This window comes from Capra hircus, chromosome 6 (assembly GCF_001704415.2).
Source record: "Capra hircus breed San Clemente chromosome 6, ASM170441v1, whole genome shotgun sequence".
Taxonomy (NCBI): Eukaryota; Metazoa; Chordata; class Mammalia; order Artiodactyla; family Bovidae; genus Capra; species Capra hircus.
In genome coordinates this window covers 17,800,537-17,944,715 of record NC_030813.1, presented here as the reverse complement: position 1 = coordinate 17,944,715, position 144,179 = coordinate 17,800,537, and the positions used below count along the sequence as shown (strand labels likewise).

The 144,179-nt window shown below is 41.2% G+C and overlaps 1 protein-coding gene across 2 annotated transcripts; it reads right to left on the bottom strand.

Annotated features, from left to right (window-relative positions):
- Nucleotides 28,626–142,324, bottom strand: PAPSS1 (3'-phosphoadenosine 5'-phosphosulfate synthase 1). 2 transcript variants are annotated; one of them, XM_018049236.1, is made up of 12 exons: nucleotides 141,581–141,928; nucleotides 127,403–127,517; nucleotides 121,914–122,149; nucleotides 114,321–114,459; nucleotides 107,264–107,382; nucleotides 88,214–88,327; nucleotides 85,547–85,658; nucleotides 82,748–82,953; nucleotides 81,195–81,330; nucleotides 69,474–69,742; nucleotides 48,101–48,330; nucleotides 28,626–30,013 (listed from the first exon to the last, which is right to left on the bottom strand). In XM_018049236.1, exons 2-12 carry the CDS (start codon nucleotides 127,512–127,514, stop codon nucleotides 29,875–29,877), a joined length of 1,812 nt encoding a protein of 603 aa, XP_017904725.1. In that variant the 5' UTR covers nucleotides 127,515–127,517; nucleotides 141,581–141,928; the 3' UTR covers nucleotides 28,626–29,874. The 2 variants fall into 2 exon arrangements, with proteins under 2 accessions (XP_017904725.1, XP_005681387.2); XM_005681330.3 differs by lacking the exon at nucleotides 141,581–141,928 and adding an exon at nucleotides 142,015–142,324 and having other exon boundaries at nucleotides 29,283–30,013.

The window sequence follows — 144,179 nt, the reverse complement described above, 5'->3', positions numbered from 1 at the left end:
TAGATTTTAAAAATTTTACTGTGTCCAATCTCCCAAAGCATAAGAAATAAAAGCAAAAATAAGCAAATGGGACCTAATCAAACTTATGTTTTTGCATAGCAAAGGAAATCATCAGCAAAACAAAGAGACAGCCTATGGACTGGGATAAAATATTTGCAAATGAAGTGACTGATAAGGGCTTAATTTCCAAAATATACAAACAGCTCATACAGTTCAACAACAAAAAAATAAGCAACTCATTAAAAAATGGGCAGAACACCTAAATAGACATTTTTCCAAAGAAGACATACTGATGCCCAACAGGCAAGTGAAAACATACTCAGCATTGCTCATTATTAGAGGATGTAAATCAAAACTACAATAAGATATCACCTCACTCTGATCAGAATAGCCATCATCAAAATGTCTACAAATAATAATTACTGGAAAGAGTGTGGCAAGAAAAGAACTCTCTTACACTGTTTGTAGGAATGTCAATTGGTACAGCCACTATGAAAAACAGTCTGGACTTTCCTGGTACTGTGTTGTTCTTAGTCTCTCTGTTGTGTCCAACTCTTTGTGACCCCATGGACTGTAGCCCGCCAGGCCCCTCTGTCCATGAGGATTCTCCAGGCAAGAATACTGGAGTGAGTTGCCATGCCCTCTTCCAGGGGATCTTCCCAACCCAGGGATCATATCCAGGTCTCCCACATTGCAGGTGGATTCTTTACCAGCTGGGCTACCAGGGAAACCCAAAGATTCCCTAAAAAACTAAGAGTTACCATATGATCCAGCATGTATCCAGAACAGATGAAAACTCTTATTCAAAAAGACACATGCACCCTGGGGTTCATAACACCACTATCTACAATAGCCAAGACATGGAAACAACCTGAATGTCCATCAACAGATGAATGAATAAAGAAGATTTGAAACAGATATAGATGTGTACAATGCAGTGGAATATTACTCAGCCATAAAAAGAATGAAATAATGCCACTTGCAGTAACGTGGACCTAGAGATTATCATACTAATTAAATCAGCCAGAAAAAGACAAATATCACTTATATGTCGAATCTAAAAAAGTACAAAAATAATACAAATCATCTTTTACAAAGCATAAATAGACTCAACGACATAGAAAACAAACTATGCTTACCAAAGGGGAAGGGGTGGGGAGAATAATAAATTAGAACTATGGGATTAACAATATACACTATTATAAATAAAATAAACAACAAGGATTTACCGTATTAACACTGGGAACTATATTCAATATCTTATAATAATCTAATGGGAAAGAATTCTTCTAAAAAATGAGTGTGTGTATGTATATATATATATGAATTACTTTGTAAATCAACTATACTTTAATTTTAAAAAGCTATAGAATATCACTATGTCATTTAATCCCTATCACAACCCTCTAAAGTAAGCATGCTAACCAATTTAATAGATTAAGAAAATAAATCTTAAAGGTTCAGTAACTTGCTGAAGTTCACACAGGTAAGTGGGGGAAACTGGGATTTGAAACCAGATCTATTTGGCTTCAAAAACTGTGTTTTTCTAATCTACCCACATTGGGAAATGTTGGTGTTTGCTCCACTAGCATCAGTTGAATAGAGCTTTGCTCCTGAAAACTTGTGAGAATTGTCAGTGGCAGTAGCTGGTCCCATCCTTCCTCCTTATAATTATGTGCTCAACTCTTCCCACAGACCCATATATCAGTAAAAGTAGCAAAATCTCAAGATCCACTACTTCTATCCTGTGGATAGGATAGAGGACTCAGGAGATTAGGGAGAAGAGAAATAGAAAATGAACTAACTCTTATTATGAAACTGAACCTATTTGTCTGCTATAGAAAATGTCTGTCCCTGCAGAATACTCAATGATTGTAAACATTTGGATATCAGAACTGCATCTATTAATGACTGTGCCATTAAAATAGCCTTGTACAGTCACACCCCAAAGAACATCTCCCTGGCTAATGTTTTATGGTAGAACGTCTTATGATTTTCAATACCCAACCTTTATGGAACATATCTATCTTTCAGCACAACTTATTTTGGCTGATGTTTACATTGAAAGGATCTATACTTATACTCCTAAAACTTGTTGTATTAATAGAATTCTCCCAAGAAACAGAATTAATAGGATATGTAAAAGGGAAGAACAAATCTGACTCCATGTTGGATCTATTCCTTTTACTTTAAACTTTGTGCTTTGTTGCCTATTTTCTGCACCTTTTATAAAAGAATGTTGCCTATAGCCTGAAATACACAGGATAGCCCATTCTTAAGGCTCTGAACTTTAAAGGTATAACACTCTTCCATTCAGATAGAAATAAATTTTCAAAAGTTGCAGAACAAAAAACATTTATTACGGGAATATCATGACCTAACCTACTCAAGAACAAAGGATTCTAACACCAAGAAGTTTGCAACAACCAACCACACACATCCCCGACCCCTTTAATTATAAAATATATGACTCAGTGGTAAAGAATCTGACTGCAGTGCAGGAGACAAAGGTTAGATCCCTGGATCAGGAAGATCCCCTGCAGGAGGAAACGGCAACCTACTCCAGTATTGTTGCCTAGAAAATCCCTTGGACAGAGGAGCCTAGCAGGCTACCATCCATGGGACCACAAAGAGTCAAACAGAGCTAAGCAACCGAGCACACACATAGTCTAAATTCTACCTGGGGTAGGATCATTCTCTAAGACACTAGTCTGCCATCTTCTCGGTCGGCTGACATTCCTTACCCCAATAACTCATCTCCCAATTTATTGGCCTGTTGTGTGGCAAGCTGAACAAGTCTGGACTCAATAGCAGATATTAGAGCTATATATAAGAGGAGATTTATTAGCGGAATTAGCTCATGTGATTATGAAAACCAGGAAGTCCCATGATCTGCTGTCTGCAAACTAGAGACCCAGGAAGTCTGGTGGTGTTCAGTCTGAGCATGAAGGCCTGACAACCAGGGAAGACAGTGGTATAAGTCCAAGTCCAAAGACTTGAGAATCAAGGAACTGATGGTATAAGCCCTGGTTCAAGTTCAAAGTCCAGAGTATTCTTGTCTGGGAAATCCCATGAACTGATGTACCTGGCAGGCTACAGTCCATGAGGTCTCAAAGAGTCAGAAATGACTGAGCAATGAACAACAATCTCAAGTCCAAAGGCCAGAGAATCAGCAATGCTGATGTCGAGGGCAGGAGAAGATGAATGTTTCAGCACAAACAGAGCAAATTCACCTTTCCTCTGCCTTTCTGTTCTGCTGAGGTCCTCAGATTAGATGATGCCTACTTGCACTGGTGCAGTGATCATCTTTATTCAGTCTACCAATTCAAATGTTAATCTTTTCCAGAAACATATTCACAGACACGCCCAGAAATCATATTTAGTCCAGTGAAGCTGACAGATAAAATTAACCATCGTACTCATTACAACATATTAAACAAAATGCCATGACGTATAGGAAAATTCTACAATATCAAATGCAGTTGCTAAAATGTCACTGTATGCAGACTTTTTTTTAAAAGCTGAGGAGTGCTAACATAGAGGAAATGCAATGTGTTATGGCAGGCAAAACACTATTTATAGCCACTATTTTTACTATGTGGGGATCAGGAAGCAATATTGTAAGCATTTTATAATTATTACTAATGTATTTAAATTATATGCTAATAACTGTTTTGGTTACATGTAAGGAAATTGGTGGTGAGGGAGTTGGTGTATCATACTTATATTTAAAGTAATGGAGAATGAGCTGAAAGCCAACATTTGTTGCACAGAACATCTGAGTTTCAGAAGCAAATTTCTGATATTAAGAAAGCCATGTGTGGGGACTTCCCTGGTGGCCCAGTGACTAAGACTCCATACTCCCATTGCAGGGGGCCTGGGTTCAATCCCACATCAGGGAACTACATCCCACTTGCCTCAACTAAGAGTTCACATGCCACAACTAAATATTCCACATTTTGCAACTAAAGATTCCCACATGCCATACCAAAGATTAAAGATCCTGAGTGCTACAACTAAGACCTGGCACAGCCAAATATAATAAATATTTTTTATAAAAGAAGGTTACACGTAATTTTATTTAAGTAACTTAGGTGGCAGTAAGGATGCACTGATCACTCTATCTTAAAAGAAAAAGTATCCATTTCCTTTCTTACACCCTGGACATCAGGAAGCTTTCATTGCTCCCTCATCTTGGGACTTAATTCCATTGATATCATGAGCATCAATGGAGTAATAAAGTAAGAAGATTGCTTAGTTCCCCCTCCATGTCAGCAATCACTGCAGTGGCAAGAAAGCCTTTTGGTGGCAGGAAGGTCTTTGTGATGTTGCCAAACTTCTGGGGAAGTTTGTGGAGGCTGTAACAAATACTGTTTGTAGAGATACTAGCTGCTGGGATTCAGTAGCCTAGAATAACAACTTCCAAATATTACTGAGTGATCACTATGTACTAGGATTGTGTTGATTGTTTCAGTTCAGTTCAGTCACTCAGTCATGTCCAACTCTTTGTGACCCCATGAGTCGCAGCATACCAGGCCTCCCTGTCCATCACCGACTCCGACAGTTCACTCAGACTCACGTCCATCAAGTCCGTGATGCCATCCAGCCATCTCATCCTCTGTCGTCCCCTTCTCCTCCTGCCCCCAATCCCTCCCAGCATCAGAGTCTTTTCCAATGAGTCAACTCCTCACATGAGGTGGCCAAAGTACTGGAGTTTCAGTTTTAGCATCATTCCTTCCAAAGAACACCCAGGGCTGATCTCCTTCAGAATGGATTGGTTGGATCTCCTTGCAGTCCAAGGGACTCTCAAGAGTCTTCTCCAACACCACAGTTCAAAAGCATCAATTCTTCGGTGCTCAGCTTTCTTCACAGTCCAACTCTCACATCCATACATGACCACTGGAAAAACCATAGCCTTGACTAGACAGACTTTTGTTGGCAAAGTAATGTCTCTGCTTTTGAATATGCTGTCTAGGTTGGTCATAACTTTCCTCCCAAGGAGTAAGCGTCTTTTAATTTCATGGCTGCAGTCACCATCTGCAGTGATTTTGGACCCCCCAAAAAATAAAGTCTGACACTGCTTCCACTGTTTCCTCATCTATTTCCCATGAAGTGATGGGACCAGATGCCATGATCTTCGTTTTCTGAATGTTGAGCTTTAAGCCAACTTTTTCACTCTCTTCTTTCACTTTCATCAAGACGCTTTTTGGTTCCTCTTCAGTTTCTGCCATAAGGGTGGTGTCATCTGCATATCTGAGGTTATTAATACTTCTCCCGGCAATCTTGATTCCACCTTTTGCTTCTTCCAGCCCAGCGTTTCTCATGATGTACTCTGCCTGTAAGTTAAATAAGCAGGGTGACAATATACAGCCTTGACATACTCCTTTTCCTATTTGGAACCAGTCTGTTGTTCCATGTCCAGTTTTAACTGTTGCTTCCTGACCTGCATATAGGTTTCTCAAGAGGCAGGGTAGGTGGTCTGGTATTCCCATCTCTTTCAGGATTTTCCACAGTTTATTGTGATCCACACAGTCAAAGGCTGTTGATTGTTTACCTACAGGTAATAAATAGCCTTGATTCAGCTTCCCGTGGAGTCAAAACTGGACACACAAAGTAGGACATTCATTAAGGCAACTTTACAGAAGTGGATGAAATGCCCAATGCAGAGTCCATGAGACCTTTGCATATTCACCTCTTTGTGAATAAATAAATTCACTTTTGTGAACTCTGAGCATGGAATAGTGCTCAGAGTTGCTGGGACTTTGTTAAGGACACTTCTAATTTAGACCTTGATGCTATCAAAGGTTCAAAAACATCCTTTCTCATAGATAAAAGAGAATGATGGGGGAGGTGCTGCAATTTCCTAAAATCCATCACGTCTCTATTTGCAAGCATTTGAGCCATGGACAGGGGAGCCTGGAAGGCTGCTGTCCATGGAGTCGCTGAGGGTCGGACACAACTGAGCGACTTCACTTTCACTTTCATGCATTGGAGAAGGAAATGGCAACCCACTCCAGTGTTTTGCCTGGAGAATCCCAGGGACGGTGGAGCCTAGTGGGCTGCCATCTCTGGGGTCGCACAGAGTCGAACACGACTGAAGCAACTCAGCAGCAGCAGAACTAAAGATAGTGTCTATTTTTAAATGGATCAGTACATAAAGATGAATCTATTTACGACTTGTAGAGGATAAGGAAGGCTTCTGCTTCAAAATCTCTGCACTTTACAAAAGTGAAAGCTCTATGTTTCTTTTTAAATCAAGTAGATACAATTTAATGGATTTTATGAAAAATTCCATCTTCTATTATCTCTGTTCTTGGAGAGGAAAGATAACAGCTATTAGTCAAAGTTTGTAACAATGCAAAGTAAACGTCTACTTGTTCTATCAACACATTATTATGTACATATAAAAACATTCACCACACTTTAAAAGGAGGCTGACAATTGAAACATATACATTACCATATATAAAATATATCGCCAGAGAGAGTTTGCTGTATGAAGCAGGGAACCCAAAGCCAGCGCTCTGTGACAACCTAGAGGGTGGTGGGAAGGAGGTTCTAGAGGCAGGGGACATATGTATACCTACAGCCAATTCATGTTGCTATATGGTAGAAACCATCACAATGTTGTAAATTATCCTCTAATAAAAAATAAAAGTAAACATATATATATATTAATTTTTTTTAAGAGAAAAGGCGGGACCTAACAATCTATTCTCTGAGAGAAGTTTCTTTTTTCATCCATGGGAACAAAGAAGTTTTCATATGTAAGCAAACACGCACACACACTTGCATTTTCAAGCTAAGGAGCAATGATTTAGAATGCAAATTATCTTCCATATGTTATATATCAGTCATTTCTCTTAACATTCCACATATGAATACTGAAACACACACAAACATGTTTGCTTTCTTCTTCCAAAAACATTCAGATTTGTGATGTCTAAACTAAGGTAGATGTTCCAATGTTTGTCTCTTTCCTTTCTTTATAAAGAAATATAAGAATATAAAATCCTTTCAGATGCTGTGATGTGATGAGGGCAGATCACAGCTCATAATTATTACCTGGATTGGGAGACATTGTGGCAAAGAAAATGAACAATTTATCAGTTGTTTGTAACAATAAGACTGACACTCACAAACATAAAACCAAGCATTAAAATCCAGACAAAGAATGCAAACTGTATGACAGCATATATATCAAGTTTTAAAAGCAGGCAAAACCAAGCTTTGATATTTAGAGATGTATGCTTCAATGATAAAACTATAAATAAAAGCAAAGAAACAACTTCCCCAAAAGACTGTGTTTTCCTTGGTGGAGAAAGTAAGAAATAATGACTGAGAAGGGTGCGAAGGGTATTTCTGGACAACATAAGTAAACCAGTATTTGCTCTGCAATAAGTAGATGAGAAATAAACTGTTTATGGAAATATGCACTTTTCCATAAATACATTTTATTGCATAACATAAAGTTAGAAAAATATGTAATTTATGAGTCAATTATATTTCAAGAGCCTTTTAAGAAAAGACAAGTATTTTCTGGCCCTCAAATTCCACCTTTGGAAATCTACTTTATAGACCTAATCTCTTTAAAATGTCTTTTTCATGATATTAACTGAAAAAAATTATTACTATTTTGGAAAGTAATATAACTTAAAATCCAACAAAAAGGAAAATGGCTTAAATTGTGTTTATAAATGTCTGATCTAATTATAAATGTAGTATACTATATTTTTTTAAGAAATTCTATCCATGGAAAAAGACTTGAAAGACATGGTAAAATGATAAAAGCAAGTTTGAATAGCAGGTTATAGCTGATTTCTTCTTTGTGTTTGGAGAGACCTTTTACACAACCATGACTTAATAAGACATATTTATATTTAAATATGGATGTGAGAGTTGGACTGTGAAGAAAGCTGAGCACTGAAGAATTGATGCTTTTGAAACGTGGTGTTGGAGAAGACTCTTGAGAGCCCCTTGGACTGTAAGGAGATCCAACCAGTCCATTCTAAAGGAGATCAGTCCTGGGTGTTCATTGGAAGGAATGATACTGAAGCTGAAACTCCAATACTTTGGCCACCTCATGCGAGGAGTTGACTCATTGGAAAAGACCCTGATGCTGGGAGAGATTGGGGGCAGGAGGAGAAGGGGACAACAGAGGATGAGATGGCTGGATGGCATCATCGACTCGATGGACATGAGTTTGAGTGAACTCCAGGAGTTGGTGATGGACAGGGAGGCCTGGCATGCTGCAATTCATGGGGTTGCAAAGAGTCGGACACAACTGAGTGACTGAACTTAACTGAACTGATACAACATGTTGGAGGTTCAAATGCCATACTTCTTCAAAGCCTCTTAGGAATCTTCTAAAGAAGGATTAGCATTCATTGGTCAGCTAAAGAAATAGAGACACACAGAGCTTAATTTACTTGGCCTAAGTCACACAATCAGGAAGCAGGAATGCCAGGATTTGAACCCATTCTTCTTAATTCAAAATTCTGAAATTTATTAAATTATACTATACATATGTAGGGTTACACAAACATGATTAGTTACAAATAAGAATAACATCAACTTCTTCTCTAAAAATACAGCATCAATGTCCAATAGTGAGATTCAGATTTACCAGGCAGATATTCTAACCAGTGATTCTCAGCATTTTGGGGGAAGATGTTGATGCCTTTGAGAATCTGCTGAAAGCCGGAAAAAAGCATATACACACATACATGAGGGTTTTTTTTTTTTAAGTAATAAAATCCATGAAGTCTGTCTTTATAACCCTGGTTTTGTATTGCCTACATGAACTGCCTGCATGAACATGAACTCTAGAGAGCAGCAGGCTAGTATTATAAAGTATCTAAACAGCTGGAAAAGGGACATTCCTGGAAGCCCAGTATCTAAGATTCCGTGCTCCCAATGCAGGGTCAGTCCCTGGAAGCTAGATCCCATGTGCCACAACTAAGACCCAGCACATCCAAATAAATATATTTTTAAAAAATAAATGTAATAATTTTTCAGTGAATATTATTTGTAAAAATAAATATATTTTAAGAATAAATAAATTTTTAAAAATTATTTAAAAAAATAAATAAGCACAGCTTAACTATGCAGAAAGGAGTGTTTAGGACAAACATTTTTCTTCCTCGAGCATCACTAAAATCCCACAGCAAAGGACAACGACAGTAGAATCAGCACCAGTGGTTGTCCACTGTGAAGTTTTCAAAACAGATCTTATCCTTCCCTTCCCACACCCAAAAAGGTGAAATGATTGGCCAGTGATAAATCCCTACCACCCCTGTATGCTGCATACAAGAGAAACTGAAGGTTTTCTTTGCAGTTACTTCTTCCCAGTACGTAGTCCTGGACCCAGATGGATGAAAATGGAAACAGGGTAATACAAAGCTGATAAGACATCTCCAGGCTTGAGACCAAACTCTCTTGCTCAGATCTTCCCTGGCAAGTGGATCTGAGATACTTAGAGAACAAAAAAGATCCTCAGGGCCCTGACATGCTTCATACCACACTTGCCAGGAAGCTCCCAGCACATCACATTGGGCCAGGTCATCTTTCATTCATACGTGTTTGGCCATATTCTCTCATCCTACCTCCATATTGCCAAACATACTCACTAGATTATGACTAAAAGTCTATTTATGTTGCCCCTCACGCCATCATTCTTTCCTCTTTCAGCTCCACAAGACTGAAAAACTGAATTCAAACTTGGTGATGTTTCAGGTTATAAATCTCACACGTTACTGAACAAGCTGATGACCATCTGCTACAGTACAGTCAGAGGGCCAAGTTGTAGCGCTTAACCTGATGTTTGTTCGTTCCCTCCGCACCATGGTCTATGTCCCTCTTGCCTACTCAAGTGCCGCATCAGATGGAGATGCAGCTGTGACTGAAAAACACAGGACGACGACAGTAAGATTCAGAATGAAATTTATGAAACCCTTGCTATGTGCCAGGAAATTTGAGTTAGTTGCTTTCAAATATTTTAACCTTGCTGCTGCTGCTGCTGCTTCAGTCATGTCCGACTCTTCGTGACCCCATGGACTGCAGCCTACCAGGCTCCTCTGTCCATGGGATATTCCAGGCAAGAGTACTGGAGTGGAGTGCCATCGCCTTCTCCAATTTTAACCTTACCAAACCCCAAATCTCTGTGAGATCCTTGTTTTACAGGCAAGAAATCGCTGACAGTCAGAGACACAAAATAACTTTTCCCGTATCACGCTTGCCCTTGACCCTTAGAGAAATGGAGCATTTGGCTCAGTGTGTGTTAGTCACTGAGTCGTGTCAGACTCTTTGTGACCCCATGGATTGTAGCCTGCCAGGCTCCTCTGTCCATGGAATTTTCCAGGCAAGAATACTGCCTTCGGTTATTATATCCTCTTCCAGGGGATCTTCCCAACCCAGGGATTGAATGCAAGTCTCCTGCCTTACACGCAGATTCTTTACTATCTGAGCCACCAGGGAAGCCATGTCTCTTATAAAGTCATATTGCAATAGGGCTTCCCAAGTGGCTCAGGAGCTTCCCAGGTCTCATTAGAACCTGCCTGTCAATGCAGGAGACACAAGAGAGACTGGTTCGATCCCTGGGTTCGATCCCCTGGAGAAGGGCATAGCAACCCACACCAGTATTCTTGCCTACAGAATCCACGGACAGAGGAGTCTGGCAGGCTAACAGTCCATGGGGTCAAAAAGAGTCGGACATGACTGAAGCAACTTAGCGCACGCACACACACACAAACAGGTGGCTCAGTGGTGGCGAATCTGCCTGCCAAGCAGGAGATGCGGGTTTGATCCCTGCATCAGATCACCTGGACAAGGAAATGGAAACCCACTCCAGTACTCTTGCCTGGAAAATCCCATGGACAGAGGAGCCTGGCGGGCAACAGTCCACAGGGTCACAAAAGAGTCGGACACAACTTAGCGACTAAACAACAATACCATATTGAAATAATATGCTTTCTAACCGTAACCAAGCATGACACACAATCAAGGACATAGTTTATGAGCTCAAATTCAGGATCCATGAACACAGCTTTGCTAAGGGAGCCCTCCCAGACCCATTCTCCATCTGTCTTGGGAACGTAAGCATTATGACAATTGCTCGCATGACAATCTTAGCTAAGTTTTCTATGCTTCTGTTTCTTATATAGAGTGGGGAGGGTGATATCAGACTGTTTCCTACTTCTTACGCTTATATCAAGAGCAAAAATAAGTCATGCAGATGAGGCTAATTAAGCAAACAATTTCCATTTGGATTTCTTGCTTGACTCAGGCACAGCTGAAATTGTTTTAGTGTATGAATTCTGAGCTGTCACAGTGAGGAAAGGAACAGCAATCTTGGTTGCATGATATGTAAGGAAAGGGTGTCAAGCTCATAAAACATAAATGCTTAATACAAAATATCTCACTTTCATTTTCTAATTGTCCTCATTCAAGTATTATATTATCATGTTTTCTCATCTGAATCCTCATAGTATAGCTCAAATCTTTTGGGGAAAAAAAAATTCAAGAAAATATTTTAATTGTGACAAAGGCTAGCCAAATGCTATAATTCCTTTAATGCTTCCTGAGAACTCAGAACTCATTTCTCAGAGTTCCACAAAGTTGGTTTGCAGTCACATGACCAATCCTGATCAACGGAATCAAGAGAGCAGGAAATAAAGGCCCCTTTCAAGGCTTGGTCCTAAAGCCCTTGCATGATGGTATCTGCTCTCTGTGTTCTTCCACAGTGATCAAGGAAGCCACAGATTGAAAGTAACCATGTCAGAAAGTGGAATGATCTACATCTACCTGAAGACTGTTATAAGCACTAGAAAAAAAAAAAAAAACAAACAGTATTTGTATTACACCATTGAGATCTAGATATTACTTTTATAGCAGTTAGCATTGCTTATCCTGATTATACAGTAAGAAAATTTATATTATTCTATCTTTTAAGATTGGGAAACAAAAGTTTAAAAAAAAATTTGAAATCCTAGCAAATTATACAAATTTACAAGTCATTCTCAAGTCCAAGAGTATGTTTCCCTTTCTGGGCAGAATTCCCAATACTGGTGCCCAAATATCTGAGTCTCTATTTTTAATTCTTGTGGGTGTAAAAGCTGAGTGCTGGATCTTATGGCAGTATACATTTAACTTTTTTGAGAAACAAGCATACTACTTTCCATAGCTGTTGCACCACTTTGCACTCCCGAAGCAGTGCACTAAGCTTGCGATTTTTCTGCATCTTCACCACTTACTATTTTTTATTTTTATAATAATAGCCAACTTAATGTATGTGATTTTATTTTTATACACATGTCCACTGTAATTAGTCCTAGTTATGAAAGATAAAAACAGAAGATTAAAATAGAAAAGATAATATAATCTATATTTTTAAATAAATTTAAATTTTTATTAATGCTCCTTAGAACATAGTTTTGGTTGGGGCATAGACTTGGATTACCGTGATACTGAATGGTTTGCCTTGGAGACGAACAGAGATCATTCTGTCGTTTTTGAGATTGCATCCAAGTACTGCATTTCGGACTCTTCTATTGACCATGATGGCTACTCCATTTCTTCTAAGGGATTCCTGCCCGCAGTAGTAGATATAATGATCATCTGAGTTAAATTCACCCATTCCAGTCCATTTTAGTTCGCTGATTCCTAGAATGTCAACATTCACTCTTGCCATCTCCTGTTTGACCACTTCCAATTTGCCTTGATTCATGGACCTGACATTCCAGGTTCCTATGCAATATTGCTTTTTACAGCATCGGACCTTGCTTCTATCACCAGTCACATCCACAGCTGGGTATTGTTTTTGCTTCGGCTCCATCCCTTCATTCTTTCTGGAGTTATTTCTCCACTGATCTCCAATAGCATATTGGGCACCTACTGACCTGGGGAGTTCCTCTTTCAGTATCCTATCATTTTGCCTTTTCATACTGTTCATGGGGTTCTCAAAGCAAGAATACTCAAGTGGTTTGCCATTCCCTTCTCCAGTGGACCACAGTCTGTCAGACCTCTCCACCATGACCTGCCTGTCCTGGGTTACCCCACGGGCATGGCTTAGTTTCATTGAGTTAGACAAGGCTGTGGTCCGTGTGATCAGATTGCCCAGTTTTCTGTGAGTATGGTTTCAGTGTGTCTGCCCTCTGATGCCCTCTTGCAACACCTACCATCTTACTTGTGTTTCTCTTACCTTGGGCGTCGGGTATCTCTTCACGGCTGCTCCAGCAAACCGCAGCCGCTGCTCCTTACCTTGGACGAGGGGTATCTCCTCACTGCCGCCCTTTCTGACCTTCAACGTGGGATGGCTCCTGTAGGCCCTCCTGCGCCCAGGCAGCCACTGCTCCTTGGACCTGGGGTTGATCCTCCCGGCCACCGCCCCTGACCTCGGACTCAGGGTAGCTCCTCTTGGGTGCTGTCTCTGGCCTCAGACACGGGGTAGCTCCTCTCAGCTGTCGCCTCTGACCTCTGACGCAGTGTAGCTCCTCTCGGCCATTCCTGCACCATCGCAGCCTGGCACTCTCGGCTTCTGCCCCTGACCTCAGACATGGGCTAGCTCTTCTCGGCCGCGCTTAGTGCAGCGGCTGGTCGCAGCCACCAGCACTGAAGAAGCTGAAGTTGAACGGTTCTATGCAGACCTACAAGACCTTTTGGAACTAACACCTAAAGAAGATGTCCTTTTCATTATAGGGGACTGGAATGCAAAAGCAGAAAGTCAAGAAACACCTGGAATAACAGGCAAATTTGGCCTTGGAATGCAGAATGAAGCAGGGCAAAGACTAATAGAGTTTTGCCAAGAAAATGCACTGGTCATAACAAACACCCTCTTCCAACAACACAAGAGAAGACTCTACACAAGGACATCACCAGATGGTCAAAACCAAAATCAGATTGATTATTCTTTGCAGCCAAAGATGGAGAAGCTCTATAGAGTCAACAAAAACAAGACCAGGAGCTGACTGTGGCTCAGATCATGAACTCCTAATTACCAAATTCAGACTCAAATTGAAGAAAATATGGAAAACCGCTAGACCATTCAGATATGACCTAGATCAAATCCCTTATGATTATACAGTGTGAGTGAGAAATAGATTTAAGGGCCTAGATCTGATAGATAGAGTGCCTGATGAACTATGGAATCAGGTTCATGACATTGTACAGGAGACAGAGATCAAGATCATTCCCATGGAAAAGAAATGCAAAAAAGCAAAATGGCTGTCTGGGGAGGCCTTACAAATAGCTGTGAAAAGAAGAGAAGTGAAAAGCAAAGGAGAAAAGGAAAGATATAAACATCTGAATGCAGAGTTCCAAAGAATAGCAAGAAGAGATAAGAAAGCCTTCTTCAGTGATCAATGCAAAGAAACAGAGAAAAACAACAGAATGGTAGACTAGAGATCTCTTCAAGAATATTAGAGATACCAAGGGAACATTTCATGCGAAGATGGGCTCAATAAAGGACAGAAATGGTATGGACCTAACAGAAGCAGACGATATTAAGAAGAGGTGGAAAGAATACACAGAAGAACTGTACAAAAAAGATCTTCATGACCAAGATAATCATGATGGTGTGATCACTCATCTAGAGCCAGACATCCTGGAATGTGAAGTCAAGTGGGCCTTAGAAAGCATCACTAAGAACAAAGCTAGTGGAGGTGATAGCATTCCAGTTGAGCGGTTTCAAATCCTGAAAGATGATGCTGTGAAAGTGCTGTACTCAATATGCCAACAAATTTGGAAAACTCAGCAGTGGCCACAGGACTGGAAAAGGCCAGTTTTCATTCCAATCCCAAAGAAAGGTAATGCCAAAGAATGCTCAAACTACCGCACAATTGGACTCATCTCACACGCTAGTAAAGTAATACTCAAAATTCTCCAAGCCAGGCTTCAGCAATACATGAACCGTGAACTTCCTGATGTTCAAGCTGGTTTCAGAAAAGGCAGAGGAACCAGAGATCAAATTGGCAACATCTGCTGGATCATGGAAAAAGCAAGGGAGTTCCAGAAAAACATCTCTTTCTGCTTTATTGACTATGCCAAAGCCTTTGACTGTGTGGATCATAATAAACTGTGGAAAATTCTGAAAGAGATGGGAATACCAGACCACCTAACCTGCCTCTTGAGAAACCTGTATGCAGGTCAGTAAGAAACAGCTAGAACTGGACATGGAACAACAGACAGGTTCCAAATAGGAAAAGGGGTACGTCAAGGCTGTATATTGTCACCCTGCTTATTTAACTTCTATGCAGAGTACATCATGAGAAATGCTGGACTGGAAGAAACACAAGCTGGAATCAAGACTGCCGGGAGAAATATCAATAACCTCAGATATGCAGATGACACCACCCTTATGGCAGAAAGTGAAGAGGAACTAAAAAGCCTCTTGATGAAAGTGAAAGTGGAGAGTGAAAAAGTTGGCTTAAACCTTAACATTCAGAAAACAAAGATCATGGCATCTGGTCCTATCACTTCATGGGAAATAGATGGGGAAACAGTGGAAACAGTGTCAGACTTTATTTTGGGGGGGGCTCCAAAATCACTGCAGATGGTGACTGCAGCCATGAAATTAAAATGCGCTTACTCCTTGGAAGGAAAGTTATGACCAACCTAGACAGCATATTGAAAAGCAGAGACATTACTTTGCTGACTAAGGTCTGTCTAGTCAAGGCTATGGTTTTTCCTGTGGTCACGTATGGATGTGAGAGTTGGACTGTGAAGAAGGCTGAGCACCGAAGAATTGATGCTTTTGAACTGTGGTGTTGGAGAAGACTCTTGAGAGTCCCTTGGACTGCAAGGAGATCCAACCAGTCCATTCTGAAGGAGATAAGCCCTGGGATTTCTTTGGAAGGAATGATGCTAAAGCTGAAACTCCAGTACTTTGGCCACCTCATGCAAAGAGTTGACTCATTGGAGAAGACTCTGATGCTGGGAGGGATTGAGGGCAGGAGGAGAAGGGGACGACAGAGGATGAGATGGCTGGATGGCACCACTGGCTCGATGGACATGAATCTGAGTGAACTCCAGGAGTTGGTGTTGGACAGGAAGGCCTGGTGTGCTGCAATTCATGGGGTCGCAAAGAGTCGGACACGACTGAGCGACTCAGCTGAACTGAACTGAGAATATAGTTTTATATGAAAAATTTAACACCAGCTTTAATTATTTTCATGAACAGAAAGTGATTAAATATACCTTTCACAGGCAAAGCCCATTAAGAACTCCCAGGCGGAAAAAAAAAAAAATCTGTATTATAAAGTCTAAACTTTTTTTTTTCCTTTGGCTTGGTCTAGTTTCACTTGCTCACGGGGTGCCGCTTACTGGGAACTCCAGACCAGAGATCTTCTGATAAACAGGGGAGCCCCACACTTCAGCTCTGGGGTTGTCCTATAGAAATGCCACGATCCACACTGACTTAAGATGGTAGCACCAGGCGTGCACAGAGTTGCTGCAGCTGGTAGTTAGGAGCCTGAGCACAGGCTGGTAAGCATGAACCTGCAGGAACTCGGCCCTTGCCCCTTGCCGAGATGCCTGTGAAGCAGCCCCTCCCATGGCCTGTAGAGTTGTGAAGATTAGAGGAGTTAATGTACGTAAAACCCTTCACCCAATGCCTAGCACATTGGAGCCCACAGTAAATCTTACCTATTAGCATTATTTCCTCAGGACTCTTTCTCCTACATCCTGAAATTCTTATTAGGAAAAGACATCTGCAGGTTTCCAAGAAACAATCTAGAAATTCAGTGGTAAATTGGTATCATCACAGGTGTTCTTAGTATACAGAGGGTGTGTCCTGTGACCTACGGTACTGCTGGAGTGGTTAGAGAGAGGCCACCAGGGAAGAGGGAGAAGAAAGACCACCAGAAGCTTTCCTGAGACACAGACCCTAAAAGTAGACACATCTGGTATTTGGAGCTATCACAACAGAAATAAATTTGAACTCCTATTGTCACAAGCTCACCCACTAGTGAACCAATGACATTAAAGCCTTTGTGGTCACCAGAGAACAGGTCAGACAGAGTTCTGAGCGCCAGGATTTATTTGAGAAGATGGCAAAGGTACCCTCCCTTCCCCATCGCTTCTCTTAACACCTATGCTGGGCCCCTCTTCACCATCCTCCCTGAAAAAATATGACCTCTTTCAGTGAATCCTCTGCACTCAGCACACCATGGCCAGTTATTCACCTGAAACCCTGCTTGCTTCAAGTCACACTCCTGGCTGATCCTGTTGGGCCAGTGTAAATGCTTCATTCTTACTGCAGTCAACTTCACCCCTCCTCACGCATGAACTTCTCATTAGGAACATCAGTGGGCTTCCCTGGTGGTTCAGTGGTTAAAAAAAAAAAAAATTCTGCCTGTCAGTGCAGGAGACGCAGGTTCCATCCCCACTCCGGGAGGATCCTGCATGCTGCGCCCGTGGGCCATTACACCTGAGCCTCTGCGCTAGAGCCCAGGAGCCGCAACTGCTGAAGCTCGCGCCTTAGGGCCTGAGCTCCGCAACAAGAGAAGCCCCTGCAATGAGAAGCCCGCTCACGCAGCTAGACAGCAGCCCCCACTTTCCGCAGCTAGAGGAAAGCCCACGCAGCAACGAAGACCCGGCACAGACAAAATTAAATAAATAGAAGGACATCAGTAATCCTCTGACTGCTGGCGGTAGGGCAGAACAACGCTCTCCTGAACACTCAGGGCCCAGTGACAGGCCTTGGAGGCATCAAAACTCCCCCAGGCTCTTACGCCTCACAACGCATTTCAGTGCCTCCTAGCCAGAATAAAACAAGACATTTTAATTTGCATTAATAAGAAATCTAATAATGGGTATGAAATGTACAGGGTGGAATATAGTCAGTAATTATCTTTGTATGGTGGCAGATGGAAACTAGACTTGTGTTGATCATCTTGAAATGTATAGAAATATCAAATCAGTATGTTGTGTAACGGAAACTAATACAGTGTTGTAGGGCATTTACACTTAAAACAAAAATTCATAGAAAAAGAGATTTGACTTGTGGTTACCAGAGGCAGGGAGTAGGGGAGAGTGGATAAACGTGGTCAAAATGTGCAAACCTCCAGTTATAAAATAAGTACTAAGGATATAATGTACAACCTGATAAATATAATTAACACCACTGAAAGTTATAGATGAAAACTGTTAAGAGTAAATTCTGAGTTTTCAGCCCAAGACAAAACCACCTTTATCTACTTCTTAAATTTTATATCTATATGAGATGATGCTGTTCACTAAACATACTATGGTAATCATTTCATGATGAAAGTCAAATCGTTATGCTGTATGCCTTAAATTTATACAGTTCTGATTGTCAATTATATTTCAATAAAACTCAAAAGAAAAAAAATTGTAAAGAAAAAGAGAATACCTAAACCCTTAGGAAGCATTAGTGTAGCTGGAAATTTTCCCATTTTTGTATTTTTCCACTGGCTATATTTTATTCTTATTTTTTTGTGAAGATTTTCTCTAACACTTTATTCAATTGATTTCATTTTTAAGTAAGTTCCAGGAACTGGACCCTGGTTTTCATAAAAAGTCACTTGCTTAGACAGATTCTGAGACTCTCCTATAATCGCGTCCCATAATCAAGTCCTTTCATAACCCTGCCCTGTGGTGACTTCAGGACTGGAGGAGGATGGGAACATTTCACAAGGGATTGTTGGCAGCCAAAGCAGCAGTGAGAGGTCTCTCAAGGGAAGAGGGTGCTCAGACCTTAGGAGGTGTGGGAGAACTGCCTTGTGTTCCTCAGAGCATTAAAAAAACTTAAAAGAAAAAATGTAAACATTAAAGAGCTTGCCTAGAGGACTCTGATGCTACGCATCTTTCTGAGACTGAAGTGTTCTTTTTCCTCATATTAAAAACCTCTCTAGTGTAGCAGGATTGCCATGAAGAAAGAAAGGTGGAAATACAGAGAGAATGTGAGAATGGCTTGACCCTAAACAGAAAAATGTCTGTATTGAGTTTTCAGAAGTGTTAGTCATGTCTGACTCTTTGTGACTTCATGGACTATAGCCCACCAGGCTTCTCTGTCCATGGAATTTTCCAGGCAAGAATACTGGAATGGGCTTTCTCTTCTCCAGGGGATCTTTCTGACCCAGGGATTGAACCCAGGTCTCCTGCATTGCAGGCAGATTCTTGAAAATATTTCTCAAAATGTTCAAAGGATCAGGGCTTTACTAAGGGGTTCTTGACAATAACTTCTTCATAAACCCCGCTTTCCAGAGCTGATAATCAAGTCCAAAGCTTAACAAAGTCTTTAATTGGAATGCAGGTACAAATCAAAGCATAACTTTTAAACAAACATACAAACTTTGTTCAAATACAACAGAAATGGCCAAATATCTTGTTACAGAGCTTGCTGAGGAAGCATTCTGAGGTCTGCCTACCAGACAGAAAAAAAAAAGAAACAAATATCATGTGTGCCATCTCTTTTCTAAGAAAAGCAAAAGAAAGTGAAAGTCACTCAATCGTGTCTGACTCTTTGCGACCCCCTTGGACTCTACAGTCCATGGAATTCTCCAGGCCAGAATACTGGAGTGGGTGGCCTTTCCCTTCTCTAGGGGATCTTCCCAACCCAGGGATCAACCTGAACAAAATCCCTCTATGTCTCCTTGGCCCAAATTGGTCCATGGCCAATGATTGCTACAAGAGAGTATGGGAAACACATAGTGTCTCCTTCGAAAGGGGAGGAAGCAAACATACGTTTAATACCTATTACATGGAAAGGTCTGGAACAAGTACTTTCATATTTTTAAAAATCTCACTTACCATAGTACCCCAAAGTCCCTTGCTTTTACCCTATCACCTGTGCTCTCTTTCAGAGTTATCATGGTAGACGATGTCATCACCCCAGTTCCTTTTCTAAAAAGATGACCTTTTAAACTCACATATTTTAATCACTTAAAACTGAGTTTCCAAGTTTGTCTCTAAGCTGTGTCATATTTTCATTTCTTGATTGAGATCCTATATTCTCTTTCATTTATTTCTGGCAGTAAAAGAAAAATTTTTATGCAAACTTTGAGCACAATACTTTTAATCCATTAGAGATATGAATAAAAGGAACCAAATACCTTCCCTATGTTCCAAAGATGATAAAAAACTTAAGTCCCTCAAAACAGCTATTATGTGGTATATGGTGACTGTCCTTAGGGATTGGGATATTAAATTTCTTCTTTTGTTCTCATTTTTTAAAAGGAAACGAAATGCAAAGAAAAATGTTAACACGATGCACAGGATACAAGTTTAAACATGGAAGTCAGGAGATGCAGAGGTGAACGTTCTCAGAGGAATCTTAGCTTATTTGCCCTGAACGCATACATGATGATCTGTCAGCATTACGTATCTGGTGTTGCTGCTGATAAACCTGATAGTCCTGTCACCAATCATTTTGAATCTGTAATTGCTTAGACAATCACTGAATGCATAAACGAGAAAGAACTACTATTGAAACCACTGCTTAATAAAATTCATATTTGCTTTTATTTTTTCCCTTGTATCTACTTTTAAAACATAGTTATTTGATTCATACATTATTTTTTGGTTTTTTTTATTTAAATAGTGCTGATTTTTAAAAAATCTTTTTTATTTTATGTGTCATTGGTAAAGAGCCCGCCTGTCAAAAATGCAAGAGACATAAGAGGTGTGGGTTTGATCCCTGGGTTTGGAAGATCCCCTGGAGGAGGGCATGGCAACCCACTTCAGTCTTCTTGCCTGAAGAATCCCATGGACAGCGGAGCCTACAGTCCATAGGGTTGCAAAGAGTCAGACATGACAAGCGAATTAGCATGCACATAAGCCAAGTAAAAATGTGACAGTTTCAGGTGGATAGCAAATGGACTCAGCCATACATACACATGTATCCATTCTCCCCCAAACTCCCCTCCCACCCAGACAGCCACGTAACATTGAGCCGAGTTCCCTGTGCTATACAGTAGGACGCTGTTGGTTAAGGACTCACACATTCTTAGTTCCCATCTCTAGAAGCAATGCTTCTTCTGCATCAACATAATGCTAAAAACTGTCCTATTCAGCAAACAATTCAATCGATATAGCTCCAAATCTAGTCAGACAGCATGCCTGACACTTAATCGAGTTATTTGGACATGTCAGTCATTAAGCTTCCAATCTCACTTCCATGATAAGAGGCAACTGAGCATGTACCGCTCTGACCTCTCTGACTTGACAAGGTTAAACCTGCTGAGGGTCTGAGTCTCTTCCTCGTTGCCATCTCACTCCCATCCAACTTGAGGAAGGGAATAGAAGGGTGAGATATATAGACTAAATATCGAGTATATTGCTCCATTCCCTAAGTCTGTCCTCTCCTGTTAGTAGGAACTCTGCCATGGGAACGCCATGCTGTAGGAGTAATTATCAGCCAGGAGCAGGGGTCGGCAATTTCTTCCAGGGCCAGATGATAAGCATTTTCAGCTTTTCAGATTGTACGGTCTCTGTCTCAACTACTCAGCTCTGCTACTAGAGCACAAAAGCAACCACAGAGAATACTTAAATGTGTGTAGCTATGCTCCAATATAACTTTATTTACAAAAAAGGCAGCAAGACAGATCATAGTTTGCCAACTCCTGTGCTTATCTATTTATTTTATCAAGGATATATTCTATTTTATAGCTCTGTAACTGAACAGTCTTTTTTATATATACATTGTTGTCTGTTTTCTATCTTGCCACTGCTATTTTAATTGATTCTATCATTTACTCTTCTAATTATAAAGCTTCTAGGTTCTACTCCAGTTTGCCTTTTTTTTGTTTGTTTGTTTACCTTTACCATAACTCAAATTTCCCCAGCCCTGTCCTCAGGAGAGTAGAGCTGAGTTAGGATTCATGAGCTGTAAGGCCTGTCTTAAGCAGTTATTGCTGTCTAACAAAGCACCCCAAAACTCAGTGGCTTAAAACAACTCCTAATACTTTTCCTGAGTCTGAGTCAGTAGATAAGTCTTGCCTTTTTGGTATTTGTTAATTCCGAATGACCTGATAAAATTTTATCTAATTCCCCTCCCTAAAAAAATTCATTGAGATTTTAATTGCCTTAAAATCATGAATTCTGGAAGACTGACATTTTAGTATTTTTTTCACCTGGGACCATGGTAAACTGTTCCACTTTTTTAGATCTTGCTTTTATGACTTTTCATAAAATTACACAGTTTTACTCAAGTAGTCCCTGTTTCTTTTCTTCTTAATTTTGTTCCTAAGTATTTTACAAGTTATTTGACTGTCATTATTGGGACATCATCGGTTCACACTCCAGTGTTCTTGCCTGGAGAATGCCAGGGACGGGGGAGCCTGGTGGGCTGCATAAACGAGTCGCACAGAGGGGTCGCACAGTCGGACACGACTGAAGCGACTTAGCAGCAGCTGCAGCAGCAGCAGCAGCATTGGTTCACAAACTCAGGCATTTCCCAGGTGAAATCTGAAAACAGTTCCTGAACGCAGAGGGTGGGGGAAGAGGAATGAGGCAGCCACTGTGATTACCAGGCACCAGTCCTGCCAAGCAACGGGACTTAACTGGGGAGGCTTGTCTCCAAAGGCTGTGCAATGAGTACAGCTCCACACCCACCCATCAGAATCTTGAGTTTGTCAGCATCCGTAACAGGGTTCAGCCCCGCATACTGTCCAGATGGTCCCAACAACACGTTCCCTGTCAAGGCTGCATCCTTGAAATGGCTCTGGCTGTGGGAATGGTGAGGAGAATGCACATTCCAAGGATGAATAGAGACAAGGCATCCCTGATTTTCCGCATCCAGCTCGCAGGTCACCTGGCAGTCACGTCCTCTTGATGACCTCTCCATCAGACATTTTCATTTGTAGTCAATTATTGTTAATACAGAGATTTTGATTTTTGCACATTTATGTGGTTTTGGTTTTCGCACTCGACCTCTTTACCAAAGTTAATTTTAATGTTAATTTCTGTAATGAAACTTTACTATATTGTCAAGCTTTATTTTAATTCTTTGAAAAAAATTTTCTTCTCCTTTCTTAACATGTACTTAGCACAGTGTCTGGCAAATAAAAGAGTAAGCACTTAGCAAATGTTAGCGACTATTATGATTTTTATTGTTTACTCAGATATACTTAAATTTTATGCTATTCATTATTTATTCATCATCCAACTCTTAGCTATGAGATCTTTTGACTATACAAATAGAAAAAAAAATCCTGGGAATTCCTCTGGGAAATGGTATACAATCTTGTACTTCATATTCCTAATACCTTTATTCCTGTTATATCTACAGAAGATATAAAAAATTTTCTAGTACATGAAACACCACTTATAGTTCAATTCTAAAAGTTAAATATATTTAAGATTTTATGCCTTATAGACATATCAATAAGCTGAACTTTTAAGCGAAACACTTTTAAGTTAACACTTGTAAAATGCAGCTTTAACATTAAGTAATGACCAAGTTTAGCAACCAGTTTTCCATAAAATAAGACCTACTAGAGAATATAAGGGGAGAAGGCAATGGCACCCCACTCCAGTACTCTTGCCTGGGAAATCCCATGGGTGGAGTAGCCTGGTAGGCTGCAGTCCATGGGGTTGCGAAGAGTCGGACGACTGAGCGACTTCCCCTTCTCTTTTCCCTTTCATGCATTGGAGAAGGCAATGGCAGCCCACTCCAGTGTTCTTGCCTGGAGAATCCCAGGGACGGGGGAGCCTGGTGGGCTGCCGTCTATGGGGTCGCACGGAGTCGGACACGACTGAAGTGACTTAGCAGCAATGACCAAGTAAATTATAGCCGATCTTCTTTATTAATGTTGAGAATAAACTGACCTTAATTAACTGACCTTTCTAATCTTGATCTTTCTCTCGATGATGCTTTTCCAAGGTACTATCAGTTTTTCATAGGATTGGTCTATGCTTATTTTAAGCAAATGTATGTATTTTCCTGATTTTTCTCTTTGCAAAAATGTACTTGTTTTCTTAATTTAGGAAACATAGGAGAAGCTGGACACAGGGGAAAAGTGAGGGGAAAGTGTGTCTAAAACAGGGATACTGTATTTTGACTGTCTTTAGATTTGTATCTAACATAGTATGTTTAGTCACTTTGCTCACTGGGCTAAAGAATGGTATTACAAAGCAAGGATTACAAGGTCTAGTCTCATAAATATTGGTATCACTGTGTTGCTTGGCCAACAAACTACATCTTTAAATAATAATAAAGAGCAGTGCTTGTACAATCTTTTTTAATATTTCCTCCCCATTTCAGTCACCACAGAGCACCCTGTGTGACACAGTAGGTTCTCATTTGCTATCCATTTTATATATAGTAGCATATATGTCAGCACCAATCTCCTAATTCATCCCACCCTCCTCTACCCTCCTTGGTAACTGTTAAGTTTGTTCTCTACGTCTGTGACTGCATTTCTGCTTTGAAAATAAGTTCACCTCTACCATTTTTCTGGATTTTACATATAAGCAGTATTACATGATATTTTCCTCTGACTTACTTCACTCTGACATTCTCTATCCATCCATGTCTCTGCAAATGCCACTATTTCACTCCTTATGGCTGAGCAATATTCCATTTTATATGTGTATCCCATCTTCTTTATCCATTCCTCTATCAATGGACATTTAGGTGTCTTCCAAATCTTGGCTATTGTAAATTACTGCAGTGGATATCAGGGTGTTCTTTCAAATTATGGATTTCTCCAGATATATGCCCAGGAGCGGGATTGCTGGGTCATATGTCCTGTGTGCCTAGTCACTCAGTTGTGTCCAACTCTTTGTACCCCGTGGACTGCAGCCCTCCAGGCTCCTCTGTCCATGGGATTCTCCAGGCAAGAAGACTGGAGTGGGTTGTAATGCCCTCCCCTCCAGGGAATCTTCCCAACCCAAGGATCAAACCCAGGTCTTCCACATTGCAGGGGGATTCGGGCTGGTAGCTCTATTTTTAGGTTTTTTTTAAGGAACTTCCCCACTGTTCTCCACAGAGCTTGAATTCTTAACCACAAAACTACACTCTTTTTTTTTTTTGCTATTTGTAATATTTTATTTTTTTAATTTAAATTTAATTGGAGGCTAATTACTTTACAATATTGTATTGGTTTTGTCACACATCAACATGAATCCACCACGGGTGTACACGTGTTCCCAATCCTGAACCCCACTCCCACCTCCCTCCCCGTACCATCCCTCTGGGTCATCCCAGGGCACCAGCCCCAAGTATCCTGTATCCTGCATCAAACCTAGACTGGCGATTTGTTTCACATATGATATTATACATGTTTCAATGCCATTCTCCCAAATCATCCCACCCTCGCCCTCTCCCTCAGAGTCCAAAAGACTGTTCTATACATCTGTGTCTCTTTTGCTGTCTCGCATACAGGGTTATCGTTACCATCTTTCTAAATTCCATATATATGCATTAGTATACTGTATTGGTGTTTTTCTTTCTGGCTTACTTCACTCTGTATAATCAGCTCGTTTCATCCAACTCATTAGATCTGATTCAAATGTATTCTTTTTAATGGCTGAGTAATACTCCATTGTGTATATGTACCACAGCTTTCTTATCCATTCATCTGCTGATGGACATCTAGGTTGCTTCCATGTCCTGGCTATTATAAACAGTGCTGCGATGAACATTGGGGTACGTGTCTCGTTCAATTCTGGTTTTCTGTGTGTATGCTCAGCAGTGGGACTGCTGGCTCATAAGGCAGTTCTATTTCGTTTTTTAAGGAATCTCCACACTCTTCTCCATAGTGGCTGTACTAGTTTGCATTCCCAACAATGTAAGAGGGTTCCCTTTTCTCCACACCCTCTCCAGCATTTATTGCTTGTAGACTTTTGGATCACAGCCATTTTGACTGGCATGAAATGGTACCTCATTGTGGTTTTGATTTGCACTTCTCGATAATGAGTGATGTTGAGCATCTTTGCATGTGTTTGTTAGCCATCTGTATGTTCTTTTAAACTTATGTCTCTGCTTAAGTCTACATATCTCCTAAACAACTTAACTTTTAACTTTTCACTGAAAACTCTCTTAATGGCTGCATAGCCCAAGTACATAGCCCACTGGAATTGCCCACAACTTATCAAAAGTCAAATTTGCTGTAACTGCAAACCTAAGCAGAATATACAGATGTGCCCCTACATCACACAAGAGCACTAGCCATACACTGAGGTTCAAAGTCATTCGGGGCAGACTCTGGGCAGCCAAGCGGTGAACCAGTCACAGGTCAGACAGAACTCTCTCTCCTTCATTCGGCCTTTTTCTTGAGGATCCAACTGTGCAGCAAGGCTCCAGTTTACTTTTTAACAGATACTTTCTCTTGGGCAATAGAAGTGGTTATACTCTCAGACAGAATACTTCTCAAAGAGGACAAGTTAGAGCTGTTAGAAACAAAGCAGAGAGCAAGTCAGTGTTCTGATTCATTTCAGTGGACATGTTCTCTTTTATAAATTGAAGTAGAGTAGATTTACAATGTTTCAGTTCAGTCGCTCAGTCGTGTCTAACTCTTTGCGACCCCATGGACTGCAGTATGCCAGGCCTCCCTGTCCATCACCAACTTCCAGAATTGGCTCAAACTCATGTCCATTGAGTCGGTGATGCCATCCAACCATCTCATCCTCTGTCGTCCCCTTCTCCTCCTGCCCCCAATCCCTCCCAGCATCAGGGTCTTTTCCAAGGAGTCAACTCTTCGCATGAGGTGGCCAAAGTATTGGAGTTTGAGCTTTAGCAGCAGCCCTTCCAATGAACACCCAGGACTGATCTCCTTTAGGATGGACTGGTTAGATCTCCTTGCAGTCCAAGTGACTCTCGAGTCTTCTCCAACACCACAGTTTAAAAGCATCAATTCTTCTCCACTCAGCTTTCTTTATAGTCCAACTCTCACAATGTTTCAGGTGTACAACAAAGTGATTCAGTTATATAGACATGTATATGTATCTATGGGCTTTTTTCAGATTCTTTTCTGTCATAGGTTATAAGACATTGAATACAGTTCCCTGTAGTAATTGTACCTGTTAATCCCCAGTTCCCAATTTATTCCCTCCCCACCACCCCCGCCCCCCACCTTTCTTTTTCTGGTAACCATAATTTTTTAACAAAGCTGGGTCATTATGGATGCTCAGTGCAGGTGCAGATCTGGGAGATAAAGGTCCGTGATGAAATTTTCCGTTTCTAATTTCAGCTCCTTGAATCCAGGCCTTAAACTCTGATGCCATTTTTCCTATGAATCAGGTAAAATGGGAAACTGGGAAAAAAATGTTCCAGTCTCAACACACCCCTACTCAGTTATGGTCCTCAAGTACTTACCTTTAGGAAGCCCAGCTTTTACCTCAATCCAGAAAGACTGACTGAGTTAGGTGGGCAGATTGTGTTTGGCACTACTTACATATAATTATATCCAGGGCAAGACGGTGTGGAGGAGGAAATGGATTCCACAGAAATACAGAGAGGCTTACAGACCCTCTAAGTAATATAGCCCACATATAAAAGCCCAGTGGGCAAATACTTCCTTACTTCATGAGCCAACTCAGCCCTGGATACATATGTGCTAATAAAAATATACCATATGTGGGAAGCATGACTTCTGAATTTTTCCTGATAAAGTATTCAAATGCTAACTTCCAAGAGATGCACATAATTGTTTTCCTCTTGGATGGAAATGAAATGCAAATCCACGGTCTTGATTATCAGACTGGAATAGAGAATTGACAGATTTAAAACATTATACTTCTGCCAAGATGACTGCACTTTCTTTTACTTCCTTCAAGAAAAAAAATAATTATTTTTCCATTCATTTTTCCAGCTGATGGATAGATAAAAATGGCATTGAGATTTCCAAGACCACTTGGCAGGAGAGGCTTGGGATAAGGGTTGAAGATTTTAAAGATTGGTTTGGGCTCACTTTTATGAACTGGAAAGGAAAAAATAAAACTTCTACATATATCATAACTGTAGCTTAAAGACACACATACCAACCTGTGGACTTGTAGAAATCACTGGGTACTTTTATTTTCTTCTCCATCTTTCCAGAACACACAGGTGGCTGGCCAATTACAGGGTCCTAGAATCATGTTTTCATCATGTGCCTCTCTGGTGGGATGAGGTCAAATACCACAATGGGACTAATTCAGGAACAACAATTATATGATAGAACACAAAGCTACTTTTTCAACCACATTTTACCTTAATGCCACTTTCTGTTCTTCATGTTCTCACCTTGATTTTATGAGTATATTTTTGTAATTTTTAAAGGGTACGTTTTCTGAGTGCCAAAAACTAAAATTCTTTCCTCTATATTTACACGTTTAAAACATGTTAACAGTAGGGCTTCCCTGGCAGTCCAGTGGTTAGGTATCCTCCTGCCAATGCAAGGGACAGGGGTTTGATCCCACATGCTGCAGAGCAACAAAGCCCGAGTGCCTACAGAAGCGCGAGCCTCAACCAGTGAGCCCACGCACCGTAACTATTGAAGCTCATACACTCCAGAGCCCGTACTCCACAAGAGGGGCCACCACAGTGAGAAGCTTGGGCACTGCAACTGAAAGGAGCCCCGCTCACCGCAACTAGAGAAAGCCCATGCACAGCAATGAAGACCCAGCACAGTCAGAAGCAAAATAAAATAATAAACCTTTTAAAAAAAATTTAACAGTAAAAATCAATTTAGCAGTATCAAGATTTTAATGTGAGATACACATTTTTTTTTCCACATGCCACCTGTTATGACCAGGGATCTTAGTAAACAGAAACTCCAGATAATTTCAGCAGCAAAGGAATATATAGGACAACTGTTGGGTATCTTACAGAACCGATGGAAAAGGCAAGAGAATAAGGCTTAGAAAATGGTCAGGAACGAGAAGTTAGAGGCAGAGGACTCAGCCAAGGCCATTCCACTGGAATATTTGAGAGCTGAATACCATGATGCCATCACCACTGGATACTCACTGCCCCCAGAATCTTGACTCCGTCGCTGCCACCATAAAACCATGACTCAGTATTCAGGATATTCTACAAAAGCAAACTGGATATGTTGTCCCCCACTCCAGATGAACTGACTGGCAAACTCTAACATCTCTCCATCATGTCTCTACTACTAGCACCAGCATCTGAGGTATTTAAGAATATTAGAGAGATACTTGGGAAAAACAAGTTGAGGTTTTGGATGGATTGAGAACGCATCATTATTTTCCCACTTAAAACCTCACTATGAAACAGTACTTGGAACCAATTATTAGATGATTCCTTTCTCCATCAGAAACTTTTTCACATGAAGGATAAGTATGTGTAAACATAACAATATTTTTTAAAAATCACATAAATAAGAAGCCAAAAAGTTTAATTTTATTGAATCAAGAAAGTTCATTCAGAGTTTACATAGATATTAATATACTTTAGATTATAACAGTTAAGAGATCACTAGCTGAGGGGAAGGAACAAAGCAGTTTATATTTTCACTGTAGGGAAAAAAAAATTCTAATTGCTACAGATGTCTTATAAAATTCCCAAAACAAGATCTAGCCAAGTTTATCATTTAATGGATCTTTTTTTCTTTTTTCAAGAGATGAAAAGTGAGATTCAATGTGTATACTATTGGTTACAACTGGTATAAGAGCTTGAAAAAATGATAAGACAGAAGCATAAATACAAAAAGACAAGGTTTTAAAACTGTACTGTAGGAATATAACTAGAATAAGTTGGAAAAGATACATTAAAACCAGGAGTGTGTTACACTAGTTCAGAACAGAATTCATAAGGCAGACCAAACTGATGCTGTTAATACTTAAGGAAAAGGGTCTGTTTTGGGGATGCATGTCTGGACAGATACCACCACAAAGAAATGCCAACAATAACTACGTGGTCCCCTCTTGTTACTCAGTGTGGTGTCAAAGGTGAACTGACTGGGTGAACAGCTTAAGCCTTCTCCAAGGATTTGTAGTACTCCATCAGCACATCCCAGGCCTTGGGAGCCATGAAACCTTCAGGAGGTTTCTGGCCTTCGCGGGCAAGTTTTCGCATTCGTGTTCCTGAAATAAATTCAAAGTCTTCATGGCTAAAAGGGAGAGAAAAAAGAAAATTATTTCACATTTTAAAAAACTCTGTAAATAGTGAAATTTTAAAAAAGTCTGTTCCTTCTGTTCATGGTAGAGAAGCTTAATGAAAAAGATCTAGATGAAACATAATACTTATAAACATCAACCTGATTTCAGGTTTGTCACAGAACAAAAAACACCACAGTATCAAAAATCACAAAATAAAACGATGATTGCTTGGATTGCCCTTTTATTGTTGGTTTAGTTGCTAAGTCATGTCCGACGCTTGTGACCCCATGGACTATACTCTGCCAGGTTCCGCTGTCCATGGCATTTCCCAGGCAAGAATACTGGAGTGGCTTGCCATTTCCAGGAGATCTTTCCAACCCAGGAATTGAACCTGGGTCTCTTGCATTGCAGACAGATTCTTTACTGACTAAGCTATGAAGGAAGCCCTTTTATAACCATACATATTTTCTTCCCTCTCCCCCAATCCTTGGCAACTAAAAACTTAGAAATAGGATTTTTTTTTTTTTAGAAAAACATCTAATTCTAAATAGTCTGAATCTGAAAGGCGAAATGCATTTTGGAACAGTAAGATAAAAATTGGAACTTGAAAACTAATAAACAAGTAAGTAGCAATGATTAATATTATTTCATTGATAAGGTATTACACAAAGGCAGTGTTAGCTCTTTTCACCTTCATACCTTCAAAACACACAACAGCCCTTAGACCATTAAGTACAGCGCACTATGGCTAAGACACACAGTGTCTACTGGTGATTTCAACCTTCTCCCTCAAACAAGGGACTGCCTAGGCAGCAGACAAGAACCCAGAGAGAGCTCTAGGTCATTCAACTCACCAGGTCACAAGCCCTGTTTACTCCTCATCAGTGACTGTATGCTTCTTCCTTCCCCACTTTGCTATCTGTGGAGTTAACTTGGGAATCAAGTGAAATCATAAACTCCCAAGTGGTCCTTGCTTCTACAGGAATGCCAGGTATGTTTTAACTAATCATTCGGTTTCTAGGGATCTGCGTAAAGGAAATAACTGGAGAGGCCTGCAAACATTATGCATAAAGATAGTTATTTAAAGTTGTTTTAAACGTTGTAAATGATGACATCCATGGGATTCTCCAGGCAAGAATACTGGAGTGGCTTGCCATTTCCTTCCCCAGGAGATCTTCCCGACCCAGGGATTGAACCCAGGTCTCCCGCATTGTAGGCAGACGCTCTACCGTCTGAGCCACCAGGGAAGTCCGTAAATGATGACAGTTGAAGGTTTAAGTACACTATGTACATCCCTGAGTACAGTTACACAGTCATTAGAGTATACTTAAGAACAGAAAAAAACGTAAGTGACGATTCATGAAAAAAGTAAAATTTTTGTTAAGGCCACAGAGGGGCTAAGGAAGATGACCACAACAGAGGTAAATCCATTGGATAAATAAATCAAATTTTAAATTGTCTTTAATCAATGGTTTCAGTGGCATCACCGACTCAATGGACATGAGTTTGAGCAAACTCCAGAAGATGGTGAAGGACAGGAAGCCTGGTGTGCTGCAACCCATGGGACCACAAAGAGTCGGACACAACTAAGCAACTGAACAACAACAAAAGTGGATGAGGAGGAAAGAGATGAAGTGGTAAAGCGGCAGAGATACAGAGTGGAGAAAAGATTTTTCTTTTTTAAAGGAAAAGGGAGGTCTTACCATGTATATAGGCAGAAGAAAATAAGTGGCAAGAATGAGGAAAGGGAGGAGAACGGAAGCCAGGAGAGAGAAACAGCAAAGAAATGAAAGCTGGAGAAGAAAGTCTGGGATGAAGAACACAGAGAAAGAAGCTCTGACAAGGAGAGTGAAGAATGAAGAAAATAGTGATGATCTGTAGTTAGCAAGAGATGAGGTGGTTAATGCAAGATGGTCTCAACCTTCTCAATAAAGCTGTAAGATCACCTCCTGAGAGGAACCCAGAACCTGTGTGGCAGGAACTGATAATAAGATCCATCAGTGCAGTTAAGTGACTTTATCTCCAAGCCAGAGAGGTTACCCCTCCAGGCAGAGCTTAGCAAAGCAGCACCTGGAGAGGAAGTCAAGGGCCGGCAGGGGTCCAGATCTCTCGCACTGTGTCCAGAAACACTCATTCCAACCCAATGTACAACTGATTAGTTTGGCTCTCAATCATTTGACAAAAGTTGCTTGAACGTTTCTGTTCCTTAGAAGGTTCACTTAACAATTCCTTCCATAAGCCTCATTAAGGGAAATTATGACTCTAGATCTTTCTGGCCATGTCCGTTTAAAATTTTGATTTCAAAAGAGGAAACCCCATGTCTGTGTAGAAAGTGCCTGTTCCTGATGGCAATGAGAAAGGAAATGAGGGAGCAGCTTGCAGAATACCTCTGTCCTGACTTTGTGATTAAAGGAAAAGAGCCAGACCAATTAAAGCCCTTTCTTTCCTCATAATGCCAAAGAGTCTGAAATCCAGAAGTCGGCTTGCATTCCTTCTGAAATTGCACTTTAAAACCACAGTCCCTGGGTACCTCTTTTCCGACCCTATTTCACACTCCATCTGCCCCGCATGCCACAAGCATTTCTTCATCACATGAAATGGGAGTTTCTGCTTCCACAAGCTGGTGGTTCCACTCCACCCTGGCTACGGAAAACACATTTATTTCCTTCTGCTTCATACTTGTACCAGAGAAGGCAACGGCAACCCACTCCAGTACTCTTGCCTGGAAAATCTCATGGATGGAGAAGTCTGGTAGGCTGCATGCAGTTCATGGGGTCGCGAAGAGTTGGACACAACTGAGCGACTTCACTTTCACTTTTCACTTTCATGCACTGGAGAAGGAAATGGCAACCCACTCCAGTGTTCTTGCCTGGAGAATCCCAGGGACAGGGGAGCCTGGTGGGCTGATGTCTGTGGGGTCGCACAGAGTTGGACACGACTGAAGCGACTTAGCGGCAGCAGCAGCATACTTGTACTTCGATCCATCACATGAGAATTTTATTTTTTTATCAGAAATCAGGTGCAAGGACTTGACACAACAGTCACTATCTGTAATCTAATCCCAGTTTTCACAATCACAGCTTTGAATGGATAGCTTTCTACAGAAAAAAAAAACTGAGCTCTTCCGGGAATGACCTAAAAACTAGCTCTGAACCCTACCTGTGAGTAATCGGGAATCTGCCAGAAGCAGGTCAGGCTACTAAACAAAGGACCTAAGGCTTTCACTGGGCTCCCCTAATAGCTCAACTGGTAAAGACTCTGCCCACAATGCAGGAGGCCAGGGTTCGATCCCTGGGTTGGGAAGATCCCCTGGAGGAGGGCGAAGCAATCCACGCCAGTATTCCTATCTGAAGAATCCTCTATGGACAGAGGAGCCTGGGGGGCTGCAGTCCCTGGGGTGGCAAAGAGTCAGACACGATGGAGCAACTAAGTACAGCACAGGCTTTCACTGCAAAGCAATTCCAGATAGCCCATCTGATTATACTCGGTAACGGATATTGTGGCACCTGAAAAAAGAAACGCAGGTCTGTTTCTTTTTTTTTTTCCTTTTCAAAACCACTCGGTCACAGAGTCTTACAATCCACAGCTGACAGAACGCCTCCTCTAACACACACACACACTCTCTCTCCCCGCCCCCAAAAACAATAAAACACAAAACGAAAAACAACCGAAGGGGAAGGGGTTTTAGGACTCAAGGATGGAAAAGGCACACCAGCCATCAGACTATGTGGGACCCTGGGGCGCAGCATCTTGTCCCATGTACGACACACTAACTACACATGGCCAGCATCTTGACCGACTCCAAAGTGCAACAACTCGTGGCCACGTGCTGAAGATTTTAAATCTTTACAACCATCTGCTGTCTCTCACACATGCGACCATCAGAGCCACAGCACAAGCTGTTCAGATAGACAAGAAGCTGGGGTCAGAGGGGGGCCCTCTGCATTTATCTTTCAAAAGTTCATATTCAATTCAACTGGCTTTAAAAAAAATGCTAATTAGATGATAAGCAATCAGGGATGCAAAGAGAAGCTTCTCTGACAGAATTGAAGATGATGGTAGTAACTTATAAGTGAATCTCGTTAACTATTTGGGGGTAATTAACTTTCATCTAACTTGAAAGAAACTCATATATAAACAGTGTACATCAAAATACTAAGAATTCTCTTCAAATACAAATCATTTATTCAAAACCAGATAATTAGCTGTTTATGGATTTCTTTCCAGGAACCAAAAAGCATTGACATCATATGTGACAAATTTAATAATCTTTTATTTCCAAATCAAAGATCAACCGAAATACGTGAAAAATTTAATTATCTCAAACTAATTTACCCAAATCCTTAATTCATCATGTTTTCCTCACCTCAAAACTCTTTAAATAAAAGCTAGAGCACAACTCCTATCAGATATTCAGTCAAATAAGAAGTTTCCAGGGAATGCCTACTTGTCTTTCTTCCAGTCTCCATGTTGCAAGCTGCCTAAACCATCATCTCATCAACTGTTGCCTGCACCAGGGCACACCTCCACACTGACTTCCCTCCCACCGTTCTCTCTTCTATACTGCTAGGTCATTTCTATACTTTTAAGTGCCAAGGAGTAGTTTCAAACGTGTCTGTGGTTTAATAAACACTGCAAGTATAGTTACTCTGTAATCCACGTCTGATAATTCTGGTATGTGAAGTCTTTGAAAACCTACTTGTGCTGAAGGTACTTTCCTTTATTTTTTTTTTCTTTTGTTGGCGCTGTTTCCTTGTGTATTTTATCATTTTTTATTGAAACTGTCTATTAAGCCTGTATAATTATTTGTGGGAATAAGTGGAGGACAAGGGAGTAATAATCCAGTAAGAGTATATATTTGCTTCTGCTGAATGTTTAAGAGGCATGCCCAGTTAAGAACCACCAAAAACTGATTTCACAGCTTGAGGGTTTTGGGGTTGTTGATTTTTTCTGATATAATCCAAGTAATATGAGGGCTTCCCTGGAGGCTCAGTGGTAAAGAACCCACCTGCCAATGTAGGAGACAGGGCTTTGGTACCTGACCCCCTGGAGGAGGAAATGGCAACCCACTCCAGTATTCTTGCCTGGGAAATCCCAGGGACAGAGCAGCCTGGCGGGCCACAGTCCATGTTACAAGAGAGTCAGACATGACTTAGTGCCTAAACAATAGCAACAACAAGGTAATCTGCGTTTGGCCCATGTGAGCAAGCCTGAGCTTTGAAGCCTAAAGCTCAGTGCTCTGCTCAGACTCTCAGGGTATAGGAATGGGTGGGGTTCACTTCATGTTCTCTCTAAACACCTAAGGTGGGAGGGAGCACCAGCCTAAAGGGAGTGCCTCCTGCTTGACTCCCTGCCCTGGTCAGGACCACGGAAATCAACACTAGAGTTCCCTAGGTTCACCAGGGCAACAGCAACTTCAACACTCAAGTTAACAGAAGTCCTAACTTTCACTTAATAGTTTACCCTTACAGTCCTTATCATCTTATCAGTGCCATAATACTTTTCTGAAAACATTTTCCTTTAACCAGAATTTTTAGTTAATTTCTTAGGAGAATCAGTCAGTATAATCCAATTTACCTAATTACCCAAAACTTGAACTTCCCAGTATCTAATGTTCACCCTAACAATACTATCTTTTAAAAATCTATTCCAGTTTGTACCTTCCAAAGAACTACTTTATCTTGTCCCTATCTCATCCTGCTCCTTTCACTCCCTTTTCCTATCTACCCTGGACTTCTTCCCAAGCCCTCTGGGTCTTCTCGCCTCAGCACCTTTCAAGTGCTTATCTCTTTGTCCAGAATGCTATTCAGTTCAGTTCAGTTCACTCACTAGGTCCTGTCCGACTCTTTGCGACCCCATGGACTGCAGCATGCCAGGCCTCCCTGTCCATCACCAACTCCTGGAGTTTACCCAAACTCATGTCCACCGAATCTGTGATGCCATCCAACCATCTCATCCTCTGTTGTCCCCTTCTTCTCCTTCCCTCAATCTTTCCCAGGATCAGGGTATTTTCAAATGAGTCAGCTCTTTGCATCAGGTGGCCAAAGTATTAGAGTTTCAGTTTTAGCATCAGTCCTTCCAATGAACACCCAGGACTGGTCTCCTTTAGGATGGACTCACTGGATCTCCTTGCAGTCCAAGGGACTCTCGAGAGTCTTCTCCAACACCACAGTTCAAAAGCATCAATTCTTTGGTGCTCAGCTTTCTTCACAGTCCAACTCTCACATCCATACATGACTTCTGGAAAAACCATAGCCTTGACTAGAGGGACCTTTGTTGACAAAGTAATGTCTCTGCTTTTCAATATGCTGTCTAGGTTGGTCATAACTTTCCTTTCAAGGAGTAAGCATCTTTTAATTTCATGGCTGCAGTCACCATGCAGTGATTTTGGAGCCCCCCAAAATAAAGTCTGACACTGTTTCCACTGTTTTCCCATGTATTTCCCATGAAGTGATGGGACCGGATGCCATGATCTTCGTTTTCTGAATGTTGAGCTTTAAGCCAACTTTTTCACTATCCTCTTTCACTTTCATCAAGAGGCTCTTTAGTTCCTCTTCACTTTCTGCCATAAGGGTGGTGTCATCTGCATATCTGAGGTGATTGATATTTCTCCCGGCAATCTTGATTCCAGCTTGTGCTTCTTCCAGCCCAGCATTTCTCATGATGTACCCTGCATATAAGTTAAACAAGCAGGGTGACAATATACAGCCTTGACGTACTCCTTTTCCTATTTGGAACCTGTCTGTTGTTCCAAGTCCAGTTCTAACTGTTGCTTCCTGAACTGCATACAGGTTTCTCAAGAGGCAGGTCAGGCGCTCTGGTATTCCCATCTCTTTCAGAATTTTCCACAATTTATTGTGATCCACACAGTCAAAGGCTTTGGCACAGTCTATTATGTCCTTCTTTATCAAGATGCCTATTCATCTTTTGGAACTCAGCCCAAATGTCACCTACTTCAGGAACCCATCCTTGATAACCCAGACTTGGTCAGATAAGTGTTAGCTGAGCTTGCCACAAGTATGCTGCAAAGCACATGGGACCCTTAGTTAACTGTGTTGTTAGTGGTTTATGGTCTGTCTTCTCCAGAATGTAAGTCCCTATATCTCTTAAGCCAACAAATCAAGCTTGTTTCCAACCACAGTGCTCATACATAGCAAGGGCATGTATGCAGTAAAGATCAATATGTAGTTAATAAATGAATAAAAGAACAGCAAAGTTGTTAAGTTTTATCCTAATTTCAATGTAAATGTTGACTTTAAAACAAGATACAGCATATATAAAATATATAATTTGACTTTCAAAAGTATACATAGTACTGTCATTAATTATAATTCAAAGGTATACTAAGATTTTAAATGAGACCTTAGTGTTCTTGCCTAGAGAATCCCAGGGACGGGGGAGCCTGGTGGACTGCCATCTATTGGGTCACACAGAATCGGACACGACTGAAGTGACTTAGCAGTAGCAGTATCTGTTAATGGTTATGCAATAACTCCCTATGCAATAAATATAATCTTTATTATTATTGTCTAATAATTATTATCTATGCAATTAAAAAATAAAACTTTTGCCATAAAGTATGTGAAAAATCTATAAGCACAGGACAAGACTCACTGGAAAATTCATGCAATTGCTATCAGACTTCCACAAGTTTTCAAAAGAAACATCAAAATCAGTAAAAACATTTTATGAAATAATGGCAGACAATTCCCCAGTACTTTAACAGAAATATTTATGTGTGGCGAAGACTTCAGTTCAGTTCAGTCGCTCAGTCGTGTCCCACTCTTTGTGACCCCATGAATCGCAGCACGCCAGGCCTCCCTGTCCATCACCATCTCCCGGAGTTCACTCAAACTCACGTCCATGGAGTCGGTGATGCCATCCAGCCATCTCATCCTCTGTCGTCCCCTTCTCCTCCTGCCCCCAATCCCTCCCAGCATCAGAGTCTTTTCCAATGAGTCAAATCTTTGCATGAGGTGGCCAAAGTACTGGAGTTTCAGCTTTAGTATCATTCCTTCCAAAGAATACCCAGGGGTGATCTCCTTTAGAATGGACTGATCTCCTTGCAGTCCAAGGGACTCTCAAGAGTCTTCTCCAACACCACACAGCAAGAAAAAAAGAATTCACACAAGAAATATTTCAGAGGTCAACATGACAAGACTTGGGTATAAAGAGTGAGGTGAAAGAATAAAGGACTCCAAACATTCTATATAAGAAGAAGAACAAGTAACTAAGGAAATTTAGGATTTAGAGATACATGAAGGGAAAGGTAAAGCCGCTTCTGGACATTTTAAATAATATCATGAAATCTAAGCAGAAACACCCATTAGTGTGTAGACAGGATTCTAAGATGGTCTTTATGACCTTCATCCCATGAAGGTGTCACTAGCATGATATGTCCTTATATGGCAAAAGGAATTTTGCAGAAGCAATGAAAGTTACTAATCCATTGACCTAAAACAGTGAAATTATGTGAGTGGGCCTAACTAATGAGTTAGAGGCCTAATCATTCAAGCCCTCTAAAAGCAAAGAATGTTCTCAGATGACAGCAGTAGTCAGAGATTCAAACCCTCAGGGATTTGACCTGAGGGAGGGTCTAACACTGAGATAAAGGGGCCCACAAGGAAAAACCACAATGTGGCTTTGAGCTGCAGAGAATGATCCCCCTATTGCCCAGTAAGAAGATGGGGACCCTCAGTCCTATAACCATAAGGAACTGAATTTTTCCAACAAGGGCATCTGGCTTGTCTAAAGGATATCTAAGGTCTATTCCATCTCAAACTTCTAGGAAATATTTAATGTTTATTATTTTTCTTAAAGTCCTGTATTTTGCAATTGGTTCTTCCTTTCTGGATTACCTAGTTCTTAAAATCGGAGAAGGAAATGGCAACCCACTCCAGTATTCTTGCCTGGAGAATCCCATGGACGTAGGAACTTGGGGGACTACAGTCCATGGGGTAGCAAAGAGTCAGACACGACTGAGTGACTAACACACACACATTTTCATTATTATTATATTTGGTGATCTGTGATCTTTTACTACTATAATTGTCACCCCAGGCTTCTGACCTAAGGGACTGTGAGGTTATGAATGGGTAATGTTTTAAGCCACTAAATTTGTGTTAATTTGTTACAGAGCAATAGAAAGTTAACGTAATTAGCAACCTGGAAACACTGAGGAATAGCTTTAAGTGTCACCACACAGAAGCCACTAGAGCAGGTGAGCTCTTCTGTGGCAAGTATATGAAAGAGTGAAGAAAGTATGAGAAAAGCCCTGAAGGATGTCTATAAGTAGAGCGCTTTAAAAAAAGAAGACATTTAGTACATGATTTAAGGAATACTTCACAATTTAAAATATGAAGGAATACTCTACTGATAACATGGAAATAATCAAAAGCAAACATTTGTGTCTACCTGTCCCCTCACTGACCCATTTCCACCAGGCACTCTGACTCACAGGCACTCTTTCTTTGGTGAGCTGCTATTTTAAAAATATGAACCAAAATTTTGCATTAACTGGGGCAGGAGGAGAAGGGGATGACAGAGGATGAGATGGCTGGATGGCATCACTGACTCGATGGACGTGAGTCTGAGTGAACTCCGGGAGTTGGTGATGGACAGGGAGGCCTGGCGTGCTGCGATTCATGGGGTCGCAAAGAGTCGGACACGACTGAGCGACTGAACTGAACTGAACTGAACTGATCCAAATACAAAGAAGAATTATTGCTAAAGGAGAAAAAAATTACAAATAGCTGAATTATCTCTAAAAGTGTGTAATAGGTGAAAGAATGGGTTTTAATCTTGTAGTCCTAAAACTAAATTTCCTTGAGTCATTATTACAGCTAACATGAACCTACTTAACTTCCTAAGTATAAACAGATGATTTTTATCATAATTCTTATCAATAATATCTCGCCTGTAATCTTCATGAAGTTTGTTTTTTTATCCCTAAGCCTTGTTTTACACTGGTATTTAGTCAAATCAAAGCTACAAAATCATTAATTACATAAAAGCTGGCATTGAATAACATCCATTAATCAAACATAAGACAACCTCATATGTGCATAATTAATAACTGTTTTCTCACTACATCAAAGACTATCGCCTTTCCACAAAATTTTAATCACTTTCCAACATATTCCCATCAACTTAATTACACTTGAACAGGAATATAAAAAATGAGAAAACTAAGGCAGTTTTAAAGCTTCCCAAGTTACAATTTATTAGATTTAGTAACTCAAAAAAAATTCCAAGAAAATGAGCCAGTCATGCAACTAATATAGAATTCATCACTGGAAATTCTTATGAGAACTGATGTAATTATTTAGCTTTTGAATGATTAAAAGAGAGACTTAAAGCAATATTACACAGACTTAACAAAACATGAAAGTTATCCAGGGCTTCCCAGCACATCATTCAACTACATACAGATGGACTCTATGGTCCTGTGTGTGATTAAATCAACTGATCGTGCAAGGAAACCACAGTAACAAAACACATCCACACAAGAAGTGTAAAAGCTCTACTCTAGCTTTGCTTCCTTAACTCATCAAAAGGCAAACTCATCTAAGTTTTAAATAGTCGGCCACCTGCAGAAGAATTCTACTTCTCACCTCTTACTCTGTGACTAATTGTTACTTTCAGAATGAGGTTTCACTCATAACATTTGTACATAAACCACACAAATAAATTGCATGCGGGGTGAGAAGTGAAGGGTTGCCCTGCCCAGCATTCCACCCCTGGCACTATACATTCTATCCATTTGTAGGAAACCAAGCCTACCCTCAGTGGGGGTTCTCAACGGCAGGAGGAGCTTTCAAAAGAATTGGCAATAGGTAATTTTCTCCAGACTAAGAAAATTAAAATCTCTGATGGTGACCCTACATGTTTTGAACCACAAAAGAACATATTTGAAGCTTTTAGGTTTTTCTTAATATTTTATATTTTCACTTCAATCACCTATTCAGTAACATAGTTCAAAGTTTACTCTAATTGCTTTTTTTTTATTAGAAATAAATTTTTTTTCTTTTTTTAAAAATTTAAATTTATTTATTTTAATTGGAGGCTAATTACTTTACAATATTGTATTGGTTTTGCTACAACATGAATCTGCCACGTGTTCCCCATCCTGAACCCCACTCCCACCTCCTTCCCTGTACCATCCCTCTGGGTCATCCCAGTGGACCAGCCCCAAGCATCCTGTATCCTGCATCGAACCTGGACTGGCGATTTGTTTCTTATATGATATCATACATGATTCAATGCCATTCTCCCAAATCATCCCACCCCGTCTCTCTCCCCAAATTTTCTTTAACCTTCTAAAGCATCTCTTTGGTAGAAAAAGACCCTTTAAAACTCATCACATTGCTTTTCTAGCTGCACTTTTTTTCAGACAGTGAAACTGTAGTATGTGTGTATCCATATGTATATAAGTATATATACATATGCATACATATACATATATAAATACACACAGAGACACATACATCTATTTCTAATATAAATTTATTTAATTGTGTTTAAGCCAAAAAAAACCATGCCATGATTTAGAATGATTTCCAGATATTGGCAAACCCTAATTTTGTACAAGGGTTAAAATGGTACATTTCTGGTTTATTGCAAATTCTTCTCACGGTGAGGTTCTGCAGTATACTATAACCTGGGCCACAACTCAGATCTTCAGAAAATAACGGTCTAGCAGAGCACCCAAAGCCCATGCTCTGGAACAATCCAGAGGGGTACGGTGGGGAAGGATGTGGGAGGGGAGGTTAAGGATGAGGGAGACACATGTATACCTGTGGCCGATTCATGTTGATGTATGGCAAAAAAAAAAAAAAAATTGTAATTATCCTCCAATTAAAATACATAAAAAGAAAATAATGGTCTAGAGTGGGTCTTGCCTTGAATTCCACACTAAGGCCGTTGAGCACAGTCAAGAGTACTTTCACATTTCCCCAAATCAGCTACACAATAAGCCTTTTCTGTTCATTGACTCATGGGGTTTTCCTGTGTTTTTCTAGAGTCCATTGCTCAGAAAAGTCTGCTATCATCTAAGATTATGCATTTTCTCCAGAATTATTTGTCATTAAACGAGAAGCCAACAAATCCCTCAAGTTCCACTGTTATAAATAGTATTTATTTTTGCAGGTAACTTATTTTATTAAATGACATCAGAATTTATGTCCCTTTCAGAAACAAAAGAATTTTTTTTTTATTTCTTTTCCGTTCTTGTCCGAACTATTACAAAACAGGCCACATTAAATGAGGACACACGGTTAGGATCAGCATTATTCCTGAATGCAGAGTCAACTGTACAGTATCATGGAAAAAAGGAAGAGTTCTCTCAGATGAGAAGTTATAAGACTTAAGTTTCAGTCAGCACCCATTAGTAGAGATGAACTGAGAAAACAAAAATTTAAACAGAGAGCTGGCCCTCCAAATCCATGGTTTCTACATCCAAGGATTCAAACAGCCTCTGACTAAAAACATTCAGGGGGCAAGAAGAGACTTCTAGAAAGTCCCAAAATGTAAACCTGTAAGACCAAGAGTGGGTTTTCTGAAAGGGTAAACAAAATCAATAAACCTCTGGCCAAGCTCATCAAGAGGAAAGAAGAAAGGATCCAAATAAACAAAATAAAAAATGAAAGAAGATAAATAACAACTGACACTGAAAAAACACAAAAAGTCAAAAAATAAAACTTGAATTTATCATGGGCAGGCAACAATATATATAATTTAAATAGCATTTATATTGTATTTACATAGCATTTATATTGTATTAGGTATTAAAAATACTCTGCTGCTAAGTCACTTCAGTCGTGTCCGACTCTGTGCGACCCTATAGACAGCAGCCACCAGGCTCCCCCGTCTCTGGGATTCTCCAGGCAAGAACACTGGAGTGGGTTGCCATTTCCTTCTCCAATGCATGAAAGTGAAGAGTGAAAGTGAAGTCACTCAGTCATGTCCGGCTCTTAGTGACCCAATGGACTGCAGCCTACCAGGCTCCTCCGTCCATGGGATTTTCCAGGCAAGAGCACTGGAGTGGGGTGCCACTGCTCTAGAGGTAATTTAAAGTCCACAGGAGGATGTGCGTAAGCCATATACAAATACTATACCATTTTATATAAGAGACTCAAGGATCTGAAGGCTTTGCTATCTGTGCAAGGGTCCTGGAACCAATTCTCACAGAAACTAAGAGGCAACTACTTGCTCAGCCTGAAGTGTAATTTATACTAAAAAAGCAAGAGTACTAAATACGCAGGTGCAATTTGCATAAAAAAAGTATTAGTCAACAAAACATGAAGCTCCTACTAACGAAAAATAGCTAGGAGCTATAGATTCTGGAAAGAACTACAGATTTTGAGCTAGAAGGAAATCAGTTCATCCACTGCCACCCTTCTGGAGATAAAGAAACAAGGCCAGAGATGACATAGGAATCTCAAGTCCCTCGGCAAGCATGGGGCTAGCAGGCGTAACTTCTGCTTCCAGAGCCTCACAGGGCCACTCTAAACTCACAGGGTGTACCGCCTACAGGCTTCCCTCATTTACCGCACTTCACTTCACTGTATCTTTCACAAACCGAAGGTCTGTGGCAGCCCTGCCTTGAGAAAGTCTATTGGCACCATTTTTCCAACAGTGTTTGCTCATTACGTGTCTGTGTGGCACATTTTGATAATCCTCACAACTGTTCATACTTTTTCATTATATATATTATATATATGACAACAATAGGCACATTTCTAGTACTTACTAGGTTCCAGTTAACACTGTTTGCAAATGACATGCATGAGCTGATCTGGTCCTCAACCGCTCTATGAAGATACACACAGCACGATCACTACACCCCATTCTGAAGCTGAGGGAAGCAGGGCAGGAAGAGGACGGTGATTCACCCATGGTCACACAGCTGCAGGGGTGGTGGGGCAAGAATGTGACTCCCTCCCCTTAGGCTTCAAAGTCTGTGCTCTTGCTATTCTGACTCTAGCATAACAAAACAGAGACGTTTCTAGGGGAAACTGTTCTAGATCTAATTCTGAACAGAAGAGAAACTGGTCAGTAAAGTGAAAGTAGCAAAAATCTTGGAAGGAAAAAAACATCATTTTGGCAGAATGAAGAGAGGGAGGACAGAAAAGAGCCTTGATCTGCGTGTGTAGGATCCACATTAGGAAGAGAATTAAAATCAAGGAAGAGATCGTAAGAGAGTAATCCCTAGACACGTTCAGCAATTTTGTTTTCCAAGCTTAAAGAATCCAATCCTACAATAATAATAATTAAAAAATATTTAATCTATCACTGTTATCACTCCCCTCAAATCACAGACTCAACCTAGCAAACTACATCATCTTTGTAGACATGATAAAAATGGGAGCTGGAAACTAATATAATTTTGAGGATTTGTATTTAATTGAATAATACTATGTCTAATGGAAGCTGAATTGTACATCATAAGGTTTCTAGCGAGTTCTGTCCTCTCCGAAGTCTATCTTAATAATTCTATTATAATGACTTGAATAATGACCTTGAAAGTCATGTTATCTAAAAATTTAATTAGCATACAGCAAGGATAACAGAATCAGCAATTAAAAGACTTGAAAAGTTTTTACATCAAATTAAACAAGATGTTAAAATAAAAATAAATCGAAAATTTTCTAATTGGGATCTAAATGAAAGATAGAGGGCTAGAGAAACGGTGTTTAGTTGAGAAGAAGACTTAATTAATGCAATCTTTGCTAAAGTCATTCAGTTTACCTACTGATAAAACTAATGGCTTGTCTAAAGGATATCTAAGGTCTATTCCATCTCAAAATTCTAGGAAATATTTAATGTTTATTATTTTTCTTAAAGTCCTGTATTTTGCAACTGGTTCTTCCTTTTTGGATTACCTATTTCTTAAAATCGGAGAAGGAAATGGCAACCCACTCCAGTATTCTTGCCTGGAGAATCCCATGGACAGAAGAGCCTGGACAGCTACAGTCCATGGGGCTGCAAAGAGTTGGACACGACTTAGCGACTCACACACACACACATTTTCATTATTATTATATCTGGTGACCTGTGATCTTGGAGGTTACTGTAATTGTTTTAGAGCCCCATGAACCATGCCCACATAATGATGGTGAACTTACTAAATATATGTGTTCTGACTGCTCCACTAACTAGCAGCTCCCCCACCTCTCTCCCTCCCCTCAGGCCTCCCTATTCCCTGAGACACAACAATATTGAAACCAGGTCAACTAATCTACAATGGCCTCTAAGTTTTTGAGTCAAAAGTGCACATGTGTCACTTTAAATTAAAAGCTAGAAATTATTAAGCTTATTAGTGAGGAAGGCATGTTGAAAACTGAGATGGGCTAGGCCTCTCGTGCCAAGCAGCCAAGTTGCGAATGCAAAGAAAAAGTTATTGAAGTAAATTAAGAGTATTACTCCATCGAACACATGAAAGACAAGCAAGCCAAACAAGCCTTACTGCTCATATGGAGAAACTATTAGTGGTCTGGATAGACGATCAAATCAGCTACAATAATCCTTTCAGCCAAAGCCTAATTCAGAGCAAGTCCCCAGCTCTCTTCAATTCTATGAAGACTAAGAGAGGTGAGGAGGTTTAAAAAGGAAAGCCTGAAGCCTCCAGAGGTTGGTTCATAAGATTTAAGGAAAGAAGCCATCTCCATAACATAAAAGTACAAGGTGAAGCAGCAAGCGCTGATATAGAAGCTGCAGCAAGTTATCCAGAAGATCTAGCTAAGATCATTAATGAAGGTGGCTACACTAAACAATGGACTTCCCTGGTGGCTTAGATGGCAAAGAATCTGTCTGCAGTGCAGGAGACCTGGGTTCAATCCCTGGACAGCCCCTGAAGAAGGGAACGGCAAACACACTGCAGTATTCTTGCCTGCAGAATTCCACGGACAGAGGAGCCCAGTGTGCTACAGTCCATGGAGTCACAAAGAGTCAGACCCAACTGAGCAACTAACACTTTCACACTAAAGAACAGAGTTTCCATGTAGATGAAATAGCCTTCTATTGGAAGATGATGCCATCTAGATGATGTCATTCATAGCTAGAGAGGAGAAGTCAATGCCTAGCTTCAAAGCTTCAAAGGACAGGCTGACTCTTGATAGAGGTTACTGCAGCTGATGACTTTTAAGTTGAAGCCAGTGTTCATTGACCATTCCAAAATTCCTAGAGTCTTTAAGAACAATGCTAAATCTACTCTGACTCTGCTGTATAAATGGAACAACAAAGTCTGAACAACAGCACATCTGTTCACAACATGGTTTTACAGAGTATCTTAAGCCCAATGTTAAGAACTTCTGCTCAGAAAAAAAGATTCTTTTTAAAATACTGACACTGCTCATTGACAATGCACCTGGTCACCCAAGAGCTCTGATGGAGGTGTGCAACAAGATTAATGTTCCTTTCACGCCTGCTAATGTTGTGGATAAAGGACTAATTTCCACCTTCAAGTCTTCTTATTTAAGAAATACATTTTATAAAGCTACAGTTGCCACAGATAGTGATTCCTCTGATGGATCTGAGCAAAGTCAATTGAAAACCTTCTAAAAAAGGATTCACCATTCTAGATGCCGTTAAGAATATATGGGATTCCTGGGGAGAGGTCAAAATACCAGCATTCACAGGAGTTTGGAAGAAGCTAATTCCAAACCTCATGGGTGACCTGAGGGGTTTGAAGCTTCAGTGAAAGAAAGAACTGCAGATGTGGTAGAAACAGCAAGAGAACGAGAATTAGAAGTGGAGTCTGAAGATGTGACTGAATTGCTGCAACTGCACACTAAAACTTAAAATGGTTAAAGACCTGCTTCTAATAAGCAAAGAAAGTGGTTACTTGAGATGGAATCCACTCCTGGTAAGATGCTATACAGATTTTTAAATGGCAACAAAGAATTTAGACTATTACATAAACTTTAGCTGATAAAACAGCAGCAGGGTTTGAGACTGAGTCCAGTTTTGAAAGAAGCTCGATTAAACAGCATTGTGTTACAGACAGCTCATTAGTGAAAGAGTTGATGGATGTGGCAAACTTCACTGTTGTCTTAAAATATATACTTAGTATCTTCAAATATACTACCACAGCCCAACCTTCAGCAACCACCACCCTAATCAGTCAGCAGCCATCAACATGTAAGCAAGACCCTCCACCAGCAAAAACATCACAACTCACTGAAGGTTCGGAGGATGGTTAACATTTAAGCAATAAAGTTTTTTAAATTAACGTGTGTAAATTGCTTTTTTAGAAATAATGTGTGCTTAACACTATAGTATATGTAGACATAACTTTTACCTGTACTAGGAAACAAAAAAATTTTATGTGACTTGCTTTATTGGGATTACTCACTTTAATTTCAGTGGTTTGGACCTGAACCCACAGTATCTCGAGGTATGTCTGTATGGATATTATCTATAGATAGCAACTAATAAAATTTTGTCAGTCAAAAGAAGATAGATACATGCTTAACATTACCAATAATTTGCACGAAAAGGTTGTTCATTTTTTGCTCCTTCTAAGATCTTTGAAGAATGAAGTTGCACTCTTAGTGGTCAGCATACCCCGTGAGCTGCTATTCACTTGATCTGTGACATTACAAGAGTATTTGAACTTTGTATGCCTCAGCTTACTACCAATCTACAAAATGGGGATAACTGCACCTGTTTCACAGGATTCGCATAGGGCATTAATTACAAGTATTAACTTAATACCTATAATGCAATTAGGAGAGTGCCTGTCACACAATGACTGCGCAAATATTAGTCAAACTCTCTTATTACATAAATCCTTTACGCTTACTAGCCAAATCATTGCTGAGTCCTTGGACTACTTCTATAAGGCAGATAGAAATGTCATCACTTCCTAATAAAATTCCTAAGATCATGAACCATGAAACCAGATTCAATTTTTATTTCTACTTCTAACTTCTAAAGTATTGAGAAATTAGTTTCTTTGGTTTGCCCGTCTCTGAAATTGGTACAACAAAGCCTGCCATTGGTCAGCTGTTGTGAAGATGAGGCAATATATTAAAAGCCTAGGAGCAGCTTAGAACACAAGGCGTTTCACAGATTTATGCAGAGAATGCAACACTTACTGCTCAGCGTCATAGTAGTCCATCCGCTTCTTTTTCTTGTTATAAGCGGCAACTCGAAAGGGAACGATCTCCAAGGTGATCAGGCCCGGGGCCATGGTCAGCACTTTGGCGCCATGAGTCGGCTCATAAAGATCCTTCCCTGTTTCTGGATGGGGCATGCCAGCAGGGTCTCGTCCAACAATGTAGAAGTTGGCTCCCGCAACCATCCGTGCTCTGCAATGCCACTGGACCTAGAATAGAAATGGTCACATTAGATAACCACGATTTCATGACCAGCGCTTAGAAGTAGGAAGTGGATAATAAATGTATATACTTCTTATATAATCAATATCTATCAGTAGGAAATCTCAAATTAAAATCATCATCTTGGGAAGCCAGAAAAAAAAAAAAAAACCAACCTGGCAACCCCTCCCCTTCCAAAAAAAATCTACAAATATATATGTATATGGATCTGGGAAGCATAAGACAAGGTGTAGGATGTGACTTAACAGCCAGCTGCTTTCAAACATAGCTTTGTAGCCTATACTGTCACACTGACTTACTGTTTAAAAACAAAAATTACTTGGTCTAACACCTAGAACTATAGGAATCTAGAAGTTAAAGTAACTTGAAGAGAGCATCATTCTCATTAAAACAAGAAGAAAGTGAATCCTCAAAGGTTAAGTGACTCGGCCAACAGAGCGTAGGACAAACCCAGGTCCACACACTTGGTCCTAGTTCCCCGTCAGTGTTGCTGCTACTGCTGCTGGTGCTAAGTAGCTTCAGTCGTGTCCAACTCTGTGAGACCCCACAGACGGCAGCCCACCAGGCTCCCCCGTCCCCAGGATTCTCCAGGCAAGAACACTGGAGTGGGTTGCCATTGCCTTCTCCAATGCATGAAAGTGAAAAGTGAAAGTGAAGTCGCTCAATCGTGTCTGACTCTTAGCGACCCCATGGACTATAGCCCACCAGGCTCCTCTGTCCATGGGATTCTCCAGGCAAAAGTTCTGGAGTGGGGTGCCATTGCCTTCTCCGCCCTGTCAGTGTACAGCTCCATTATTTAGTAATTTACAAAACCATCTCAGTTCTATGTGAACAGAGGTATAAATGATGGCCACTTCATATCATTTCATTTCATCTCTCTTGATAGCATCTCTTCTACCAAGTACTTTATTTTTAGATCAACATAGTTCAGAAAGTCCAAGAGTATGAAGGCAACCCCATACCCTATATTTGAATAGGTCACCCTGAGGATTTTCAACTTTTCTAGTTGTTTCTACTGATATTTGCCTCTATATTTCTAAACAGTATGTATATACAGTTGTAACTTGACTGTTAATTTTAGATGTTTTATGCTGTCATCCCTCAGTATCTGGATGCTCAAGTCCCACAGTCAGCCCACTGTATTCAACGTTCTGCATCCATGGATTCAATCAAGCACAAATCATGTAGTACTGTACATATTTACTGGATAAAAACCTGCACATGAGTGGACCTGCACAGTTCAAATTGGTCATGTTCAAAATTATAATATAGGCATAATTTCCACATTATTATTTCCTACTTATAGTATTTGGCTCTCTTACTCCACTATCTTCATTCCCTATCTCATTTATTCAATAAATACTGTGGTATCAATACTTTGGTGAAATAACCATGTATCCGTAAAATGGGAATTACAATCGTATTTACTGGACATAATTTTTAATAAAATTAACGTACGAAAAACCTGAGGACTTAGAATAGTACCTGGCACAGAATAAGTACACAATAAATGTTGGCTGTTATCATCTTTATTTTACTCCTCTCCTTGTACAACCGGTTTTCCTAGAGTTAATAACTGCCTTAATCTGTTTTCTGCTTGCTTAGTGTTCCATAGACCTGTGTTTCTATATTCCCTGTACCATCTTTCTTCCTAAACACACAGCTTAATACAGTTCTCAGTCTCCCTACAACCGAGTTCTCACCGAAGAAATGAAAGCCGAAGTGATGTGCGCCACTTCCAGACGCGGATCGTTAAAAAGCCTCCTGAGCACTAGCCTAGTTTGCTTTCCTCACGAGCCAGCTAAAGAGAAGGGACCCCAAGGCCTTGTAACCACCTCTTTCTCCACTACAGCATCACTTCTGCTTGCAGCGAGCTGCAGCAGTTCTGTATGCACCAGATGCCAAAGCATGAAGCTAGACGACCTTTGTTCTCCACACAGACCACCTCTTCCCCCATCCACCCCAGATTCAGCTCTTCATGAAACAACTGCTCATTTCTCTCTGCCCCTTTGCAGCAGACACACAGAAGAATTCCACTTGTTCAGACTCAATTTATATCAAGGGGTCAGTCAGAATCAAATCATCAATTAAGTACTCTGAAAATCTACTTGAATGTAAAATCTTTTCTGCCTCATGAAAAATAGCTACTGCTTACAGAGTTAATTAAAAGGGCAGTCTAAGTTTTCTGAACTTAGGTGAACTTACTTTGCTCATTATATATTTATGTTTGGATGCTTAAATCATTCAAGCACCAACTGGTCAATAAACCAGGAATATATTTCAAAAGCATTTTGGTGACATGGGCCAGTTATATAACTCTGCCTTGTAAAACTGTCAGAAAATTTAATTGCTTCTCTGACTTCTTTTAGAAGTTATATGAGTAAATTAAATGTAAACACAACAAACACAGAGGCAGCTTTCTCCTGCAGGTGACATAAATGGTTTCAATGTACATTTTAATGAATGGTTCCCTTATGAGAAAACTTTATGATTTTTAACAGCCATGAGTAAGCAAATCAAATGTTATTCTTCCAAGAAAGCCTAGTGTGAGTCAACTTATAACCTACTGAGCAGGTAATAGGTTTTAATGAAGTGAGTGCAAGTCAGCCATGGACACTGGTATCTGTTTAAGAACATAGGCTTTCAAGTCAGGCTGGCCTAGATTTGACTCCTAGCTGTGCCCCTCACTGACGGAAGGATCTTAAGCAATTTCCTTATACAAGCCTGTTTCCTAATTTACAAAAAGGAGAATGATAACACTTAATGCATAAGATTGTTGGAAGTTTTGAAAGTACTCAGGATACTACCTGGCCTTCAATAAAAGAAAGTCGTTATTACTGCCGCTATTACTATTGCTCTGTGAAGTATTTCCTGACCAACACAGTTGAATTAATTGCTTCCTGACCAGAATTTCTAAAGAAAACTCCTTTCCTCTCTGAAGAAGATGACACGCCGCCCAGAAGACGGTTGTTGAAACCCAGAAAGAACTGTCTATCCGGCAGACTGAGGTCAAGATGCGCTCCTTATCTTTTTATGCCACTGGCTAGCATGATTATCAGGAAACTGAATGCATACTGAAGGACTAATGCATTCTGAAGATGATGCCTAAAAGTCTTCTATGAACCCCTATAAGAATCTGTAAATGGCCAACCTAACAACAAATGACTTATTTTCTGCTTTACTCTCATCTGTGTAGTAAAGAACAAATAGCTTTGTCATTTTTTTCTGATTATAAGAGTAATTCAATTCACATGTGGCAAACACTGCTCGTTTGCCTCCACAACAACTGATTTCTCTTTGCCCTGATCTCCCTATTCCTTGGTGATAGAAACCTCCCCCTAAGGAATGAAAATGCTACATCTTTGCTTTCTCAGCAATACAGCAAGGGCGCCTGGGCGAATAACAATCTCTTGGGAAGTTGTCTAGAGGATTCCTAAAAAACTTTTCTTCCTCATTAATAAAACTCTCAACTTTCACTTACCTGAAATGCCTTCACTTCACCTTTATTTTTGCTTGACTATAGAATTCTAGATTAATAGACATGTTTCTACTTTTTTTCTCTCTTGAAAATGCAACCCCATGGCTTCTAGCTCATAATGCCCTTGAGAAGCCAGCCATCCCTCCTATTACTCCCCTACTGTTCCCTCTTCCTCTCCCCTTCTCTCTGCTTTTAAGGTTCCTCTCTATCATAAATTTCCAGCAGGTTGGCTACTATGTGCCTAACTGTGGTTTTCTTTGGGTTTATCCTTTCTTATATTTACTGGGCTTCTTGGATTGGTAGGCTGATGTTTTCTACCAATTGCAGAAAACTTGCAACCACTTTTTTTTTTTTCCAAAAAGTTTTTGTGCCACATTCTCTCTCTCTCTTTCAGAACTTCATTTATACATATGTTAGACGGCTTGAGATTGTCCACAAGTTCCTGAGGCTCTGCTTGTTTTCTCCCACTTATTTTCCTGTTTCAAAAAATTCCTACTGAGTTTTAAAAAACTCACTGACCTTTTTCTTCTGCCAACTCCAGTCAGCTTTTAAGTTTATCCAATAAACATTTCTGTTTCAGATACTATACTTTTTTAGCCCTTGGTTTTCCACTTGATTTTTTTCAGCTTTCGCTTTTTTGAGACTCCCCATCCATAAGACAATATTTTTGTTTAAGAAGCTTCAATGTTCTTATTTGCTAATTCCAACATCAGCATCATCTAAAGGTATGCTTCTAGTGAAAGTTTTTATTCAGGATTATAAATCACAGTTCCTTGCTTATTTCCAATAATTTGTTGCTGTATGCTGGACTTGTGAATGATTTAAGGAGCCTGAATAATGCTGTTTTCCTTTAGAATGTTAAGAGCCTGATTCCAGCAGGCAGGTAATTTACTGGCACGTCTTCTTATCTTTTGGAGGCTCAATTTTAAGCTCTACTGGGCAGGTTCAGTCCAGTTTTTTGGACCAATTACCAACCTACTGCCTTTCAACTCCAAATTCACCCTGAGTATTTGCTGAGAAAATGGACTGAAAACTAAGCATTTCTCCTTCACAGTGAGCACAATGTTAAATCAGCAGAGGATCAGAGGGACACTGCAGGAGGAAGGATGTGTAGTGGTACCTGAATATGGGGCTGTTTGGTGGCACAGGGGTCCAACAGCAAACCCAAAGTGCACACTCCTTCAGCAACCTCAAAGCCCTAGCCTGAGTCCAGTGATCACCTCACTACAGTCCTCCTAATGCAAACACCAGTGCACTCCAAGCCTCCCACCAGCAGCTCCCTGACTCCCTCTGCTTACTCATGCATCCGGCTGTGCTCAACTGTGCCTCAGAGAGTTGCTTCCTGCACTCACTGCAACATGGGTATCTCACAGTGTGCACCAATCTGGCAGCAAGCCAGCTCCCAGTGAATGCCCTGACCCCCACTAAGCTCACCAGTCTTTAGCCTCAGCTAGCCTGTGAACCAGATAGAGGGTTGTTTCCTGTTATCTGGCATTTGTGAACCAGTGTGGTCCAGAGAGTCCATTCAACTTCACCATCCAGTGGGAAGAAACCATACCTTCTCCAATGAGATCTGAAGCCCAGCCTTGGGGAGAGGATCCCTGTTCCAATTCTACCCTTCCTTTGGTAATCTCCCTCAGCCCTAGGGCACCCTTTAGAGTTCACTCTGCATTTTTTACTTCTCTATTAAAGTTCGGAGAAGGCAATGGCACCCACTCCAGTGTTCTTGCCTGGAGAATCCCAGGGACGGCGGAACCTGGTGGGTTGCTGTCTATGGGGTCACACAGAGTCAGACACGACTGAAGTGACTTAGCAGCAGTAGCTATTAAAGTTTAACAATTCTTTAAACTTCCCCTGTCCAATTCTGTGTGATTTCCCCACTTCCTGACTGTAAACAAATTGATAACACACTTTCTGTACAGTGTGCCCTATTTTCCAAAAGCATGTGTTTCTGGTGTCTTAGTTGCATACCTAAGATGTTAACGAGATTTCTCCACCTTAGCTAGGCTGCAATGTCGTCTTTCAACAATGAATAACCTCTAGTACCTTCAATCCACTCTCAAACTTATTGTAGCTACCCTCACCAGGCCTCAGAGTCTTGCCCTGCACAAATGCAGTCCAAGGAAACCCGGGGAACACGCTCACATCTTCTCTTGCCCTGAAAGTGAAAGCGTTAGTCACTCAGTTATGTCCGACCCTTTGTGACCCCATGGACTGTATGTAGCCCACCAGGCTCTGTCCACGGAATTCTCCAGGCAAAAATACTGGAGTGGGTATCCATTTCCTTCCCCGAAGACCTTCCTGACCCAGAGACTGAACCCAGGTCCCCAGCATGCAGGCAGATTCTTTGCTAACTGAGCCCCCGGGGGCTCACTTCTGTGCTGCAAGTCCCGTTGCTTCAGCAGCCCGGAAACCCAATCTCTGCCTTCTTAGCTCAACAGGGATGTGTATGCAATGCAATACTACTCAGCCACAAGAAAGACGGAAACCCCGACGTTTACAACAACATGAATGTATCCAGAGAGTATCATACTAACCGAAGTAAATCAGAGAAAGACATTTAAAAGGTATCACTTATATGTGGAATCTCAAAATATAGGTACAAATGAACTCACTTACAGAACAGAAACAGACTCACAGACATAGAAAACAAAGTTATGGTTACCAAAGGGGAAAAAATTAGGACTATGGGATTGACAGACAGACATGACTATATATAAAATAAATAAGAATTTACCATATAGCAGTACAGTATATTCTGTATTGTTACTATATTCACTATCTGGTAATAAACCTATAATGGAAGAGAATCTGAAACTAACACAATATTGTAAATCAAATCAAATCAAAAGGATGGGAGAATAATAACGACTCACAATCAGCAACTGTCATTGAAAAAAATCGGTATTTGTTTCAGAATTTCCTCCCCAAGTACATTTTTGCAGCTAATGTTTTTTTGACTCTACATAACTTATTTCAACAATGTAAGCGATACAAGTAAGAATTAAGTTTTGCTACCCAATAGGGCTAAAAGGGGAGTATTCACAATTCAAATTATAATCAGTTCTCAAATAATATTGATCCATACAAATCCTGTTATGGTTCTCCCTGCCATCCATCACAGATTAAGATATTGTGCAACTACCAAACCAAAAATCAGTGACATATAGGAACCTAAATTACTTATCTTCACACACAGAATATTTACAGTGTAAACACTTTAGAATTAGAACAGTTCTTGCATCATCGCAATATGATGTTTAATCCATGCCCCTTTTTATAAACATAAAAGTCTCATTTGCTCCTTGACTCCATTAGAAAATAGTTATCTATCATCCACCAAAATCAGATTGATTATATTCTTTGCAGCCAAAGATGGAGAAGCTCTACACAGTCAGCAAAAATAAGACTGGGACCTGACTGTGGCTCAGATCATGAACTCCTTAATGCCAAATTCAGACTGAAATTGAAGAAAGTAGGGAAAACCACTCGACCATTCAGGTATGACCTAAATCAAATCCTTTACAATTATACAGTGGAAGAGAGAAATAGATTCAAGGGATTAGATCTGATAGAGTGCCTGAAGAACTATGGACGGAGGTTCATGACACTGTACAGGAAACAGGGATCAAGACCATCCCCAAGAAAAAGAAATGCAAAAAAAGCAAAATGGCTGTCTGGGGAGGCCTTACAAATAGCTGTGAAAAGAGGAGAGGTGAAAAACAAAGGAGAAAAGGAAAGATATACTCATTTGACAGCAGAGTTCCAAAGAATAACAAGGAGAGATAAGAAAGCCTTCCTCAGTGATCAGTGCAAAGAAATAGAGGAGAAAATAAACTGGGAAAGACTAGAGATCTCTTCAAAAAAAATCAGAGATATCAAGGGAACATTTCATGCAAAGATGGTCTCAATAAAGGACAGAAATGGTATGGACCTAACAGAAGCAGAAGATATTAAGAAGAGGTGGCACAAATACAAAGAAGAACTGTACAAAAAAGAGCTTCACAACCCAGATAATCATGATGGTGTGATTACTCACCTAGAGCCAGACATCCTGGAATGTGAAGTCAAGTGGGCCTTAGGAAGCATCACTACGAACAGAGCTAGTGGAGGTGATGGAATTCCAACAGAGCTATTTCAAATCCTCAAAGATGACGCTGTGAAAGTGCTGTACTCAATATGCCAGCAAATTTGGAAAACTCAGCAGTGGCCACTGGACTGGAAAAGGTCAGTTTTCATTCCAGTCCCAAAGAAAGACAATGCCAAAGAATGCTCAAACTACTATAAATGCACTCATCTCACAGGCTAGCAAAGTAATGTTCAAATTCTCCAAGCCAGGCTTCAACAGTATGTGAACCATGAACCTCCAGATGTTCAAGCTGGTTTTAGAAAAGGCAGAGGAACCAGAAATCGAATTGCCAACATCCGTTGGATCACCATAAAAGCAAGAGAGTTCCAGAAAAACATCTATTTCTGCTTTATTGACTATGCCAAAGCCTTTGACTGTGTGGATTACAACAACCCGTGGAAAATTCTTCAAGAGACAGGAATACCAGGCCACCTGACCTGTCTCTTGAGAAATCTGTATGCAGGTCAGGAAGCAACAGTTAGAACTGGACATGGAACAACAGACCGGTCCCAAATAGGGAAACAAGTACGTCAAGGCTGTAAATTGTCACCCTACTTATTTAAGTTATATGCAGAATACATCATGAGAAACCCTGAGCTGGAAGAGGCAAAGCTAGAATCAAGATTGTCGGGGAAAATATCAATAACCTCAGATATGTAGGTGACACCACCCTTATGGCAGAAAGTGAAGAGGAACTAAAAAGCCTCTTGATGAAAGTGAAAGAGGAGAGTGAAAAAGTTGGCTTAAAGCTCATCATTCAGAAAACTAAGATCATGGCATCTGGTCCCATCACTTCATGGAAATTAGATGGGGAAACAGTGGAAACAGTGACAGACTTTATTTTAGGGGGCTTCAAAATCACTGCAGATGGTGACTGCAGCCATGAAATTAAAAGACACTTGCTCCTTGGAAGAAAAGTTATGACCAACCAAGTCAGCACATTAAAAAGCAGAGACAGTACTTTGCCAACAAAGGTCCGTCTAGTCAAGGCTATGGTTTTTCCAGTGGTCATGTATGGATGTGAGAGTTGGAATATAAAGAAAGCTGAGCGCTGAAGAATTGATGTTTTCAAACTGCGGTGTTGGAGAAGACTCTTGAGAGTCCTTTGGACTGCAAGGAGATCCAACCAGTCCATCCTAAAGGAGATCAACCCTGAATATTCATTGGAGGGACTGATGATGAAGCTGAAACTGCAATACTTTGGCCACCTGATGTGAAGAACCGACTCATTGGAAAAGACCCTGATGCTGGGAAAGATTGAAGGAGGGAGGAAAAGGGGACAACAGAGGATAAGATGGCTGGATGGCATCACCGACTCAATGGACATGAGTTTGAGTAAACTCCGGGAGTTGGTGATGGACAGAGAGCCCTGGTGTGCTGTGGTCCATGGGGCTGCAAAGAATTGGACCCGACTGAGCGACTGAACTGTACTATACTGTATCCTCTGCTCTTAAACCTACCAGAGATTTTGGTAAATTTAATTTTCAGTGGCTTATGAGAGAAAAAAAATTTATTTTTCAAATTTAAAATTACATTACATCATAAAATTATAAATCTGGACTATACCACATAACATATAACACCAGTAGTATTATACCATCTTCGTCCTACCCCACAGTGGAGAAATTCCACTGTCTTAGAAACCTGGCAGATTAAGCATATAATATTTTCAAGTTTGTTTAATTAAAAATACTGAAGATAACAAACAGAACATTTATTTAAGTCCCTACCTAAATCACCTATTTCTTTATATATTTCACGTCAAGATTTTCTTTAACTGTGATGAAGTCTATTAAAATAACTACATCATAAAGCCAAATTCATATATTCAACTGGTTTGTGAAAGAACTTCAGACACAGAAGCTGTTTTTGTAATGCAAATTTTCTTTTCCAAATTGTCAAAAATGTACTCATCTTAATGCTACAAAAATTCTTTAAAGTCAAACCAATTAACTATTTTTGTGGGGTAAAAACATCTGTATTTTCATTCATCTCTTGAATTTCATGTTCAAATACCTCCACATCTTGGTTATACAGTATCACAACACTTTAGTATTAACCTATCTTCTTGAAATTCCCAAATGTTAGTGGTATGCCTCTTGATCTCTCAATGGCAAGAATGATTTTAATCTCTTCAAGCTGACTGGGTAAATCTAGAGAGGCAAATGAAAGATAAGGTTTATCCTTGCCATCACGTAGATCCTAGGTACTTATCATTTCCAATCTCTGCACAACTAAGCATTCTAAGCACTTCTACCAATTCCCACAGCTCTGCACAGACATGGAACAACATTCAGTCATCATAAGAGTCGTATTTCTGATTTGCAAGGCGAAAATTATGAGATCTACTTACACATTTCATTTTCCAGCTTGTAGAAGAGAATTAGACACACCTTATAATTACTCCCATGACAAAATTTTAAGAGTTGAAAAGGAGTGTTTAGATTATGGAATCCAAACCCTTCATTCTGAACATCAAGAATCGAGGCCTGATACACAAAATACAGACTTTCCCAAAGATTTCCTTTATCTTCAAGGATAAACCTCAGCTGTCTCAGAGTTCAAAATAACATAACTCAAATGTAAGAGAAGGACTTGTTCAGAACCATCAGCAACCAAACTTTTTTATTCTTGTAAATTACTTTGCCCTGGTTGAGCCCAGGCCACTGGCAGGTGTGAAGAGGGTCATGGGGGAGAGAGCAAATCCACAGTCCTCCTCCCTCTTCGGGCTCCCAAGCCCAGGGACCCCAAAATTTGTTTTTCGTAAATGCCAAAAGTCTTTGACTCTTTTCTGTCTCTCCACCCCCTCAATGATTATTATTTTAAGGAACCACAGGAAGGCAACCATGATGGAACGTCATTGGAAAACATTTCATGAGATCCTTCACAAGGGCGAGTGAAGAAAAAACCAGGCGCTAGTTATTAAGCTCTTCCTAACATGAAAACAAAGTGTTTTATGAATATTTCATTTAATGTTTAGAGTAAATCAATAAGATAGCCAATATTTCTGGTTTACAAAGAAGAACACTTTCAATAACACATTCAAAGTTGCAAAATGAACAACTAAGAGAAGTAGTATTGGAAATTGGGCCTCTCCAATGCCCAAGCCCGGGCATGCCTATTCACATGGAGCTATCTAAACTGCGCCACGCCCTACAAGACAGGACCCAGAGCAGGAGAGAAAATACAAGCTGCATTTAGGGAAGAAACAGCATAGATTACAACTGCAGGGAAGAGTGAAAGGCCAAACTAAAAGACAATATTTAATCTTGATGCTGCCTGAGTAAGAAACAGACAAAACCAGATTCTGAGCTGGAAGTCTATGGAAAAGTCAGGAGGAAAACAGGGCATATTCCTCCTTCCCTGTGAAAAGCATCTGAAACACCTATAAAATCTAATGTCTCTGAATTAAATGAGTGATTTCACTTTTCAAGATACATATAAGCTAGAAGTGTATAAAACAGACGATGCCGCTGCTCAGTCGCTCAGTCGTGCCTGACTCTTAGCGATCTCAGGGACTGTAGCCCGCCAGGCTGCCCTGTCCATGGGACTTCCCAGGCAAGAATACTGGAGTGGGTTGCCATTTCCTTCTCCAGGGATGGAACCCATGACTCCTGTATAGACAGGTGGATTCTTTACCACTGTGCCACCAGGGAAGCCCAAAGTTATTTTTAAAATAAATTAGCAGACTCTACATGTTTGATACCAAGGGAACATTTCATGCAAAGATGGGCTCAATAAAGGTCAGAAATGGTATGGACCTAACAGAAGCAGAAGATATTAAGAAGAGATGGCAAGAATACACAGAAGAAGTGTACACAACCCGGATAATCACAATGGTGTGATCACTCATCTAGAGCCAGACATCCTGGAATGTGAAGTCAAGTGAGCCTTAGAAAACATCACTATGAACAAAGCTAGTGGAGGGGATGAAATTCCAGTTGAGCTATTTCAAATCCTGAAAGATGATGCTGTGAAAGTGCTGCAGTCAATATGCCAGCAAATTTGGAAAACTCAGCAGTGGCCACAGGACTGGAAAAGGCCAGTTTTCATTCCAATCCCAAAGAAGGGCAATGCCAAAGAATGCTCAAACTACCGCACAATTGCACTCATCTCACACACTAGCAAAGTAATGCTCAAAATTCTCCAAGCCAGGCTTCAGCAATACGTGAACCGTGAACTTCCTGATGTTCAAGCTGGTTTCAGAAAAGGCAGAGGAACCAGAGATCAAATTGCCAACATCTACTGGATCATGGAAAAAGCAAGAGAGTTCCAGAAAAACATCTCTTTCTGCTTTATTGACTATGCCAAAGCCTTTGACTGTGTGGATCACAAAAAACTGTGGAAGATTCTGAAAGAGATGGGAATACCAGACCACCTGACCTGCCTCTTGAGAAACCTGTATGCAGGTCAGTAAGAAACAGCTAGAACTGGACATGGAACAACAGACAGGTTCCAAATAGGAAAAGGGGTACGTCAAGGCTGTATATTGTCACCCTGCTTATTTAACTTATATGCAGAGTATATCATGAGAAACGCTGGACTGGAAGAAACACAAGCTGGAATCAAGACTGCTGGGAGAAATATCAATAACCTCAGATATGCAGATGACACCACCCTTATGGCAGAAACTGAAGAGGAACTCAAAAGCCTCTTGATGAAAGTAAAAGAAGAGAGTGAAAAAGTTGGCTTAAAGCTCAACATTCAGAAAACTAAGATCATGGCATCTGGTCCCATCACTTCATGGGAAATAGATGGGGAAACAGTGGAAACAGTGTCAGACTTTATTTTGGGGGGCTCCAAAATCACTGCAGATGGTGATTGCAGCCATGAAATTAAAAGACACTTACTCCTTGGAAGAAGAGTTATGAACAACCTAGATAGCATATTCAAAAGCAGAGACATTATTTTGCCAACTAAGGTCTGTCTAGTCAAGGCTATGGTTTTTCCAGTAGTCATGTATGGATGTGAAAGGTGGACTGTGAAGAAGGCTGAGCGCCGAAGAATTGATGCTTTTGAACTGTGGTGTTGGAGAAGACTCTTGAGAGTCCTTTGGACTGCAAGGAGATCCAACCAGTCCATTCTGAAGGAGATCAACCCTGGGATTTCTTTGAAAGGAATGATGCTAAAGCTGAAACTCCAGTACTTTGGCCACCTCATGCAAAGAGTTGACTCATTGGAAAAGACTCTGATGCTGGGAGGGATTGGGGGAAGAAGAAGGAGACGACCGAGGATGAGATGGCTGGATGGCATCACGGACTCGATGGACGTGAGTCTGAGTGAACTCCAGGAGTTGGTGATGGACAGTGAGGCCCGGCGTGCTGTGATTCATGGGGTCGCAAAGAGTTGGACACAACTGAGCGACTGAACTGAACTGAAATGTTCAAGATTCACAATTGTCTATCCAAAAATCTGAAGTTCATTTTTCCCCAGCTTTAACAAGATGTAACTGACATACAACATTATGTAAATTTAAAGTTTTCAACATGATGATGTGATATGCATACATACTACCAAATGGATGTGTTCAGTAATCTTATGGTAACCATCTGAAATCCAAAACCGATTTTAAAACTAACATTAGCAAAGCCTGATCAAAACTGACAAAGTTTATCTGTGGCCTTTGCTGATCCCAATTAATGTGAAAAAGCATTCACTTTGTTAAGAAATACTACTATGTTTTATGTCCCAGGCCCATAAGCAGGATTAAGTAATACATGACCCCAAGTTCTTCAGATAAGAGATTGTGAATTTGTGTTGCACAATTCCAGAAACATTAATAAAATAAATGACCAGAAGACAAAATGATCAAAGAGCTCAAAGAGAGTCAAAGGTTATAATTAAAACTTGGTGTTTATGGCTCCTATAATTAGGCTCAGATCCTAAGAGCTGTCCCTTTAGTTGTTAAAGGCTTGGCAGTGTTTATGGGGAGGAATAGGGTTTAAACCCTAATAGATATCCTATTTACTGCTCCAGACAGGGGTGTAAAGCATGGACTAATTAAACAAACATACTGCATCACGTGGCAGTATGTTCCTACTGTCCCTGATTAAGGGCATTTGCTCAATTAAATACAATCAGTCGCTACTAAGGAGTGATTTACTAACTGCACCGATAACTTTCATGGCAGCTTATGATACATTTTCTCCAGGATTCAGCTGGTAATTTTCATTCAAATGCCTTAAAGACCAAGAGAAAACTTACTACACATATCTACATTCCAAGATATATCTTACTTTCAGCACATTCATGTAACACATCTTAAAAAGCATTATTTGTCCTTTATATAAATGGATTACAGCATTTAGTGAGATGGGACAATTTTTTAACATTAGAGAAGTAGCTCTCCCACCACATGCTGCCCTGCCCCCACCTACCCAACTCCTAAAATGGAATTTAGGAATCAAGCCATCAAATCTTTTACAGACTGGAAAATCAGGGACACATCCTGTTGATAACCAAATAGGCTAACAGCTGCTCATCATTCTGAGAACCATTTGTGCTGGAGAAACAAATCTGGTACCAATGCCTTCTAAATGACCTACAGAAAATGATTAAAGGAAGAGTCATTGTTTTTATTTTATTATTATTAGTTGGCAAATAAGCATTACTGGCAGACTCTGTCCTGATGTCACTGGAAAAGCTACAAAAATGAGTGCTGTGTGTGTTTTTAACTATAAAAAAATTCTTCATTTGAGGCTGTGAATAAGCCAAATAAGTCAAGCACACAAGTGAGGCACTTGAGAAAAAGAAATGGATAGTTTCCAAAAGCCACTCAATATAACAGTTTAAATCCTGCCAGGTCATAAACATTAAAATATTTAATAGTTTAAAATCTGAAGGTGTTTGTCAGAATTTCTTAAGTTTGTTCTGTAAAAGTTCAGAAGTTAAAAATTGCCTTTGCTTGGGTACCAGATGCGGTGCTTTCGGACAAGAGCCACAGCTCTTAGCATGTAGCTGACACTCCAGAGATTTACAGGCAGAAACTGCTCTAATATGCCTTTATTTCCTTCTAGGAAACGGAGCTCTGTGTAGGCACAGGGCATCTTTAACCTCTTTGCCCTCCTACCGACTGCTATGGCCCTCGACAGGCTTCCCGGCAGCAAGGAGACTGATGAAAAGAAGACACAGGCTTTGGAGTCAGGAAAGCTCGAGTTTCAGGTCCAGTTGTGCATCTTGCTCGTTGTAAGATATGACCAAGATTCCCTCCTTGACCTAACTTTGATCAGGTTCCTCCAAGCTCTCTATGCGCCGACCTTCAGAATCCGCCTTGTAGGGCTTATACTACCAACTGTGGCAAACATCTTGCTAAGTCAGTCTACAGCCCCTCCATCCTCAACATATGATCAAATTCTTCATCCATACCACCTCAAGTGATATGTGAACATTCTGTCCTGCCTTCAGCAAGGATCCTGCTAGGTCCATTTAACCAGAATCATCCCATGCCCGTTGTTTCTGATATTTCCTCCTAGTAATTTTCCAGCCACTGACCACCATTCTGCTCCTTGGCTATAAATCCCCACTTGACCGTGACATATTCAACTGAGCCCAGGCCTCCATTTAGGTCTCTTTTCTCCATGTTGCAACAGTTCCTGAATAAAAATCTGTTCTTTCTGCTTTAATTACTGTCCAGCTTCAGTTTTCCTGCACAGACCATAGTTACATTACTCCGTCTCTCTGAGCTTCAGTAACCTCAGCTGTAAAATGGAAATAACAGCTATCTCACTGAGCTGTTGTGGGGATGAGGTTATATAACATGCACAAAGAATCTGCTCGGTATATGATAGCCACATATACAGGCATTCAAGAAATGGTTATTTTCATTTGTCTTCATATTCTTTATTTGAGCTTTATATGATACTGTCAAACACCAAAGGATATTCCAAATCAGAGGATCTGTGCTCTGATGTGGAGTCTGTTAGGAAGCTGGTCATCCAGGCTCTCTGCCATAATCAAAACTCTACAACTTCACACAGATGGATGAGCAGCCTTGAGATGTACATAGCTCTCCTGAGACAGGGACAGAATCCCAGGGATGTTAAGAACTTGCAGCAACATAGTTTGTTACTGTTTTTTAAGGCAGTTGATATTAATTACCGTGTATTGTCACAAGCTAGGCAATGTGTTACTGATTTATATTTATTCTATTTACTTCTCACAACAACAGTTAAAAAAATATGCAGATGTGACTACTACCATGAGGCGGGATGAGATGGTTGGATGGCATTACAGACTCAATGGACATGAGTTTGATCAAACTCCAGGAGATAGTGAAGGACAGGGAAGCCTGGACTGCTGCAATGCATGGAATTGCAAAGAGTTGGACATGACTTAGCGACTGAACAACAACAATGAGGCAGGTATCAGAAGAATACAGAGTAAGGGAATTTCTTGGCAGCCCAGTGGTTAGGAGGGACTCGACACTTCCAATGCAAGGGGCACAGGTTTGATCGCCAGTTGGGAACTAAGATCCAGCATGTTATGCAGTGTGTCCAAAAAAAAAAAAAAAAAGAATACAGATTAAAGACGGGCTTCGCAAGTAGCACTAGTGGTAAAGAGCCCACGTCAATGCAGGAGACGAGAGAGGTGGATTTGAGCCCTGAGTCAGGAAGATCCCCTGGAGGAGGGCATGGTAACCCACTCTAGTATTCTTGCCTGGAGAATCCCATGGACAGAGGAGCCTGGTAGGATACAGTCCATGGGTCAAAGAGTCAGACACAAGTGAAGCGACTGAGCACGCACGCACAGATTAAACAAAGATAATCACAACACACAACTCTGGTTTGTGACAAATGAAAAATAAGTTTGAAAGGCACTGTACTAAAGAGTCTACCTCTAATAAATGTCAGCCAAGACCATCCAAATTCACTGTTTTGGGACTCCTACAGGATATTTTAAGAATTTATTTCCAGTCTGTTTTCCAAAAATCTGTGGCCACATATTTTAATTTTATATGATAAGAGAAAAACATTCTGTGGCAGTTAGAGCCCATGGCTCTGGAACCAGACTATCTCAACACTACTGTGATCTTTAACAGGTATGGTAACCCCTCTACTTCAGTTTCCTCATCTCTGAACTGAGAATAATAATCATCTACCTGCTCTCTCAGTGTCGTTCTAAGGATGAAGTTAGCTGATACACGTAAAGCACGTGGAACTTGTATCTGCTGGAAGCACTCAATAAACAGGCTACTCATATTCTCAATCATGGTCTATACATACAACTCATTTACTTCTCCATTTCCTCTTCAGTGAAACTGGTTTGATGAAAACATTTCAGAGGTTGGTTAACACAGACTGATTCCAAATAGGAAAAGGAGTATGTCAAGGCTGTATATTGTCACCCTGCTTGTTTAACTTATATGCAGAGTACATCATGAGAAACGCTGGGCTGGAAGAAGCACAAGTTGGAATCAAAAATGCCAGGAGAAAGATCAATAACCTCAGATATGCAGATGACACCACCCTTATGGCAGAAAGTGAAGAGGAACTAAAATGTCTCTTGATGAAAGTGAAAGAGAGTGAAAAAGTTGGCTTAAAGCTCAACATTCAGAAAACTAAGATTATGGCATCTGGTCCCATCACTTCATGGGAAAAAGATGGGGAAACAGTGGAAACAGTGTCAGACTTTATTTTGGGGGCTCCAAAATCACTGCAGATGGTGACTGTAGCCATGAAATTAAAAGACGCTTATTCCTTGGAAGGAAAGTTATGACCAACCTAGACAGCATATTAAAAAGCAGAGACATTACTTTGCCAACAAAGATCTGTCTAGTCAAGGCTATGGTTTTTCCAGTGGTCATGTATGGATGTGAGAGTTGGACTGTGAAGAAAGCTGAGTGCCGAAGAATTGATGCTTTTGAACTGTGGTGTTGAAGACTAAGAGTCCCTTGGACTGTAAGGAGATCCAACCAGTCCATCCTAAAGGAGAGCAGCCCTGGGTGTTCATTGGAAGGACTGATGCTAAAGCTGAAACTCCAGTACTTTGTCCACCTCATGTGAAGGCTTGACTCACTGGAGAAGACTCTGATGCTGGGAGGGTTTGGGGGCAGGAGGAGAAGGGGACGACAGAGGATGAGATGGCTGGAGGGCATCACCAACTCGATGGACATGAGTTTGAGTGAACTCTGGGAGTTGGTGATGGACAGGGAGGCCTGGCGTGCTGCGATTCATGGGGTCGCAAAGAGTCAGACACAACTGAGCAACTGAACGGAAGAAATAGAAAAGTATATACAGGACACTTGGTTACATAGAGCCAGGGGACCAAAATGGCTCAAATGAAAAAAGTAACCAAGTTTAGCTGAAGAAACACATTGCTGATGAGAATGTATCAGTAAAATGGTACAATCACATTAGAAAATTGGTTGGCAACATCTAGAAAAGCTGAACAAAGGCTCACCCCTAGAATATCTAGAATTCTAGGTATTAAACCAACAGAAATGCCCATGAAAAGTTACGCACTGAAATCTTCATGCCAGTACTATTCTTAATAGCAAACAACTGGAAACTGAGACGCCCATCCACAGTACTGGGTGCAGTCACACGATAGGATACTCCATGGTACAGAGAGAGACCAACCACAACTAGCTACACAGAACAGTAAGGTGAGTCTCTCCAACATATACAAAGGGAAAGAAGCCAAATGCCCGAGTATGCACGGTGTGATTTCAGTTATAAAAGCATGAGAAAAGGCTGGACTAGGTGCCCAGGTCCCCCAAGGGAAGAAGGATTGCTTCCCCACTTTGAGGAGGGCTGCCAGCACACACCCAGCAGGTTGTCAGCCCTCTTTAGAAATTGCCCCTGCAGAAAGAAGCAGCAGCAGTCAAAGGCAGGGGGCCCCTCCCTGGACAGCCAACCATTGGTCAACACAGAGGTTTAAGTGACTACTTTTTTGTGGAACTGAAAGCATCTTTGAAGGGCCTTTCCAGAAGCCCATCCAGGATCAACTCAGCCTTCCACAAGACCAAACTGCAGTTCAGCTTCTCCTCTAGCCCAACTCTGCTCCCTGCCTTTCTCTTTCTTCTGTGCCGCTCCCAAGAGCGATCCTCCTGAAGGCTCATCTCGCTCTTAGAGTCTGCTTCCCAGAATTTCCAACGAGCTCATGGGATCTACACTGTGAGAAGTGAGAACGGTGATGACTACTGTGGGGAGGATGGTGCGGGGGGTGCTGGGGGGCAGAGAGGAGAGGGCAGGATGCAGATTGTCAAGGGTGCTGGTAACAGTCTTTTCACCTGTCTGGGTGCTGGTCACACGACTGTTCAAACGGGAAAAATTCATTTAATTGTATACCTGGGAAATGTGCACTTTCTCCTAGGTATATTATAGTTCAATATGAAGTTAAAAGCAAGTAAGCAAATAAGGAGAATGAGACAGAACCTTAAAGAATATTTAGTCCCACCTCCTTGTGCATGCCTTAAATTACCCTTTTCTGTGCACTTAAAACGTAGCTCAGAGAAGTCGAACCTAAGGCTAGGTGGCAGACCAGGCCAAGAATGGTCCAAGAGCCTATGCTGTTTTAACCAGACCACGCTCTCAGGCGGAGCAACAGGAGTCCAATCTGAGGCTGCGGGAGGGCTTGCTGCAGCCAGCTCACCTCGTCAGCTTTGCCTTGCAAGAAGGAAGACTCTGAGGAAAGCCAAAATGCAGGCACCCCAAGGGTACCTTGATCTCTGAATTTTCCTCAAGAGACACACCTGGCTCTGAAATGACAGGACGTAAAAGCCTTTTGAATGCAGACAAACAGCATGTTTGACCCTGTGTGGTGCTCTCTCTTCTGTTTTTATTATTTGTCTATCCCCTCGTTGCCACCTTCTCTAAAGCAGTTTTTAGTTTATTTAGGTAATAAAATGTCATACCTTCTCTTTTAGACAGGAATCAGAATCACCAATGGGACAAAATATGTCCTCAATAGGCCAAGATAAATTCTTTCATTTTCCTCACGGGCTCTTAATGAAGCTATTGATAAACTCAGCCCTGACCCCTAAACTCATCTGTATCACTCCTACATTGAAAACTGCTCACCTGGTAATTCTGGAGAACTTCATTCCAAATGATTCCCTTAAAATGATGGTGATGAAGACAGCACCAAAAAAGTGGAAACTACTGGAACAAAATTGTTACTTTATTTCCAAAGTAACTCAGGAGAGAGGGGAGGTGCATGTACCTGTGACTGATACATGTTGATGGATGGCAGAAACCAACACAGTATAATACGGCAATTATCCTCCAATGGAAAATAAACTCTAAAAATAAATAATATCTTAGAAAATACAGATGCAAAAATCATAAATAAAATATTAACAAATAGAGAAAAAAAAAAGACGTAAGAACTAAAGACACGGTGATCTCTGGGAAACTAAAACAGCTTTCAGCACCCAATTCTTATGAATATTTTATACCAACAAAGAGGGAAGATTATGAGGAATTCTACCCCATGTCTTCTAATATATTATTCAGGCTGATCCAAGAGAAGAATTAAATACCCTGTAAACTTTTAGCTTGCTGTTACTGTAATTTTCTGTCAGTATTTCTTAGATCAACAGCATACAACCCCACAACTGAGCTCCAATAAAAATTTTTAGGCTTGATCCCAAGGAACAGCCAAACATGTTTAATTTCCTTAAAAAAAATTTTTTTTAAGGAAGCTATCACAGAGTATCTACAACTAAATTGTTTTTATCCTTCTAAAACGGTTTGCCTCCCAAATATATCTAATAAGTAAATTCATCTCCCTTCAAGGTGGGAATGGAAAAGAATGCAATAATCATGTGCATTCCATTCTTTATCTTAAACTTTCAATAGGAAGCTGGCTAGGAATTTTTTACACACTGTTTTTCAGGACATTCCTTAACTTATCCATTTATTCAAACAAATATTTTTTGAAAGCCAACTCCACCTTGAAGCAAAAACCTAAGTCGTCTTCATTATATACGGTTATAAAAAGATCTCAAAACTTTTCTTTTGACTGCTAAGTAGAACTCTAGAACTCTACTCCACCCAAAATCAAGAAGCAATTTTATTTCCTGACTCTATTAGTCCTTCAATAGAGAACAGATGAAGAATGTTTTCTTTAAAGATACCATCCTTTTCTTCCCACTCAAATACCAGGAGCAAAAGTCAGGCCGATTCTGTCCCCTGGGAAGAGTGACTTAGAACTTTGTTAAAGGGATAAGATGCCTGCTGTCAGATCTGCGTAATAAGGGCCAGACAAGAGCCTGTGTCATACATGCTCAAGGCTGCCCAGCCCTGTGTCTGCAAGGAACTTTCCCTCCTTCACAGCTGGGACCACAAACCATAATAAGACCAAGAGCACCCCTCCCTGCCTTCCCAATTCCTAACAAGACTGCCTCCTGAGGGCCACCTCTAGAGCGCATCCCCAACAGAGCAGGTGAGTTCTCCAGCCTCATGTTCAGAACAGATCTATGATCGGAGGAAGTATCCAAAGATAAGTTTGTTGTGGCTACCTGCTGTGTGAGTCACAGTGGTTTCAACACTGCTGCAGAGCAAATCTTAAAAGCCATCTACCTCAGTTGGTCCAGCATACATCATGGGAGACGGGAAGATGGCCACCACTGTGGTTTCAGGATTCAGGACTCCTTCCTCCAGCACTGCAGCGTGCTGTTTCATCCGCCACATCAGAGGGACGTCATCATCCTTTGTCCAGCCCCCAAGCGGGTGAAGGAGAAGGACAGGGCGCCGGTAGCCCCTCTCCAGAAGCTGCCTGTGGGTGTCCTGCATTAACAGAGCATGGCCATTGTGTACTGGGTTGCGCAGTTGAAAGGCAAAGACAGCATCTGAAAGAGAATTTCAGAGTTAAGAACAGCACGTTTCTAATGTTACCTTCCAAAAGATAAGCAATTCTTCTTGAAGCTTGATGCTCAGGATTAAGCAAACGTATGCTCAGAATCAGAAACTGGGGGAAAAGCATGTACTGTGCTGACCACTTACTTCAAGGCAGCCTGATACAGTAACTATTACTTTACACATCTTACAAGCCTGAGGATGTGTCACATAATAGTACTGGACTTTCAACAATTATTTTCTGCATTCATGGGCAACCTGAGGATGAAAATCAGACTGTCTGGCCCGAACACACCTCAGGTCAATGGCCTGCAAAGCATATAAATTCTCAGTCTATGCCTTAATAACCCATCAGGTCAACCCTGTCATCAGATCTAAGACGGTCCTTTATTAAAGAAAGACAGAGAAGTGGAGGGGTTAGAAAATTTACTTTCTATCTAAATAAGTTCATTTATACTGATTACTCTAATTGACTGCAATGCTATCCAGTTGTTTTGTGATGACAGGTCTAGATTTTAGATTATAATTTGTGTGCTAAGTCGCTCAGTCATGTCTGACTCTTTGTGACCCTGTGAACTGTAGCCCGTCCAGGCTCCTCTGTCCAGGATTCTCCAGGCCTGAATACTGGAGTGGGTTGCTATGCCCTCCTCCAGGGGAATCTTCCCAACCCAGGGAGCGAACCCAGGTCTCCCACAATGCAGCTGGATTCTTTATCATTGAGCCATGCAACAACAATATCCCTTACAAGGACCATTGCTATTACTCAAATGTTGAAAAGTGCTGAATAAATTAAAGTGGTTGACTATGTATCTTCTGCTTACAACCCTGGCTTCACTCCTACATGGGGCTCTTGCTGTCAGGAGACCTTTCTCAGAAGGCATGGCTCTTTGGGTTCATAGAGTAATTTTATAGAACAGAGTAACAACCCAGTAAGAGGAGCTCTGTGTTTGGTGCCCTCATTATATCTGATAAGTCATCATGCAATGTCAATCTAACCTAGACTCAAAGAAGAACATCTTTCCCTTCCCTAATAATTTTAAGCTGAATTGTAATAATATCCCCAGTCTATTCTCAGTTCTAACCCTCTTCTATCACAGCAACAAAAAGCACAGAAAGAAAACTATGGCACCTAGTTGACCAGGAGGTTTCTGGGGACACATCCTGTGACGTTACAAGATTGAGAGCATCATCACTATGCTATGAAGTTCTCAAGTTACCTTTTATAAATGAACAAGGCTGGTTTACACCAAAGAAATAGCTAGCAAGACATAAGGTACAAAAAAGAAATCTTGATACAAATACGTGAGTATCTAAAATTAATGGGCTTCCCTGATGGTTTAGATGGTAAAGCATCTGCCTGCAATGTTGGAGACCCGAGTTCGATCCCTGGGTCAGGAAGATCCCCTGGAGAAGGAAATGGCAACCCACTCTAGTACCCTTGCCTGGAGAATCCCATGGACAGAGCGGCCTGGTAGGCAACTGTCCATGGGATTGCAAAGAGTCGGACAAGACTGAAAGACTTTACTTACTTATCTAAAATTATCCTGCTTTAAGGAAACAGGAGGAGGGGTGATATCACAGTTTTTCTGTCCTTCTGAAAACACTTCAAATTATAGATATCAAAAGATTTCAAAACATCCCTTTTAGCCATTATACAGAACTCCCCTTGCCCAAGACCAAGAGTGAATCTTACTTCCTAATTTTCTATCATACTCCAGCCTTTCCAAAAAACAACAAAGAATGTCTCCTGAACACACGCACTACCACTGTTCCATGTAACCTGCATTCTGATTCTGGACTCGATCTCATCAGCAAGTTTAGTTCTCTCCCCTCTCTTCCCTTCCCTTTACCCATTCTTTGTAAACAGCCTTGAAGAACAACAGAGACACTTTCTAGCCATTAAGGAATCCTACTGATGTGTTACTGCACCGATGGGGAGGTTGGGGGCAAGTAGCTCAGGCTTGGACCACGGGGAGGAAAGAGACTAAGAGCACTCTGGGCCAGCACAAGCCTGCGGCACCTGGGCCAAGGAGATGCCTGCCTGAGTGGGGTCAGTGGGGCCAGGGCTGAGGAGACAGCTCGTCTGACTGGGAGACTGCACCGCACATGGAGGAACGGCAAGTAAGTAAATCCATGGAAGATGATGGGAGCCAGGATTCTGACTGTAGGAGAGAAAAGGCAAAAGAACCAAAAGGAAGAAAGGCTAGAAAAGACCATGTGGTATTGGATTAGGGTTGAAAATAACAGGATGACCAGCCTCATGGTTTTCAGCTGTATGGACAGATGTATTCAGGAACAGATATAAACTTCTGTGAGTATACATGCTTATTTTTTGGTTCTGTCCACTGAAAGGTCCTACAAGCAGTGACTACCCAGTGGCAAAGAGCAAAACTAAAGCCCAAATTTTGCAACCTAAATACTACCCTATATTTCAATAAACCAGGGTTTGTTGGCAGAAATGGCCAATTCTGGGGCAGGCATGGATAGCACAACATGAGATGGAATGTCTTTTGTACCATAAAGAAAAAAAGTGCTCAGAGAAGGATGAAGACATGTCAAAGGATACAGCAACCAGGACATGTCAAGGGACACAGCCCCAGAAGCCAACCTAGGACAAGCTAAACATCAAAGTAAATACTTCATGGTTTCAAAACCACTGAGTGAAAGAGTCTATGAACCCAGAAAGAATAAAATAAATGGAAAAAAAACAATGAAGAAGTGGAAACTCTAACTTACAGTATAGAAGATCAACTAACAAATGTAACCAGAATGATAGCATTAGAAAAATCACCTTGTTTGCAGCGTGCTAAAAACTAACAGATAAAAATTTGATAACAACGGGATATTTATCGAGTCTCAAAATCTGCCCCCCAAAATACTTGTTAGTATGTACAAAAGAACTTGTTAACTTTACAGCAGGAAAAACCTGGTAAACATGACCTTTAACGCTGAAAGTTAAGTTTTTAAAAAGTTAAGCTCATCTGTAAGAGGACAAATCAAAACTGTGAGCCACAAAATATGATGTGCCAATGATTCAGCCTTGCGCCCTATGGGATTCCTGACAAAATGTGTAACTAGAACCTAATCATGAGGAAACAGCAGATGAACCAAAACTGAGAGACAGTCAAGTAAGTAAATAACAGGTACTCTTCAGAAACGCCACGTCTGTGAAAGACACAGCAAAGACCAAGTGGCTGCTCTGATGAGGCAGACTAAAGGCACGACTGACGTCCAGAAGCACACTGAAAGGTGGCAAAGAGAAGACTTCAGCTGTCATTGTTGGCTCTGTGATAAAGAACCAACTGGAACAATGGCGTGATGTGAGTGCAGGACCCAGGCTGGACTGTCTCATACCAGTGTATTTTTCTCTGTTCGACGAGCACACTGAGGTCAGGCAGGAGACTGTCCTTATTTTCAGTAAATACATGCGGAAATAACTAAGGAGCAATGAGACACTGTGTCTGCAACTTTCAAAGAAAGTGAGAATGAAAAGGCAAGTAAACATAATGTCAATTATGGCATCTGGGTAAAACATATAGGAGCTCTTGGTACTATTACAATTTTTCTGTAGATTTTAAAAATTATTTCAAAGCAAAATGTTAAAAAATGAAGTAAAAAATTATGATGGGAAACATATGAACTGACTACAATGTGTGAATTTTACTTAGATCCTAAATCAAACTATAAAAACAAGAAACGTAACTACTATGAAATGATCAGAAATACAAACACTGACTAGATATTTAATAGTATTGTGTGGGTTCTCAGTCACTCCGTCGTGTCTGACTCTGTGTGACCCCACAGGCTGTAGCCCACCCGGCTCCTCTGTCCATGGGATTTTCCAGGCAAGAATACTGGAGCGGGTTGCCATGCCCTCCTCCAGGGGATCTAACTGCCCCAGTGATTGAACCCGGGTCTCCTGCACCTCGTGCACTGCAGGCAGATTCTCTACTGCTGAGCCATCGGGGAAACCTATTTGATAGTATTAATAAACTATTATCATTTAGGTGCAACAGTGATATCATGGCTCTGCTTTTAAAGTCCTAACTTTTAAGAAATACTTTCTGAAATATTTAGACGGAAATGACTTGAGGGCTGAGATGTGCTTCAGAATAACATGCAGGAATGCAGTAGGGTAAGCAGCAGCGTAAGTGAAACAAGATTAGTCAAGAGTTGGTACAATTGAATTTGGGTTGGAGGTATACGGGGCCTCATTCATACTATTACAAAAGTAAAGAGTTACTTTAAAGTGTTACTTCAGATTCTTACCGTCTGAGCCACCAAGGAAGCCTAATACATCTACTTACAAATATAAGCAGCATATATTTGAAATTTTCTCTAAAAATTTTTAGAAGGGAAGATACACATGGATGAAGCATTGTTTTGGAACAGGACATTTACAGTTTCAAATCACAAGTCTACCAGTTTTTAAGTATAGACTGTGGTCTTTAAGGTCTTCATTTCACTTCTGACATCTTGGGGTGATACTAAAGTTACTGTTATGAAGAGAATATAAAGTACCCAGCACGGTGAGATGCACACTGCAGTCACTTAATAAATCTAAGTTCCTTAAGACAATTCATTCTTAAAAAAAAAAAAAAAAAAAAAAAAAAAACAGAAAAGCACCCTATCCAAAAGTTCCTGGCAGGGAAATTGAACCCACTGTTCTACTGGCAGCTCCAGGTCTATTCCAGACGAACACCCCAGTGAGTGTTTAAAGACGAGGGTGCGTTAGCTCTGCGCTGGGACATGCAGCCGGCGCTGTCCTTAGCCGGCGCTGTCCTTAATGAGGAGCAGGTGTGCAGGACCCCTGGGTAATACATCTCAGGTGTGTGATGACTACATTCCTAGACTTCAGTCAGGGCAAATCTCATTCTATAAGATGGCCATTTTGCAAGATTATTTACATGACAGGATGTGCAAAAGGAAACATAAAAAATAAATTCTGTCTCAAATACACATATTTCACAGGTTCTAATAATTCACCTACCTAGGCTTCCTTTCCAAAAAGAATTAATCTAGCTCCACATGGACATTTAACAGATAAAGGTAAGATGAATGACTTCTTAAAAGTTTACATTAGCAGCGTATAAAGGATTTTACTGACAAAATTTCCTCCGGGTAGAATTATTTCCTTATTATCAGGTCCATTCAGAAATGCAGTAATCATTTGGTCTGCCCATTTTTTTCTCCCCAGTATTACCAGGCTTTTCCTAAACTTCCAGTCTTTTCAATCCCTTATAACTATTTATCAATGAATTACCCAAATGGTTTTAACTGTCTGTAGCTGCAGACTGCATTTTCATCCCTACCATCTGGTTTCTCCACTAGAGAACTTACATGGATGAACAATGTAACAGGAGTAACTGATCCATTGGAAGCTTACATTCCCAAGGTATTGTCCCAACTAACATAACCCAACATGCATCACTATTAAATTTTCCTCCATCAATTTTCCAACAAGGATGGAAAAAGAATAATGGGCTACTATGGACCTTGGCCCACTGATACTTACAGCAACTCTCAATAATTTTTCACATTCTCATCCCCATTTCCTAGAGGACAGTGAATTCCCTGTTGTCACACCATAACTGGTATAAAATATTTACCTTTTCACTTATAACTCCTTATGGCTTAGTTTAAGACTGAATGCTTTACCAAAGATCAGAGTTTCAACTGTGTTTGAAAATGGGACATTACCTACAAAATGACTGAAGCTTAATATTAACATTAATGATTTCCATTTCTTTCTAGCCCTCTGTCCTCATTCCTGGGATGTGTGTGTGTGTGCATGTGTTAATTGCTGAGTCATGTCCAATTCTCTGTGACCGCATGGACTGTAGCCTGCCAGGCTCTTCTGTTAGTGGTATTCTCTAGGCAAGAATATTATGATTTCCATCTCTTTCTAAGCCTCTGCCTTCATTTCTGGGAAAGGACCACGAATTCTATTATTTTGGCTTATAGAAAGTACACTGTGAAGTTGTTGATGATGTGCACAAAAGCAAACTTTTTCCTTCAAGAGCTGGAGGGAATATTTTATGCTTTAAAGGCTATGGGGTTTCTGCTGCAACTACTCAACTCTGCACGAGTAATGCAACAACAGTCAGAGACAATGCATAAACGAGTGAGTGTGCATATTTCCCAATAAAACTTTATTTATAAGAACCAGCAGTAGGCCAGATCTGGCCTGCAGGCTGTAATTTACTGACCTCTCAAAGACAAATGAAATTTGGGTGATGGAAGTGAAAACACTGCAGCCAAGCCACCTGGTGAGATCAAAAGTGTGGAAGCAGGAAGGCAGATGTGTCTGAGGACATAGAATTATTGATTTTGTCAAAGATGGATATGAAACCTAGCATGTGGTATCACGTAGAATTCTGAAACACAGGTTAGGAAGGATACTGCATTCCAAACAGAGGTTGTGCATTTATCAGCCATATTCCAGAGAGAACTGGCCTAGTAGACTGTGCAGGGTTGATGTGGGTGAGAGTCAGGGGGTGGAGTGGAGAGACAGCAAAACCAGAAGGCTGCTGCAGAGAAACATGTGCCCCACATTTTCCATATAAAATAAACCATCCTCCAGGCTTCCATTGTCTCTGCTCACTCAATGTGTTCCTCCCCCAGCACACAGGCAGGCTCCTATGACTGATCACAACCAACACCCGTACACCATAACCACATGGCAACAGTGAAGACAGGTGCTACCCTCGCAACATGGGAGACCCAGGTTCAATCCTTGGGTCAGAAAGATCCCCTGGAAAAGGGAATGGGTAGCCACTCCAGTATTCTTGCCTGGAGAATTTCATGAACAGAGGAGCCTGGCAGGCTACAGTCCAAGAGGTCGCAAACAGTCAGACACAAATGACTAACACATACATACAAATGAAATACTGAAGAAAATTTGGAGAGAAAAAACCAACCCAAATGCATGATCTTAATATAATTGGTTTTGGTTTTTTGCAGTCTCCTAGTTTTTCTCCTTACGCATACATTTTTACACAGATGTGATCAAATGCGTATGACATTTTATACCCTGCTTGGCCCATTTTAGTCTAATCACCTGTTTCTGACATCTTGTAGTCCTCTCAGAACCATAAGGTTCACTGCTGGGTCCTATGACATTCTTTCTTTACAGACTCATTCAGGAAACTTACCCCTCTGCCTGGATTCAATTACCATGTGCATACAGATGGCTTCTGTTAGCTGCATCTCTAAGTCCTGACCTTCCAACTCATCAGTTACAGAGACTTATTACTAAAAACATTTCAATAGATATTGCTCATTACCGCTCCCACCCCCTCAATTTCTCCACCTTCACTATTACCCACATATCTCAAGCCAAAAGCAGGCCCAGCTCCCTAGACATCTATATTTCATGCCTAAGTAAGGAAGAGCCCCACAGTACAGCTTCTCTCCTTCTCCTCTGCATTCAATACCATCCAGGAGCCAACACATCATGTTAAATATAGTCTGATCCCTTCCCTGCAGCAGGTGGAAGGAGAAGAAGACAGTGGGGAAGCTTCTTCTGAGGATGCACTGACATGTGATGGGGAAGGAATGGCACCAGGAGTGTTTCCTGGTGGTGGAAGGAGGGTGGACCCCGACCCCCTGGATACAGGAAGGACACAGGCTGCCTGACCGAGCATCACGGCCCTGGAACACAATGCGGCATACTGAAAACTGGGCCGGGCCCCTGCGCTGCAGTTCCTCAGCAAAGGGTCCAGGGATGGCAGCAGGTTCCCAGCAGGGCTGCTGTGAGCCACTAATGGACTGGTCAGCAGGGGAGTACTCCAAACTCTTTCCCCCACATTTCTCAGAAGTGCGCTTTGCTGCCCAGCCCACAGGCAGAGTCCTGGACTGCATCCCAACCACTAAACCCAGAATTACAACATCTTCCTGCTTGCTTCCTTTCAACTTCTCTGAAAACTGTCCTACATACAGCACTAATTAATAAGTCTTCTCTTCCAGTCCTAGGCAAGCTCTACTCTCTGCCATTTTACCCCCAAACTGTAACTACAGGCAATTCTGATTTCCCTCAGATCAATGCAGTAGCTGAACAAGAGTCCTGAGAACAGTGCCAGGCTGGCGGGGGAGAGGGGAAAGGTGAGGGCGCTCTATGTTTACCTCTGTGGGGGATTTTTTAAGAAAGTTGGAAACAAACAAACAAAAAACGAGTTTGATGCCCCACCTCCCTCAGGCCTGTCATAAATCACCAGTCTTTTACTTGAACTGCTCAAGAGAGAATAAAAAAAAAAATCCACAAGACAGAGATAGGCCACTTGAGTAAATATGAATAGACTAGAATTTTTCACAAACAGGGACTCTCATACCCAAAACATGGCAGCACGTTTTCTTTCTTAAAAGTGCTTTCAAATTAACGTGAAACGTAATGTTGAATATAAAGCTTTTTGCCAAATAGACCCTGTACTGTCTGCTCTGCGTTCACCTTCCCCTCTAGTCCCTGTCTCCTCCTGAGCATGTCTGTGTGCGTGTACATGTGTGTGTGCACATGTGTGTCCAGGGGCAAGGGGAGGGCTGCACTCCTACCTCCCCAAGGCAGACCCCAACAGTCAAGCAGAGGATGGAGGAGAAAACATCTAACCCCAGCATGGTGACCGCAGCCGTGCCCACACCCCGACAACCATCTCCTGCCCGCTGCCCCTCCCCACAGCACCAGCCTTCTCTTATCCCACTTAAGAAACAATGTCAGGAATGGTAATACTACCCCCAAATTGCTAGTCCCCAGATGCCTCATCATTCCTTGGCAGCTCCCTTAACCTTGACCACCCGTCTTTAAATACTCACTTTGTCAGATAACGCTCACAGCCTCATCTGAGTGTGCCCTGACCCAGCTGACAGAGGCTCCGTCACCCAACCTCAGATCGTAGCATCTCCTGCTCACTGCCTTGTGGCAGTGCCTTCAGAGGCAGGCGATCTGCTTGCGCCTCAGCTTCCTCATATATCTATCATTCCCAACTTTGCCTAAGATATCTACCTACTGTTTCTACCAATTCATTTAAAATACGGGCTGGTTCAATACAAGGCTTTTTCAGATTTATTAAGCACTGTGCTAGCACACACTAGCTAGAAAGGAATTATGTCAATGTTTCCCTTCGTAACCCAGCAGGACTCCACTGTGTATAATAAACATTAACTTGGCTCTTAATAGGCTTAAGTGAAATTTATTCTTTCCAAGATAGTGGTCAATCATCAATGGTTCAAAGAACCTGCCACCTGGAACCGTGACACCTTGCAATCACATGGGTATTAGTGATTTTCCAATCCTTCCAGCTACAGAATGGGTTAGAAACACCAAAACTGATCATATCAATGTGCGCAGGACAGCCCACACAGGGTAATCAGAGTTCTTCTACTATGATGAGGGAAGGAGGAGGAAGAGGTTAAAAAGGAATCCTAAGTAAAAGGAAAAAAAGAATTTCCTCTTTTCTCTCCCTTGAATTATGATTTGTACACACAAGTAGATGACTTGTTACTGGCTTCCGGAAAAGAGTGAGTAAGAACTATAAAGGAAGGCCCTCAATCTGTTGTTTATTTGCTTTAGTCTAAAATGGAAAAGTAAACAAAATAACACCCTACCATCTTTTTTGCTTGATTTAAGGCAAATAACTGGCTCCCAGCTACTTTAAACAAAAGTTGCAATCACTCATTATGCAACAAATTCTCTAAATGATTTAAAATGTTTGGCCCCACAAGGAAGAATGCAAAACAGATGTAACATAAAGTCTCTGATTATGAATGATAATTTCACGATAAGACCCTTCAACAGTGCCAAAAAATTATTTATTAACATGAGCTTCTGATATAAATTATTTCGGAAACAAAAATAAATGAGCAGGTCTCAGCAAGTCCTCAGTTAAACATGTTCCTGCTTACCAGAAAAAGAGGTCTATACATGTTAAATTATCAGATGCTTCTGGCCACACACAAGATAAGACTCAACTAGAAGCGTCTTCTATAACTCAAACACGCATTAGGTCTTTGAGTAAGAAATGTGGATACAGAGGACTCGAGGGTTGATCAGAAACTCAAACAGTGTAAGATTCTCATGGATTCTCATGGATTCTCACGGTTACAAAATGGCTACCAGAGCTCCAAACACTGAACCTATACATGATCACATCCAAAGCAAGAGGAAAAGGCAGGATGGAAAAAGATAACTTTTTGTCCTAAGCCTGATTCTCTTTAGAAAGGAAAACCTCTCCCAGAAGCCCATCTGCCTTACACTTCAAAAGCCAAACCAGACTTACACATGGACCTTTAAGTCACGTACTGACAAAAGAGAATGAGGCACCATCCTGACTTATAGCAGGCATGATACAGTCCCCTACGACTGTGCCCAAAACATGTTAGCAAAATGGAAGAAAACAAGCTGCTGTATCAGCAAGCAGCGAGTGTCATAGAGAAATTCCTGCACAAGTGGCTTAGGCCAAATGTGTGCTTCAAATTCAGAGGTGAGGAATAAAATTCAGAAGCAGAAATGTAGTCCTACACTATCAAATACCCTGAGGTATCTAAGCAGGAAATGTGAATGAATGAGGCAGGCTGCTGAGGCCTGTGGAGCTCTGAAGGGGTGTACCCAGATCACATCTCCAGTTCCTGATCCATTTCACATCATATCGAATATCAGCAACTACAATAGAGCTATCTCCTCAATTTCTACACAGAAGTTATTTGAAAAAGCAGCATCCATGTTTAGGGTTTAACCATTTCTGGAGTGAGAATTCGTAAGCAGTATGATTGTTAAGAGGCTCGAAATTCTTCAGACGTTAAAAAAAGCCTCCAAAGATCTACAGCAAACGCTGTGGCATCTGCGGATGTACCAGTATAAACACACTATTTACCTACCTTTGTGTAAAAGACCTGCTAATCACAGATGTCTAATATAAAAATCCCTGTCCTGGGATACTTTCTAAGGCAATATTATAAAGAAGAGTTTCTACAGACTCTCCAATTCCACTGCTCCACGTCATCCTAATTCAGAAATCTGAAATCATTACTAACCTACTCTTCAATAACTTTTTCTGTTATTTTTTGACTGTCTCCCTCTAATACACCATAAGCTCCTGTTTACTTATGCATACTCAGCACTCGGCACTCCGGCACACACAACAGATGAACAGCAAACACTTGGTGAATGAACAGTAAACACTTGGTGAATGAACAGTGAACGTGTTATTGCTGTTCTATTGTTTTACGCAGAATGTCATTATTTCTATTGTTTTACGCAGAATGGGAGCGAACCACACAGGTGGATTCAGACTGATTATACTAGCTTTCCTTACATATTCCATTGCTAACTCCACTTATCTTTACTCCTCAATCTGTCTTACTTTTTAGTAAGTATTGGAAAAAATCCTTAAGAACTTCCCCATCAAGCAGAGACTCCAAGCAGTCCCATGTGAGATAATCAGATCCATGTCTCACCTGCATTCATATCTTTAAACTTCTGCTTTAGCTCAGTAGGAGTAAAACGATACTGATCAAGACCATCATTCCAATAAATTCGGTCCAAGACTTGAAGATCTCCTCCAATCAGCCAATCTCCTTGTTCCATAACCATCTAATGGCAAGAGAAAGAAAAAAATTTTTTTTTTAAACAGGAATCAAGATCGAAATAAGTAAGAACATTTCTCTCACACAAGTTATATATACCTATAAATTATGCTCATCTTAAGGTTAATGGTACATCTGTTTGGCTTATCAACTGAACTGGGAATGAGAAATGCTGCAGAATTAGAATACATTTATAATTTCACAAAGGATTTGTGATACAGGTATTATATTTGCATATGAAATGCAAACAAAATTGAAATGAATAATTATAACTTTTTAAGTAACTAAAACATTCTTTTAATTGTTGCTGCATGTTGATTAACAGAAAAATGGGTCACTCTGCCTTCTTTGTGTTTTCCAATCCTAAACTTTTGAGCAATTAAAGTAATGATGGTGAGAAAAGACAGGAGAAACCAGAGGAATACCAGCTAGTGATAAACGTTACAGAGAAAACAAACAGGGCACCGGGGCACAGCGTCCAGGGAGTAGAGTGAATGGCCTTTAAGGACAGAGGAGTCAGTATATCTCAGCTCCCCTACCGAGGATCAGATGGAACCCGAGCCCCCTGGAGTGCAACTGTGGCATCTTAGACGCTGGACTGCCAGCAAAGTCCCATATCTGCCTATTTTTAAATTTTAATTGCTCTTTTTTGTCCTACAGAAGATAATGAAAGAAAATCTAGCACACTTCCATGATTTAAACAGACACTATATACATTTTCTAGATATTCAGAGCTACTAGAATTTCACTTAGGGCTTTTATTTTCCACTGCACCGTAAAGCTTGTAGGATCTCTGTTCCCTATCAGGGATGGAACCTGGCCCCAGCAGTGAAAGCAGCCGAGTCCAAACCACGGACTGCCGGGGAACTCCCTCAGTTTCTTTTACAGTTCAAAGTCTACTTTAAAACAAAGGACAGAAATGTGACTTCAGTGATAATATTTCACATACAATACATAAAATAACATGAGGCCCTTTGCGGAGACTAAAACTGCACTGTTTGCATACCAGAAACACAATGTTCATTAGAAGTCCAGCTTAGATAAAATCACCCTGCTGTGGGCTCCCGCAGCATTCTGCCCTCACATCCTACCTCTAAATGCAAGACCTGTATCTGCTCCACCACCAGACGGCACACACCAAGCACAAAAGGACTGCGCCTGCCGTGCACACCACCCAGTGTTCCCAGCACTGGCACCTAGCTCACGGCCTGGTGTACAGGAGGTGTGTAAACAATATTTGCTGAACATCTGTCTGCACCAAAATGACACGCCTGTATGCTCATCACACAAATGTAAGTTCCAGCCTTGATTCTGCAAAATATTCATGGTTCCGATGGCAGAGTTGATATACAGGTAATGCCTCACAGTTCAGCACAAGCAGTATTGGCAAATCAAGACAAAACGCAGCAAAGTTTACTCAGGACCTTGATATAGGGGTGATTCTTGCATGTTGTTCCCCACTGCCTGGCACAGCGCTCCTCCTTCCTGTGCTCAAAAAACTCTGGATTGCGAAGAATCGCCACCCGGCGGCCCTCATACATCAGCGCAAAAGCCGTGCAGCCGTCCAGCCTCTCTTTGTCTTCCTGAGTAGCCGTCAGGACTATAGGTACTGACAGGTTAATGACACCCCCTGCAGGGCACAAAAGAAGGTAAAGCACACAGCTTATGTTACTCAACAGGTCTCATATCCACCTTTCACACTTCAGCGGACACTCTTCAAACAATAAAAGATTTACTACTCCAGTGATATGGTCTACTGGCCCCTGGCACAGAAAATCAGGGAGAGAACAAGCAACAAATCCAGAGTTTAAAAAAAAAAAAAAACAGCAAAAATTAAGAACATCAATTGTAGCAATACTCTTCACAACCACTCATGAAACTGTCTTTAGGGGGAAGAATCACAGATATAACAAGGAATAGCAGCTGGTTAAACCTAACATCACCAAAAATGTGCGAGTAAGACTAGAAATTGTGCTTCAGGGCCCTTTCAGGACAAATATGAACCCTTGCTGATAACTACATTTTGAGTGGTAAGTTACTTGAAGATACTTGCTAGACCTGGGTCTAGATCCTTGAGAAAGGAAGACAAAAACACTCAAAACGTTTTTATTGGTTTTTGATCAGAATGGAACTAATGTCAGCTATCATGGGGGACGAAACAAGTAAATAATCAGTGTCTCCATTTACGCCAAAATATGCTGCTGGTGAGACTGAAGGCACATTCTCGGTTCCCAACCTTTCAAGAGCTAAAAGTGTTTTCTTCTTTTCCCACTCATCATGTACAGGTTAGGAATATAAAATGCATTCTCAAATTCATATGTGGATAATATTTACATATCAAAGAGAAACCATATTTTTTTGGAAATCATGGTATGCCTTCTTGGGGCAACAGATGTCAACAAAATCAGTGATAACTGCTTGACTATTTTAAAATTACCACCACAAGGTAGAGTTCAAAATGGAAAATTAATAGACAGATTTGTACCACATCCAAGACTGAATCATTACTAAGGAGGCAGTCCACAGTAACTTTCACCATTATTTCCAAAGAAGAAAATCAAAAAGTAAAATTCAATACTTATGTTCTTGTGATAAAGTTTCTTGAGAACAAGGATTAGGAATTACATTTTTCAGTATCTATTTACTCCCCTGGTCAAAAAATTCTTCATTACACAGAAGAACATGGTTGCAATTTTGTAGGGGTTTATGACTTCTTTTTAAATGGAAGTATGGTAGCTGACATACAATATTATGTTAGCTTCAGATGTACAACACTGTGATTCAACATTTAAATACAATATTTAAATTCAATATTTAAATCATTATGAAATGATCACCATAAGTCCAGTAATCATTTGTCACCATATAAAATTATTATAGTATTATATTTATGCTAATATGTCTGTGACTTATTTATTTTATAGCTGGAAGTTTACACCTCTTAATCCCCTTCACCTTAGCCTATTCCAACCCCTCCCCTTCTAGCAACCACGAGTTTGTTCTCTGTATCTACGAGTCTATTTCTGTTTTGTTTGTTCTTTTGTATTTTAAATTCCACATATGAGTGAATTGACTTATTTCACTTAACAAATGGCAACCCACTCCAGTACTCTTGCCTGGAAAATCCCATGGGCGGACGAGCCTGGTAGGCTGCAGTCCATGGGGTCGCTAAGAGTCGGACATGACTGAGTGACTTCACTTTCACTTTTTCACTTCCATGCATTGGAGAAAGAAATGGCAACCCACTCCAGTGTTCTTGCTTGGAGAATCCCAGGGACGGGGGAGCCTGGTGGGTTGCCACCTCTGGGGTCGCACAGATTCGGACATGACTGAAGCAACTTAGCAGCAGCAGCAGCAATAACCTCCAGGTCCATCCATGTTGCAACAAATGGCAAAAGTTCTTTCTTTTTTACAGCTGAGTAATATTCCTCTGTGTGTGTGTGTGTGTGTGTGTGTGTGTGTGTGTGTGTGTGTGTGTGTGTGTATCTTCTTTATCCATTCACCCACTGACGGGTACTTAGGTTGATTCCACGTCTTAGTGATCATAAATAACGCTGCAATGAACATAAGGGTGCATATATCTTTTGAAGTTAGTGTTTTTGTTTTCTTCAGATAAATACCCAGAAGTGGAACTGCCAGATCACATGGCACTAGAGTTCTTTACAATTTAGTAACATCTCCTTTACTGTAGTAAATTGTTACCAACAGTATACAAAGTTTAAGGTAGCTAGAATGTAATGGCAATATCCTAAATATAGATTTCCTTGGCAACTGCTTCAGTGTTTTAAAATAAGAAGAACCAACCTTTCAGCCACCTATTTCAGGATTCCTAAACTTGGACTCCCTGATTCCTTGTTAGAACACCTGGCTTAACAAGCAAGCATGGGCCTCAGTACAGCACAAGTTAGTGACTATGTACACTTTCGGAAGAGGTTTTCTACCATGATCAGGTAGATACGGAATAGGGAAACTGCATTCATTTTTTAAATCCATTTTCAGCCCTAATCCCCAGATTGTCCTTCTCCCCCACAATAAATCACAATCAGGAAAACTAAAACTGGAAAGATGATCTCAGGATATATGTAAAATATTCTGTACTGATACAATTTAAAGTGCTATCTCCAATTAAGATGTCACCAGTACTCTCTCTAAACAGTGACCAACCCCTGCAAATATGTGCCTTCTTTTCCACACTCAATGCATCTGAATGTCCAAAGTCTTACCATCTAGAAGACAATCGAAGTGAAGACACTGCAAGTACTCCCTCTCTCTCATAAAGCCATTCAGCGGGGTTGCCCAGCCTTCTGCCAAAACCTGCACCCACTGCATATCCACCTAGTAAACGAGACAGTAAAGAACAAGCTCTATTTCGTGTACTCATGAACAAAAGCAGTAACGGTTTTCTGGAGTTTCATTTTGAAAGTAATGGTAACAAACTTCTTAAGAATGATTACAGGTTATACAAATCTAACAAACAACAAGGGCACTAAGAAAATATGCGTTTTTCTTAATAAATTCAAATAACATTTCTAATAAGAATAGCATCTCCTAAACCAGCATTCCTCAAACTTCAATATGTATAAGAAACCTCTGGAAGACTTGTTAAATGAAGACTGCTCCACACCAGTTTCTGATTTAGCTGGTTTGCTATGGGGGACAAAGATTTGTATTTTTAACAGGTACCCAGAAAATGTTAACAATAATGTTCTAGAAACTACTCTCTGACAACCACTGTTCTAAACTAAAACAAACTTTACATAAAAATACTTACCCAAAGTGTCCCTCACCAATGACATTCATTTTACAAACACTGTATTATTTCTTGAACTTTAGGATTTCTAGTGTATCTGATCAGAATATTAAAGAATTGATAAATTAATGACGAATTAATGTAAACTGGCCGGGGTGGGGGGGGGGGGCGGCTTCCCTAGTGGCTCAGTGGTAAAGAATCCACCTGCATTTCAGGAGATGCTAGCTCAATCCTTGGGTTAGGAAGATCCCCTGGAGAAAGAAATGGCAACTCACTCCAGTGTTCTTGCCTGGGAAATCCCATGGACAGAGGAGATTGGAGGGCTACAGTCTATGGGGTTGCAAAATAGTCAGACACAACTTAGCGACAAAATAAGAACAATGTAAGCTGGATATGCTCATTTTTAACTTGGTATATATACAGCCATGATTCTCAAAAGAGAAAAGATAAAGCGCCTGGCCAAGAGGTGTGCAGTACGATGTGGCTTACCATGTGTTCCCAAAGTATGCTGGCCATCATGTTCCACTGAAAAATCAAATAATGGCAAAGTACACCCCTCCTTCAATCACAGGAAAAAATTATATTCATGCACCAAATTGTTTCATTTTCAAGTTCTCCTCTTATTAATTTTTCCTAAACCTCTGACACGGCCCCTGTTTGTCTCTACTGGAATCTAATTGTAGATGGTATCTACTATAAACTGAATGTTTATGTCCCCCCCAAATATGTTGAAGCCCCCAATGTGAACTGGAGATAGGGCCCTAAGGAGGTGATGGAGCTTAAATGAGGTCATAAGGCTGGGTCCTCATCCAATAGTCTGGTGCTTGCATAAGAGAAGGAAGAGACACCAGAGCTCAACTCTCACCCTGAGCAGATGGTGAGAAGGTGTCTGACAGCCCGAGAGGAAGGGAGCCTTGTCAGGGACCAAGTTAGCCAGCACCTAGGTCTTGGACTTCTTTCTTACAGAACCGTGAGAAAAGAAATGTCTGCTGTTTATGCCATCCAGCCTACGGTTTTTGTTGTGGCAGCCCGAGCTAATACAGTACATAATGTAGCCCACGTTTCTTTAATTAATTATTTTTCATACTGCTAAGCAAAGAACAAACCACTGTTTCGAAAAAAGGTCCACATCTGAAAAAGCTACCATCTTTTTGGGTTACAGAGTCTGACTGACCTGGATTCGGATCCATTCATTCTCAGTTTCTTTCCTCTCTCTCTCTCCCTACCCCAGTGTGTGTGAGTGTGTTTATTCAGCTGACACAAAGTCTGTTAGTGACAAAATCTGCTGTTCCTTAGTGAAGTCAGCTTTGAGTGACTCTGCTCCCCAGCTCCCCCTTCTCCTTGCTCCCTGCAACATGTCTTAGCTTCTGGTTAGAAACCCAATCACACAAACCACCTAGACAGTGTACTCCTATCAGGAATTTGAGTAAGTCTTTGAAGAGTCTTTCTGAAGCCTCAGAAGGTTTGGGGGTTTTATTTTTCTCTTTCTCCTTACTTTCAGGTTTGGCACCTCCCTGGGTGTCTGGGATTTTTACTACACTAGAAAAAAGCTGGGAAATTCTATTCCTAGTGTAAGCTCTTATTTCTAAACCTATTTTTAAAGTATATCTGAGTGACACAATTTAAAATTCTCTAAGATTTGAAAGTGATAAATGATAGTCTCCATTGTCATCATATTTAGTTTAAGCAGTTTCTTACTGGGAAAAACACCTAATGATATTATTAGAGCTACAATACAACAGAATTATTCTTCACAATATAAGAAAGGGAAAATCAGGGTCTTGGCAAGGGATTAGGAAACAAGTTTAAGGGAAAAAAAATGTTCATTTTAATTATTAAATTATTAAAGGCTTTTTACTTTTTAGAATCCATTCCTTCTGATAGACCTAAAATCTTATATAACCTCTATTCTTTGGTATTTCAAAATAAATATTATGAGTAAAATAAAATCAAAGCCATGGTAATTTGGGAATATGGTTTTATAAATTAAACATATTTTGCACCCTGGAAATGGTATATACAACTGTGACAACCACCACCACTCATGCCCTCAAACACATCAATAAAATCACAAATTCTACAGACCAACATCTATCTATAGGATTAAAGCACTTGATACGAGAAAAGGACAAGCACTTACTTTATTAATTTTCAATGCTGGTAGTGTTTCTGCATCTGTTTTTGCCAAATGAAGTTTATTTTCTGGCACATAGAGTTCTTTCACTTCATAAGAGGCATCCACAGGTACAATATCCTATACATTAACAAAAGCAAAATTAAATGTTTGATTCAACAATTTAGAGTTCTCCAAAGGGTATGTTAATGAAGGAAGTTAATGTTTCAAAAGGAGACTTTAAAAAAAGTATGAGAGGGATTTAATCAATTTTCCTAATGACGGTTGGTCTACTCCCAAGCAGATAACATCCCATACACAAGAAATCATCACACGTAACTTCCCACTATTGAGTATGAAACAAATTCCCACAGTGTACCATGTATGTCAAAATCAGGCAACCGCAAAGAGGTGACCTCAAGTAAGGAATAATGATTAAAAGGACTTAGAAACAAATAAACAAAAAAGGCACTCTAAACATAATCACTATTATCTGCAACATATGATGGAACCATTTTATTCCAGCTTCCATACACATCTTTATCCCCAGCGTCACTAACCCCACCTGATTAGTCGCGTAATACAGTACTCCAGAGCACGTCAGCTCTATTCCTGCCACCGCAGTTTGAAAAAGAGCACTCTCTGACCTCCTATGAAGTGCGTTCTGGAAATTTTATCCCAACTCCAAGTACTCATTTATATCACACTGGGACAAAGCTTTTTCTCATTTATCCCACCAGTATCTATTTGTGATGGCCACAAACTTACACACTGCTCTCAGATACTGCTCATCAAGTGACCTTCACAAGGCTTGTTCACATCTGTCATTCTCCTAGGAATAATTATCAAATGTGTTTAATTACTCTAAATTTTTAAAGTCAAACCAAGTAATCACCATAAGCATATAAAACTGGCACTGCTAAGTTTTTCATAAATGTCTAAGCAATGTCTCATTTAAAAATACATTAATTCTCAAGAGAATGATAAGACAAGCCACAGACTGAGAAAAAAATACCTGCAAAAGGCGTATCTGAAAAAGGACTATTATCCAAAACATAGAAAGAACTCTTAAAACTCAACAGTAAGAAAAGAACCCTATTAGAAAATGGGTCAGAGACCTGAACAGACACCTCACCAAAGAAGCTATACAGATGACAAATAAGTATATGAAACAATACTCTACATCATATATCATCAGAAAAATGCAATTCAAAACCACAGTGAGATAACCTTGCTAGAATATACTTATTAGAATGCCAAGACTCTGAGCGCATGCTGACCAGGAGGCAGAGCAACAGGGACTCTCACTCACTTCTGGTGGGAATGCAAAATGGTATAGCTGCTTCAGAAGACAATCTGTTTTGAGCAAGCTCAGAGAGCTGGTGATGGACAAGGAAGCCTGGCGTGCTGCAGTCCACGGGGTCACAAAGAGTCAGGCACGACTGAACAACTGAACTGAACTGAACCATACTCTCGCCATGCAACCTAGTCGTCATGCTCCTTGGTATTTACCCAGATGAGCTGAAAACTTATGTCCACACAAAAATCTGCACACAGATGTTTACAGCAGCCTTGCTCATGACTGCCCAAACTTGAAAACAAGCAAGAAGTCCTTCAGTAGATGAATGAATAAACGGCAGTATATCCAGACAATGGAATATTAGTCATTCAGCCCTAAGAAGAAATGAGCTATCAAACCATGAAGAGACATGAAGGAAACTTAAAGGCAGATGATTAAATCAAAGAAACCCACTGGAAAAGGTTACATACTGTACGGTTCCAACTATAGGACATTCTGAAAAGGCAAAACTATGGGCACAGTAAAAACATCAGCGGCTGCCCAAGGTTACAGGGGAGGGGAGAAGGGAAGACTAGGAAGAACACGGGATTTTCTAGGACAGTAAAGCTATTCTGTAGAATACTACAGTGGTGTGTAAATGTCATTACACAGTTATTACAACCCACATTCAACCCTAAAGTAAACTATGAACTGTGGATGCTAACAATGTATCGATGTTGTTCAGTAGCTCAGTCACGTCCCACTCCTTGTGATCCCATGGACTGCAGCACACCAGGCTTCCCTGTCCTACACCATCTCCCAGAGCTTGCTCAAACTCAGGTCTTCTGAGTCAGTGATCCCATCCAACCATTTCTCATCCCCTGTCATCTCCTTCTCCTCTTGCCTTCAATCCTTCCCAGGACCGGGATCTTCTCTAACGAGTCCAGTGAACCTACATATTAATGCACGTCACCAATTATAACAAAGGCACCACTCTGGTGAGGGATGCTGACAGCCGGCTAACCCACGTGCGGCAGGGAGGGGAGTTCCTAGGAGTTCATCCTCCACACTTCCCACTCAAGTTTTGCTGTCAACCTGAAACTTCTCTAAAAAGTAAAGTCTATTTTTTAAAATGCATGACAAAAAAAAAAAAGGTAGTTTGAAACAAATATTAATGGAAAAACCAAGTGTTTAAAGACACTACCTACTATTTTTCCTGAGGGAAAAAGTTTGGGAAGAAATTTCAACTAATACCCGGACTTATATTAATACCTTCAGCAGACGGAAAAAGCAGAGTCAGACATGCGTCTCAAAACTAGATGACCTCATGAAAGCCTGAATGCTACCACTCAAGCAGCCCTTATGGGCCCTGTGAATCTAGAAAGAATTATTCGCCTACATTTCTGTGATATTCTGTTCCTTCAAAGATAGAACATGTGTGCTAAGTTGCTTCAGTCGGGTCCGACTCTTTGTGACTCTGGACTGCAGCCCGCCAGGCTCCTCTGTCCCGGGGATTCTCTGGGCAAGAATACTGGAGTGGGTTGCCGTGCCCTCCTCCAGGGGATCTTCCCGACCCAGGGATCAAACCCATGTCTCCTGCGTTGCAGGCAGATTTTTTACCACTAGTGCCACCTCGGAGCAGCACTGGCTAAGTCATGTACCAAAACCAAGTTCCTCCCGCCGGTAAATTCAAGGCCTCCGATCTTTCTCAGGAGGAACTCAAGAATGAATGAGAAGAGTAAATATGAAGAAAGGAAAAACAAGAAATAATGAAATTAAAAGACATAAATAAAGGAGCACTGCTTGCTACCATGCCATATTCAGCCAGCTCTCTGGGGGCCCTTTGTCCTTCGAGAATCCCACTGCTCAGGGGAAAGCAGAAAGTGTGTGTTAAACACAAACTGTGCACAGCACAGAGAGCTTCATAAACCTTCCACACCTCCTTTTGCAATTAAGCCTGCAGCAGGTACCCACAGCTGAAGACTACTTATTGTGTTTACTAACAGTAAACACTACATGAGGGCCTCAAAGAATAATGGTGAAGGAAGAGAGACAGCTTCTATTACTGCTTCCATTTTCTCTTTATAGATATTAATACAATACAACAAGGTAAAGTCTCTTTTTAAAATCTAGCAAGAGAAACAGCTTAAGGTAGTCCATTCTATACTTCTAACTCAAGGAATTATTTTTAATACATTTGTTTGAAATAATAAATAAATTAATTATTTTTATAAAGAATAGTTTATAATAATTTTATAAATAGTTAAATTCAATAAATAGTAGTAAAGAAAATGTAGAAATGAGAAAAACCCATCACCCTTACATATGGTTATCAACATCATTTTTGTGTATTTCCCTCCAAGTGTTCTTCACCCATAGGTGTATCATAGGGCAACTGGTAGTTTGAGCAGTTTGTACAAAGTTTATTACTCCATCAACCAGAAAATAAAAATTCAGAATCCATGTTTCCCAGAACAATATAACGTGCATTAAGTGAACTGCACATGCACCCTATATGTTCAATTAGCTTCTTGGGTAAGTGTAAAGCCCTCAAAGGTGCCTTGAGAAACATGCATTTTTGCAAAATAAAGAATTCAAGTCTTCCACAACAAATGCTAAAATTAAAAGTTACACAGTCAGACATTCACTAAGGCTTTTGAGAGAAACAGTATGATAAAATTTCACAAAACACATTTGAAATTAAATATTTACATGAATCACAAAAACATCAGAGGAACATCATCTTCAAAATCAAAAAGATACAATAAAGCAACAGAGGTCTATAGGTCACTTATTTCTGATTTGGCTACTTAAAGCCAGAGATCAAATTCTAACTGTGCAACCTTGAAAGGGTTATCTACATTTCTCAACTTGTTTCTTTCTCAGCTGTTTAACAACAACAAGGGTATGAGTGTGTGTATGTATATATGTGTGTGTGAGTATATGCATATACATATATATAGTTACATGGCTGTGTGAAAAATGACTTAAAGTATGTAATCTGTGGGGGCTCACATTTACTGGATGCTAACAACAAAACCAGCAATGCCTTAAGGGTGTCACATGAATTAATTCATTTAATTTTCATGCAATCCTACCTATGAAAGTAAAAGAAACTATTGCTATTCTTCTTTTACAAATGAGGAAATTGAGGCTCAGAAGAGGTTAATAACTTACCCCAAATCCATGCTACACTGTCTTCCAATGTGCTTAACACACGATAAATACTCAATAAATAATAATTACAGTGTGCTTGCTACATGCCAGGAACTGTTCTAAGCATGCTACATTTATTAATAGAATTCTCAGAACAATTTTGAGATAGGTACTATTTTTATTTCCCATTTTACAGATGAGAGGCTCGAAGCCAAAGAAATTAGGTTATTTTTTCCAAGGTCATACAGTTAATTGATAAGTGCTGGAGCTGGGATTCCAACTCAGGTCCCAATATTATTTTCTTCCAAATAAAAAACTAACAAAAATTTTTAATTAAAACAAAACCTTTACTGTTTCTCCCATAAAACTAAGTTATGAAACATTTTGTCACACAAAGTGCTCTTAGTTTATTTTCATGATTTTATTAAACATTTACAATTCCCAGGGTTTCAGCATGTGATCTTTCTGTGTTAATGAAGATCTAGACAAAAAGTAAAGATATTCAACATTTCAGTTACACCTAAACATTTTTATTAATAACAAGTGAATGATTTTCAACAAACTTTCTCAAGCCCCATCACTGTAAATAAATCAAACACCTCCATTCTCACCACTTTGGACCCCTTAAAACTTTAAAAAACAGAATCCACAGTCTGGGAACAAATGACACAGCAACTCCAGGGAAGAGAAGGATTTCACTGATACAAACAACTCTACCTAAAGCTTTCTTTGGCATCTATGAAGCCCATACTACTTTGTAAGGATGGGATGCCTCTTTCATGATGGGTATTGATGACTCTCCTCCACCCTCACCCCCACTTTACCACTAACAGTTTTCAACCATCCTGGAGGGTCAGAGGAGCGCACCCAACAAACTAAATCTTTTGATCTCTGTTGGATACAACAGGGCATTTTTAGCTGGATTTCCTAAGCCAGCATCACTAGCGTCAGCCCACACACACTAATGAGGAGCAGCAGTTGCCCACTTGGACGCTCCCAGCACAAGGCAGGCTCTGTCCTCGCCTCGCCTCGGACGTGGAATCCCCCTTCTGTATCACATACCACAGTGGAGTATGCACCCCAGTATGTGAATCTGCCTCCTCCAAACAGAGTTTGTTCAAAATAAGAGCCATGAATCAACAAATGTTTCTATGTATCATGTCAATTTCCTGGCAACCACACCCTAAGTGAAAAACCAAAAGGTACAAACAGTTGGTGAGCAAATCCAAGAAAACTTATTTGAACATAAAAGAGCAGTATCTCTCTCATAAACCTGGCCAAATTATTTTTTTAATGTTTTGTATACTAATAATGCCATAGCTTTAAGATGAACGCATTTTTAGTAACAAGCCATTTTATCTGCATGAACATAGAGGCTATGATCTTTTTTTTTTTTTTTTAATCAGCCATGCCACTTGGCTTACAGGATCTTAGTTCCCCAACCAGGGATGGAACCTGGGACCCCTGCAATGGAAGCTCTGAGTCCTAACTGCTGGATCGCCAGGGAATTCCCCTATAATCACTTTCTTTTCAAGAAAGAGGGAATTTAGAACTTCTCTGGCAGTCCATGGTTAAGACTCCAAGAAAGAAGGAATTTTTTTTCTTTTATCAAGAAAATAATTTTAAATTATATAAAATGTTAATGTTTATCATTAAAACTTTAAAATTTAAGTATTAATTTTTTTCATTACACGGCATATCACAAAATTCTTTCCTTTTCAAAATTCACACTCAGCAATTATTTTAAGATGAATTTTAGCCTCATAACTTACAGATAAAATTCTTCTGATGCCTAACCAATGGCAAAATAAAGGTTCGAGAAGTTGCCACTGTTTTTCTCTTCAAAAAGGTACATAAAGCAAGTATTTTTGTAATTAACACACACAGCAGGAATCAACAGGAGCATGGAACACATGTTAGGAGGAAGCAGGTTCTCTGTAGACTGAACATGTAGAGAGGAGAGAACTATCAGGAAGACAAACTGTTTTCAAAATGTGGACACAGCCAGTTTCTATCACATTCTACTGAAATATTTTTAGTTTCCAAAACCACGATTAAACATCAAAAAAGATCAAAACCACCTCAAAGTGAGACAAGATATCTGGATAACAGAACATGAAGTCTCTGCCACATGAGCTATCCATTTTATTTGGGATTCATTAGGATTCCCAGAAATACAGCTATCAGAAAATAATGTTTCTTCTGCAACCTGTACATATAAAACCCTTTACATCAGGAAGCTTCCTTTAAAACAAACATAGATCACAAGCCAGGTCAGGAACAGGTGTTTATGCACCTAAACCCTTCATTTCAGTTCAGTTCAGTTCAGTTCAGTAGCTCAGTCGTGTCCGACTCTTTGCAACCCCATGAGTTGCAGCACACCAGGCCTCCCTGTCTATCACCAACTCTCGGAGCTCACTCAAACTCGTGTCCATTGAGTCGGTGATGCCATCCAGCCATCTCATCCTCTGTCGTCCCCTTCTCTTCCTGCCCCCGATCCCTCCCAGCATCAGAGTCTTTTCCAATGAGTCAACTCTTCGCATGAGGTGGCCAAAGCATTAGAGTTTCAGCTTTAGCATCAGTCCTTCCAATGAACGCCTAGGACTGATTTCCTTTAGAATGGACTGATTGGATCTCCTTGCAGTCCAAGCCACCTCTGATGTTAACAGCTCCACAGTCACCATTTAAGGGTAAAGAGGAAACAGGGGTACTCCTAGGAGTTCTCATGAATAGGAGGTTAATTAACAATTTACTAGGGGCCTCCCTAGTGGCTCAGATGGTAAATAACCTGCCTGCAACACAGGAGACCTGGGTTCAATCCCTGGGTGGGGAAGATCCCCTGGAGAATCAAATGGCAATCCACTCCAGTACTCTTGCCTGGAAAATTCCACTGACAGAGGAACCTGGCAGGTTACAGTCCACAGGGTCGCAAATAGTCAGACACGACTGACAGACTACTTGGCTGACTAATGATTTACATGCTACCATTAATGAGGTAGGTCTAGAAATATTCAAATATTAATTTAAATTTAATATGTAACATAGATACACAAAACTTCTTTATTTGATTGACTAAACACAATCTAAGACCTAACGTGTTGTATTCATATCTTTGTTCAGAAACAATTGCTCGTTTTTTTCCTGGAAACTAGCTGGCAGAACATTCACTACCTGAAAATAGTAGTCCTTCCCTTCTCATTTTAATCTTCCTAACTGTGAACACGTTAATAAACAGAGTGACTTCACATTTTAAATTTTTCCTTTAAGTATATTCTGAACTTTTTCTTAAGCCAAATCTGCTCAACAGATTTGAACACTAGAGCTCAATCATTTTTTTATGTAACTATTAAATTTCTATTATCTAAACTACATGCATCCCAAGCATGAACACCAAATGACATTCTGGCATCACTTGAAAACGGAGCTGCAAAGTCTGGTTTTATGTACAGTATAAAATCCATTTAGAGCACTAAACCACCATTTCATAAAAAGACAAACCTTTAAATAATTTATAGCACTACTAAATCTAGAGTTCCTAGTAGATTTAAAAACAGTATTTAAAATATCACATTAGATTAAAACCATCAGCAAGAAGCCTACTTCCTTATGTCATAACCCGCCAAGTGAAAATGCAATACCAGCAGGCCATCTAGTGACCATTCAAGGGTTAGGAAAAAACTTCAACGAATTTAAAAACCTTCAATATTTTCCAGTGTCTTCTATCTTCTTAAATAAAAATGTGCGAACCAAAGCACATTGAGAAAATAAAGATGCTCTGACAAAATACTGAAAAATTAAATATACAAATGACTCCACTGTCTATTCCAATTTTACTACTAAGCCAGATCAAAAGAGAAATATGACAATCCAGATGCCAGAACCAAAATACTCTTCATCCTAAAATACCCATTGTGGAGCACCCTAAAAATATTTTTTCTCAGACAGTCAAAATCTGTTCTATATATTAGCAATGATAAAATAAAAATTTATATTATAAAGCATCCACCTGCAACACGGGAGACCTGGGTTTGATCCCTGGGTTGGGAAGATCCTCTGGAGAAGGGCATGGCAACTCACTCCAGTATCCCTGCCTGGAAAATCCCATGGACAGAAAAGCCTGGCAGGCTATGGTCCCTGAGGTCACAAAAAATGACACAGCTGAAGTGACTTAGCACATCTGACTCCAATAAAATTTTTCCATTTCTTTCTCAGACGGACTGATTACTTTTTTGTTGGTAGTAGAGAATGCTAAAGAAACAATACCTGGTAGAATTCATTCGTTAAGTCTCTCTAATACTAAGCAACAGATAGAAAAAATTCCACCCATCACCAGGGGAGGCAGCACTTCTCAATCTTGGGACAAATAACTTCACCCTCCTGAATTTGTTTTCTCATCAGTAAAACGAGGAAAATTACAACTACTTCTGAGAGTCTTACAAATTCAATGCAATAATGCTACTGAAGCGACTACCAAAGGCTTTTGCATATGGTAAAAGTTCAGCTCACAGGAGTTCTTGTTGCGGGTTTCCACCTCTGTCCATGCCATCCCCTTCCACTCACAATTACATTCTTACACATAATGCTGGTCAATACAGACCCACTAAGAAATCTTCACATCCCCACTCACACACACTATAAATCTATGGAGATTTGGTTACTATTCTCTGCTGTAAAATACCACTGTATTCAACATATTCATTCTTTCCACTCCCAATCTACATTTGTGACATTTGGCCACCTGATGCAAAGAGTTAATTCATTGGAAAAGGCCCTGATGCTGAGAAAGATTGAGGGCAGGAGGAGAAGGGGATGACAGAGGATGAGATGGTTGGATGGCATCACAGACTCAATGAACATGAGTTTGAGCAAACTCCAGGAGATAGTGAAGGGACAGGGAAGCCTGGAGTACCACAGTTCATGGGGTCACAAAGAGTCAAACACAACTGAGCGACTGAACAACAACCCACCTTTGGAAACCCTAACAAATGTCTTTGTGATGACAATGAAGTTCAAGTGCATTGGCCACTCGTGGATCACCATGTAGACAGTTTGTTAGAAAAAGTGCACACTATAGTAAGTCCTTGTGATCAGGGTGCTGCAGGCAAGCCAACTCCTTGCATCACCATAAACTTTGAGCTGAATGTCAGGTATTCACTGGTTTCCCCATGTGCCCTAATGCTCATTTGAGATTCAACTTTGTGAGAAAGTCAATCAAAAGAAAACAAACATCAGAAGAGAAGTAGTTATGTATGTGTGTGAATTTCTTTCTTGAATTTTTTAAAATTCTATCTCATGTTATAAAAGAATTTAGACAGTCATTCTAACTTACAATTATAAATAACGGTTGTAAGAACCAAATATCCAAAATCAAAGGTTGTAAGGAACAAAGCTAGTGGAGGTGATGGAATTCTAGAGAGCTACTTCAAATCCTATAAGATGATGCTGTTAAAGTGCCATACTCTATATGCCAGCAAATATGGAAAACTCAGCAGTGGCCACAAGACTGGAAAAGGTCAGTTTTCATTCCAATCCCAAAGAAGGGCAATGCCAAAGAATGTTCAAACTACCATACAACTGCACTCATTTCACATACTAGCAAGGTAATGCTCAAAATTCTCCAAGTTAGGCTTCAATAGGACCTAAACCGAGAAATTCTAGATGTTCAAGCTGGATTTAGAAAAGGCAGAGGAACCAGAGATCAAATCGCCAACATCCCCTGGATCATAGAAAAAGCTAAAGAATTTCAGAAATACATCTACTTCTGCTTCACTGACTCTGCTAAAGCCTTTGACTTCGTGGTGGTGGTTTAGAAGCTAAGTCGTGTACAACTCTTGCGACCCCAGAGACCGTAGCCTGCCAGGCTCCTCTGTCCTGGATTCTCCAAGCAAGAATACTAGAGGGGGTTGCCATTTCCTTGCACTGTGTGGATCACAACAAACTGTGGAAAATTCTTCAAGAGATGGGAATACCAAACCACCTTACCTGCCTCCTGAGAAACCTGTATGCAGTTCAAGAAGCAACAGGTAGAACTGGACATGAAACAATGGACTGGTTCCAAATCGGGAAAGGAGTACATTAAGGCTCTATATTGTCACCCTGCTTATTTAACCTATATGCAGAGTACATCATGTGAAATGCCAGGCTGGATGAAGCACAAGCTAGAATCAAGACTGCAGGGAGAAATATCAATAACCTCAGATATGCAGATGACACCACACTTATGGCAGAAAGTGAAGAGGAATTAAAGAGCCTGTAGATGAAAGTGAAAGAGGAGACTGAAAAAGCTGGCTTAAAACTCAACATTCAAAAAATGAAGATCATGGCATCCTGTCCCATCACTTCACGGCAAATAGATGGGGAAAAAATGAAAACAGTGACAGACTTTATTTTCTTGGGCTCCAAAATCACTGTAGACAGTGATTTCAGCCATGAAATTAAAAGACACTTGCTCCCTGGAAGAAGGACAAACCTAGATTGTGTATTAAAAACCAGAGACATTACTTTGCCAATAACAGTCAAAGCTATGGTTTTTCCAGTAGTTGGATGTAAGACTTGGACCATAAAAAAGGCTGAACATCAAAGAATTGGTGCTTTTGAGGTGTGGTGTCGGAGAAGACTCTTGAGAGTCCCTTAGAGTGCAAGGAGATCCAACCAGTCAATCCTAAAGGAAAGCAATCTTGAATACTGGAAGAACTGATGTTGAAGCTGAAGCTCCAATACTTTGGCCACCTGATGTGAAGAGCAAACTAACTAGAAACGACCTTGATGATGGGAAAGATTGAAGGCAGGAGGAGAAGACGACAGAGGATGAGATGGTTGGATGGCATCACCGACTCAATGGACATGAGTTTGAGCAAGCTCCAGGAGATGGTGAAGGACAGGGGAGCCTGGCGTGCTGCAGTCCATGTGGGTCTCAAAGAGGAGGACACAACTGAGCAACTGAACAACAAAGGACCAAAAATTAATGTTCATGAGGCAGGAATCTGTACTGTTTAATTCACTGCCACATCCACAGTGGTTTGCAACAGTGCCTAGTATGTACGGCACCAAGTGTTTGCTAAATTAATTTACAGAATCAATCAGTACAAGCAGAAATACATACTTTCAATGTGAAGTGAAATAATTTCCTTAGGAAAGCACATAATTGAAATCTTTCCCCAAAAGAGGGTGGTACGTGAAAAAGCAACTGCATTAAGGAAGCGTTTACATTTCTTTTGTCACCACCCAAATGATTAATTTTTCAAAAGAAAATTTCTATCTTAAACTAGAATATTGCCAGAATATCCTTCTGCTATAAAATTATTTATATTGTACTTGAGGTGTAATGAGGACACTTGAAAGTAAAAGCCAGAGGCATGTGAAAATGAGTTCTAGGAATTCATGCACCTGGAGTCCTAGATACAGAATCCAGTATGTTCATGAGCAGGTTAGCACAGATCTCCGAAATACTCATAGGTTAACCGTGTGAATACAATTAGACGACATACACACTCAGTGCAAAGACCAAGTGAAAAACCATCACAGTAATTCAAGGGAGAACTGGTTAGAAGCTAAAGTAGAAGAAAGACCACTTTCCCCCAGTTCTAACCATCAAAGCAAATATTTTAAAAAACAAAGCCCCACATATGTGTCCTTTACAAGCATTTATCAGACATTAGTTCCTTATCTATTCCTTTCTCAAAACCTTGAATAAAACTGTCCAATTATGAGACTGTCTAGCAAGCATAATATAGATTAATAAAAGGAAGAATAGACCATAACAGACCATATAAAAGGAACAATAATAGGTACAATCATTAATTAAGAACAAACAAATTAGGAGCAAGGCAATAATTAAGGCCACAGAGACTAAGGCAAGTAACAGCATCAAAAAAAAGGAAAGAAAAAAAAAAAACAACAGGTAAACACTGTAGTGAAACACATAAAAAATCCAGCTTCAAACCAAACTATGGAGAACCTCGAACACAAATCACCTTAATCCTATAAACACTGGGAAAAATCAATACATATTTTACAGTAAATGACAGAAAGGATTAGACTACATTTTAGAAAGATGATTCTGCCAACAACATAAAATGGAATAAAAAGCATACAGAACTGGAGGTGGGGTGGCCACTTGAGGGAATATCGAGTAGAGGGAGCCTAAAATTACAATGACAATCAATCCTGCATTTTTTACCACTGGGTTAGGGGGGAAGCAAAATCCTGTGCATAACAGACATCATGTGAGCCTGTAGTTTCACTTTACAGAATCATGGTTAAAAATAAGTCAATACAGTGAAGACTCTTGGATTGAATCAGAGAACTGGAAAGGACATTAGTGGGGAAACTGGTGAAATCCAAATAAGCTTATGCTTTAGTACCAAGGTTAATTTCTCAGTTCTGAGAAATGATCTATGATTATGCAAGTTATTAACCTAAGAGGAAGCTAATGAAGGATATATAAGAACTCTGTCCTATTTTACACTCACAGAAGAGTCACAAAATTTTATCAAGATAAATTAAAAAAAAAATCATTTGACCACTACTACCAAAAAAAATAGCCTCTATGTACTAAAGGGTCAAATTCAAATGACTTTATTCTAAGCAGGGCCCCAAAGAAGTGTTTAGGAATTGAAGGAAAGAAAGGAAGGAGGATGGCCATCACCTATTAAGTAACTAATCCCTTTCAAGTGTCTGAACTATCTGGAATTATCTAAAGCCCATAAAATGGATTCAGAGATTCATGAACCAAAATTTTACAATATCTATGTGCATTTTCCTGAAGTTTCATAAAACACATAGAATCACTAGTTAGATGCAAAAAATAGATAATCCAAGCTAACAGAAAATAGAACTGTGTATATCTTTCCAACATTGATATGACAAGTCTTAAGTTAAAAAAGAAAATACGGACGGGTTCAATACACAAAACATACAAACAAAATTATATCAAAATATAAAGGAAGGAACTTCCCTGGTGGTCCAGTGGTTAAGAGTCCACCTGTCAATGCAGGAGACATGGGTTCGATCCCTGGTTCAGGAAGATCCCACACGCCACGGAGCAACTAAGGCCCTGTGCCACAACTACTCAGCCCATGCACCTTGCCTACTGAGCTCATGACCCGAACTACTGAAGCCTGCACACCGGCCCGAGAGAAGTCAAGGCAATGAGAAGGCCGTGCACTGAGATGAAGACTAGCCCCGGCTTGCTGCAACTAGAGAGCCTGCATGCAGCAATAAAGACACAGCACAGCCAAAAATAAATTTAAAAAGAAAGAAAGAAAAAATATTGAAAACACAGCTCAGTGAAAATGACACAGAATACTCACTGTGCGTGCGTGCTAAGTTGCTTCAGTCATGTCCGACCCTTTGCAACCCCACGGTCTGTAGCCCTCCAGGTTCCTCTGTCCATGGGATTCTCCAGTCAAGGATATTGGAGTGGGTTGCCATTTCCATCTCCAGGGGATCTTCCCCAACCCAGGGACTGAACCTGCGTCTCTCACATGTCCTGCGTTGGCAGGCAAGTTTTTTACCACTAGTTTCACCTCACTAATTTCACACAAATTTAGAAAAAAACTATAAACAACCCCAGAAAGTAGAGTAAGGATAGTCAGTACACTGAAAATGAAACAGATCTCACAACTGACTACCACCTAAGAAAGACCAGCTAATCTATAAAATCAAACTTTCCTGAGCCCATCACAGAGCTGAGGTCCTAACGCAGTAACATGAACTGCTTCCAAAGAGTGACAAGTCCCACCAAAAAAAGTCAAGACACACGAATTATCTCCCTATAGTAGAGACTGGGAAGAAGAGATGGCTATAGTAAAGACAGAAAGAAGAAAACAGCTTTAAAGATTTTAAAGCTCGAATGGCTGAGTATGGACTTTTGTGGCGGGTTGTTATCACTGGGAACCCAGACACTAGGAGTTCTGCACTCACCCTAAGTGGGCCTATAACAGGTTTGCAGAAGGAAGATGAGGAGCAGGTCTGGAGGCTGGAGAGTGAGTTCCCTCAGTGGTGAAAGCACACGGCTCTGCCTGCCCCCTGCAACACTGTCTCATCCAACACAAAAGCCTTAAGCTGATGGGGGACGGCAAGGACCCCTCACTCCGCCCAGGGTCCACTGTTTTGGGGGAGGTCTATAGAAGCAAGTAGTCATGTACAGATGTGAGAGTTGGATCATAAAGAAAGCCGAGCACCGAAGAACTGATGCTTTTGAATTGTGGTGCTGGAGAAGACTCTTGAGAGTCCCTTGGACTGCAAGGAGATCAAACCAGTCAATCCTGAAGGAAATCAACCCTGAATATTCGCTGGAAGGACTAAAGCTGAATGAAGCTGAAGCTCCAAAACTTTGGTCAGCTGATGCAAAGAGTCAACTCACTTGAAAAGACCCTTATGCTGGGAAAAAAATAAAGGCAAAAGGAGAAGGGACCAGAAGAGGATGAGATGGTTAGATAGCATCACTGATTCAATGGACATGAATTTGAGCAGCCTTTGGGAGAGAGCGCAGGACAGAGGAGCCTGGCATGCTTTAGTCCATGGGGTCACAAAGATTTGAACACAACTTAGCAACTGAACCACAGCAACAACAGAACCAAGTATGGTCCACCGAAAGGAGGTAGAAGAAACTGTCTTGGCCCAAGACCCTGAACCGATACAAGCCAGGGATCTAACATGAGGGGCATGAGACTCATCCTCCAAGACCTCCCAGATTCAAGGAGAGGCTAGCTCCCATGCAGGGAGGGGAAGAGACATTAAGAAAGAACCCCCTCAAGCCCTGGGGACATATGTCCTGCTTAAGACTGAAGCTGGGACTTCCCTGGTGGAACAGTGGATAAGAATCTGCCTGACAAGGCAGTGGATATGTGTTTCATCCCTGCTCTAGGAAGATCCCACATGCCACAGAGCAACTAAGCCTGTGCGCCACAACTACCTAGCCCATATGCCTAGAGCCTGTTCAGTTCAGTTCAGTTCAGTCGCTCAGTCGTGTCCGACTCTTTGTGACCCCATGAATCGCAGCACGCCAGGCCTCCCTGTCTATCACCAACTCCCACAGTTCACTCAGACTCAAGTCCATCAAGTCAGTGATGCCATCCAGCCGTCTCATCCTCTGTCATCCCCTTCTCCTCCTGCCCTCAATCCCTCCCAGCATCAGAGTCTTTTCCAATGAGTCAACTCTTCGCATGAGGTGGCCAAAGTACTGGAGTTTCAGCTTTAGCATCATTCTTTCCAAAGAAATCCCAGGGCTGATCTCCTTCAGAGTTGGATCTCGTTGCAGTCCAAGGGACTCTCAAGAGTCTTCTCCAACACCACAGTTCAAAAGCATCAATTCTTTGGCACTCAGCTTTCTTCACAGTCCAACTCTCACATCCATACATGACCACTGGAAAAACCATACCCTTGACTAGCCAGACCTTAGTCAGCAAAGTAATGTCTCTGCTTTTGCCTGTGCTCCGCAGCAAAAGAAGCAACTGCAGTGAGAAGCCCGTGCACCAGAATGAAGAGTAGCCCCTGCTCGCCACAACTAGAGAAAGCCCATGCAAAGCAATGGAAACCAGTGCAGTCAAAAAAACAAAAAGAAAGAATTAATTTTAAAAATATTGCCCCTCCTTTATTAAAAAAGAAAAAAGACTGAAGCTGGAACTTCAGTGTAACTGGGAACCACCATCACTTCCCCATCATGAGCTCAGCTAGCAGGAGGTAGTAAGTGGTAATAAGTGTGGTAATAAGCCACAGAGTTTACTGCTGAGAGAGGAGCAAGAACACTAGTACAGGCATTGAGTGAATGCTAAAAACTGCAGGTAAAGTAAAAACACTGGGGAAAGCTCTCTGCAGGCCAGATCCCACACTAAGGACGAGGTGGAACAGCTCACCACCGGAGAAATCTGGTAGTACATTAAGAGTAACCAAAGAATAAGGAAACTCAACACAGAAAATCATAGAAAATCTGCAAGAGACTATCAAAAACTACTAGAGTTAATCAACGAATTTGGTAAAGTTGCAGATTACAAAATTAATGTACAGAAATCTATTGCATTTCTATACACTAACAATGAGCTATCAGAAAGAGATCTTAAGAAGACAATTCCATTTACAATCACATCAAAAAGAATAAAACAGGAATAAATCTACTTAAGCACATAAAAGACTTGTTACAAGAAAACTATAAGACACTAATGAAAGAAACTGAAGATGACAGGTGGAAAGATATACCTTGGCCATGGATTGGAAGAATTAATTCAGTTAAAATGAGCACACTACTCAAGGCAATCTACAAATTCAATACAATCCCTAACAAACTACTAATGGCATTTTTTTACAGTAGTGGAATAAATAATCTTAAAATTTATACAGAAACACAAAAGACTCCAAACAGCTAAAACAATCTTGAGAAAGAAGAACAAAGCTGGAGGTATCATGCTCCCCTAAAAATTTCAAACTACACTATAAAGCTACAGTCATCAAAACATTATGGTACAAAAACAGACACACAGATCAAACAAACAGAATAGAGAGCCTAGAAATGAACCCACACTTATATGGGCAATAATCTACAACAAGGGGGCCAAGAATATACAATAGGAAAAAGAGCCTCTTCAATAAACAATTTTAGGAAAACTGGATAGCTACATGCAAAAGAATCAAACTGACCAACTTTCTCATACCATATAAAAAATAAATTAAAAATGGATTAAAGTCTTATTAAATGTAAGACCTGAAACCATAAAACTTCTACAAGAAAACACAGTATACTCTCTGGCCTTAATAACATTTTTTTTTTTTTTTTTTTTTGGCTATGTCTCTTCAGCAATGGAAACACCATCAAAAATAAACATACGGGACTACATCAAACTAAAAGAATTTGCACAGCAAAGGAAATTAACTACAAAACAAAAAGGTCTCCTACTGAATGTGAGAAGATATTTTTCAAATGATACATCTGATAAGGTTAATATCCAAAATATACAAAGAACTCATACAACTAACATTAAAAAAAAAAGATTAAAAAATGGGCAGAGGTTCTTAGGAGCTGAACAGACATTTTCACAAAGATACGCAACTGATAAACAGGTACATGAAAAGATGTTCAACATCACTGATCATCAGGGAAATACAAATCAAAACCATAGTGAGATATTACCTCACACCTGTCAGAATGGTTGTTATCAAAATCACAACAAGTTATAACAAGTATTGTCAAGAATGTGTAGAAAAGGGAATCCTCATACTCTATTGGCGGAATACGTATTAGTGTAGCCACTATGGAAAACAGTACAGATAGTCCCCAAAAAATTAAAAATAGAACTATCATATGGTCCAGCAATAACTCTTCTAGGTATCTGTCCAAAGAAAATAAAAACACTAATTAGAAAAAATATACACACCCCTATGTTGCATTATTTACACATCCAAGATATGGATGCAACCCAAGTACCCATCAGCAGATGAATGGATAAAGTTGTGGTAGATGTATACAAGGAAATATTAGCCACAAAAGAGAATGGAATCTTGCCATTTATGACAATATGGATGATATGAGGATATGATTAAGGATATGATTAAGGAGGATATGATTAAGTCAGACAGAGAAAAATAAACAGTTTGATTTCACTTACATATGGAATCTAAAAAAAGAAATGAACAAGCTTAACAAAACAGAAACAGAGTTACTGACACAGAGAACAAATAGGTGTTTACCAGAAGAGAGGGCACTGGGGAGAAGGAAAGAAATAGGTGAGGCTGACTCAGAGGGACAAACTTACAGCTCCAAGAGAAATATACAATGTGGGGAATATAGTTAATAACTAAGAAATATTTTTGTGGTGACATGTAATAACTAGATTTATTGGGGTGATCATTTTGAACTGTATAAAAATACCATTCTGTTATGTGACAGAAACTAACCCAGGGTTCTAGGTCAATTATGCTTTAAAAACACACAAACATACAAACAAACTCACAAAAAAAAAGAGATCAGATTTGTAGTTACCAGAGGAAGGGGTGGGGAGGAGAGGGAACTGGAGGAAAGTAGTCAAGAAGCACAATCTCCAGGGATAAGGTGAGTACTGGGGATGAGATGGCTGGATGGCATCACCGACTCGATGGACGTGAGTCTGAGTGAACTCCGGGAGTTGGTGATGGACAGGGAGGCCTGGCGTGCTGCGATTCATGGGGTCGCAAAGAGTCGGCCGCGACTGAACTGAACTGAACTGAACTGGGGATGTCATGTACAACATTACAAGTGCCATTAACCCTGCTGTATGTTATATACTAAAGTTCCTGAGAGCAAATCCTAAGTCATTAGCCCTGCTGTATGCTGTATACTAAAGTTCCTGAGAGGGCAAATCCTAAGAGTTATCACACACACACTCACACACACAAATATTTCTATTTCTTTAATTTTGTGCCTATATGAGATGATGGATGTTCACTAAACTTACTGTGATAGTCACTTCAAGATGTAAGTCAAATCATTATGCTGTACACTATAAACTAACAATGCTGTATGTCAATTATGTCTCAATAAAACTGGAAGAAAAAAAGAACTTAAAATACACATGTTACTCCATATTACCGCCATCCTTTATTTGGAGAGGGAAGGTTACAAAACGGCCACAATCATCCTCTGGGAATTCGCTCTTCTGACACTCTCTTACCCGTTCCTGTAGAAGCTCCACCACCTGCTGGACACAGTCATTTACATCACAGGAGTCTGTTTTCAGCACTAATTCAGGGGCCTCTGGCTTTTCATATTCAGAATCAATCCCAGTGAAACCTATAAAAGGTAACAGATGATAGAGAGGGTGGAAATTAAAGTAGGTCTGTTTCTTCAGCGCAAGTCTCTGCTATGCTGAAGTTCATTTTTACACTCCCCCTTTTAGGTTACAGGGTTATATTATTGAAACTTCTTTCTGGGGAGAAGATTTCTAATTAAACTTTTGTTCCTTCTCTGAACATAAACAGTCGATCCTCCTTATTTGCAGCGATCATGTTCAATAAAACTGCCACAAACACGGAAGTAGTGAATACTAAACCTCAGCTCCAAGGAGAAACATGGAGGTGGGTTCCTGTGAGCCTCCGGTCACCAAATTTTTATCAACCAATTAATATACAACTTTTTATGAGTATTTCTTTATATAGATAGATAGATAGATAGATAGATATAGTTGATTCGTTAACACCAAAATAATGGCTACAAGCACCAGAATTCACATCTGAACAAAGCTTATCTAACACGCGTATTTTCTCCCCAAGGCAGGTCAGTCTTCCTGCAGTTCAAACAACTAGACAACACTTCAGCACTATGCCAAGGTAGAGGCGTGCCTTTTTAAAAAGCAAAATCACCAACAAAAAGCCAAAAAGTGAAAGACATGGCACTAAATAGGCTGTGTAAAGGACACTCCTTTACAGCATGGGAGCTGAAACACAAAGGCGTTCACACTTGAGCTGGGAGCATGTACTCTGCGTGACTAAAATGTTGCTGCTGTGTGTGTGTTTACAAGCCAAAGCACTGTGGCTACACTGATGTGGGGGTTACAAATAAACCTGAGTGAGTAGGCACATGTGCAGATCTGGAATCTTTAAATGATGAGGATAGACAATACTTCTATCACCTTTCTTCCTCTCTGTTAAGTAAGTGCCTTGTATGAAGAAACAGGAATGAATACCAAGTGACCCAGAGCATCCAATTTCTCCACAGGGACACAGGATATAGTCCCTAAGCTCTGGGCATACAACCAACCTCATCAAGGTTTTTTTCCCTCTCAGTGCAAAAACTGATGCCAAGTCAATCTGTCTATTATATTCACCAGCATTATCTGCAGCCAAATTAAAGCTCTGCAGGCTTCTTCTGCCATCATAGTAAGTGTTCAAGATCACATTAAGTTAATCAAGATCGATTAACTACTATCAGCTCAAGCAAAACGTAGGTGAGGAATCCTGTTATATCATCAAATACATCCCACAATCAAATGCAATCAATTTAGGTATTAACCACTATTTAGATTTTCCCTATCACATATGTGCTACTGTGTAACAGTTAGAAGAGAAAGAATACACCTTGCTACCACAGAATGGGCTGGCTGAGCTAAAAGTACGCTATTCCTGTCTCTCACATTACTCCATACCTAAGTCATTCAGGGCCTGTTTGCCTTGGAACACCAATTCCTGGGTTAGAATGGTAAATGTGAATTTAAAATTATTACTATTAAGAGGCATAGGCATCCAATGAACCGACTTAGAGAACAAGCTTAACGATTGCAGAAGGATAAGGGGAAGGGACAGTTAGGGACTTTGGGATGGACATGCACACTCTGTTATATTGAAAATGGGAAACCAAAAGGACCTACTGTATAGCACAGGGAACTCCGCTCAAAGTTATGTGGCAGCCTCGATGGGAGGGGAGTTTGGGGAAGAAAGGATACATGCATTATGTATGGCTGAGTCCCTCTGCTATTCACCTGCAATTATCACAGCATTGTTCATTGACTATATTCCAATACAAAATTCAAAGTTTTTTTTTTTCTTAAAAAGAGGCATAGGTATCAAAGAAGCTTTAAGATGAACACTATAAGTCTACAACCCACCTATTTCATTCTTTTCCTATCTCATATTCCTAAGTAGCACATGAAGTCCCAAGCCCAAGAAGAAATTTTTGCATTACTGATACTTCTAACACTATTACTGGTGAGTCATAGTAACATAGGTAGGGAACAAACAAATCTGGTTATTTAAAACTGTAGTTCATAAGTTCTAATTCTCAAATGTAGCTACAACTTGGAATCACCAGGTCCAACCCTCCAGAGATTCTGATTTCATTGGTCTGGGATTCAGCCTTGGCACTCGATTTTTTAAGTTCTCCTAGGTGATCCTTGTGTGCAGCAAAGCTTGAAGATCACTGTGTTAGGAGGTTTGGTTTAACATTTTAGAAGTCCAGGAAGTTTCTTCCTAATTAATTTATCCCATAAGTGATTATACTAAACGTACATTGTGAGGAAAACATTTACATAAGTAGATTATAACTACTTAAGCATTAATCATGAAAATAATCTAGGTATTAAGGTATCTGACATAGGCATACACTTATAGTTTAGTACTGCCATATAAAAGCCTGAGGTCCACTGAATGGATGTAATACCACCAGTCCTTAAATTTTTACCATCAGGGTCATTGCTAGGAAACTCTCTAAGCACCATTCTAACAACAAGTAAATGATTTCTAAAAACTACCCAGTCAGGAACTCTAGTATCATGGCTAACCTAAAATAAATAAATGTGGGTACACTTATGCACATAGGTATACATTAACCTAAGGAATGTTTTATCAGTGCCTAATCAGAGGAATTAAGAAATACTTGCCAAACAAGCAACATGGAGAAAACTGAACTAATATAAATATACTCCCAGATACAGAATGTAAACTGCAAGTGACTTTAGGTATTTTGGCTTTGGTCTTCTTATTCAACTTTACATCCCTAGCACCAAATACAAACTTTGCAAATAGCGGAGATCAACGTGCTGAACACGTGACTTCTACTCCACCTTCCATACCACCCCCCAAGCATTTACTGAGTATGCACTAAGTATTATGCTTTGGGCCATTTGTTGTTGTTCAGTCACTCAGTCGTGTCCGACTTTTTGCGACCCTGTGGACTATAGCACATCAGGCTTCCCTATCATTCACCATCTCCCAGTATTTGCTCAAACTCATGTCCATTGAGTTGGTGATGCCATCAAACCATCTCATCCCCTGTTGTCCCCTTCTGCCTTCAATCTTTCCCAGCAGCAGGACCTTTTCCAATCAGTAGGCCTTTCATATTAGGCGGCCAAAGGATTGGAGCTTCAGCATCGGTCCTTCCAATGTATATTCAGGGTTGACTTCCTTTAGGATTGACTGGTTTGATCTTCTTGCTGTCCAAGAGACTCTCAAGAGTATTCACCAGCCCCATGGTTCAAAGGAATCAATTCTTCAGCACTCAGCCTTTTATACTGTCCAGCTCTCACATCCATACATGACCAGTAGAAAAACCATAGCTTTGACTATACAGACTTTTGATGGCAAAGTAACATCTCTGCTTTTTAATATGCTGTCTAGGTTTGTCATTGCTTTTCTTCCAACGAGCAAGTGTCTTTTAATTTCATGGCTGCAGCCATTGTCTGCAATGACTCTGGAGCCCAAGAAAATTAAGTCTGTCACTGTTTCCCCATCTATTTGCCATGAAGTAATGGGACCGGATGCTATATCTTTGTTTTCTGAATGTTGAATTTTAAGCCAGCTTTTTCACTCTCCTCTTCCACCTTCATCAAGAGGCTCTTTAATTCCTCTTGCCTTCTTCCATAAGAATGGTGTCATCTGCATATCTGAGATTATTTATATTTCTCCCTGCAATCTTAATTCCAGCTTGTGCTTCATCCAGCCCGGCATTTTGCATGATGTACTCTGTATATAAGTTAAATAAGCTGGGTGACAATATACCATTTGATATATTCCTTTCCCAATTTGAAACCAGTCCATTGTTTCATGTCCAGTTCTACCTGTTGCTTCTTGACCTGAATAGAGATTTCTCAGGAGGCTGGTAAGGTGGTCTGGTATTCCCATCTCTTGAAGAATTTTCCACAGGCTGTTGTGATCCACACAATCAAAAGCTTTAGCATAGTCAATGAAGCAGATTTTTTTCTGGAATTCTCTAGCTTTTTCTATGATCCAACGGATGTTGGCAATTTGATCTCTGGTTCCTCTGCCTTTTCTAAATCCAGTTTGTACATCTGGAAGTTCCCGGTTCACATACTATTGAAGCCATGCTTGGAGGATTTTTTTTTAATTAATTACTTTATTTTAATTGGAGGCTAATTACTTTACAATATTATAGTAGTTTCTGCCATACATTGGCATGAATTAGCCATGGGTGTACATGTGTTCCCCATCCTGAACTCCCTCCCACCTTCGCTTGGAGGATTTTGAGCATTACTTTGCCAGCACATGAAATGAGGACAATTGTGTGGTAGTTTTGAGCTTTCTTTGGCATTGCCTTTCTTTGGGATTAGAATGAAAACTGCGTTTTCCAAATTTGCTGGCATATTGAGTGCAGCACTTTCACAGCATCATCTTTCAGGATTTGAAATAGCTCAACTGGAATTTCATCACCTCCACTAGCTTTGTTCATAGTGATGCTTCCTAAGGCCCATTTGACTACATACGTCAGGATGTCTGGCTCTAAGTGAGTGATCACACCACTGTGGTTATCCAGATCATTATCATCTTTTTTGTACAGTTCTTCTGTGTATTCTTGCCATCTCTTCTTAATATCTTCTGTTTCTGTTAAGTCCCTACCCTTTCTGTACTTTATTGAATCCACCTTTCCATGAAATGTTCCCTTGGTATCTCTAATTTTCTTGAAGAGATCTCTAGTCTTTCCCATTTTATTGCTTTCCTCTATTTCTTTGCATTGATCACTTATAAAGGCTTTCTTATCTCTCCTTGCTATTCTCTGAACTTTACATTCAGATGGGTATATCTTTCCTTTCCTCCTCTGCCTTTCATTTCCTTTCTTTTCTCAGCTATTTGTAAGGCCTCCTCAGACAACCATTTTGCCTTTCTGCGTTTCTTTTTCTTCAGGATGGTTTTGATCACCATCTCTTGTATAATGTCATGAACCTCCGTCCATAGTTCTTCAGGAACTCTATTGGATCTAATCCCTTGAATCTATCTGTCACTTTCACTGAATGGTCCAGTGGTTTTCCCTATTTTCTTCAATTTAAGTCTGAATTTTGCAGTAAGAAGTTCATGATCTGAGATACAGTCTTCTTTTTACTGTCTGTATAGAGCTTTTCCGTCTTCAGCTACAAAGAATATAATCAATATAATCAATCTGATTTTCATATTGACCATCTGGTGTATTAATGTGTACAGTCATCTGTTGTGTTGCTGGAAGAGGGTGTTTGCTATGACTAGTGCATTCTCTTAGCAAAACCCTGTTAGCCTTTGCCCTGCTTCATTTTGTACTCCAAAGCCAAGCCTGCTGTTACTCCAGGTATCTCTTGACTTCCTACTTTTAGGCCATGCTTTGTGCTAAATTCTAATAACACCAAAAATGGTAAAAAGGGTGCTTACTCCAGGTGGGCAGACAAATCTACCTCCCTCAGCAATCCATCGTTGCAAAAACAACAAAAACAACTACAGTTAAAATAAGTAAAAGATTCAGACATTGGGATCCTGGACACATCCTTCAGCTTCTCTTTGCAAATCTCTATGAAAAACAAACAGAAGTGAACACTGATTGTCAACAGAGAGAGCTGTGTGCTGAGTCACTCAGTCGTGTCCAACTCTTTGCAACCCCATGGGCTGTAGCCCACCAGGCTCCTCTGTCAATGGAATTCTCCAGGCAAGAATACTGGAGTGGGTTGCCATGCCCTCCTCCAGGGATCTTCCCAACCCAGGGATCAAACCCAGGTCTCCCGCATTGCAGGCAGATTCTTTACTGTCTGAGCCACCTGGGAAGCCCATGAATATTGGAGTGGGTAGCCTATCCCTTCTCCAAGGGATCTTCCTGACCCAGGAATTGAATCGGGGTCTCCTGCACTGTAGACGGATTCTTTACCAGCTGAGCTACCAGGTAAGCCAGAGGGTGACCTAGAAATTAAATGAATAAACTGGTTCCCTTCCTGTTGTCATCGTATTCAGCATTATTCTCCCTGAGTCAAGAAAGTACAGGCTTCATGGGTGAAACTGAACTTCCAAGGTGGCAAAACTGGACACGAGCCTGCCCAGGGAACCAAATCCACCACCAGATTCAGTGGAACTTGCCCCAGCTGCTAATGCGCTCCTAGGCCCAGTCAAAACAGCCCAGCATAACAAGCATTTTCCTTCCTGTTCCACCTTTTCCTTTTCAGGGTCAGAAGCTGGTGCCAAAATCTATACTTCATAGAACTCCTGCGAGCTTCTGATAGTCTCAGGCTATCATATTCCCTGCTGGAAAGGCAAATAAAAGTTACCAGCATGAATTGATCCCGAACAATGTAAACTAAATATCTATCTTTGATGCTTTTTTCCTGTTGGCCTGCTCTCTCTTACTGTTAATAATAATACCAGACCAGGACTAATGTCAAGGATGTCTAAAAGATAAATAGAATGATTGGTATCAAAGGCCACAGAGGAACAAGTTCTAAATGTCACTATGCCAAATATTCATCAGAGTTGAAACTCTGGGAACAGACTATAAAACTGAAAATATAAGCTGCATGTACTTTGATATGTTAATTCAATCTAATGCAACAATCATACATAGAATGAATTTCAGATCATTCCAAGCAACATGTTATACATAAGAATGAGACATTTTCCTTGCTCTCAAGACGCTTATAATTTTGGCATTTTCCCCATTCACTATGGAATTTCTTACATTTTCACTAGAACAAAGACCACAGAAGTGCTAGGCACCAAATTACACCAATAGGTTTCCACCAGCCCCTAAAGCCCAAGTCCTCTAAAACTTGTCTTATGAGTAGGATTTTAACCTGATGGATGATACTGAGTGTACACAGTACCACTACTGGTTAGGCCTAAGAGACACAACTGTGTAGTAAGACCCACTTACTCTTCTCAAGGAGCTTCAAGTTGTTTGAATACTTTCATCTCTTAGAAAAGATCATCAGTCTCAGATACGGTAAGATGAAATACTTAAGGGAAGACAAACGGGGGGAAAAACATATTACTTACCTTTAATTTCTCCAGCCCGTGCTTTTTTGTAGAGTCCCTTGACATCCCTCTGTTCACAAACATGCAGGGGAGCATCGACAAACACTTCAAAGAAAGGCAAACTTGCACCCTCATGAATCCGCCTTGCATTGTTGCGATCCTTAGAAAAAAGACACGCGCAGAAACTTAACAAAGAATGCTCATAGGAACCAAGGGAACTATATAAATAACAAGGACAAGTCAAAGAGCTTTTTGGTTGAGTTAGTGCAACATGTATTAGTCAGAGTTTAATTTGTATTCTAAAAATATAAACTGAAAATAAAAACCCAAGAAATTAGGTTAACAAGCCCATTCTGCATTAAGAATTTTAAAAGCATTGCTATTCTGAAAATCAGATATACTGGGAAGTTCCAGGAGGGAGAACAATAAATGCCCCACAAAAATGTTCACAGAAAGTGAAGAGGAGCTAAAAAGCCTCTTGATGAAAGTGAAAGAAGAGAGTGAAAAGTTGGCTTAAAGCTCAACATTCAGAAAACGAAGATCATGGTATCCAGTCCCATCACTTCATGGGAAATAGATGGGGAAACAGTGGAAACAGTGTCAGACTTTATTTTGGGGGGCTCCAAAATCACTGCAGATGGCGACTGCAGCCATGAAATTAAAAGACGCTTACTCCTTGGAAGAAAAGTTTTGACCAACCTAGACAGTATATTCAAAAGCAGAGACATCACTTTGCCGACTAAGGTCCGTCTAGTCAAGGCTATGGTTTTTCCTGTGGTCATGAATGGATGTGAGAGTTGGACTGTGAAGAAGGCTGAGCGCTGAAGAATTGATGCTTTTGCACTGTGGTGTTGGAGAAGACTCCTGAGAGTCCCTTGGACTGCAAGGAGATCCAACCAGTCCATTCTGAAGGAGATCAACCCTGGGATTTCTTTGGAAAGAATGATGCTAAAGCTGAAACTCCAGTACTTTGGCCACCTCATGCGAAGAGTTGACTCATTGGAAAAGACTCTGATGCTGGGAAGGATTTTGGGCAGGAGAAGGGGACGACCGAGGATGAGATGGCTGGATGGCATCACGGACTCGATGGACCTGAGTCTGAGTGAACTCCAGGAGATGGTGATGAACAGGGAGGCCTGGCGTGCTGCGATTCATGGGGTCACAAAGAGTCAGACACGACTGAGCGACTGAACTGAACTGAACTGAACTGAAACTTTATGAGGAACGTGAGCCAAAGCTCAGTTTGAATGCAAATGCCATCAGGCCGCTCTTTTAACAACGCACTCAGCCTCAGCCTGTGCTGGCCTGAAAGTAACTTCACCAGAAATCCATTCAGAACCCTGAGGCTAGTTTATTGTCTTGCCAAATACAAACTCCTGCAGCCACTGCACATCTCTAACATGCCCCAAACTTTATTTTTCTGCCTGGCTCCGAACCCCCAACTCTGGTAATTACTTCATCACCTAGTCTAAAATCTCTCCACCCTGGTCTTCGGGAATACTCCACCCTTTTAAGTGAACAACTACTTCTTTCTGTTCTTAACTAAAACCGAGTTCTCCCTTCAGGCTTCACTCCCCTGACTGTTCTCAAAGTCGGGCTCCACATTCACTCCATCCATCCAAGGCAGTGCCACCATTTTTGCTGTCATTTACCATCATTGTTATGGTCCCTCCACTCGAGCCTGCTTCCACTCTTACCAATGGCCACCCCTGTAACTTTAAAAAGGAAATCCCCAGACACGAACGCTCTCCGTCTCCCCTCTGCTGTATAAATATACCTACATTCCCTCCTGCACTCCTGCCGTCACAGACTGAAAATGCCCTACCCCACAATGGAATACTACTCAGCCATAGAGAAGAAGGAGATTTTGCCATCTGTCGCAACATGGATGGGCCTGGAGGGCATTATGCTGACGAAACAAGTTTCACAGAGAAAGACTAATACTGTATGGTATCACTTACACGTGGAATCTTAAAAAAATACAACAAGCTAGTGAATATAACAAAGAAGAAGCAAACTCACAGAGAGAAAAAAATCTGTGATTACCAATGGGGAGAGGAGGGAAGGGGCAACACAGGGGTGGGGGAGTGAGAGATACAAACCACTCGGTACAAGACAGGTTCAAGGATGTATTGTACGACACAGGGGATGGAGCCAATGTTTTGTAGTAACTGTAAATGGAAAGTAACTTTTAAAATCATACGTTTAAAAAAATCTCCTTCTGAATAGTTGGGGGTTGGGGATGGACATGTATACATTGCTATGATTAAAACGGATAGCAGACAAGGATCTGCTGTATAGCACACAGAATTCTGCTCAATGTTGTGTGGTGGCCTGGATGGGAGGGGAGTTGAGGGGAGAATGGATACATGTGTATGCATGGCTGAGTCCCTTTGCTGTTCACCTGAAACTGTCACAACATTGTTAATTGGCTATATCCCAATACAAAATAACAAGTTAAAAAATAAAAATCCCTTCCCGCTAATGAAATTTGCTCAGTCCACGATTCCTGCTTCATCTGCAATCTTCAACCTTCTCTTTCTTCACTGGCAACAAACAAGTAAAAGTCACTGTTTTCCCTTAAAAACAGGTGAACAAACAAATGATACAAAAATCCCCATCATCATGGGCACTTGCCAGGCCATCCTGCCCACATTTCACACTACTAGCCGTCCATACCCCAACAAGGCTACTCCCTGGTGGGTCCCATGCAGGCTGCCCAGGGCTCCTTCCACTTCACCCCTCGCTGCAGCACTGGCGTTGCCCACCGCTGATCAGGAGCCCACTGCTCACCCCACACAGTCCCAGAGCACTCTTCTCAACTGCTTTCACAGTGGAAACTACAACATACACACCAGCTCTCCAGCCTGAACTCGGTCCATTTCTGAAATTAAACACCCTTTTGAAACTTCCTCCTACATACACCCTCCTGGACACCCCCCATGTACCTTGAACATGTCCAAAAACTGAACGCATTCTCCTTTCTCCCAGGCTGTCCTTCCCACCCATACTGCCCAAACCAAGGGATAAGAACAATATTCACCTGGAATCCCCAGAATTTTCCTGGTTCCTTCCCTTTGTCATCCCATCTTGCGCATTTTGCCACAAGGTCCTTCAGATTTTATCTCCAGACATTACACTAATCCACTCCTTGCCTAACTTCTGGTTCCACCTTATTTCTCTTGCCTGGACATGTATGACACTTCCAGCTTTGATCTTCTCAAAGGCACACTCTACACTGTACCCAGGATGACAAGATGATGCAAATTCAACCACATCACTAAACTCTTCGGAGACCCCCATCACCATCAGGGTAAAACCCAAGCTTCTCAGAGTGACAGGACAGGCCCCCTTCACCTGGACCAACATTCTCAAGTCTTGTACTCGACGTTCTATTGATAATTAATGCCAGTCTTTCTACCGGCTTGCTTGGATCTGATGCCTTTGCCATACCCCCTGCAAACACGCTCACCCCTCTCCTGTGGCTACAGCAGTGTGCTCCCTCAGTTCCATGCTAAGTCCTCAGGAACCCTGCCCCATGAGTCCAAGCTGGCTGAGGGCCTTGCTTCCTCTGAGTTCTCAGTGCTCACTCAGTCCTGTCTGACTCTTTGTGACCCCATGGACTGCAGCCCACCAGTCTCCTCTGTCCATGGGATCTTCCGGGCAAGAAACCTGGAGCGGGTTGCCATTTCCAACTCCAGGGGATCTTCCGGACCCAGGGATCAAACCCACGTCTCTTGCGTCTCCTGTACTGGCGGGTCGATTCTTTACCACTGTGCCATCTGGGAAAGTACCCACCGTGTACCTGTCACAGATCCTAATGTACTGAAATGATTTCACGAGCTTTATGACGTTCGTTTCCGGCACAGCAGTTCAGTGGTGATCCTACTATTCCAACTGTCCTTCCAAATGAAGGTGTTCCCAAGCTTCCATCTGTCACTCTCTTCTTTCTCTATATGCTTTTGTTTTTCAGCTTCATCAAGGCTTCAACTAATTGAGTTAATGACTTCCAAAACTGTATCTCAATTCTATACAACATTCCTGAGCTCCAGAACACATTTCCAAACAACCCAGTGATCATCTTCACCTAGGTATGCCACCGACACTTCAAATCTAACCCACCTAAAATGACACAGTTTTCTCCTCCCTTCCTACTCTACATCTTCTAACTCAATCAGACCATCTTCTCTTCAGAAAGCACCCTCCTTCATGTTCACCCCCAATTCTGCAATCAATCCAGGCACGACATCCCACTGATGCTACCAGGCTCAAGAGCTCTCAAATATGCCCCATCTTTTCTATTCCCACAGCCGGTGCCTGAATTCACCCCAATAGCCTCCTAACTATTCTCCTACCTCTAGACCATTCTCATTCCAGGCTTTACGGTGACCTCACGAAAATATACACCCTGACACACCATTCCCCAGCACAGTCTCAGCTCTCCACCACCCCTGGGGCAAAGCCCTGAGCAGTCTGGAGTTTGCCGTGAGATTGCTGCAAATGGCTCGAGCTGCATCTTTCCTCATGTTTATCCTGCAGAACAGCCAAAACAAACTACCTACAGTCCCCCAGGTGCAATTCCCTCACATGTCCATGCTTTTGTAACTACTGCAGGATCTCCTCGGTCTGAAATAGCCTTCTCCCTCCGGTCTAACTGGTACACTGAGTCACCCTTCGTGACTCACCTCAAGCAGTACCATCTCTTTGGATCTTCCACAGCAGTTTTCATACACGTACCCAATCGCTTGCCTTAAGATCACATCTCTATGCTCCCACCAGATCACTTACCAGCTCCTTAAGTGGGGTTGATTCTTGATAAGAATTATCAACTTTATTTTTACAACCAAAACGCCCAAGTTCAGGGGTAATATAGAAGAAAACACATATCCTATATAATATGACTTGGTACAAATATTATCGTGGATTTTTGATGTGCTATAAGCATAATCTAAACCTCATTTCCATTCTCAGTGCTTTTAGGCATGAAATCAACAGAAGTTTTGTTCCATGCTATGGAAACAACAGGGCCAAAAAAAAGCATATTAGCATATACTTTTAGATACCCAGGTCTCAGCTGCTAGCTCTCCAAAGGTATTACTGACTTTTTCTCTTTCCAAGAACTGCAAAGATTCCCAGAAGGTGCAAGAATATCACCATTATTATATATCACTGTGAAAACTGTTTCATCCAAGGATTGAGGAATTCGAACAACTCTCATTCTCTTACACATTTCATTAGCAAGGATACTTTAAGCTGATGTATTGACACTGATCCCAATGCTTCAGGAAAATGAAAAGCAGCTAGTCCTCAAAGGGAGAAGGCAATGGCACCCCACTCCAGTACTCTTGCCTGGAAAATCCCATGGACGGACGAGCCTGGTAGGCTGTAGTCCATGGGGTCACTAAGAGTCAGACGCGACTAAGCGACTTCACTTTCAATTTTCCCGTTCATGCACTGGAGAAGGAAATGGCAGCCCACTCCAGTGTTCTTGCCTGGAGAATCCCAGGGACAGGGGAGCCTGGTGGGCTGCCGTCTATGGGGTCGCACAGAGTCGGACGTGACTGAAGCGACTTAGCAGCAGCAGCTGCAGTCCTCAAAGAACCTTTCACGACTCCTGCCACACTTCAATTAAGTGAATCTCTGTGATTAACACTCAATCTCACACTTAATCTATAATCTTTACAGCTCAAATTTTTTTTTAAAGTCTAAGTAACCCGTCCAGATTTATGTTACAATAATAGAATTGTGCTATTACTTATTACACTTACTGAATACTTACTACACATCATCTCTGTGCTGAGAGCAGTGAATGCATGATTTACCTAATCCTCAGAGCAACCTCTAGCCTGGAAAATTCCATGGGCAGAGGAGCCTGGTGGGGCCACAAAGAGACACAACTGAGCGACTGAGCGCACGCACGCACACACACATGCACATGCGTACACACTCACACATACACACACATACACAGCAATCCAACAAGGTAGGCATTACCTGAGCTTGGAAGGTTAAGTAAATTGGCCAAGGTCCTAACAGTAACTGGGAGAGCTGAGATTTCAGTCTCTTGTTTCTGGCTTCTAAGCTGCTATCTTTAACCACTAAGCTATCTCATCTGTTTTTACATATCTGGGCTCCCTAAGAGGCTATGCTATCATTTAACAAATGTCTACTGTGTTCTAAATATCTACTGTGTTCCCGGATCTGGGCTTAGCGTCAAGATTATAAAGACCAATCAGACGGAACCCCAGCATCAAGGAGCCAGTGGGGTTTAGAGGCAGCAAAGCACAGTGGGCAAGAGCACGGATCCCAGTGATGCTGTCTGGGAGCAAATCCTTGCTCCTCCATGCAGTGTGTGAGCCTGTGTGATTCACATCTCTGTTTCCTCACCTCCACCCTCCTTACTGAGTGATGAGAGCTAAGGGAGCTAGTTCACATGAAAGCACTTTAAAACTGTTATCAGTACACAGTAAGTGTCCAGTAAATGCTAGCTGCTACTATTATCATCATCCCTGTTATCATTACTGCTGCCGCTGCTAGTAGCATCATCAACCAAAAAACTGGTATTTATAATAAAACAATGTGACCTCCCTGGTGGTACAGTGGATAAGAATCCATCCGCCAATGTAGGAGACACAGGTTTGATCCCTGGTCCGGAAAGAATCCACGTGGCATGAAGCAACTAAGCCTGTAGCCGCAACTACTAAGACCACGCTCCAGGGCCCACGAGCCGACTAGTGAAACCCACGTACTCTCAAACCCGTACGCCACCACTACTGAGCCCACGTGCCACAACTACTGAAGGCCATTAACCACCTAGAGCCTGTGCTCCAAAACAGAAGCCACCACAATGAGAAACCTGCACACCACAATGAAGAGGTGTCCCCACTCACCCCAACTAGAGAAAGCCCGCACAAAGCAACGAAGAGCCAGCACAGCCAATAATTAATTTTTTTTAATGTGTTAGGTACAATACCAAGGGCAACGAAGACAGATACCCAGCAAAGTCTGAGAGGAGAAGATACCCAACCTGAGACTCAGAGCACAAACAGGGGTCAACTGATGCTGAGGTGAGGCTAGGAGGAAGGAGATGAACGTCTTCTAGGCAGAGGGAAATGAAATTCTCACGAGGAAAACCAACATGATTTTTCTCAAAGATATACAAAGAAGTGAATTAGTGCTGCTATGGTCTCTATGAAAAAAATGTGATGAAAGATGAGCCTCAGGAATTGTGAGCAAAAAAAATCCCAACAGGACACATGTTAAGAAATCTAACATTTTCCCTGGTGTTTAATGCATATTGAGCCTTTATTATAGGTTTTATGAACTGAAAAGTCAAACTTGAAATAATTTGGCCATTGGCTTGGTCAACAACTTTGGTTATACTTGGTCAGCAACTTTGGTTATACTTGGTAGGGGCCAGGGGATGAGTGGGTCACAGCAAGCTTTTCAAAAATGAATTTACTTAGAAAGTTGCAGCACAGAAATGCTGTAAGTTAATTGTTTTAATTTGGATTTAGCCTCAGAGTACACGTCAATGTTTACATTACTTGCTTTTTCTGACACCATATTCTCAATATATTTAATTAGAACCACAATGGTGCAAAAGCCACATACCTGAGTATAAGGTGATATGAAACTTGTGATGCATACTAAGCCAGCATCTGCAAACAGCTTAGCTACTTCCGCGATGCGTCGAACGTTCTCTTCCCTGTCTTCAGGACTGAAGCCAAGATTTTTATTGAGACCTTGACGAATGTTGTCACCATCCAAAGTGTAGCATGGAATACCATGGCAAACCAAGTATTCCTCCAAAGCCATGCTTACTGTGGTCTTTCCTGCTCCAGATAAGCCTAAAAGTGAACAGTCCACATATTTCAGATAGAAAATTGAGGATAATTACTTAGTAATAAAGAATTTAAATCACAGGCTTAATTATATTCATTATTCAAAGCAATCTCTTAGTAACATTCTTATCTAATATTTCTCTGTAAGATTATACTATGTCTTAGCTAGAAAAACATCTATAATTTAAATATAATAAGCATTTATGTTTTAGTAATTCCTATCTAAATCCAAAGGTATCCCAGAAATCACTGAGCTACAAAGGCTTAACCAATCTGAATATCATATTTGGTTGAGCACAGATAATCACCAAGTCCTCTCGTTACCACTATTCTAAAGCTGCATGCCAATTCTAAAACAAAGTTATATGCCCAAGTTACTTCTGGTGAGGGTAGAGAAAGAAAAGACCAAAGTCAGTGAAATAAATATTAGACAGTGACCTCTAGATCCCAGGATCAACACTTCCCAAAGACTATCATGATAAAAGTAACTGAGAATCTAATTTATAACATAATTAATCTAGAAAGAAAAGAATATTCTCATTTCACCTTCCTCTACTAATGATGTTTAGTCACTAAATGATGAGAAGTGAAGGAAAAGAAAGAGTATATTTATGCACTAAGATGTGCCATCTTAGGGAGTATGTTATTACAGAATTCACAACTAAGACAGTTAGGAGACAAGAGAGAAAACACTGAACCTCATGTACTGAAACTCTTGACGTTTCAGTATAGAAGGCAAACTTAAAAATAAATTTTAAAAAGGATGATATGTTAAAAGGATCAATATAGCATTAGATGCTTTCTACATTAAAAATGTATATTAACAAGCATAGCAGGTAGTATATTTTCCAACATTGGCCTAAAAGCTTTTTTACAACAGGACATTGCCACTGTCCCATTCACAGGCAAAGTCTATTGTATTTCCCAGCCCTTGAATCTGGGCTGGACTTAGGACTCACCTATAACCAAAAGAATACAGTGAAAATGATGACGTGTGACTTCCAAGACTGGGTCAGAAAAAGCTATTCAGCTTCTCTTTGGATATTTAATTTGAGAGAACCCAGCTGTTAAACAGAGCTTCCCTGGTGGCTCAGCTATAAAGAATCCACCTGCCAATGCAGGAGGCTCCAGTTTGACCCCTCAGTCAAGAAGATCCCCTGGAGAAAGAAATGGCAACCTCCTCCAGTATTCGTGCCTGGAGAATCCCCTGGACAGAGGACCCTGGCAGGCTACAGTCCACAGGGTCAGAAAGAGTCAGACTTGACTTAGCAACTACACAACAGCTGTTAAATACTGAGACCACACGCTGGAGAAATGAAAAGTAGGTGTTCTAGCTGATAATCCCAGCCAGCTAAGATCCCGGCCGACAAGCAGCACCTACTGTGAAGCTCCTGCAGACACCCGACCAGCTATGGCTTTACCTAACTGAAGCCCAAGCCAGCATGACTGCAAGCATGCAAGACCCAGAGGGAACCTGCCCAGCAGAGCCCTCCTGACCTCCTTACCCACAAAACGGTGAGCAAATTAAAATGGCTGTTCCGCACCACTAGATCTTGGGTAACTTGTTACGTACCAAGAATGAGTGAACACAGAGGCTGAGGACACTGGGTTTTTCTGTCCTTTGCTTATTATTGTTTTAAACAGGGTCTCTGTGCATGCAATTACTTAAACTAAAATGAGGTCACACAGGACTAGGATGGGCACTAAATCCAGGGACTGGTATTTTTATAACAAGGCCATGGGAAGGCAAAAGCAGATGCTGGAGTGGTGTGCCTGCAAGCCAGGGAATGCTAAGGACTGCCAGAAGCATCGGGCACCAGGAGAGGGGCGCAGAACAGCCTGTCCCTCAGAGCCCACAGGAGGAAGCCACCCTGATTTCAGGCCTCCAGCCGCCTCCTAAACTGTGAGGGAGTAAACTGTTGCTGTCTGAAGCCACTCAGTTTGCAGCAATTTGTTACAGGGGCCCTGGTGAAATAATATACAAATCAACATAAAAATACAAAGAAAGCTGATCTGAAACAAAATCTGAGAAAAGGCAGTGTTTCAAGAAAATGGCGTACAAACCTGGACAGATCTGGTTAAGCTACTGAATTGAAAGAAAAAGAAAGAAGTCATGAATTCTGTATCCAACAATATTGTCAAAAAAAAAAAAAAACAACACACAATTAACAAGCCTGGTCTGGTGAATGTATATAGAATACTGCCCACATCAGGGGAATACATTTTCTTTTCAAGTAGACAATTATGAAATTGATTACATCCTAGACCTGAAGGTAAGTACCAAAACAAACAAAAAAAAAAATCTGATAAACAGCATTTATAAACATCATTAGCGGTAAAATAAAGGGAATATACTAGGTTCAAGAAAAGGAGTACTCAATTTTTTAAAGATCAATCCACCCCAAGTTGATCTTTAGATACAACGTAACTCGAAACCAAATCCCAACAAGATTTTGGGGGAATTGGTCAAACAGATTACAAAATTCATACAATACAAAGAGCCAAAAAAAAGAGTCAAGATATTTCCAATGAAGAAGGTAAGAAGACTTACTCCACTGAATTTCAGGACTTTACAAACATACAGTAATTAAAACTGTTTGGTAATAAGAAAGGAATAGACAAGTAAAGTATACCAGTGGAATCGATGAGAGTTCCCAGAAACAAACCCACACATAAGTGGAAACCTAATCTATGATAGCTGGCACAGCAGATCAGAGAGAAAAAGGATACCCTCATCTGTATATTCTCTTGGGACAACTGATTATCTACATGGAAAAAAAAGAAAATGGATCCCTCCCTCACACTACATACAAAAACCAACTGCAGAAAGATAAAGAGCCTAAAAAGAGCAGATACATGAATTTGCTGGCAAAGGTCCTCTAGTCAAAGTTATGGTTTTTCCAGTAGTCATGTAGGGATGCGAGAGTTGGACCGTAAAGAAGGCTGAGCCCCAAAGAACTGATGCTTTCGAGCTGTGGTGCTGGAGAAGACTCTTCGGGTCCATTGAACTGCAAGGAGATCCAACCAGTCCATCTTAAAGGAAACCAGTTCTGAATATTCATTGGAAGGCCTGATGCTGAAGCTGAAGCTCCAATACTTTGGCCACCTGATGCGAAGAGCTGACTCATTGGAAAAGACCCTGATGCTGGGAAAGATTGAGGGCAGGAGGAGAAGGGGATGACAGAGGATGAGATGGTTGGATGGCATCACCAACTCAATGGAGATGAGTTTGAGCAAATTCCAGGAGATAGTGAAGGACAGGGAAGCCTGGTGTGTTGCAGTCCATGGGGTCGCAGTCAGACATGACCGAAGGACTGAACAGCAAAGAGCCTAAATGAGAAAAGCAGAACTTCTGAAAGAGTATAGGAAAAGTAATCATTCTTCACAAATGCACGTTAAAAGAAAAAGCTCGTAAAGAGCAGAAAAAAGTCAGATTTGTCACAACATTTAATAGAAGAAAATGGAGTAATGTTTTAAGAATTCTAAGACAAAGAAAGTAGGAACCAAATACATATTTTACTCAACCAAGCTGTCATAAAAGATGGGTGAGACATTCTCAAACATAAAAATTCAGGAAATTTAGAATCTAACAGAAAGCCAGCTTACAAAAACCACTTCAAAAACACAGACCATAGAAACGTGACTCAAAGAAAGAGCTCATGAGCAGACATGCCGTAATACAAGAACGGACGATTAGGTGGTAAGGGTGACCCAATTTACTGACAGAACTCAAATACAAACAATTATGTATATTTAAGATTTGGAACAGAATATGTTACAAGCATGCTCTGGCGAGTCTGACTCTTTGAGACCCCATGGACTGTAGCCCTCCAGGAGCCTCTGTCCATGGGATTCTCCAGACAAGAATACAGCAATAGGTAGCCATTTCCTTCTCCAGGCAATCTTCCCAACCCAGGGTCAAACCCACATCTCTTTCATCTCTTGCACTGATAGCCAGATTCTTGACCACTGCACCACCTAGAAAGCCCATACAAGTCTAGACAACGTAAACATAACAATTTACCATCAATCTCAACTTAGGAATGAGCAGATGGGAAGAACGCAAAAGTGCCACATACAGAAACATATCACCTATCTAACAACTGAAACTTTTAATTTATAAAAACAAAAAATGGGAATGCTGCTTTTTGGCAATCAGCAAAAATTTTAAGGATGAGTAATATCCAGGTTGACAAGACACTGGAAGATGGACCCTTGTCTACATTAGGAAAATAAATAAGTCTAAATTTTAGTGGGTTGTGTGGCTGTTAGCATAAGTGATGCCATCTTAGGCCAGTACAGTTCCCCCTGTCCTTCCACTGACCCTACTCAGGACTATATTTCACTTCTCTGTCATCAAGAATTTGCAGTTAATAGATACTATTTAAAGATCATTAGGTCCAGGATGCCTCTATGCTCTGTTAATCCCCTGTTAAGGTCTTCAATGATGAAAGACCTTAGCTAACGTACTCCTGGTACCCAGAAGACTAGTTATCCATTCATAAATATTGACTTAAGAATAAATTTCCTATGTCCAAGCATGTACTCCCATGCCCTAGGTTAACTATCAAATTGTCCCAGGAGGTCCCTTGGCAGTGCAGAGTGCAGCTGAGAATGCTTCCAGATCACTGTCAGATGCCACCCAGTAAGTAGGTTACCCTATAATAAACTGATCCATTGATTATATGGAACTGCCTGCCTTGTTATTCAGTCTCAAGATACCTTCTCAATTCAGTAAGCACTCTTCATTCCCTCTGTCCTCCAACATGGGTAAACTGGCAAGACGCAGCAAAAGCTTAAATCAAACTCCTAGAAGTGAAAAGATCCACCATTTTTAAAACTACCTCCAAAACCTGGATCAATTTACCCTAAGACAGACTCTGGAAAAATCAACACAAGAAATCAGAGGCCAAAGCAAAAGAAGAATGACAGAAAATGTGAAATTCTTCATCGCTCATTCTTTCTCCTCATATGGTCTACATCAGTAGCATCTTGAAGGCAGAATCCAGTTCTTATTTGCATGCAGAAGTTAACAGAATGTAAAGCAATTTTAAGATGCATTCTGATTTTCCCCGTTTAACAGCAATTTTATAAAGAACAAGAGGAATTACCAAAAGAAAATTATGTTATTGCTGAGTACCTCTATTATGATGCTCCAGATACAACAGAACTCAAAACTGAAATATGCTTATTCCCAGGTCAAGGCTGTCTATAATAAGCACTGCTTTTGAAAACCTGGTTTAACTCTCTGGACCGTACCTGTCAGCCAGACTGTACAACCACGAAAGCCGCCTCTGGTCCCCACCACTTGTCCTCTCTTGTTCCTGCTGACATGGTGGGCTTGATAGGTGACATTCGTTGCTCTCTGCATCCCCTGGAAAAAAAGGGGGAAAAAAAGAAAGAATTTTGGTCTACTTGAGTCCCTTAAAAGGTAAACATATATTCCTTGCAAACATACAGTAACTGCTCTATGTCACATGACAAAAGCAAGGGAAAAAGATGAATACTAACAGCTTTTCCTTTCTTTAGAGTACCTGGCACGGTGTCCAGTCCTTCACATACACCAATTGATTCAGTCTGCTGCTGCTGCTAAGTCGTTCCAGTCGTGTCCGACTATGTACGACCCCGTAGACGGCAGCCCACCAGGCTCCCCTGTCCCTGGGATTCTCCAGGCAAGAACACTGGAGTGGGTTGCCATTTCCTTCTCCAATGCATGAAAGTGAAAAGTGAAAGTGAAGTCGCTCAGTCGTGTCCGACTCTTGGCAACCCCATGGACTGCAGCCCACCAGGCTCCTCCATCCATGGGATTTTCCAGGCAAGAGTACTGGAGTGGGGTGACATGGCCTTCTCCGATTTAGTCTGCACAGCTTCCCAAAGATGCAGAAAGTCCTACTACTGTGGTTTTCCAGATTAAGGTGTTAACCTTGAGAAAAGTTAAATAACCTGCCCCAGTTCCCATAAACTGTGAATGGTGGACTCCAGAGCCCTGTCTTCTCACTCATTCATTCATTTATTCATCCATTCAACCAGTGATTCCTGAGGCCATACTTGTACACCAAGTGAACAAAACAGGTTCCCTACCCTCAGTGAGCTAACAGTCCACTGGGAGACAGACCAATAAAACTTAATTATTAAATCAGAAAGTGACAAGTGCTCTCTGAAAATAAAACAGGATCAAACTGGAAAGAGAGATAGGGGGTGGCTGCTTCTTTAAACAGGATGATCAGGAAAAGCCTCTTGAGTAGTGGCATCTGAGCAGATTTCTGAATGAGGTGTGGAAGGGATGTCTGCAGGTATCGCGAAATGGGTAATGGAAAAAAAAAAATGGAATGCAACTGTTGTTCTCCCAAATTTTTTTCTTCTTAAACAAAAAGGGTATAAAATTACATAGGCTTCAAAGGATCTTTATAGACATTTCTCCAAAGAATAAACACAAATGGCAAATAAGCATGTTAAAAGATACTCAACCACATTAGCCATCCAAGAAGTAAAAATCAAAACCACAATGAGATACCACTACACACCCACCAGGACGGCTATCATCAAAAAGACAGGCAAGGGGGCTTCCCTGATGGCTCAGTGGTAAAGAATCCACCTGTCAATGCAGGAGTCACAGGTTCGATCCCTGGTCCAGGAAGATCCCACGTGCTGCAGAGCAACTAAGCCCGTGCGCCACAAATACTGAAGCCTGTGTGCCTTAGAGCCTGTGCTCGGCAACAAGAGAAGTCACTGCAATGAGAAGCCCGTGCACTGCAATGAAGAACAGCCCCAGTTCACCACAACTAGAAAAAAGCCCGAACAGCAACGAAGATGCAGCACAGTCAAAAACAAATACGTAAAATAAAAATTATTTTTTAAAAGACAGGCAATAACAAGTGCTAGTGAAGATACGGGGAAACCGGAATCCACATACATTCGCTGACGGAAATGTACAGCCACTTTGGAAAAAAGCAGTTCTACAAAATATTGCATATAATCACCAAATGATTCCCACTCCTAGATTTATACTCACGAAACGTGAACACACGTCCACATGAAACTTGTACACATATGCTCTAACAGCATGAGTCACAAAAGCCAATGGGTCAAACAACCCAACTGTGCATCACAGTAATTAAACAAAATGCTTTTTTTTAATTGTATGGTATATCCATACAAAGAAATATTATTTGCTAATAAAAAGGAATGAAGTACCAATACATCCTACAATATGGACAAACCTCAAAAACATTATACCAAGTGAAAGATGCTGGTAACAAAAGCCACATATTGCGTAATTCCATTTGTTAATATGTGAACCATCCAGAACAGGAAAATTTAGAGGGAAAGAAAGTAGATTAGTGACAGCCTCAGACTGGGATGTTAAGTGCCTTCTAATGGGAATGGGGTTCTTTTCTAGGGTGATTAAAATGCTCTAAAATTGACTGTGCCAATGGTTGCACAACTCTGTAAATACACTAAACAATGTGTATTTACAAATCGTACATTTTAAGTGGGTAAACTATGGTAGGCAAATTTATCTCAATAAAGTTGTTTTCTAAAATTGAAAAAAATGAATCATATAGGTTCTATGTTGCCCTCCCATGGAGCAAAAACATAATCATAGGGTCTTTCCAACAAGTTATGCCTTTGTAAAATAAGTGTCAGCATTCTTTTAATTGGGTGTTTGTATCTGATACTTTGTGTAGCTCTTTTTCAACACAGTTTTATTCATCATTCATTCAAAGATATTTACTGAATGCACACTACATGCCTGATATTCTTCTAGGTTCTGATGAAAATACCTATAAAATCACTGTCCTCCTGAGGCCTTTCTAATCCTCCCTGTCAAGGCAGGAGTTCTCAAAGCCTGGTCCTTAGCCAGCAGCTTTGGCATCTCCTGGAATATGCTGGTAAAGAATCCACCTGCCAATGCAAGAGACATAGGTTCGATCTCTAGGTCTGGACTATCCCCTAGAGGAGGAAATGGCAACTCATTCCAGAATTTTTGCCTGGAAAATTCCATGGACAGTGGAGTCTGACAGGCTACAGTCCATGGGATCGCAAAGAGTCGGACGCCACTGAGTGACTGAGCAAGCACGCATGGGAAGTGCCAGAAATGCAAATTATCAGAACCGATCCCAGGCAAACTAAGTCAGAAACTTTGGGATGAAGCCCAGCGATCTGCGTTCTAAAGCCTTCAAGGGACTCCAATGCCAATTCAAGTTTGAGAACCCACCGGAAAAACAGAGGAGGGAAAATACACCAAGATAAATATGGAAATTATGTAAGTCAGAAATAGCATCAAACAGGAGGGGAACGTAAATAAAGCCAAAAATGAGAAGTATCAGAGGAAGGGTGATGTGTAGACACGGCAGCCAAGGAAGGCTTCGGCCAGAATAAGGCACTGAAGGTCTCTGAGGACCTCTGAAGGAAGTCCCTCCCAGACAGGGAACAGCAAGCGCAGAGAAAGGCGGGAAGCAACGGGCAGCTCCAGAATGACTGCTGGGCAGCCGGAACAAGGCATCTGCAGGCAGCAGTCAGTCATTTAAAGCCAGAAGCTCCAGAATGACTGCTGGGCAGCCGGAACAAGACATCTGCAGGCAGCAGTCATTCATTTAAAGCCAGAAGCTCCAGAATGACTGCTGGGCAGCCGGAACAAGGCATCTGCAGACAGCAGTCAGTCATTCATTTAAAGCCAGAGCAGTGGCCATAACTGTGCTTCCACAGCCACACGAGTGGCTCAGGTTGACGCATGAAACAGTCAGAGATGGATTCAACCTTGACCCAGAGGTCACCAACACAGGGAACAAACACCCTCCCAGGTATACACACATGGACTTCGAAAAGGGACTATTTTTCCATCGAGATCTTCAACTTCCAGATGTATTCTTATCTAAAACTGGCTAGCCTAAAGAAGTGCCAGAGGTTCGGAATCTTTCACCTCCCTGCGCAATTGCCGGGGCCTGCAGGAGAAAGCATCTCTGTCCATCTGCCTCTTACTATCACCCATTGCCCTTGGGAGCGGGCAAAGGGACCTCAGGAGCCAAAAGGACCCCTCCCCGACTAACCATCCCATTAACAGATGTACTTCCAATAATCAGGAAGAATGCTAATAGGAAGTCTCCCATTTCATGTCCATTAAACTGAGGAGGCAGGCCTAACTTTCCGGCTCTGCATTTCCAGGATTCTAAAGAAAACACGGGGTATCAGACACAGACATCTGCATCTCTTGGTAAGCAATGGCACCTCTTTGTGGAAGTGTCCAGTTTCAGCTCCCAGCCAGGCAGCCTGGGAGGAGACAGAAGCTGAGTCTGCTGAAAGGGGACACGACAGGAATGGGGGGTACCAGGAGGGTGCTACACACGTTAGCTGTCTACACTTGCAGAACCTGTTCCACTTGGTCATTTGGTGTGGGGATGTTTTTCCAAGTTACTTTGCTTTAGGGCAAGAAGAAACATGTATCTAATGAATTTTAATTCATTTTGGCACCATAAAACACCTTCTGCTTTTCTTTTTAAACTGAGTAGAATGTAAAAAAAAACCTGAGAAGCTATAAACTGCAGAGGATATGGTTGACAGAAGATATACGATAAAAGATTGTTTTAATCACTAGGAAAGTATGCTCCCTCCAGGCCTCTCGCCTCCTACGTTTCAAAAAATTCTGGCAGCCAATATGGCAGTCTGGGTACAAGGAGGCTTACTGTTTATGGACGTTGGATATTTTTCATATTAAAAAACAAAACTTTCAAAAAGATTTGGCATAATCTTCTAATTCCCAGTTTTTCGGAATAAACCAAAGAACATTTTTAAAATCTATTCAAATTGCAAGATGGTAGGTATATGCCTGAATTTTACTAAAAATCTAAAGGCCACTTCTGTATGTAATCTAGGGCCTCTTCTTTTCCTTTTCCGTTCCACTCTAGCCAAATCCTGCCTGTAATTCTGCTGGGGAAACTTGACATTAGTGACTAAGGGCCAGGAGTGAGTTATTTCCTTCCAACTCTCCACTTCTGTTCTCAGATCTTCAACGGCCTAGTTTCTAGCCACAGAACAGCAAAGTCAGGCTTATTCTTTCCTAACAGTCTGGGTGGTTTGAAGTAATATTTGGCTTGGTGCATATACCGCCAGGCAGTCACTGTAACATTTACTGCCCATAGGATTCCTTTGTTGTTTTATACTTTTAGGGGTCTCTTTGCATATAGTTTTTACTTTCTCGAGAGAGTTGGTTGGTCAAGCAGTATGAGTTACAGATGCTTCGCGTTTTTCACAACCCCCAACCTCTTTTCTTGAGCCTAGTCTGCACTCAGTAAAAGTCAGATATAAGGCATTTAAAGTGTGATTTGTGTTCTCTGTATAACTTGCAAATGAACTGATAACTGACATTCACAAGTTTTAAGAACAGCAGGACTGGGACAATTCATTTCAAGCGAACTCCTTCTCTTTCTTTGACTGGGACTAAATGACTCGATTGGGACTAAATGACTACCAGTCTTATCACCAGGCTAATGTCAGGTGGCCTTTCATGTTTGTGGCATACACCTTCTACGCCTGCTGCTGCTGTCCTCAACAGCCACACAACTGACCCTGTGCCCCTTTTCTGACCCACCTTAATTTGCCATGAACAGAGGAGCCTGGCAGAGCTACAGTCCATGAAACAGGAGAAGAATTTTACCAACTAAAACAACAACAAAGCAACAACTTCCACGTGGGATGTTTTGTTATTCTATCCACCTCCCTAAGGAACAAACTAACTTCTCCTGTGATGATATTTAGAGAATTTCAAGGTTTGTGAGTTTATTCTGATTTTATGAGGATCTCTGCATTTTTAAGTTGCATTTGCAAAGGCACAAAGCATATACCAAATAACAGGAGTTAATTCTAGACTTTAAAAATCTATCACACATCCCACCATCCATCTTAAACTGACTGCCAAACTGCGTATTCCTCAAAAGGGAATACCTGAAAAAGCCCCAGGCACATTTACATCCCAATTTACAGTGAATAAACCAGAGAGATGGTAGAGTACCATGTAGACAAACTGATGAGTACAATGAGGAAAAAGCTTTAGTTCAGAGAGTTACTGATGACTAAAACTAATCTTTTGAACATTAACAAGCCAAACACAAACAGCAAAAGCTCATACGTTCCTAGAGAAACAACTGGTAAAGGCTACACTTAAAACCTTGCTGTCTCAAAGCATGGTGCACAGCAAAACTGGCAGAGAGCTGGCTGCTCAACAGAAAGTGACTCTCTGGCCATATCCCGGATCTCCTGAATCAGAGCTAAGAAACTGGCATGTTTATCTGATCACTGATTGTCACACATGCACTCTGCATGTACATTATGGCTTGCCAACTATTCTGTTTTACATATTAAAGAACATTTAAATATTGACTTAATGGATATTTTTTAATGGAATGGTGCTTGCTAAGGCCGCTGCTGCTAAGTCGCTTCAGTCGTGTCCAACTCTGTGTGACCCCATAGATGGCAGCCCACCAGGCTCCTCTGTCCCTGGGATTCTCCAAGCAAGAACACTGGAATGGGTTGCCATTTCCTTCTCTAATGCACGAAAGTGAAAAGTGAAAGTGAAGTCACTCAGCCGTGTCCAACTCTTAGCAACCCCATGGACTGCAGCCTACCAGGCTCCTGCGTCCATGGGGTTTTCCAAACAAGAGTACTGGAGTGGGGTGCCATTGCCTTCTCCGGGAATGGCCCTTGGGTGACCTCTAATTGGGAAGCCCAGGCATAAAAGATTCCTGAAAAACAGAAATTACCTATCTGAGATTACCTATCTGTTCATTCATTCATTATTTGTTGATTGATCCCTCCTAGATATGGGAGAAAAATGATCAAGAACATTTCAGGGAAGGAGAGAAACAATAAACAGATAAAGAAACCTTTATACTGTGACAGGCCCTGCCTCCCATCACAGTGACAGTGGGGCATTCCCTACATACACGAAGAGGATTTAGAGGCTGGGCAGCCAAAAATATACTAATGTCTACCTCAAACCAGCTAAGAGAAAATCTGTGCGTGAATGTTCACAGGAGCATTATTCATACCAACTACAGTAGAAGAAACTCAAATGTTCATCTGCTAATGAAGGGTTAAGCAAAATGTGATACATCTGTAAAACATACCACTATATAATCACATAAAGGAACAAAGTATCCACACAGGCTACACTAGATGAACCTTGAAAACCTTAAGAGAAGGCAATGGCAACCCACTCCAGTACTCTTGCCTGGAAAACCCCATGGACAGAGGAGCCTGGTGAGCTGCAGTCCATGGGGTCATGAAGAGTCAGACACGACTGAAGCGACTTAGCAGCAGTAGCAGCAGCAAGTTAAAGAAGTCAGACACTAAAGGCGATATATTGTTATGATTTCATTCAGAGAAAAGTCTAGAACAGGGAAATCCAGGGACAAAAAAGTAGATTATTGGTTGTCAGGGGATAGAGAGGGGGAAAGGAAAAAGGAGGATGAGTGCTAATGGCTACAGGGTTTCCTGTGGGGGTGATGAAAATATTCTAAAACTAGATATTGGTTAGTGATGGCTGTAAAACTGTGAATATACTACAAAGCAATGAGCTGAACTCTTAAAACACATGAGAGAGAAAGGGAGGGCAAGGATGAAAGCATCAAAGAAACTAGAGAGAAGAACAATGGCTGCAGTCATCTCACTGTATTTCTATATAGTATCCGATCTTTCCACTATTTTTATCCAGTTAAAACATACTTAGTAGAGAACTGTGTCCTTGGGAAAGGAAATTTCATAGAGAAAATTACCACTTAGGCGAATGCCAAAAACAGAAACAAACAAAAGATACAGCCTCTTCATGTGAACTAATTATTTAGTAATACATTTCAAAACAATTCAGTGGTGGATTGCATGGTTTTGCTGTCAGTGTGCTACAGGTAATTGACTCATCTCAGAGCAAAAGACAGGAACATCCAGGCAGGTGGATGAAAAAATGCTAGTATCAACTGGACTTTGTTTCAAATGGCTAGTTTCGCATTTCGGAGTTACATAATTTACTTCCCCTTTTTCTTACTCAACGCATAGAAAAGGGTTTCTCAACTTCAGCATTAATGACTTTTGGACCCTGGCACTGGTGACAAGTCTTTGTTGAGGGGGCTGTTCTGTGCACTGTAGAATTTTTTTAGCAGCATCTCTGGCCTCTGCCCAACACATGTCAGAAGCAACTCTGTCCACACAGACACATAAATTTAACAATAAAAAATATCTCCAGATATTACCAAACACCCCCTAGCAGGTGGCGAATCTTCACCTGGTTGAGAATCACTGAAGAAGAAAACTACTTCTTAAAGGTCAATATAACAGAACCAAGCTGGGGAAGCTTATTTCACATTCCAACTTTAGAGAAGTCACTGTGTTAAGGGGAGGCTAACTGACAGCTGGGTACCCTGCGAGAGCCAGAACAGCAGAACTGCCCAAAACCATGATTCCAAAGTTGCCACCATCTCTCGAAATTTCCTTCTCCAAGGAAGAAAGTAACAACAAATACACAAATAAGTAGGGAAAAATGTCAGTAGCCATCCCAGAGTTATTATCTAGACCTGCCCTAACCATAGAACTTTCTGAGATGATAAAAATGTTCTATACTGCATGGTCCAAAACAGTGGCCACGAGCTTCCTATGAAAATGTAGTGCTTGAAACACAGAATTTTTCATTTTAACTAAATTTAAGTTGCCACAGGTGACTAGTGGCTACCATGCTGGACACTGCAGATCCAGATCCTGCCATTCTTCCTGTTCTCGTGGTCAGTCAACAATGGGGCACACTCTTGGCAGAAGTCCAGCTTTCTTTCTCCTTTAGGCAACCTTTCCAGCAGCGGCTCCCTAACTTCCGGCTCAGTACCTGCCCCTGCCTTCAGCCAGGCCCATGCTCTGGAGGCGGAATATATGGCTTTTCAGATGTCAGACTGTTCCACTTTTCTATCACCTCAGTCTTCCTTCAAATCCAGAATGAGCTGTTGGCCTTCTACGAAAGGCTTTGAACAGTATGAGGGACACACTGTTTGTTCAGAGAAGGAGAACTGATAAAAGGGAAAGGTATCTCATTCACTTATTTGCTTTTTTATTATTAACTCTCTCCGAGGTAGAATGCAATATCCATGCGAGCCGGGCCCTGTCTGTCTTTTTATGACTGCATCTCCAGCACCTGGGACAAAGGCATACACCAACCAGGTGTTAAATATAAGATGACTTAATAAATAAAAACACCCTGCATTTAATGCCTTAAATAAATAAGAATGCCCATTTAAAGCACCAGCTATAGAGCTTTAAATATATTAACTGATTTAAACCTTGCTATAACCCTACGAGGTATGCACTGTTAGCTCCATTACAAGGTATGTTTTATTATCCACACTGTTACATTTGAAGACATTGAGACACACAGGAGTTAGGTAACATGCCCAAGATTACATAGGTAGTAAGTGACAAAACTGTAATTTTAATCCTACCCTATATGGAGCTTACTCTCTTATTCAAGCTGATTCAAGCTGTGCTAGGTTACTAGTAAATTATCTAAGCCTTTTAATATCAGAAGTACCCTAGCTAACTCTGTACCCTAACCTTTATCCCATATGAGCAGAAGCTCAGTGTACACACGAAACCTCTATAACGAAATATGATTACATGGTAACAGCAGAGTGCAATGTAATAGGGAGGTGCAGAAACAATTCATCCTACACACTAGAGAGTGGGGGCACAGGAGGGCCACACTGTTTTGGTAAAAGCGTCTGAGGCTCTGAAGATTTCCACAGATGATAAAGGTCAACAGGCATCCGGGCAGAAGGAAAAGCTTGTGTAAAACCCTGAGAACGTAAGGTATAGAAAGAAAACTGACGCTGGACATATGGAGTTATAGGACTCTGGGGAGAGGAGGAGAGAGGGGACTGGAACGGCAAACCAGAATGAGACTGCATGTGCTAGATGGATCTCACACTCACCTGCGGGTAGCAAGGGTCCAACTCCACCATAAAGCAGGTTCAGACAAAGGATCTGGGCCAACTGAGTCTACAAAATGGGTGAGTGACACCTGGGTCTCAACCGAGGGCCAACTAACACACACTTTGAAGTGTTTTCCAAAGGCAGATGAAAACCAGTCCCAACGGAGAAAGGTTAAGGCAGATGGAGAATGATATCCATTACATCTGATGTTTTGTCAGACTGAGGTAAGAGGAGGCTAACAGGGCTCTCTGTATTTTTTATTTTCTTTACTATTTTTGTAGGTACATGAAGATACCGCCCTTCTCTCTAAATTCTCTAACTCAAATTTAACCAGCAAACCTTTATTTCCAACCTTCACCTAACTCGATTCCTACTGGCTATCTACATGTTCCTATGGAGGTTTTAAAATGTGGTTAGTCTAAACTGAGATGTGTGCTGAGTGTAAAAAATACATTTATGCATATTTCTTAATAATTCTGTATTGATTATGACAGTACTGAACTCATTTTTATACTGAGATGACAGTACTTTAGCTATGGGGTTCCCTGATGGCTCAGTGGTAAAGAACCTGTCTGCCAATGAAGGAGAAGCACGTTCAATCCCTGGGTCAGCAAGATTCCCTGGAGAAAGAAATGTCAACCCACTCCAGTATTCTTGCCAGGAAAATCCCATGGACAAAGGAACCTGGCAGGTTACAGTCCATGTGGTTGCAAAGAATTGGACAAAATGGAGCAACCAAGCACACACATAGCCTTGTTCTACAGACTATCTCTACTAAGAATGCCTGTCCCTTACAGAAAGTGAAGTCGCTCAGTCATGTCCGACTCTTAGCGACCCCATGGACTGCAGCCCACCAGGCTCCTCCGTCTATGGCATTTTCCAGGCAAGAGTACTGGAGTGGCTTGCCATTTCCTTCTCCAGGGGATCTTCCTGATCCAGGGATCGAACCCGGGTCTCCCACATTATAGGCAGATGGTTTACGTCTGAGCCACCAGGGAAGACCTGCAGCATGCTTAATACTGGTTCCACCTCTTACAACCTCTATGATATCTGTGCCTCAGCTTCTTCATCAATAAAATGGAGACACTAACTGGTATTTTCTGGGGCTCCAAAATCACTGCAGATAGTGACTGCAGCCATGAAATTAAAAGACACCTGCTTCTTGGAAGAAAAGCTGTGACAAAGCTAGACAGCATATTAAAAAAGCCGAGATAAGACTTTGCCAACAAAGGTCCATATAGTCAAAGCTATGGTTTTTCCAGAAGTCATGTACAGATGTGAGAGTTGGACCATAAAGAAGGCTGAACACTGAAGAATTGATGCTTTTGAACTATGGTGTTGGAGAAGACTCTTGAGAGTCCCTTGGACAGCAAGGAGATCAAACCAGTCAATCCTAAAGGAAATCAACCCTGAATATACATTGGAAGGACTGATGCTGAAGCTCCAATACTTTGGTCACCTGATGCGAAGAGCCTACTCATTGGAAAAGACTCTGATGCTGGGAAAGATTGAAGGGAGAAGGAGAAGGTGGTGGCAGAGGATGAGACGGTTGAACAGCATCACCGATTCAAGAGACATCAATGAGTTTGAGCAAACTCTGGGAGATGGTGAAGGACAGGGAAGCTTGGAGTGCTGCAGTTCATGGAGTCGCAAAGAGTCAGATACGACTGAGTGACTGAACAATTGGAATAAGGAGGATAACTGCAACAATAAGAGCTAACACACATAACACTAAGGCAGTGGGCTACCAGACACATAATGCTTTATGCCAGACATTGTCCTAAGCATTTTTCACACATTAACTCCTTTAATTTTCACAATATCCCTGTGAGACTATCACTTGCACTTTATAGAGGAGCAAAATAGAGGCACAGAAATTAAGTGACTAGCCACAGGTTACACAATGAGTAAACCGTGAAACCCAGGATCAAATCCAGGCAGTCAGTTCCAGGATCCTTGCTTTAAACCACTGTCTCTCATGATACTCACCTCAAAAATGTTACAAAAAAGCAGTAAGTTAATTTACCAAATAATGTGAAACTGTCTCCAGCAAACAGTAAAATTTCCTCAGTGTTTATCATCACCATCCAGCCCTGAATCCATTTCCCAAATCCCCTGCATGCCACATCTATTCTCCCCAGCTCCCAGGGCGAAATCATCTTTCAACACCTCCCCGTCTTTCATCCCCTAACTCTGGGCAGTCCCTCATAACTCTTCCTAGAATGCTGTTAAGGCAGCTATTCTGTTTGCCACCACCGCATTAGCCCAGCTCCAGATGCACCCCCTCACGCCTGGATGAGTTAACAGCAATAACAAGAGAAACACATGAACCAACGCAGAGGCATGCTTCAAACCTATTAATTCATTTAAACCTCACTATAACCCTGTTTCGGAGGAGGCGATGGCGCCCCACTCCAGCACTCTTGCCTGGAAAATCCCATGGACCGAGGAGCCTGGTAAGCTGCTGTCCATGGGGTCGCTAAGAGTCGGACACGCCCGGGCAACCTCACTTTCACTTTTCACTTTCACGCATCACAGAAGGAAATGGCAACCCACTCCAGTGTTCTTGCCTGGAGAATCCCAGGGACGGGGGAGCCTGGTGGGCTGCCGTCTAAGGGATCGCACAGAGGCGGACACGACTGAAGCGACTCAGCAGCAGCAGCAGCAGCAGCAGCATAACCCTGTCTGTTCGCCAGGACTTCTACATGTGGGCTCTAACAGCATCTAATTTCTTCAGCAGACCAGTCCCTCTGGAATACCAATTTCATCATGTGTTGGGAACTTGAAAGATATGTGCATCCTCTACACACGAGGCCATCAGTTGATGTATATGAGAGGGAAAGATGATGGGTGTTCCCTATTGGGGCAAAGAAAGATTTACAAGGCCCTGAAAATTAAACATTCTAGCTTCATCAAAAATCTCTCACAGAATCCAGTCTCAACTCAGCAGCCAAACATTAACAACTATATAGCCTAGCCCCAGACTGCTTATTCAATCTTCTCTCCACAGGTCTCTTCATTGTTCCTGGAGTAAATAACAAGTATTATTATTATTTATAGTAATTATAATAATATTACAATAAACAATATAAATTATTTTTGTTCCCAGACCTTATTCATACAGCTTCCCTCTACCTCAAAAACCTAAGCACACTTCTCCACCAAAGTTAAAGTTGCTCAGTTCTGTCCAACTCTTTGCAACCCCATGGACTGTCTGCCAGGCTCCTGTATCCATGAAATGGGTGTGTAGTCATTCCCTTCTCCGGGGGATCTTCCTAACCCAGGTCTCCATCACTGCAGGGGCATTACCATCTGAGCCACCAGGGAAGGCCTCTCTTCCATAAATCCTCTCCAAAACATCCAGACTAAACTAATCTCTCCTCTAAATTGTGATAAAATAACTGGGCCTGTAATGATATATTCATCATCCAGCAAATGCCAACTACAACCCCAACCAGGCCATGACCAGCTAGAAGGCAAGCTGCGAGTCCCTCATTTCTCATCTTCTCTGAGGGCTTCTACAAAGTACATGCACTTTTTGGCAAGTGGAACAGTAAATGAGTTACAGACGGTGTAGCTGAAATGACCTGTGAATACTCTAATTTAACCAACCCTTTGTCCCTAACCAGGAAATACCTCAGAGTAACAGGAGCAATATCAATAATTGCATAGCAGTGGTATCACTGACCTTTCCAAATCATTACCTTCTTTACTCCTCAAAACTGTCTAGAGAAGTACAGGCTATTACATCTTTAAGTCAGCTGAGGTTTAAAGAAGTCGAGTGTTTTCACTCAGGATCAAACAACTACTAAATGGCAAAGTTGGAACCAGAGACCAGACTGGTAGTCAGGGCTCCTTCTCAATGTTCTAATTCATCTTTTATCTCCTTCTCCCTCCTTATCACCTAAAGGAAGAGTGAAGTAACTTAAAAGGAGAAAGGAATCGGGTGAGAATCCTTGGTAACCTCAGAAATGGTAAATTAATGACTTGAAATGAACACTTGTCTGAAATGGCTTTTTTTCCCTTCGATTCACCAAGGGTAATGATGACTTACAAGGCTGCATTTAAACCTCATGATCTTGCTGTACTGTGGAAAAAAATTTCCATCCAGACTCAAAACCAAGGCCTTTCCGGCCTCCAGAGTAGGACACCACCTCCCCCACCCTACTCCCACCTCACTTACAAAAGCTTAGCTAAAGGCAGTTGCTTAGCAAGAATAATTAAGGAAGGAAGCAATCTTCTGAGGACACAACACTTCCCCATCAAAGCCAACTCGCAGTCCTTGCTAAACGTTATAAACCATTAGTTTCCCCCTACATTTTAGTTTCCACGTTATTTGTTAAATATTCCAGTTTAACACCGAGTCACAAAGAACCTCAGTTCAGGGCAGTCTCAACTCATGAATGGCCACATTGTTGGGTACTCTCCCTTCATGTTGTAAGTCAGAAATGGAAAGACATGGAGATGGACCCAAACCTGGGCTAACTGCACTGGCAGAGCCAAGAAAAATCAGGAATGCACCAAAGGCGCCGGCCTCCGCTTCCTCTGCAGACCTTCAGGCCACTGGAAGGGATGCGGGCAGCTTCCCCTCGCCGGAGGTTTCAGCAGCCGCCAGCTCACTCCCGAAAGATAGTCCTCTAGGTCTCATCCGAGCCGTGGAGCTGAAGAAGCGGGCGTTCTTCCCACTGGCCGTGGTTCCGACTGCCTGCAGAGCCCAGCCCGAGACCCCCGCCCCAGCAACGCCACGCCACGCCACCGGGCACCACCCACCGCCCCTGCTGGAAGGCGCCGCGGCCTCGGGTACCCTCCCGGCTTCTCCAAGCAGGATGCAGAAGGAGCGGACAGTGGCTCCAAATGGATCTGCAGCTGGAGCCTCTCAGAGCCTCCTCCGCACATCTGCTTCGACTCACCCAGTTCTGCGCGTTATTGCTCAATTTGACTTTCTTGCACAGGCTACCGGGGACCTCCATGGCTACACAGCGCGCGCGGGTGCCGGGATTCTCAGCGCCGGGATTCTCAGCGCCGGGAGCGAAGCCACAGGACCTGAGGCCGGCGGGGGCGGGGCGGGAAGGCGGGGCCTCCTCGCGACGAGGCTGGCGCGCGCTGTCGTACGCACGCGCTCGTGCTCGTGGCTCTGACTGCGCGCCGCGTCGGCCGCGCCTCCGAAATGGGTCCGGGGCAGAGGTGTGTGGGGTGGAGCGACCAGAGGCAGGAGTTGGGGGCGGGCTTCAGGGCGCGCACCGACGCGAGCGCGCACGACGCTCCTCCCCTTCTGAGAAGGGGCGGAGCCTGAGAAGGTAGTCGTGGAACTTCCCCGGTCCCTCCTCGGCTCGCACCTTGCGCTGCGCATGCGTGGAGGCTGGACCGCCCCCCACCCCCCCCCCGCTCCACCCCCGGTCCAAAGCCTCCACCTAGAGACAAGATACCAGCCTCCCTGCTCTTGGTGGGTGTGACTCCCTGCTGCTGTTTACTAGAAAGAAGACGTTGACGTGACCTCCCGCTCCTGTCTTTTCCTCCACAAGCCCGGTCACCAGTTTCCTATCTTCCAAATCTGTGCTCATCTCGGTTTGGGCACATATAAAAAGGAATTTTCCAGCATCTCAAAGAGAAGATTGAACAGCTTATTGTCCACACATTCCCCTTCGTTTTGAAATTCTGCCCAACAATTAAAAAAAAAAGTCAATACACCATCAGTAGTTAACATCTCTTCTGGTTTTAGCGGTTATCTGCCAGGTGCCTCTGTCCCCACTAGAAGACATCTCTTGAGAAGATTTCTGTCAGGTACTTCTCACCGGCTAAGTCAAAAAGGGGCATGTATTTTATTAGTTTCTCATGAAATCCTTAGAGGAATGAAATCCAGGCTGAGGGAGAGCCCTTGGTTACCACTCAGTAGAATGCCCATCTGTAGAGGACATTTTCAAACTCACCTGAGAATTCAGTGGCTGCTTCACCTGAGGATGGGCTGGGGATGGAGGGAGCTTCCTCTGGGAGTTATCTTCCTTTCCACGTCGGAGGACAGAGGAGCCTGGCGGGCTACAGTCCCTGGGGTCGCAAGAGTCGAACTCGACTTAACGACTAAACCACCACTCTCAGAGCATTTCCGTAGCTGTTTGCAACGCTTCCCGATAACCCAGTGCTTTCCGCTACACGCGCATACCAACCACTAAGACGTTACTCCCTCTTTGTTGGAGGACAAAAGGAAATGAAAAATGCCCACCAAACTGAGAAGGTATCTTGCAACTGAAAAAAAATGAGACAGGCAGCTCCATGTAGTCAGTGAAAGTGAAAGTCGCTCAGTCCTGTCCGACTGTTTGCAACCCCATGAACTGTAGCCCACCAGGCTCTTCTATCCATGGAATTCTCCAGGCCAAGAATACTGGAGTGGGTTGCCATTCCCTTCTCCAGGGTATCTTCCTGACCCAGGGATGGAACTCGGGTTTCGAGCTCTGCAGGCAGATTCTTTACAGTCTGAGTCACCAGGGAAGTTCATGTAATCAACGGATTTGTTTATTATTCAGTAACTTACAGGATGGGATCAGAAGGACTATGATCCAGAGGCATTTGCAGTTTCACTGCATATGCTGCTGAGGGGCCATTGGGGAAGTTTTATAGCTAGCCAAGGGAATGGGAGTAGTGCTTAGAAACAGGAAGTGCATTCCTAAGTCAAGATTTATAGACGGCTAACTAGTCTCCTGGGTTCTGGGAAAATGTCAGCAAAGGTCTTAATCATTTTTCAGGGACTAAAGTTTCCCTGGTGGCTCAAACGGTACCATTGCCTAGAAAATCCCATGGACAGAGGAGCCTGGTAGGCTACAGTCCATGGGGTCGCAAAGAGTCAAACACGACTGAGTGACTTCATTCATTCATTCAAGATAGCATAGAGGCCACTGGGTGCTGAAGTGAAAGTGTTAGTCGCTCGGTTGTGTCCAACTCTTTGGAACCCCATGGACTGCAGTCCACCAGGTTCCTCTGTCCATGGGATTCTCCAAGCAAGAATACTGGAGTTGGTTGCCATTCCCTTCTCTAGGGGATCTTCCTGACCCAGGATCGAACCCGAGTTTTCTGCATTGCAGGC

Bases quoted from the DNA above. Each gene is read 5' to 3' on its own strand.
- PAPSS1 (XM_005681330.3), bottom strand. From the start codon at position 142,074: ATGGAGGTCCCCGGTAGCCTGTGCAAGAAAGTCAAATTGAGCAATAAC. The intron at 127,518-142,014 runs GTGAGTCGAAGC...CTTTTTTTCCAG, and splicing joins GCAATAACGCGCAGAACTGG to GGGATGCAGAGAGCAACGAA. The intron at 114,460-121,913 runs GTATGTGGCTTT...CTTTTTTCTAAG, and splicing joins TCATATCACCTTATACTCAG to GATCGCAACAATGCAAGGCG.